The 144,179-nt window shown below is 43.6% G+C and overlaps 2 protein-coding genes across 4 annotated transcripts; one reads left to right on the top strand and one right to left on the bottom strand.

Moving 5' to 3' along the window:
• Positions 1 to 19,006: 19,006 nt before the first annotated feature.
• NXPH3 (neurexophilin 3) lies at positions 19,007 to 38,675 on the top strand. The gene is made up of 2 exons (XM_061590546.1): positions 19,007 to 19,354; positions 33,755 to 38,675. The coding sequence occupies exons 1-2, from the start codon at positions 19,298 to 19,300 to the stop codon at positions 34,496 to 34,498; spliced, it is 801 nt and encodes a 266-aa protein (XP_061446530.1). The 5' UTR covers positions 19,007 to 19,297; the 3' UTR covers positions 34,499 to 38,675.
• Positions 38,676 to 79,039: 40,364 nt separating this feature from the next.
• SPOP (speckle type BTB/POZ protein) lies at positions 79,040 to 138,217 on the bottom strand. Of its 3 annotated transcripts, none has more exons than XM_061589933.1 (10): positions 138,110 to 138,217; positions 96,772 to 96,916; positions 95,246 to 95,367; positions 92,284 to 92,435; positions 92,023 to 92,150; positions 86,107 to 86,284; positions 84,949 to 85,004; positions 83,743 to 83,865; positions 81,326 to 81,468; positions 79,040 to 80,383 (listed from the first exon to the last, which is right to left on the bottom strand). In XM_061589933.1, exons 2-10 carry the CDS (start codon positions 96,847 to 96,849, stop codon positions 80,239 to 80,241), a joined length of 1,125 nt encoding a protein of 374 aa, XP_061445917.1. In that variant the 5' UTR covers positions 96,850 to 96,916; positions 138,110 to 138,217; the 3' UTR covers positions 79,040 to 80,238. The 3 variants fall into 3 exon arrangements, with proteins under 3 accessions (XP_061445917.1, XP_061445918.1, XP_061445919.1); XM_061589934.1 differs by lacking the exon at positions 138,110 to 138,217 and adding an exon at positions 137,384 to 137,913; XM_061589935.1 differs by lacking the exon at positions 138,110 to 138,217 and adding an exon at positions 113,016 to 113,119.
• Positions 138,218 to 144,179: the final 5,962 nt, after the last annotated feature.

The raw sequence follows: 144,179 nt of genomic DNA, 5'->3' as shown, positions 1-144,179 counted from the left end.
TCACTTTCTGAAACAATACGCAAACTGAAACGCAGCCTTCTTTTGAAACTTACACTTCTCCAAATTTTGCAGTACAGTTCTCCAGTCAAGTAACGTTTACAAAAATGCATTTACTAAGGTAGTGGGCTTGCAAATGCATATATGACTGAAAATAACATACAAAAGTCCATTATATTAGGGGGAAATGCTAAGCACAATGGCATACAAAAATGTGTATGTTGGGAGGAATCCACATTAAAATGCTGGTGAATCTTCAGGGCTTTTTAAAAACAAAATTTGATGTGGAAGTGTGGAGAACTGAGCTGAAAATTGGAAAAATGAGAGAGAAACCAAAATTGACAAATTCACCCATCCCTAGGAAGGTAAAAAAGGTAAAGGTGTCCCCGCACTTGTAGTGCGAGTTGTTTCCGACTCTTAGGGTGACGTCTTGCGACGTTTACTAGGCAGACCGTATATATGGGGTGGGATTGCTAGTTCCGTCCCCGGCTATTTAACCAGGCATTAAGCCATGGCTTAGTCTTGAATAGGATATGGTTTTCAATGCAAGGGATCCAAACATGATGTATGGAGTGTTTTTGAGCTCAGGCAGGCTGCCTTCCTGTTCTATTGGATAACCACAGCCATCTGGATCTGAGCGGGGAGGAGGGGCATCTACCAAGTCAGAGGCTTCAAGGCAGGCTAAGCCCCAGTATCTTTCAATGCAAACAAAGTAAGCCCCAGAACCTGTGGAGAACCTCTGAGCACAGAAGGCCTGTGAGTAGGGATGGGGAAAAAATTCGATTGGGTCCACATTTAAAGACAGATCTGTCAAATCCACACTTTCCAAAACAATATTTAAGTAGAGGCTTTATCCCAGTCTGCGTCTGTGCTGGAACTGTTCTGTAAGATGTTTTGAAAGTTGTTTTTTAAAGATATTTTGTTTTAATGTATTTTGTTTTTACGATGTTTTAAAGTGCTTTTAGTGTTTTTGTTTGCCACCCTGGGCTCCTTTGAGGAGGAAGAGTGGGTTATATATTTAATAAGTAAGTAAATATGAGAACCGAAACACAGCCATCCTTCAAAATTCACACTTATCTAAATTTTGTGATGCAGTTCTCCAACTAGCCAATGTTTACAAAATTCCACACATTACGGGAAAATGTGCGTTAAAATGAGTATATTCATGAAAATAACATACAAAAATGCATTTTATTAGGAGAAGTTGCTGGCAAAAATATATACATTAGTCATTAGTAAAAATTGTAGACAAAAATGTTTATTAAGGCAAATTTGGGCTAAAATGCAGAAGAAATTTCATGGAGATTTTTTAAAAATCAAGAATTGCTGCTAAAATGTGGAGGACTGACTTTTTAAGATTTGAAAAATGAGAAATCAAGAGAACCAAAATGAACAGATCCTTCCATCCCTCTCTCTGAGCATGTAAAGAGTTGTTTTCCCTTACACCAAGATGAAGCAAAGAAGCTCACAGCCCCTCCACACACACGCACCCCACACTCATTACGGAACATTATTTCAAGATTAAATGGTGCAAGTTCCAGGTGTTATTGAGGCTCAGCAGCACTTCGATTTGCTTGTGTTGTTAAACAAATTAATAATTTGCCATTTCAAGCTTTATAGACCGAATGAGTGAGCAGGAAAGTCTCTGGCTAGAAACTAATTTCAAGCACTTTAAATCCCCTATGCTTGCAAGGAAATATGCAGAGTGGCCAAGTGGGGGAAATTGTGTGCAGGAGAAAGTGGGGGGGGGGTGGGATGAAAAGGGGAAAGGCACGGGGTTAACATCCTTCCTAATCTCCTTATCTAAGAGACCAGCCAAGGAGGTGTGAAAGTTTAGTTTCTGGGGCCCACCTTGTGGTAAAAGGAAAATGAAAACTCATTAGAGTGTTTGTTCAGAAAACAGGCCCCTTGGCCATCCCTGCTTAGTCAGAAAACTGAGACACACAAAGCAGATCCCGGCGGATCTGCAGAACGCCCATGCCGCTTAAATGGAGGCAGATGGACAGCTTCGGGCAAGCCTCGCTGGGAGTAGTACAGCCCTTACAACTGACAGTAGTCAGGACCTTTTGGGAGAGTGAACGGTTGAATTGTACCCAGATCCTGACAGCTCCATGAGGAAGAACAGACCACGGCAGTTTTGTACCTCAAACTGGACCCCCATGCCTAGCAAAGTGGTGCTGGCAGGGTGGGCGGGGGAGAGGAATTGTGCAAAGATGCTTTGACAGCTCTGTGCAGTAATACATGATGGGCCAGGAAGAAGAGATCCAAGTTGTGCAGCTGACAATCCCAGCGCCGCCAAAAGCCATTTAATTCGCAGACTTTCTCACCAGCAGGAGGTTGTACAAAGGTAAAGAAGGTTCTTGCCAAATAAAAATGACAGCTTTCAACATTAAACTAGGGGTGGAGAATCTGTGACTCTCCAGATATTGCTGGACTCAACTCCCACTGTCCCCAACCTTTGGCCATGCTAGCTGGGGCTGATGGGAGTTGCAGTCCAAAAACATCTGGAGGGTCACAGGTTCCCCCATCCCTGCTCTAAACAGCTTCAATCCTATGTTCACCCTTTTTGAGGCCCTGGCAAGCGATGCCTTGCCAAAATTACTAATTGGGCTATAGGTAAGAAGGGCCTGTTCAATGAGGCTTATTCAGTGAAGGCCAAGAGAAGAGAGTAGCTCTTTTTGGAGACACAAAACAACCCATTTGCTTAAGGCCGCACCTCTAGGCCAACTCAAAGGACTTTTTAGTGGCACTTTTAGTAAAAATTGCTTTTGCTCATTCATAGGGTTTGGGGCTTACACGCACACCTGATTTATCCATTATTATAAATGTTGGTATGTTGTTCAATTCATTTTAAGTTAACGGGGCTCATAATTCCAGATCGAAAGGACAAGCACACTATTCGGACTGTTAAATAGAGGAGAGGTTGGGCCGGAGATTTGCTTTCTGCTACAGTGCCTGAAGTGGTGGCTGGTGCCCTTGGGGGCTGGTGGGGCGGAAGGCAGGGAGCCCAACAGAAGGTGGAGCCAGAGCCAATGACAGGCAGAGGCAACTCATTCTAGTTTTGCTCCCATCCTACTCCCTGCTGAGTTCTGCAAGAGCAACACTGAGACAGAGGAGGAGGAAGGCGACAGCCAGGGACACCTGATGGACTGGTCGTAAACAGGAAGGCAGGCAATAGGTGGGGACTGGCTGAGGGCAGACTGAGGTTGGTGAGGCAGTGCCTCATTTGCCCAAATGGACCAGCCTCCATTGGCACGAGATCAAGGAAAGTCAATTTCCCCATAAAACACAGAAGTCACAGAGAATTTCCACTGAAAAAGGAGAAAACATTAGCAGGCAGGTTTTACACAGAAAAAAAATGGAAGGCGGCTGCATGGCACAGCAAGGGATGTTGTGAAATGGGGCTGGTTTCTGCAAGCCTGTTGTGTGAAGCCAAGCTCACCCCAGGGTCTTTCTCTGTACTGGGGCTTAATTTATGTTGGGGCTTCTCAAGGCTGAGACTTGGACTCTGTTTTGAGTGCCAAATCACAGCCTTGAACAATTCAAAATAATAAATGAGAGTGCCCCTCAGCACATAAAGAGTGCTTTCCCCTCATCACTAAATCAATTACAGATAGTGCCCCCACCCTCCAGCTTGAGATAAGGGAAAATGGGCCCCAGATCAATAAATGACAGCTTCCAGGTAGATGTGTGCCTGCCCATGCAATCCTACACACACCTATTTAGAAGTAAGCCCCTTGGAGTTCAGTGAGACTTACTCCCAGATAAGCACAGATAGGATATGTTGGGTAAGGGGAACGTGTGGCCCTCCAGATGTTGCTGAACTTCAACTCCCATCATTCCTGGCCATTGGCCATAGTTGCTGGGGCTGATGGGAGTTGCAGTTCAGCAACATCTGGAGGGCCAAAAGTTCCTCACATGTCGGATAGATAGATAGATAGATAGATAGATAGATAGATAGATAGATAGATAGATAGATAGATAGATAGATAGATAGATAGATAGATAGATAGATAATCTGCGCCAGTCATGAGCCATTACAATTTGTGTACAAAATAGGAACATATATAAAGAGAACCAAGCAGACACAAGTGCCAAACTAAAATTAAAAATTATATAATGTAAAACTCAGAGAGCACCATCATGGCCCTTACTTTTATGGGAGTTGCTAGAAAAGTGTGACAGCGAAGATTGCACATCTGTACTGTATTGCCTTGAAGTTGATTCCGACTTATGGCAATTCTATGAATAGGGTTTTCATGGTAAGCAGTATTCAGAGGAGGTTTACCATTGCCTTCCTCTGAGGCTGAGAGGCAGTGACTGGCCCAAGGTCACCCAGTGAGCTTCATGGTTGTGTTGGGATTTGAACCCTGGTCTCCCAGGACACCTGGAGGGATGCACACATGTAGCATGCATGCGTGCCATCAGCCAAGATGGCAGCAGAGGCTTCAGCCCCTTAGGGAAACCTTGGCAGCCATCTTGGTTAAGGGCAGCACTGTGCACGCAGCTGCACAACACAGCCAAGAAAGGTAGGTTGAGCGAGGGAATGATGGGGGCTCTGAAGCGTTCTCCATGCAATCCGCAGCAGCGATCCTGCCGCAATTCACAGAAGGGGAGCAGAGGGGCCTCTTAGGTGCCCCTGTAGCCCCAGGAGCCCTCAGCCAGGACCCCACCTGGCTGCCCTTTGCAGCCGGCCCTGCCCCTGAGCCTGGGTTTCACCATCCCTTCTCTAGTATGTCAAATGCACCCACAGGTCAGGAAAGAAGGGAGTAAACATTTGTTTGCCACAAACTGAGAAAAAGAAGCAGAGTTCTATGTACACTGTTAGGGTGAATACTCATTTGCAGACATATCCCCCATCTGGATGCTCATCCAAGCTCTGCCATCACCCTGCTTTCCAGATGTTGCTAGAGCACAACTCCAGTCATCCCATCAGCCCTGCTACCTAGTGCTGACGGAGCTGGGGTTCAATGACATCCAGAGGGCACCAGGTTGGCGATGGCTATTGTAGCAAATTGGCAGGATACATCTTTTGATGGGGACATCACCAGCAAGCAGAACGAGCAGGTGGGTCCAAAAGAGAGATGCCCCTGAAGCATAAGCACATCTGACCCCCCAAAACCAGGCGGTGTCCCTCCACTTCCCATATATGGCACCACTGTGGTTCAAAGATCACCAGCAATGGTGGAATCCCCAAACAATTCGTAAACATCATGAATGAGGAGGAGATGGGAAGCAGGGCCCACTCCATCAGCTGGGCTGAGGGACCAGCTCCACTTGGCTCCTTCTCTCTTCCAACTCTTTCTATTCAAGGCAGTCATTACTGGAACTTTGTACCTTTAAGAGCCAGTGCCCAGGGTTTGCTTGCTTCCCTCTCCCCTCCTCATCCTTTTTTCCTTTTGTATCCTTCTTATTTTGCCTTATTTTGTTATTGATCACGTGTAAGCCACTTGGGAGACTTCTCAGGGTGTGGTAAAAATGCTTTAAATGAATAAATACATTCAGATTCTTCAGTTTAATAATTCTGAGACACGTGTCTAAGTTTGGGGGAAAGTCACCCAAGTAATTCTTCTGCCTTCCAAATAGATCTGTGCGGACTTCAAAAGCAGGCATCCTTTGAAACCAATGTTTGCCAGCTTCTTCTCCTTGCATCCCTTCCTCATTTCCCCACTCTCCTTGGTATCCCAGGTGCATACAGCAGCTCTTTGCTGCCCTCTACTGTTGTCCTTATCTTTGTGAAAACCCAAAAAACAGGCCGCATTTTTCATTTGCGACTAGGCACGGGGAAGCGATTCGGTTCAGTTTGCATTTTAATGTGAACACACATAATTTGCATTTCCTGAAACAATATGTGAACTGAAACAGCTATCCTTCAGAATCTGTACCTCTCCAAATTTTGTGATGCAGTTCTCCAACTAAACAAATGTGTATAAAAATGAGTATATTAGGGGAAAATGTGCATAAAATGAATATTTATATATTGCTGAAAATAATCTATAAAAATGCATTATATTGGGGAAATTTGCTTGCACAATGTGTACATTAGGAGAAATATGCAATAAAATTTTGATGAATTTTGGCGAGGACTTTTTTGCAGCAAAAAGGGAAGTATAGCAAAACCCTGGTGGCTCACCTCGCATGCCTTGGTGGTCAGTCCCATTGAGCAAGCCAGCTATATTCTGAAGGATAATGTCCTCTGACATTGACCCGCTCAGGTGCTAAGATTAGCAAGAGAAGTCCTATTGGTGGTGCCACCGCCCTCTGTGGTTCAAGAGGTGGCGACATGTAAGAGGATCTTCTCTGTGGTGGCCCCCAGGTTGTGGAATGGCCTCCCCTCTGAGCTGCATCTTGCGCCATCACTGCATATTTTTTCTTTTTTAAAATCAAAACCATTATTTTAATCATAGGCACATTTATGCAGATTCAATCAATCAATTGATTAAAATTATTTTTTTATTTAAAACCTAAAACAGAAGCAAAAATAAAAAACAAGGATGGATGGTGACATAAAGTAACATGACAAATAGTCCAAAAACAATGCTAGGAGCCTCCGAACCAAGATGGGAGAACTGGAGTGCTTGGTCTTAGAGAAGAGCATTGATATAGTGAGCATAACCGAGACCTGGTGGAATGGAGAAAACCAGTGGGATACAGTTATCCCTGGATATAAACTATATCAGAAGGACAGGGAAGGACGTATTGGTGGCGGAGTCGCTCTATACGTGAAAGAAGGCATTGAATCCAGCAAGCTCGAAACCCCAAAAGAGGCAGACTCCTCCACAGAATCGTTGTGGGTGGTGATACCGTGCCCCAGGAGGGACTTAATACTGGGAACGATCTATCGTTCCCCTGATCAAAATGCTCAGGGAGACCTTGAGATGAGATATGAAATTGAGGAAGCATCCAAACTAGGAAATGTGGTAGTAATGGGTGACTTCAACTACCCGGACATAGACTGGCTGCATATGTGTTCCAGTCATGACAAAGAAGCAAAGTTTCTAGATATTCTAAATGACTATTCCCTAGATCAGTTGGTCATGGAACCGACCAGAGGGACGGCAACCCTGGACTTAATCCTCAGTGGGGACCGGGACCTGGTGCGAGATGTAAGTGTTGTTGAACCGATTGGGAGCAGTGACCACAGTGCTATTAAATTAAACATACATGTAACTGGCCAATTGCCAAGAAAATCCAACACGGTCACATTTGACTTCAAAAGAGGAAACTTCACAAAAATGAGGGGATTGGTAAAAAGAAAGCTGAAAAACAAAGTCCAGAGGGTCACATCACTCGAAAATGCTTGGAAGTTGTTTAAAAACACTATATTAGAAGCTCAACTGGAGTGCATACCGCAGATCAGAAAAGGTACCGCCAGGGCCAAGAAGATGCCAGCATGGTTAACAAGCAAAGTCAAGGAAGCTCTTAGAGGCAAAAAGTCTTCCTTCAGAAAATGGAAGTCTTGTCCGAATGAAGAAAATAAAAAAGAACACAAACTCTGGCAAAAGAAATGCAAGAAGACAATAAGGGATGCTAAAAAACAATTTGAGGAGCACATTGCTAAGAACATAAAAACCAACAACAAAAAATTCTATAAATACATTCAACGCAGAAGACCATCTAGGGAGACAATTGGACCCTTGGATGATAAGGGAGTCAAAGGTGTACTAAAGAACGATCAGGAGATTGCAGAGAAGCTAAATGAATTCTTTGCATCTGTCTTCACAGTGGAAGATATAGGGCAGATCCCTGAACCTGAACTAACATTTGCAGGAAGGGATTCTGAGGAACTAAGACAAATAGTGGTAACGAGAGAGGAAGTTCTAAGCTTAATGGACAATATAAAAACTGACAAATCACCGGGCCCGGATGGCATCCACCCGAGAGTTCTCAAAGAACTCAAAGGTGAAATTGCTGATCTGCTAACTAAAATATGTAACTTGTCCCTCGGGTCCTCCTCCGTGCCTGAGGACTGGAAAGTGGCAAATGTAACGCCAATCTTCAAAAAGGGATCCAGAGGGGATCCTGGAAATTACAGGCCAGTTAGCTTAACTTCTGTCCCTGGAAAACTGGTAGAAAGTATTATTAAAGCTAGATTAACCAAGCACATAGAAGAACAAGCCTTGCTGAAGCAGAGCCAGCATGGCTTCTGCAAGGGAAAGTCCTGTCTCAGTAACCTATTAGAATTCTTTGAGAGTGTCAACAAGCATATAGATAGAGGTGATCCAGTGGACATAGTGTACTTAGACTTTCAAAAAGCGTTTGACAAGGTACCTCACCAAAGGCTTCTGAGGAAGCTTAGCAGTCATGGAATAAGAGGAGAGGTCCTCTTGTGGATAAGGAATTGGTTAAGAAGCAGAAAGCAGAGAGTAGGAATAAAAGGACAGTTCTCCCAATGGAGGGCTGTAGAAAGTGGAGTCCCTCAAGGATCGGTATTGGGACCTGTACTTTTCAACTTGTTCATTAATGACCTAGAATTAGGAGTGAGCAGTGAAGTGGCCAAGTTTGCTGACGACACTAAATTGTTCAGGGTTGTTAAAACAAAAAGGGATTGCGAAGAGCTCCAAAAAGACCTCTCCAAACTGAGTGAATGGGCGGAAAAATGGCAAATGCAATTCAATATAAACAAGTGTAAAATTATGCATATTGGAGCAAAAAATCTTAATTTCACATATACGCTCATGGGGTCTGAACTGGCGGTGACCGACCAGGAGAGAGACCTCGGGGTTGTAGTGGACAGCACGATGAAAACGTCGACCCAGTGTGCGGCAGCTGTGAAAAAGGCAAATTCCATGCTAGCAGTAATTAGGAAAGTTATTGAAAATAAAACAGCCGATATCATAATGCCGTTGTATAAATCTATGGTGCGGCCGCATTTGGAATACTGTGTACAGTTCTGGTCGCCTCATCTCAAAAAGGATATTATAGAGTTGGAAAAGGTTCAGAAGAGGGCAACCAGAATGATCAAGGGGATGGAGCGACTCCCTTACGAGGAAAGGTTGCAGCATTTGGGGCTTTTTAGTTTAGAGAAAAGGCGGGTCAGAGGAGACATGATAGAAGTGTATAAAATTATGCATGGCATTGAGAAAGTGGATAGAGAAAAGTTCTTCTCCCTCTCTCATAATACTAGAACTCGTGGACATTCAAAGAAGCTGAATGTTGGAAGATTCAGGACAGACAAAAGGAAGTACTTCTTTACTCAGCGCATAGTTAAACTATGGAATTTGCTCCCACAAGATGCAGTAATGGCCACCAGCTTGGATGGCTTTAAAAGAAGATTAGACAAATTCATGGAGGACAGGGCTATCAATGGCTACTAGCCATGATGGCTGTGCTCTGCCACCCTAGTCAGAGGCAGCATGCTTCTGAAAACCAGTTGCCGGAAGCCTCAGGAGGGGAGAGTGTTCTTGCACTCGGGTCCTGCTTGTGGGCTTCCCCCAGGCACCTGGTTGGCCACTGTGAGAACAGGATGCTGGACTAGATGGGCCACTGGCCTGATCCAGCAGGCTCTTCTTATGTTCTTATGTTCTTATGTTCTTAACAACTTTAGATTTCTCAAAAGGCTGATCACAGGTGCTGCTGGGTTTGGTGTTCAGAGGTATACAAAATAAAGTCTCACCATACCACATGAAATGTGTCCTGCATGCTTTTTAAGAAGTGGTCAAGTCTAGGGATGGGTGAGAAATGTGATTCAGTTTGCGTTTCATGTTGAATCTATCAAATTCACACTTTCCGAAACAATATCAGAACTGAAACACAGCAATCCTTTGAAATTCTCAATTATCCGAATTTTGCAATGCAGTTCGCCAACCAAAAAATGCATATGTTAAGAGAAAGTGTGCATAAAAATGAATACATGAGTGAAAATAACATACAAAAATGTGTTATATGACAAGAAACTGTTTGGAAATGTGTACATTTGACTAATGTGTACATTAATCAAAACTGCCTACAAAAATGTGTTTATTAGGAGAAATTTGTACTAAAATGCTGGAAAATTCTCATAAGAATTTTTTTAAAAATCTGCAAATTGCTGCAGAAATGTGGAGAACTGAATTTAAGATTGGAAAAATGAGAAACAGAGAACCAAAATGGACAGATCTTTTCATCCCTAGCTGTGACCCATTTCCTTCCTTCTTTCCTTGCATGTATGACTCTTCTGTGTCAATGGTAAGATGGGACTAACAGCTCACTGGTGTATTGTGCAAGTCAAAACAATGAGAAAAAGAGGTGGGAAAGCGTCCTTATGGCGCTGGAATGTATAGGAAACATTGACTCAGGATGAAAGTATACCAAGCCCAACATGTTCTGGTTTACACCTTCTTCAGAGGCAAAAATTACTTATTAGAAGTAATTTATTAGAAAACTACAGTAGGACATTAGGTCAAAAAGTGGACAGAAAGAATTATTTCACTATTGCATGCTGTGGTGGTGTGCAGGGCATTTTTAAAGGAATTGTTACTGGGTGTCCATTTTTCATTCAAACAGTTTGCATGAAGAAGCCTCTCTACCATATACCAGTCCTGACATTTGGGTCAAAACAAAACTGGGAGTGAATACTGCCTTGCAAATGCATTTACTCAAGTTACTAGCCTAGCAAAATTCTTAGTAGCCTGCTCACTCACCAGTAAATGCACGAATTAAAAAGCAAAACCATCATCATTATCATCGTCTCTAAAAGTCTAATTTCAGAATTTAGAAAAACTGATTGAAAACACAACTGTTCTGATATTACAAATATATATTTGGGGATTATTTCTATTTTTGTTTTGCAGTAATTTAAAGAAGGTATTTTTAAAAACTGCATAGCACACAATAAAAACTAAAAACACTGAATCCTCTAATGCCAGAACTTTAAGATCACAGAAGAATTGTTTTAGGATTAGACAGGACTGAAAAGAAAATATTTATTTCATTTTTTATATTTTGTTGCAAAACAGCAATGCTTTACCATCTGCAAAGGAGGTTTTCTCTCCCATCTTCCTCCCTTCCCCCACAACATCTGTTTAGAATCCAATCTGAATGTGTGTTCTTGGTTCATTGATTAAATTTTATGTGTCCATTTGGGTCCACTGGGTGTTCAAAAGCTAGGACAGGGTCTACATCTGGATACACAACTCTTACTTTAAAAATGCCCGGTCCTCTCCAGTCTGCTGCAGTTCTACATACACGGGACTAAGTCCATCCCGCCCCATTTCCGTGTGGATTTTAAAGAGGAAAATCTTTTAAAATCAGCATGGAAATGCCAATGTAAAAGAAAAAGGTGGTCAGAGGGCTTCAGTGTTGCCTCTGTGCTGTTTCCTGGTTTCTTTGTTTTTTAAATCATTTTTAAAAGCTGCAGTCTGCTATTTTTTGTTTGTTCTGATTGTACTGAAAATAGCGATTGGAGCAATGTTTTTTATTATTTTTATTGGTAGCTGCTTTGGTTTCCCCACTCTGATGCTCCTCCAAGTGGAGCAGATTTTTTTTTTAAAAAAAAGTACTATAAAACAATATAGCTTTCAATAAATAAAAAATAAGTAAATAAGAATGAGGAGCTGGTAGTCGCTTCAAGGTCCTTCTAGGGAAGTGCAGCATCAAAACAGTTCTGACTAATCCCCTTCCTGTATCCTACCTGGCCAGGCTCAAGATTCTTGAACTGATATACAAAGACTTAACAACTTGGGCCCAGGGTAACTTAAAGACCACCTGAGCCCTTATATCCCAGCCCGATCACTGAAATGTTTTGGAGAAGTGCTATTAGTTGTCCCCCATGTTACAGAGGCCTGACCAGCTTCAACCAGAAGTTGGGCATTTAGTGTTGGCGGTCCCATGCTGTGGAATACTCTTCCCGCAGAGATGCGGCAGGCATCCGTGCTTTTGACTTTTAGGCATCTCTTGAAGACTTTTATATGTCGACACGCAGGCCTACACAGCTGTTCAAAATGTCTCTTGAGTAGTCATTTTAAGGATTTTCTATTGCATTTAAATGATTTTATGTTGTTCTGCATTGCCCAGGTATTTTACGAGAGGGCAATAAATAAATACTTTTATTAATTAAATCGAGAGCCAGTGTGGCGTAGTGGTTTGAGTGTTGGACTACAGCCTGGGTGACCAGGGTTCGAATCCCCACACAGCCATGAAGCTCACTGGGTGACCTTGGGCCAGTCACTGCCTCTCAGCCTCAGAGGAAGGCAATGGTGAACCCCCTCTGAATACCGCTTACCATGAAAACCCTATTCATAGGGTCACCATAAGTCGGGATCGACTTGAAGGCAGTCCATTTCCAAGTTTCATTAATTAAATAATCTTGAACCTTGCATGCATTTTTTACTTTTCCACCAAGTTTGCCCACTAGAGGGCAGCATAGTCCCAAGAAAAGCAGCAGTGGAGAAAGAAGGGGGGTGACTTGGACTGTTCTACAAGCAAGCATGCCAAGCACAGTCTGTTGTACCTGGGGCACTTCCAAAAGCATCCGTAGCCATTTGCTGCTCTGCCTTCAATCATAATAACCACTTTCCCCATCCTTCCTTTGCTTTTTTGCTTGTTCTTATCTCACAAAGGAGGTTCCTCAAAGAGCTAAGCAGAGAACACAGAACAATTCCTAGCAGAAAGGACCCAAGTGCAGACCCCACACACTGAGAAATGGTACACCAGTGGCTACCAACGTGGTGCCTGTGGGCACAATGGCACCCTTGAGGGCTTCCCTTGACACAAAGCTTCTGAGCTCCCCTCCCTCACTACCTCTTGGTCATCATGAGGCAGAGACTGGGGTTACTTTTTTCACCCTTGAAAAGGATATAGAAGGAAGAAGTTGGAAGGGTGGTGCTCTGTCCCACTCCCCCTTTTGGCTCTATGTGCTTTTCAAGGCTCAGATTCATTCTACTGGATCCAGCGTTTTCCAGATCCCTTCAAAAAGCAAAAGGTGTACGCAAATGCTTTCTCTCTGTCTGCCTCTTGGGGTGGGAGTTAAGCCATGGGAAGAAGGAGAGAAGTGACCAGAAGGGGTGGCATCCACTGCACTCACTCAAAAACTCCTAATGGGCCCATGGTTCTATAAGAGCTGGCACCCCCTGTCCTAGATAGGGTTAGACTAGCAAGGGGTGCACATCACTGCTCGTTTTCAGTCTTCCCCTGACAACCTGATCTTTGGTTATTTACCTCAAATGGTCAGCCACACTCTCAGGCCAAAACGCCCAATAAACCAATAAACTTCAAGTTGTGTGCATGGGTTTTTTTAATTGCACAGTTTTTTGCAAATGTCACAGCATCAGATTGGAAAGGAACCTGCACGGACCTCAAGACAATGTTCTGTATATCTAAAGCTGATGCTAACATAGCAGGCCTTACTTACTATTAGGCAGAGATGGGCTGTGCATACACCATATATTTAAAGCATATTATTTCCTCCAAAGAATCCTGGTTGGTAGTTATTCCCTCACAGAATGACAATACCCAGCACCCTTAACAAACTACAGTTCCCAGAATTCTTTTTTGGGGGGAATAATACACTTTAAATGTATGGAGTGACAGCTGCCCCAGGTGGCAGATGCTGGGGGTCAACAACAGCAACCTCCTGAGTACTCCTCTCAGTTGGAAGACAGAGCTTTGAATGCTACCTGCCCTGTCCTTGAGCCCCTAAACCAGCTTGTTGTCTTCAGGTGCAGTGCAGGATGCTATCCTATCACCACTGTTTTGAATTATGAGTAAAAGTACATTATGGTAGGGGAAGCTGTTGCAAAAACGTCTATACATCAGTCAAAACAGCGGACAAAAATGTGTTTATTAGGAGAATGCTGAAGACGTTTCATGAGGATTTTTTTTAAAAAAAAAATCGCAAATTGCTGTAAAAACATGGAGAAATAAATCTAAGATCGGGAAAAAGAGACACTGAGAGAACAAAAAGTGACAGATATTTCCAACCTCAGCAGCATCCTTGCGTCCATCAGAGCTGGGAGCCTTATCACACACAGAGTCACTTTGTAACATCAGAATACACAGCACAATTCTAACCATGTCTCCTCAGAAGTAAGTCCTGCAGAATCCAGTGGGGCTTACTCCTACACAAGTGTGGTTAGGATTGCAACCTTAGGCTCCTTTGTTCAGAAAATGTGGTAATGTGGAAATAAATTGAGAACAGTCCTTCTGGGCATGTGCAGACTATCTCTGGCATACAGCATCTCTGGCATAAAATCTACATACACACAGCACAGAGGTAAGATTCAGAGACTTCAGTAGTGTTGACTTCATATCGTCTCATTAAGAACTGCCTCAAAATCAAGAACTGTTTCATTTCTCTCATTTTACCAAAAGATTCACTTTGGGAGTAACAAGTTAAAATCCTCTCTCTCATTTTCTGTTTACTATAAGCCAGTCGAACCCGGTCATCACTTACCAGAGCCATCTGCCCTCTGAACGTTCCTCAAAGCCGAAGGGGTTTTTAAAATCTCTCTTAAGGCCGCCCAACAGGTGAAATAGTTTGTGATGAAATATTGCACCAGCCGGTGCCACTTGCTGCCTTTCCAAAGCATATATCTGGGGACCATCTAGGGGAAAGAGCAGCAGGTGTCACAGGCCAGTTAGTTCAGCTAAAAATGGCAGGCAGGTATTATTTGTGTGTTATTTCTGTGACCGTGCCGACGTAAAATTAAACCTTTCAGAAAAATAAATAAACCTTGCCAGATGATATTTGCCAGCACAACGAAGATGCTCTTGTTAAGGCCAGTTCGTGTTCAAAGTGCTGCCTCCTTCTCTGCAGTCTTATTTTTAAACAGACATTATAAATAGACTTACCAGCATTTTATTGGCCGGGCTCTTATACCTTTAACAGACTGCCGATACCCACATCTAGCAGGTTACGCAGGATGAGAAACGTGTGACCCTCCAGATGTTGCCAGACTGCAACTCCTGTAATCTCCGACTATTGGCCATGCTGGCTGGGGCTAGGGATGGAAGAATCTGTCAATTTGTCTCATTTGTTCAGTCTTAAAATTCAGTTCTCCACTGTTCTGCAGCAATCTGTGTCTTTTATTTTAAAAAAAAACCTCGTGAAAATTCTTCAGCGTTTTAGTGAGAATTTCTCCAAACACATTTTTGCATGCAGTTTTGACTAATGCATACATTGTTGCAAGCAATTTGTCCTGTTATAATACATTCTTGTATGCAATTTTCACAAATGTATTCATTTTTATGCATACTTTCCCCTAATATATTCAGTTTTGTAAACATTGGTTGAAAAACTGCATTGCAAAATTTGGGGAAGTGTGGATTTTGAAGGATGGCTGTGTTTCAGTTCTCATGTTGTTTCAGAAAGTGCAAACTTGATAGATTTGGCTTTAAATGTGGACTGAATCAAATTTCTCCCCCATCCCTAATTGAAAGTTGGAGTCCAACAACATCTGAAGGGCCACAGGTTCCCCCTTCCTGCACTAAAGCTTACCTCTAACTTTTTCCTTTGCCAGTACTCAGCCCTGCAATCTGCAATATCAAAGGAGAGGCATGTCTCTGGATATGTGCAGAGTTACCTTTCGGTCATCCCCCCCAAAACAGCGAGCAACCCACCCCATCCACTCTAAGATCTAGGATTTCTAGATAAGATTTTCCAAATCAGACGGTAAAGGTTTTAAATGATAAGGGCTTAAGCAACTGTGCAGTGCAACCTGGCTTTTATTTGCACAACTGATTTGCCTGTCTTAAACTGAAAAGGGTTCCGAGACTTCGTGATGGGGCCGATTAAAAAACTCCGTGAACACATTTATTGAAACGCAAGAGTGATTAATTGGCTTGGATTTGGCGGAGTCCAAACCATTTGGATTTGTATTACTGGTATGTGCTTTTGACTGATTGTCTTTGTAGTACCGCAAAGCCTTTGGCCATATAATAAAACTTGACTAAATTAAACAACAACAACAAAGGTACTATCAAGCTGTGAAGCCATTTGTACTATTCACCAGTCTGTAGAGGTGCTGCACAGTTAAGGCTTCAGGTAGTTCCGCTGGTTTCTCTAGGAATGCTGTCTTTCCCTAACAGAGAGTCTTGTGCATTTTACAGGTGCACTGCAGGCAGAAATTAAACAGGGACATTTCCACCCCCACCTCCATCTCCATGCAGGAAAATGGTTCACCTTTCAAAATTTCATCTTGAATATAGCTGGTAAAGGAGTCTCTGCCAGGAAAATAGGAAGCTGGTTGATACTGCGTCAGACTATTTGTCCATCCAGCATGGTATCATCCATACTAGGAATAGGGAACCAGTGGCCCTCCAGATGTTGCCGACCACAACCCTGACTTATTGGCTATGCTGGCTGGAGCTGATGGGGATTGAAGCCCAACAGCATCTAGAGGTCCACAAGTTCCTTATTCCTGATCTCCAGACTGACTGGCAACAACTGTTCAGGATTTTAGACTGAGGTCATTCTCAGATCAGGCTAGCTGGAGATGCCAGGGACCGGTTCTGGGACCTTCTGCATGCAAAGCTAGGGCCCTTCCCAGCTACAGAACATCTGAACTTGCCTTACACCTAGTCAGATTATTGCTTCATCTAACCCAGCATTGTCTACCTAGTGTGATAGGCAGAAGTCTTTCCCAGCCCTGCTGCCAGAAATCCTTTTCAATGCAGGTGCCTGAGGATTGAACCAGGAACTGCCGTATGCAAGGCACATCTTCTTACCACTGAGCTGAAGCAGCAGACCTTAACTTTTTTTGCATTACGGCAGCCTTCCCCAACCTGGCACCTTCCAGATGTTGTTGGACTACAGCTCCCATCATCCCTGGTCCAACAGCATCTGGAGGTTCCGCCGGTTCTCCAGCCCTGCCTTAGCACCTAGGCAGGGAATGGTGGCGAGTGAAGCTCTCAAGACTTTTTTCAGAGCAGGAAGGATGATGTAATCTCCTGGAACACCAAGGTAATTGATGGGTCTTGCTCTGGCAAGTGAATGCAATTACATCAAAGCTATCATGATTAACTAGCGCTTATGGCAGATTACTATACAGAAAGTCAGAGAAGAAGGGGGACTGGCATCAGGAGTCGATGGATACTTTTTTTCCTTTTCTTTGATGGGGTTCCTGCTTCATGCTAGCTGTTCAAATGGTGACCATCTTTTGCACGATTGTTTACTTTTCTACTTAAAAGCTGGCTGAAAACCTTTTGTTGAAGTTCAATGTGTTTTATAAGTCAAACCTATGCAGTAAGAAGCAAGCACTGCTGTTCAATGGAGTTTATGCCCAGGTAACTAGCCCTACATAAGATTGCAGTCGTGCTGATCTTAATAGATTGGGTGTTATGCTATGGACCACTACTCTTTATGGTTTTAAAAGAGGATTAGACAAATTCATTGAAGATAAGGCTATCAGCAGCTATTAGTCCTGATGGTTCTACTGCTGTTGTCGAAGGCAGTATGCTGGGGAAACCAGTTGCTGGGAATCACAAGTGGGGAGAATGCTATTGCTCTCAGATCCTGCTTGCTGGCCTGCCATAGGCATCTGGTTGGCCACTGTGGACTAGATGGGCCATTGGCCTGATCCAGCAGGCTCTTCTTATGTTTGTACTGGTTTGTGTGTGTATCTGTAGATATAACAATGGATCAACATAGTTGCCTGTATTTTTGGACTTTCCTCTGAGATGTGGCTATACAGACTGTCATGTTGAGCTCCTGAACTTATAAAAAATTACCACTCCAGCCCTGTTTACAGGGCTGGGTGAAGGGTTGTCTTTGTCAAAGCACTGGAGATTGGCAGGTGAAACTCTGGATCTCGTCCAAGTGTCTTATTTTCCCTTCAGACGCACACAAGGCAAGCCTGGGTTCACATCTTCATGTAAATTCTCCCAAAGTCCAGAGGTAACCTTCCCATGGGGTAAGGTGAGGTAGCTACCTTCAGGAGCGCAGATGTGGATACCACCATCAAGTGTGGCAGACAAACAGAACTCCCCCCCCCCCGTTATGGATGCATATCAGTTCATCACTCCCAAAAGGATGCTTAAAGAGGCATGGGAGGGTGGGACACAAAAATGCAATGAAAAATCAATACAGTGAAAAGTCCGTTAAAAACATTAAACAACAAAATAAAACCTTAGAAAAAAGAGCTAAAACAACACCAGACCAATCTATCAGGGGAACAATTAATACTGAAGGTATATTTTATATGGGCAAAACCCATCAGGAAGTTCTCCTGCACAAGTTCCATGGGAAAGGAATGGGACCAGCACAAGAGCACAGTTCATTCCAACGAGGCTTTACAAAGCAGAGCTTCCAGGTGGATTGGGGGCCCCTGTCAAGAAGTGAGAGTCAGAAGGTGGTGTTCAGATTTTCCATCACAGATCCCAAATTGTCTTGGCTCAGCCCGGCATATAAAGTCACTCTGGGATTCAAGACAAGCACAAAGGAAGCAATCCACAATTCCAACTGCATTCCTCCGGTGCCGTTTACATATGCTGCATCATTTAAAAAAGGAAAGACTGGATATGGCAGACCTGAAGCTTGCTTGAGAGTCACACCCGCTGCCCTCGCAGGGGCTCTTACCCCTAATCCCACACCCAAAGCAGCTTTGCACATTTTCCAAAGGTACCCCTGTTCAACCTCTCAATGCCATATATTCCAGGAATCAACCTTGCCCTTGAAAACAGCTTCCAGCATTCCTCCCTTACTCATATGATAAGCCCTGAACCCAAGTTAGGAACTTCTCTTTCCTCTTAGGTCAAACATCACCCTGGAGCAATCCTACCCCTCCACCCCTAAACCCTGCTTTCACATCTGAAAGCAAATTCTGTACAACTGTTGCCTTCATCTAGAAGCCTTGAGGATGTCACACTGCCTCCTCACTCCTAACCTACCTGCAGTCCTTCTTTCCTGGACCTTGGCCTAACCCATGCAAGGGAGGACACAGACCTAAGTCTTCCCTAGAACGCTGCGCCAAGTTTTTGAAAGAGCGGTGCTGAGTTTCTAAGTTTGCAAGGCAGGCAGGCAAAGGGTTAAAGCAGGGCTCGGCTGCTCCAGTGGTGGCACCTGCCAGTGGGAGGGAGCTAGTGGAGAGAGCAGAGCAAGGGACTGGAGTGAGTTTTAACCAGACTCGCCGGCAAAGCAGGGAGCAGCCAGGAGGCAGCCCCATGGAGGGCTCCAGCTGCAGAGGGTGAAAAAGCAGGCTCCTGTCTTTTTCTTTTTATGCCTGTGCCTGGCTGGAAAGAGGCTGCCAGATGGAACCTGGAATGGGGGGATCCTAGGAGGCCAGAGAGGCCAGACTATAAACAGCGGCGGCGGCAGCAACAAGGACACACAACAGATTTCACCAGATATCGATAAGAGGGGAGAAAGAGAAGAGGCTGAAGAAAAATGCAGCTGACACGGTGCTGTTTCATATTTCTCATCCAGGGGAGCATCTATCTGCTGGTGAGTGAGCGACGGACAAGGGAAAGGTGAGGTTAAGGGGGGAGGAAGAGGACAGTGACATGCCCTTGGTGGTGCCGGAAAGCACAGCCCAAGGGTGGCTTGTACAAAGCACTGTCTGGAATTAGTATGTTCCAGCAGTTTTGCGGTCTGCTGCTTCCCTGTAGCACTCCTTAGCATGCCCTGGGATTTGCCTGGGATGAAGAAGCATCCTTGCATCAACTTTGCTAAGCAGGGTCAGAGAACTGAAGACCTGGAAGGAATCGAAAGGTCATCTAGTCCAGCTCCCGGTCCATAAGGCAGGACCATTCATCCATCCATTCACCTACCAATGAAGGGTTACCACTTTGCTTTTTTTAAAAAAAGCTCCTACTCTTGTAGCCAGATAGAAAAAGCTCAGCCTGCCAAATCTATTACTTATTATTTGTTGATATTTGTTAACCATCCCATAAGAGAGTTCTCAGGATGATGTAGATTAAAAGTTCCAAACAAATTATAAAAAATAAGGAAATACACACACACACACATCACAATAAAACTCAAAACATTACAGATTTTTTTTTAAAAAATAAACAACTACATTCAAACACACCTAGTCATTTGCAGAGCTTAAAACTATCTTATAAAGCTATCTGATTACTTTTTATCTCATTCAAGAAACGGATTCTGCTCCTTAATAGCTTGGTGTGAGATTGTCGTTAAATGCAGGGGGTAGGGAGGGAGACAGAGAAAGATGCCAGTTCTGCTGCCCCCAGAACAAACAGCATTATGCAGCTCTGAATGCACCCTTAGGAGAGGAACAAGGTGTCCCAGGTAAAGGAGCTTTCAGAACGTGTGTGTGTGTGTGTGTGTGTGTGTGTTCTCAGTCCCAGGCAATCTGGCCCTGGACTTGGGGTGTGCATGTGTGAATGGCTTGCAATGGCAAGCAGTCAGATCCTAAGTACAAACAAAGCCCATCCTGCAAGTTTCCCTGAAGGAAACTGGAAGGTCACCAAATAAACTGACTCTACTTATGGCACTCCCTTATGCCCAAGCGGGATGAGGAAGGCGGAACTCAGGGGAATGAACATTTCTCCCAAATCCAATGGGACACAAAAGGAGGCCACCGAGAAGAAAATAAATAATAAGAGATGGTTGAGGTCACCCAGTGAGGTTTTGGACTAGGTAGGGATTTGAACACAGGGCTAGAGCCCATGCTAAATCAAATTGACTATGTGTCAGTAGCAAATAATCATTTCCAGCCATCCTCTGTAAGATGGAGAGGTTTCCAATTGCCCCCTTTTAAAACAGCAGCGGAAAACTTACAAAAACTAATCAGCAAAGCAGGCCTTAGGAACAGAACAGGGATTTTAAAACCCTGCTCTAGCCTTAGAAGCACTGTTTCCCTATTAAACAGAGAGGAGGCATTTGTCTCCGTCACACTACCAAATGCACACGGCTGCAAGATTCATTTTTTTAAATCCTCCACCTGAGGATCTGGAGCTGGGAGTTTGAGATGCGCTGCACACACTTTGGTTGACAGGTGGAGCTAAGATAAGGTCACTGCTTTGATTCCAAAGATGACTTAGATCAGTTCCACCACCACCACCCAAAGAAAAATTACTCTGAGATTTTGCAAGTAGTGTTTAAGGATGTGGCGGGGGCAGGTGCTTTGGCCGGGATGGATTGCCATAGCTGGGAAATAATATTTTATTTCCAGCGAAGAGTGGCAAAGCTGCTAATGCTCCCCCTTCTTGTTTAATCTTTGAGCCCATTGTAAAACAGAAGTTATCTCACTGGAATTGTGGGTGGCTACAGGTAGCAAAAACCTTGTCTCCTGGAAAAGCTGCTAGGGTAGGAACTGCAGAACCCCCTTCTCTTTGGGGTGCAGGCATGCACACGGATCGGAACTCCTACTCGCTCTCCCTCAATCTCTTTGTTATCCTCTGCACAGGGGGAAAAAACATTTCAGGTCCACAGGGAAGCCCAGAGTTCTCTTTGGCAGCGGAGTGCCCATAATCCCTGCGGATCGGCACAGATACATCTTCTTCCACATGCTGCGGGCAGGAGGGCTGGCTGAATCGGGTGGCTTTGTCTGATAGGCTGCTGTGGTTGCCTCTTGCTTGGTTTCTTCCCCAGCCAGCCACCACCCTTTTTTCTTCTTTTTCAAATGGTTAACCTATGCAGCCAATGGGGCATTTAAAATCTGCACATGTTTAAATTAATTAACGTACGCATGCACTAAGGAGGAAGATTGTGTGGTCCTCCTCTTTCCTTACTAAAACGGAGGTCGCTTTTGTTTGCAATAATTACAGAAATCAGAGTTGGAAGGCACCAGACAACTACTTAATATGATAAACCAATGGTGGGCAACCTGAGGCCTTCCAGATGTTGTTGGAATCCAAGTCCCATCAGCCCCAGCCAGCATGGTGAATGGTCAGGGATGATGGAAGTTGTAGTCCAACAACATCTAGAGGGTCACAGGTCCTCCATCTCTGTGATAAATATTTAAATCTGCCATGTCTCATGGCAGACCAGTGGTTCGATCCAGCCAAGTGGCATCATCTACTTTGACTAGCTCAGGTGGAGATATGTTCCCCATCCCTGGCCTAGGAATCGAGGCCCTTCAGATATTGTTTTACTACAACTTCAATCATCCCTGACCATTGGCCATGCTGGCTGTGGCTGATGGGACTTGGAGTCCAGAAACATCTAGGAAGGCTACTGGTTTCCCCCATTCCTGCCCTAGACATCTTATCTGACATACAGACCTGCTTTATACTGACTACAAGCATTGGTCCATCTAGATCAGTATAATCTACACCAGGGGTAGGGATCCTGTGGTCCTCCAGAGGTTGCTGAACTACACCTCCCATAATCCCTCACCATTGGTCATGCTGGCTGGGGCTGATGGGAGTTGAAGTCCAACATCTGGAGGCCCAAATGTTCCCCGTCTCTGGTCTACATGGATTTCTAGCTGCTGTCCAGGATGTCAGATGGGGACATTCCCAGCCCTACCTGGAGATACTGAGGGTTGAACTTCGGGTCTTCTGCATGCAAAGCACACACTACCAGTGAGCTAGGGCCCCTTCCCTTATTCAGGAGCACCCATAAAATAAAGCCTCTGTTCCCAGATATAAAGTCCTCTTGCCCCTTCACGGCAAGGCCCTGTGCCTGATCTATCAAACAGGAGCAGTGAATTAGGGCACGGAGAAGGATCTTTACAGGAGGGGAGATGCTTTTCCCTGGCCATTCTTCTACCTCTGCCTGCTTCCACAATTTCGAATCAGAGTTGGAAGGGATCTAACAACAATACTAGATCTACAAAACAGGATCTCTGATCCCTGACCAGCTTCTACTGAAATGTTTTCAGGGAAGGAGAGCCCTCCACCATCCATTCCCCTGTCAAACAACTCTTACTGCTTGGAAGTTTGACATAATGTTAGTTGAAATCTGCTTACCTGAAAGTTGGTTTAATTCCAGAAGGCTTTTAGTTATTTTAATTTAATCCTGTATTTATGATTCCATGGCCTGATGCATCTTTTACAAAACCAAAGGGCTTTTTATCATTCTATAGGTTTTTTTATATTTGTTCAGCAGTCTTTAGGAGGGAATATTTTGTTAAAACAAACTAATGCTCTACATGATTGGCAACTACATTTCTCCATTTTCCAGATGAGGAAACTGAGGATGATGAGAGGACTCCCATCAGCTACAGCAGCGTAGCTAATGGTAAAGGATGATGGGAGATGTAGTCCAGCAACATTTGGAGGACCACAACTTCCTCATCCCTGACCTCAGAGACATGGGCTCAAATCTGACAGATGTCATGGGATGCTCGCAAATTGGGTATAAAGCAAGGATGGAGAACATGTAGTCCTCCAGACAGTTTGGACTCCAACCTCCATCAGCCCCACCCTGTATGGCCAATGGTCAGGGATGATGGGAGTTGTAGCCAATAACATGTGGAGGCCACAGGTTCCTTATGCCTGGTACAAAGTAATAGAAAAGGTATGCCTTGTTTGGCTCCAGCATCCAGAAACACAATGCCTCTAACTATATCCATGACAGTACTGCTAGTCCACAACCCCCACCCAAGCCCAGATAAACAGCCAGTCAAAATCCCCCTCCTGATACAATGATGAGTCAGATCCTGTATGTGAGCATCCTGTCTTCTCAGAGGGAATGTTATTTGGGTGCAACTTGGCATTCTATTATCAGCGCCATCAGAACAACTTTATGAGGTAGGTTAGAGGGAAACATAAGAAATGGCCCAATTGAATTGAGTGGGACCTACTGGGAAGTATGCATTGGATTGCAACTTTAATATCACCCGTAGATATTATTTTCCATTGTGGGATAAGTGGGGGACATTAAAAAAACCACCATCTCCCCATTTTTTAAAAATAGGTTTTTTGTTTTTTTTTTAAAAACCATTACATTTTTTAAATAACTGCTTACAAACTTTGTCTCATTTATCTGCACAACCATTCTGAGATGTAGGGCAGTATTATTATACATTTTAAAGATGGAAAACTGAAGCTGAGCAGAGCTTTTTTTAAAAAAAATGTCCTCATTAAATTAATCCTCCAAATATGTTGTTGCAGCAGCAATTAAAGTGCTGGATTAAGAGGTGAGAAACCCACATTCATATCCCTGCTTGGATATGAAACTGTTAAAATACCACTCTTTGCCTGCAATCCTATACACAGTTACCTGAGAACAATTTCTATTCAATTCAATGAGACTCCCTTCCGAATAGACCTGCATAGGCCAGTGCTGTTGAGCTTCTCAAAGAAAAGGCATGATACCAGTAAATAAATGAAAAATGATGCTGAGATAGAGAGAGTGAGTACTACAACATTCCCACAGTTTAGTCATCTTGACAACAATGCCGCAGGCTTATGCACACATTACCTTGCAAAGATCCGGGGCCACCTTCTGGAGGAACATTATGATAAATGTTCTGCTGTTTATTGATAACTGTTCTCTGCGGTTGAAGTTCTGCTGGATCATTTTATGGGTCATTGTAATCGTTTTATTGTAATCTATCCTTTTTGTTCTTATGCGATGCCTTTGGCCCTTAATTCTTGTAAATCGATTAGAAATTCTTTTGTAGTGATAACTACATTAACTAATGCAATAATAATAATAAGTAGTAGTAATAGTAGCAGTAGTAGTAGTACATATCCTGGATGGAGATAACCAGCGTGGTGTAGTGGTTAGAGCCAGAGGCGGCTGATGGCTCCATGTCAGTGGGGTAGTGGAGTCTACCCTGGGTTTTAATCTGAATCTTGGACAGCTCCTTGAATGTTCTAATTAAAACCTGGAGTGGATTCCACTGCCTCACTGTCATGGAGCCACCATCCACCATGGTTAGAGTATTCACATGGAGATCCATGTCCAGATCCCCACTCACAGGATGGCCTTGGCCCAGTCACTGTGTCTCAGCCTAGCCTAGCTCACAGAATTATTGTGAGGGCAGAATGGGGAAGAGGGAAGAACCATGTGCACCAATTTAAACTCCTCAGAGGAAAGGTGAGATATACATGTAGGAAATAATGAATAAGATGGGGAAGCATAGTTCAGTGGCAGGCCTCTGCTTTGTCTGTGGAAGACCTCAGGTTCAATTCTCAGCATCTCCAAAGAACGAAGGAGCAGACTGGGAAATAAACTTCTTCCAGAGTCCCTAGCGAGCTGCTGCTGACACCCGTCAAAACAGATACTGGCTGGCTGGACACTGGTGCAAGGTAGCATCCTAATATAGTGTTAGTATAAGATGCATACTAGTGGGAGATGCCAGATGACAGCTGGGGGAAAGCGTTTTGCATACCTACTTCCTGGTGAAGTTTAGACTTATGGCTCTGATCCTCCCCTGTAGGGGTGGTGGACAGATTAAGATGGTCCACCCCTGGAGACTAACGGAATCCACTGGGTTCCTGAATGCCCTGGGGGAGTTCCCAGTAGATAGAGCAGGTGACCCTGCTGAAGCCCTTCTCACGCTGTGGAACAGCAAGGCACATCGGGCTCTTGACACAGTTGCCCCTGAGTGCCCTCTCCAGCATTGTGGAGCCCGGTTTGCACCCTGGTACACCAGGAAGCTAAGGGCAATGAAACACACTGAATGATGGCTAGAACACAAATAGCGAAAGACATGCTGTGAGGCTGATCAGGCACATATAAACCATCATAACCATGCCTACTGTGTGGTGGTGAGGGCAGCGAAGAAGGCCCACTTCTCTACATCCATCACATCCTGAAGTAGATGTCCAGTTGAGCTTTTCCATATTGTCAGGGGTCTGTTGACATCAACTCCAGGACATGGAGGCCCACTGTGAATTGTTTGCAAAGCACTTTAAAGGTAAAGTTGCTCGCCTCCGTAGCAGTCTTGATGCCCCGTCTACATCTACTGTAGTCCCCAATGAGGTGTCCAGTGCAACGTCTGCTGCAACTTCTTGAGAATGGTTTCAATTGATGCGGCTTGCTGATGTAGACAAGGTGCTTGCAATGGTGCAGCCAGCAACATGTCCTCTCGACCCTTGCCCTTCTTGGCTTATTAAAGCTTGCCGAGGGGGTTTGACCAAGTGGATCCAGGGTGTGGTCAATGCATCATTGCAGGAGGGAGTGGTTCCAGCCATCCTGAAAGAGGCGGTGATCCAACCGCTCCTGAAAAAGCCCACCCTGGACCCATTGGTCTGCGACAATTACTGACTGGTCGCAAATACCCCCTTCTTAGGGAAGGTGATTGAGAGGGTTGTGGTGCAGCAATTGCAAGTACTCTTGGATGAAATAGATTATCTTGACCCATTCCTGTCTGGGTTCAGGCCTGGTTATGGGAGTGAATCGGCCTTGGTCACCCTGATGGATGACCTTTATCAGGAGAAGGACAGGGGGAGTGCGACGCTATTATTCTTACTTCATATCTCAGCGGCTTTTGATACCATTAACCATGGTATCCTTCTGGGCCAACTTGGTGAGATGGGTCTTGGCACTGTTTTAGAGTGGTTCCAATCCTATCTCTAGGGTCGTTTTCAGAGAATAGCACTGATTGTCTTTTGGCCCCCTGGCAATTGTGCTGTGGGATGTTGCAGGGTACCATCTTGTCCCCCATGCTGTTTAGCATCTATATTAAGCCCTTGGGAGTGGTCATCAGGAGATTTGGGGTAAGGTGTCAGCAGTACGCTAACAATACCCAGCTCTATTTCTCTGTAACATCTGAACTGGGAGAGGCCGTGTAAGTCCTGGACTGCTGCCTGGACTCCATGGTGGGCTGGAGAAGGACCAATAAACTGAGTCTGAATTCTAGCAAGACAGAGACCCTGTGGGTTGGTGGTTCCCGAGTTTGGACAATTGGTCAGTTGCCTGCTTTGGATGGGGTTGTACTCCCTCTGAAAGAGCAGGTCCAGAGTCTGGGGGTGCTCCTGGATCCATCTTTGTCACTAGAGGCCAGGTGATCTCAGTGGCCAGGAGTGTCTTTTACCAGCTTCGGCTGATAAGACACCTGTGGCCATTTCTGGACCGGGATAGCCTGACCACTGTTGTCCACACACTGGTAACCTCTAAGCTGGATTACTGTAATGCGCTCTATGTGGAGCTATCCTTGAGATTGGTCCGGAAGCTGCAGCTGGTGCAAAATGCGCCGAGACTGCTCACTGGGGCAGGGTATCGCCAGCATATCACCCTGCTGCTGAAAGAATTGCACTGGCTACCTATTAACTACAGGACTAAGTTCAAGGTTTTAGTTTTGGTGTGCAAAGCCCTGCACAGCTTGGGAGCAGGATACCTGAAAGACCATCCTATCCCTTATATACCCAGTCGATCATTGCGCTCTGCAGGTGAGGGCTTCCTACAGATACCATCTTATCAGGAGGTCCGTTCCGCACAACATAGGAAACAGATCTTTAGTGTAGTGGTACCTATCCTTTGGAATTCCCTCCCCTTAAATTTTAGACAGGCGCCATCTGTTATCTTTTTGGCACCTACTGAAGACCTTCCTCTTTCAACAAGCTTTTTAAGTAGAGACCTTATTCCAGTCTGCATCTGTGTTGGAATTGCTTTTTAAGATGTTTTTAAACCTTTTCTTTTTAAAAAAGATGTTTTTAAAGCTGTTGTAAAGATGTTTTTAAAGATGTTTTGTTTTAATATATTTTAAAGTCTGTTTCTATGATGTTTTAAAGTGTTTTTAGTGCTTTTGTTTGCCGCCCTGGGTTCCTACTGGGAGGAAGGGTGGGATATAAATAAAATAATACATACATATATACCCACCCCTACCATGTGAGCTCTGGAACAAACTCTCTCAAACAAGAAGCAAAAACCTTGGGTCAGCCTTTAAATATTTACTTTTTTTTTTACTCTTACTATTATTTATTTAACTGTACTTGTTATACTTATTGTTTTAAAATAGGCAGGTGTGCAGAGCTAGTCCCACCATGCCGAAAAGTGAAGGAATTTCTACCATCTGGGGCAGGTGGTGGGGGAAGAAAGAGAGAGGGGGGCAGGGGGGGGAGAAAGATGAAAACAGGAATTGATGTCTGAATTGGTGCAGCAAGACTTGGGGGGATGGGAGGATGCTCACTGGGTTCTACTTTGGGCAGCCAAATGTCTTGGGCCAGCACTGCAGATGGGTATGTTACAGTAAATGTCAAATGGGCAGGGTATGTCACCGTTATTTTATCAGCAATTCTAAAAGGACTTTGAAAACCCTCTCGGCAAGTATTGATTCTGCTCTTTCATCCTCTTTTCTGAACTGGTCATCTTTTACTGGTATAGATGGTGATGGTGACAAAATTTGATCATTTGCCCAGGGCACTGGATTGACCTTGAGATTTACCAGTAAATACAAGCATTTTTTGACAGTGCAGTTCCTTATCACACAAAGAACCACACACAAATAAAACATGTGGAGAAGCTGCAGCCACAAATCAGGAAAATTACAAAATGTGTACAACTTGTACCCATGCAGGCTTTGTTCTGACTGTAGGATCAACACGGAGAGGTTAAAAGGCTATAATTTCCCGAGTGGTTTAACAATCAAGCCCTCTTCCTAGGGAACTCTGGGAATTGTAGCTCTGTGAGAGCAATGGGAGTCTCTGCTAACAATTCTCAGCACCCTTAACAAACCATAGTTCCCAGGATTCTTTGGGGGAGGCCATGACTGTTAAATATGACTGGTATGATACTGCTTTACATGTATAGTGAAGACAGGGCCATAGAAACACAGGAAGCTGCATTTGACAAAGTCAGACCATTGATCTGACGAGCATAGCATTGTCACTGCTCCTCAGGGGTTCCTGACAAGAGTGTTTCTCAGCTCTACCTGGAGAGATACCAGGGACTGAACCTGGGACCATTTGCATGGAGACTGGCAGTGACGGTTTTCTTAACTTAAAAGGGGTTGGCGCTCAAGGCAGTCTACCAATCTTGCCCTCTGGTGCAAGAAACGCCCACATACACTGCAGGGTGGGGTTAGGGAAAGGCTGTGCGTGTTCCAAAGCACCATCTGCTTCCCAATGTCCCCAAACAGAGCCCTGGCAACTAAACAAGGATCAGGTCTTATCAAATAAGAATATTTAACATCTGTATAGCACTTTCAGATATTCAAAGTTCTTCACATGGGTTATCTAGCTGTAATATTGACAACATCCCTGGGGATGATGGGAGTTGTAGTTTAAAAAAGTAACTTTTCCAAGCTCTGGATTCACGTGGTGGTGATGAAATGCCTTGTACTACCATTTTACTACAGTAAATTTGTTATTACTAGTTAATATACATTTGCCATTTATGAAGGAGTTGGAGTCGGTACATTTCTACCGACTCCAATTCCACCCAAAATTGCTCCCGACTCCGACTCCACAGCCCTGTCCTGGAGACCATTGGTCCTAATCCTAAGTATGTGCACGTTTTTTGGGGGGTGGGGTTTTCTCGCTACTCAGCATACTGTGAGAATGTTCAACGTCACTCATCTCTTCACATGTTTTGGGGGTAATGCTGAACACATTTTGAGGCTGAATTCTAGCTTCTCTCATTGAAGAGGGCCCACAATCACATGTTTAATGCCCCTAGTTGGGATGTACAAAATGATGAGAAGAGAACTGTCATTGAAATATAGTGGTTCCTTCCAAATAGCCCTAGGAATGCACTCTGTTTCAGAACAGCCATTGGAACATATTAAGCACAGATCAGTTGGATGCTTACCTGGTGGGGGAAGAGACTTGGCAAGTTGCTTCCTTGTTTGGCTATTTGTGGACAGTCCCTACCAGGGCCAGCCCAACCATTAGGCAGAGTGAGACAGCTGCCTCAGGCAGATGGTTTTCGTAATCATCAAAAAGCAGCAAACTGAAAGTTATTTATTATTACAATGTTTTTACTGCTAGGGAGCAGGGAGAGGTGCTTCTGGGATTTTCCATCTCAGGTGCCAAAGTAACTCAGCTGCCCTTGATTGCATATATTCATATAAATATATTCTTGTGTGTGTGTCCACCATCTTGTGTGTGTGTCCATTCTTCTGATTGCAGATTAACTCATGTTAGCATTGCATTTTTTATATTGCTGTAACTCATCCTGGGATCTTATGATAAAGGGCGAGTAAGAAATTCAATAAACTATTATTTTATTCTATTAATAAATAAAATACAAATTGACTTGAGGCCTTTAGCATCTTGGAGACCCCTTGATTTAAGGCCTTTAGCTTCTTGGAGATCCTGGTCCCGGCATCCATTGGGTTGCAGCCAATGAAGTTCTATTCAGAGTAGACCCATTGGGATTAATAGATTTGTGATTCATCTTTATTTATTCCAATGGATTGCATGCAACAGTCTACTCAGAGGTGACCCATGGAAATTAATAGCCATGATGACTAATTTAGGTCCATTGATTTCAATGAATTTACTCTGAGTATGACTAATGTTGGATTCCACCCATTCTGTTAACACAAGCAGTAGTTGATTATACACAGCGCAGGCCCATTATTTCTGTTGCTTTGTAGCTTTCAACCATTCACTCCAGCCGTCAACCAATTAGAGATCTTTCAATCAATTAACTGCCTGGCCTTTTGCTGATTAACTGAATAAACGTTCGCATGCCCGTGGCAAAAAACTCAGTCATATGCCTGTCTAAGGAAACAGGCAGTTTCTCTTAACGGTGACAATTTGATAAACAAAAGCCACAATCCACCGATCTACTGTCAGATGGAATGTTTTCCTTCTTGTTCAGCGTGGAGGGTGGGCTCTGCCCTACCGCAGTGAGTGACACTTCCAAGCTAAAGCAGCTTTCAAAGATAAACTGAAGATGCACATCCATACTGAGGAAGATATAGGCTTTTTTAAAAAAAGGAGAGGGGTTGCTGTTTTTTGTTTAAATAAGCATCTTCAATCTAAGGCTACATCCTCACCATACACTGAAAGCACTATTGTACCATTTTAAAACCATGGCTTACCGTCAAAGGATTCTGGGGAACTGTAGTTTGTTACAGGTGGTTAAAGTTGTTGGTAGACCCGTATTCCCCTCACAGTGCTACAGTTCCCTGACTGATTTGGCAGTCAATCCCTCTTCCCAGGGAACTCTGAGAATTGTAGCTCTGTGAAGGGAATAGGGTTCTCCTAACAACTCTCAGCACCCATTACAAACTATAGTTCCCAGGGTTCTCTGGGGGAAGCCATAGCTGTTTAAAATGGTATGATACTGCTTTAAATGTATGGTGTGGATGTGGCCCAAGTGACCTACTAAGTATCTTGTGAGCAACTGAGCCATCTCCCCAGTGTTTAACTGTTTGAAGGAAGGCCACAATAGTTTCACCCTGAAAGACACAGGATCTGCTAACTGTGGAAGGAACAGTATATTTTTCACGGTACAATAGCCCTGTCCAAGACCTTTCCTGCTGCAGCTGTACCATTCTCAGATGAGGCTGCAGTTCTCCTACTCTCTTAACTAGGGATAAGGGAGAAAACCGAGTCAGTTCATATTTAAAGGCAAACCTACCAAACACTACACAAACCGAAGCACAACCATCCTTCAAAATGCACACTTCTCTGAATTTTGCATTGCAGTTATCTCCAGTTAAGTAATGTGTGCAAAAGCACATATAGGCAAAGTGTGCATAGAAATACATATATTTGTGAGAACGGCATACAAAAATATATAAGGGGAAATTGTTTTGCAAAAAATGTGTGTATTAGACAAAATTGCATACAAAGATACATATATTAGGAAAACTTCCCAGTAAAATGCTGAATTTTCATTCTGACTTTTTAAAAATAAAAACTGATGTGGAAAGTTGGAGAACTGAACTTCAGAGTAGAAAAATGAGAAACTGAAAGATCCATCCCTATTCTTAACTGATACTACACTTTCTCCCTTGTTGCCCGTTTTGCTTGAAACTCACCCTTAACCAGTGTTCGTAACCTGTGGTCCATGGACCCCTAGGAGGGGTCTGTGGATGGGCTTCAGGGGGCCTGTAAACCAAGTGCAAAAAAAATCAATTTCCAATGCAAGTTTAAAAAATGAATTTATTTATTTATTTATTGGGGTGGGGTTCATAGTTTTCATCAGATTCTCTAAGGGGTCTGTGACCCAAAAAATGTTAAGAACCACTGCTTTACGTGGCATCACGTCTCTGACCATGTTCAGAAGTTATAAAGTCAGCCACAGATTATCATGATAGGAATGAGCCTAGCCTCCCTATGGACACACACGCTCCCCTTCCAACACAGCTGCATGAAGGAGTTGGGAAGCTTTTTCTTCCATTTTTGATTAGCCACAGCTTGCCACATCATTCAAACCCAACAAACTCTGTTCAATCTTTAATCTACGCTAACTGCATTTGAAATTCACTACTTCCATCCATCATTTGGCTCAGCTACCTATCCCTCATCCAAAATGAAGACTAGGTAGGTGCAGCTCACTTACTCATACATCTCTCATTTCCTTTGCCTCTCTCTCTCTCTCTCTTGTAAGCTCCTTGTGGCAGAGACCTGTCAAGCACCATACATATTGACTGCAGGTGCCATTTTTTTTAAAAAAATCAAAGTTAGAGCGGATAGCAGGAGTCTTGATGTCTTACACAGATGCAGACCCTTCAATATTTCTGAGCTCAGGAGCTTTAAGGGCCCATTTAAAATTTAAAATTAAACATTTATTTAATATGCATGAATCACTCACAGGTTACAGCTCAAACTTTCAATCTTAGTTACCCAACTTCTCTCTATGTAAAGGCTAGGTTATGCACATGTGCAAGCTGCTGCTCAAGAGTTTTCATATACACATGGAAAGCAACTGCAGCTTGACAAGGCAAATGATCTAGATACCCTATCATCTGTTTGCCAATGCAGTGCCTGTGGGCACCAGCGTGCCCCCAGATGGGTTACCATGTTACCTGATAATCTTATCTGCTCCCCTCCACATCAGATAACAAAAAAAATCCTCCCACCAAATTAAAATGGTCTCCCATGCTGCTCCTTAAGCTGTCTGCAGTTCCTTGCGAACTTCCATTTCCATTCTGATTGGATAGCAGCAGGCCTTTTGATTGGTTGGAAGGCAGGGGAAGAATGGCTGGTTGGGGCTGTCTGTCTGTCTCTCTGTGTGTAGATTGGAGGAGAAAAGGTAGGAAATATGGAGTGAGAAGGGGCAGAAAATGGGCTGGGTGGGGCTGGGTTTGTGTGTGAAAAGACCATATGGGGAGTAAAGAGTGGGGAGGGAAAGGACAAAGCTACAGCTATGGGAGAAGAGCAGAAAAACAGGCTGCATGGGGCTTTGTGGGAGTGAAAAGAGAGCAGATGAGGCCAAGGGAGGAAGGAGGAGAAGGAGGAAGGGAGACATGCATTTACGTTGAATAAATAGTCAGTGCTTTTTTTATATATATATAAAAACTGAGGTGCCAATACTCATATAGTGATAAAAGTGTTGTAGCTGGCTGCCAGCACAAAATGGCTGCCACGTGCAGCAAAAGAGAGAGAGACAGAGAGAGGTGCCGGGACTCTGTACTGGTGAGTATTGTCACAAACAAAAGTCCTGAGTAGAGTGCATACTTAGGAACGAATGGATAGGGTGCATGTATGTGAAAGAAAAAGAGCACAAGTGTTTGAGGGGTAATCCTGAAAGAGAGAGAGAGATCGGGGTGAGTTTATTTACAGTTGATATGGGGAAATTAATTTTTGCCTTCTGAGTATTCTGTGGGATGGAAAACTGTGGGTTCAAATGTATGATTTGTATTCTGGAACTCAGACCACAAGTCTGCCTTGTACATGGGCAAGCTACTTGTCCTTTATGTCTAGCCATTTTGTGGTTGACGTCCACAATAGTATTTCACGTATCCAAAAAGCATACTTGAGTCCAGAAAGGGATTTTTTTTTGCCAGGGGGAGGGGGAGTTTAAAAAACAGAAGAAAAGACAGTGCTTTAGGAGATCATGATCTCATCTTGTTCCATGCAGGTGATCTGTGGCCAAGATGAGGCAACAGAAGAGGAGGAAGAAGAAAGTGGAAAATCACCCAAAGAGCAACCAAGATCCCGGGTACAAAAGAAAAAAGGTCAACTCTCCTTAAAATCCTCCATTGCCCAATCTCACTTCCAGAACACAACTCTCCTGGAGTTGGCCTCCACCAATGCGCAAGAATTTTGGAACGTCTTAGAGAGCTTGTCCAAGCAGGGCCAAGGTGCACAACACCGCAGCAGGAGGGACTCCCTCACCAGCCCTGGTCGGCTTAAGAAAATATTTGGCTGGGGTGATTTCTACTCCAACATTAAGACGGTAAAGCTGAACCTCTTGATCACAGGCAAAGTGGTCGACCACGGGAACGGCACAGTCAACGTCTTCTTCCGGCACAACTCCACTGGGCACGGGAACATCTCTGTCAGCCTGGTGCCCCCTAACAAAGCCGTGGAATTTGACCTCGAGCAGCAAATCTTCATCGAGGCCAAAGAATCCAAGGTCTTCAACTGCAGGGTGGAGTATGAGAAAGTGGACAGAGCAAAGAAGACCACCCTGTGCACATATGACCCTTCCAAAACCTGTTTCCTGAACCACACACAGAGCCAGGTCTCCTGGGTTTGCTCCAAGCCCTTCAAGGTCATCTGTATCTATATCACCTTCTACAGCATAGACTACAGGCTTGTGCAGAAAGTGTGTCCCGACTACAACTACCACAACAACGTTCCGTATTACCCCTCTGGGTGACACCGTACCTCTTTGATCTCAGAAGCATCACATGTCCCAAGTACAACTTTGATTGAGGGTTGGGGCAAGAATGGGAAAAAGAAACGGGGGCTGCAAAGCAGGGAGAAGAATGAGCCATGTCTCTCCAGTGCTAGACATACCAACAAGCACCCGGCTTCTGCTAAAAGACAATAATGTATGAGGAGAGTTTGAGAGTATCCAAGCAAACATACCATTCTGGGAACATGTTTCCCCCTTGTCCCCCCTTTCATGCGTGCAGCTCAGGGGGCCAGTCCCAGACTTTTCAGTGCTCAAGGTGGAAAAGCCAAATGTCATCTTCCCAACCCCGTTCCCTATCGCAGCTGTTTAACAAGGGGAGCAATCCCCTAGCAGGGAAGTCTACTATATAAGCCTCAATGGGGATTGTGCAGGAGGAAACTGGTTCTCCCTCTCAGAGTAAATCATGTGCTTAGCTAACGGGAGGTGGGAGTGCGCCTTGCTCTAGCCAAGGAACCATCCGAGGCCCACCTTAAGCTCCCAGTTGCTCTTTAGAAAGCCACATCTGTACCTGCCCACCCTTGACATCAAATATGTCAGAGGTGCGTGCATGTGGTATTTTGGGGAAACTGGCCTTGTGGGCCAAATTGGGACCCCTGGTGAGCCAAGTCTGGTCCATGAGCTGGAGGTTCCCCATCCCTGAACTAAAGGGTGGGTAATGTCCCCTAGGTCAAGTCAGTTTCCTAGTCAGCTACCCTTAACAGCACCCAAAATGTGTCACTTGTTTCCTCTTCCTGCCTCATCACCTTCTGCCCACTCACCCCGCTTCTTTTAGTCTTTTTAAAAAGGCTGAAAATAGAAAAAGTGGGTTGAGCTATTGAAACATTTTGGGTTCCAAAGGGCTGTTGCTGAGTCATAAATTGTGCACACTCAGCTCCCTGACACAGAGATGGAGAGCCTGGGCCTCTGGCTATAGCAGGTCCTTCTTTCCAAATCAATTGCCCTAAGCACTTTTCCACAAGTAATTTGGTCTGACCCTTTTATAGCCAAGTCCTAGCCACAGCCTAACAGGTAAGCTTTTCCAGAAGAGACATAATTTATCTGTTGCTACACATTATCCATCAAGCAACCAAGGCCTCAGGGCAGGGAGCACTGCAGAAAAATAAATGCAACTCAAATAAAATATCAGTGCTGTCTCTCCATTTAAATAAAACCTTACTCCATTCATTTTACCACACTTTTAAAAAAATTGATTACATTTGCATAAAGCCAAGTGGGACAGAGGCATGTAGAGGTGTGGCAGGAATCTCAGCGCTCCAACTCAGATCTATAACACTACTGGAGGCTGGAAAGCCTGAAGCTGGTTTTGGTGATCAGAACAAAACAAGGTGGAAGCTAGTATCCGGTTCTGCATCCTCATGCTGTGCCAGCAAGTTGGCAGTTCCCACTTCAGAAAAGACATTTGTTTTCCTCCATCCCTCTCTCACATCCTGGAGGGAATGCCTCTTCAAGATTGTGCCAGCATCTGCTATCACTGCTCTGATGTCATAGTAAATACTATCTAAAACGGGTGGAGAGGACACGTGGCTCTCCAGATGTGAAAGGACTACACTACAACTCCCATCAGCCCTAGTCAGTATGACCAGTGGTCAACAGCTGGAAGTCATGGGTTCCCAATTTCTCATCTAAGACACAAGGCACTATATATTAGAAGAGGCATTCCTCCTTCTCAGAGAAGGGATGAGGAAATGCTTCTTCCAAGGTCCCTCCTCCTAATGTGGTGTCTGCTGCCAGGGTTGGCTCCAGAAAGTGGCGAGGTGGGGCATTTGCCAGGGCCCCAAGACAGGCCCCTAATAGTGCTACTGCTTCTAATTTGCACAGAATATTCAAGAACATCAGTTGCAAGAACTTTTATTTTGTACAACCCACCTCTTCCAGGTTAGGAGAGCACACTGAGGGTGCCATTCCCGCCCACCCACTCCATTTCTGGAGCCAGCACTGTCTGCTACCCACATTTTTTAAGTACTTGTATTTTGTTTTTGTTTTTTAAAAAACACCACGCTGATTCTATTCAAAATAATTAATTGACTGGGTGCCACAACTCTATAAAATGCCTAATGAAATATACTATACTATGCTAAAAATGTATTACAATTAGATCAGTTTGATTTAATGCCACCAAACTCACAATCTTCTTTGAGCGCTTCCAGATCACTTGGGCTCAAGCCTTTTGGTGAAGTCTCCAGCAGAAGGAAGTTACGCAACAGTCCTTAACAGTATGCCCCTTTGCATGCTTACACTCGGCTCGTCTAAAGATCACCTAAGAGGAGGGCACTCTCTGTTGCACTTAAAGATTAGGAGAGGACATGAGGGAGCAGGCACTCAAGGATCAAACCAGTTCACAGGCAATGGATGCAATACAGTCCCTGCCCAGATTTGCTTAAATTTAAAAGAAGCCAAAAGGAACATGACAGACACAAAGACCCCTCTCACTATTTCTCATAGCAGCTTTCTCCTTTGAACTGTCCCATGCAGGCCACTGTAGACAACCATCAGTTAGTCAACCAATCATCTATGCATCTTTGATAAAACAGGCCTGCTGTGGGGATGTCAGCCTCAGCCAGCTGTGTATTTGCTAGTAGTAACTAGGGATGAGGGAGAAATTCAATTCAGTTCACATTTAAAGCAGAATTTATTAAATTCACACAAAATTAATGTGAGAACCAAAACAGAGCCATCCTTCAAAGTTCACACTTATCAGAATTTTGCAATGCAGTTCTCCAACTAAGCAATGTTTGCCAAAATGCATATATTGGGAAAATGTGCATAAAAATGCCTATATTGGTTAAAATATCCAAAAATGCATTATATTAGGAGAAACTGCTTGCAAGATCTGCACGTAAGTCAAAACTGCGTCCCAAAAATGTGTTTAGTAGGAGAAATTATAATGCTGGAGAATTTTCACAAGGATTTAAAAAAAAATCGCAAATTGCTGCAGAAATGAGGAGAACCGAATTTAAGATTGGAAAAATGAGAAATGGAAAGAACACAATGGATAGATCCTTCCATCCCCAGTTGCAACCAACATGGAGAAAAGATAAGAGAGGGGAAAGAACTTGTTTCACTAGCTCTGATGACTGTTCCAGGAACCTGCCCTTTTTTGTCAGTCTAGTTGCTGACTACTTATGTGCAACATATACACAATGCATTGCGGGGAGGGAACTGTTTGCGCCTTTGGGCAAGAGAAGACCATACATAGACAGATCAGTGTATACATTACTCTCTTTATATATTTGCATGTGTGTTTGAGCACATGCATGCGCACAAACACCACAGTAATAGAAGCCAATGTTTCTGGATCAACAATGAACCTACATTTCCATTATTTTGCCTCCCCATTTTCATAGAATGTGAAATGTATACAAGTACTGGGAAGATGAAGTTCCAAATGTGAACACTCGCCTTCCCAAAATGGCATTTTGGTTGGGTAAATTCTAATGTAGATTTCTGCTCTGGAGGACACTGAATTCTGGTGGCAAAAATGGGGGGACGACTCAAAATTTGTGTAGCTACCCCCCAAAAAAGAATTCATTTTTTAACACGTTCACATTGGGAAAAAGTTGTAAAATTAGATTGAAGTTTATATAGAGTCAGCAGCACTTAACGCTTTCCCAATATACACTGATGTCTGCAGTGTGTAGCCACTACTGTATCGTGGAATGTGAGCACAGGGGGATCCCTACGGGGCAGTGCATACAGTTAGACATGCATTACCCAGTATGGCAGATCCACACATAGAAGTTGATTCACAGGTGGATTTTGCAGTGGCAGGACTGGAACAATGGACTTTTAAGCCAGAAAAGTAGAGTTTAAATCCCAGCATCTCTCTAAACTCGCTGGGTTGCCACAAGCAATTTACTCTCACCCTGTTTCCCATCTGTGAAATGGAAACATTAAGGACCTACCTCAGAGGATTGTTGTAATGATGGATGAGAGAAGGATCATAAAACATTCGGTGCTATATATATTATATAAATGTTTCATAAGGGTTATTTCTCTCTCTTGTTCCCCAGGTTTCTCTGGTTTTCTCACTGCCCCTCCACCTTTTACTTTCTCCTGGGAATCTCCTGCTCCCTTGTGCCAGATCTCTCTCTCTTCTGCCCCCAGTTTGCACCACACTTCCCTCTTTCTGAATCAAGTATGGCCACGTCTCCTTGTATCATTTATTTATTTTTAATACTGTTCTTGAAATGGAGAATAAAGTTTCCCTCTGCATTAGGGAGGGGCAGAATGACGAGTGGTTTCTGGTTTTGTTGTTAAACTTGAGACGAGACTCTTTCTCTCCAAGCTTGGGGGGGGCGGGAGATGTTGATTGTACAAATGCTGCAGAGAGAATGAACAATACCAGTGGCACTATACATTATTTATTTATTACATTTACATCCCACCCTTCCTCCCAGGGGGAGCCCAGGGCGGCAAATCAATGACAGACATGTCTGTAAATCCACAGTATCGCCTGTGTAGTTTAAGGCTCCCCAGGTGAATGGGTGATGTTCCAAAGAGTTGCTGGGATCATTTACCTAGAGGTTTTTCTCTAGTTCACTTTTAGTTCGGCTCAGGTTTGGCTGAAATAGAGATGGGTGAAAAATTTGATTCCGTTCACATTTAGTGGCGAATTTACCTAATTTGCACTTTCTGAAACAATATGTGAACTGAAATACAAGCATCCTTTGAAATTTGTGCACGTCTGAATTTTGCAATGCAGTTCCCTGGAGAGGTAATGTGTACAAAAACACATATACTAGGGTAAAGTGTGCATAAAAAGCATATATTATGTGTCAGCAGGACACTGATGATACCCAGCTCTATTTCTCTGTAACATCTGAATGGGGAGAGGCTGTGCAAGCCCTGGACCACGGCCTGGACTCGGTGGTGGGCTGGATGAGGGCCAACAAACTGAGTCTGAATCCTAGCAAGACGGAGGTGCTGTGGGTTGGTGGTTCCCAAGGTCAGATAATTGGTCAGTTGCCTACTTTGGATGTGGTCATACTCCCTCTGAAAGAGCAGGTCTGGAGTCTGGGGGTGCGCCTGGATCCATCTTTGTCGCTAGAGGCCCAGGGGACCTCAGTGGCTAGGAGTGCCTTTTACCAGCTTCAGCTGTTAGGACAGCTGTGGCCGTTTCTGGACCAGGATACCCTGGCCACTGTTGTCCACGCGCTGGTAACCTCCAGGTTGGATTACTATAATGCGCTATATGTGGGTCTGCCCTTGAGATTGGTCCGGAAGCTGCAGCTGGTGCAAACTGCAGTGGCGAGACTGCTCACGGGGGCAGGGTATCACCAACATGTCACCCCACTCAGGGCCGGCTCCAGGAATGCCGGGGCCCTTGGGCATCAGCTTGCCCTGGCCCCCGGCGTGTGTGTGTGCATGCGTGCACATATCACGCACACACGCCCCCTACCTTTCTGCTGTCTTTTACCATTGCCCTTAATGAAGATGGCGGCCGCGGTTTCCCTAACGGGATGACGCCTCCGCTGCCATCTTTATTGATGGCTCACATGCATGCTACGTGCGCGCATCTCTGCCATCAACTAAGATGGCGGCAGGAGCTTCAGTACATTAGGGAAACCGTGGCTGCCATCTTCGTTAAGGGCAATGGTAAAAGACAGCAGAAAGGTAGGTGGGGGTAGGTGGGGGGGCATGGGGGCCCCGCGGATCGCAGAAGGGGAGTGGAGGGGCAGCTGAGGGCCCCCCTGTAGCTCCAGGGGCCATCGGGCCAGTGCCCAACCTGGCTGCCCTTTAGAACCAGCCCTGACCCCACTGCTGAAAGAATTGCACTGGCTGCCCATTTGCTACCAGGCCAAGTTCAAGGTTTTAGTTTTGCCCTATGCAGCTTGGGACCAGGATACCTAAAAGACCATCTTATCCCTTATATACCCAGTCGATCACTGCGCTCTGCAGGTGAGAGCCTCCTGCAGATACCATCTTATCTGGAGGGCCAACTACGCCCCTATCTGGACAGTGATGATCTCGCCTCAGTTGTTCATGCTCTGGTAACCTCTAGATTGGACTACTGTAATGCGCTCTACGTAGGGCTGCCCTTGAACACCGTTCGGAAGCTTCAGCTAGTGCAAAACGCGGCAGCCAGGTTGTTGACGGGGACCCGCTGGTCCGCGCATATAACACCTGTCCTGGCCCGTTTGCACTGGCTGCCTATTTGTTTACGAGCCAGATTCAAGGTGCTGGTTTTGACCTATAAAGCCTTACACGGTGTGGGACCGCAATACCTTGTGGAACGCCTCTCCCGCTATGAACCTACCCGTTCACTTCGTTCAGTATCCAAGGCCCTCCTCCGGGTACCAACTCACCAGGATGCCCGGAGGATTGTTATTAGATCTAGGGCCTTTTCTGTGGTGGCCCCCGAACTGTGGAACAGCCTACCTGAGGAGATACGCCAGGCGCCTACGGTACTTTCTTTTAGGCGCCAGGTTAAGACCTGGCTATACTCCCAGGCATTTTAATGTTAAATTTTAATGTCAATATGTTCCATTTAATGTTTTTGTTTAATTTGCTGTTGTTCGTTATTGATTTTATTGTATATTGTATTTTAATCCTGTTTTGTTCACCGCCCAGAGAGCTACTCACTATGGGTGGTTTAAAAATGAAACAAATAAAATAAATAAATAAATAAATAAACATAGGAAACGGACCTTTAGTGTGGTAGGCACCTACCCTGTGGAAGTCCCTCCCCTGAAGTATTAGACAGGTGCCATCTCTGTTATCTTTTTGGTGCCTATTGAAGACCTTCCTCTTTCAACAAGGCTTTTAATTTGAGACCTTATCCCAGTCTGCTTCTGTGTTGGAATTGCTTTTTAATATGCTTTTAACCTTTTTTTAAAACAATACGTTTTTTAACCTTTTTTTAAAAATGTCTTCAAAGCTTTTAAAAAAATGTTTTTAAAGTTGTTTTGTTTTAATGTGTTTAATGTCTGTTTTTATGATGTTTTAAAGTGTTTTTAGTGCTTTTGTTTGCCGCCCTGGGCTGCCGTTGGGAGGAAAGATGGGATATAAGTCAAATAATAAATAAACAAATAAATATTAGTGACAGTAACATACATTACTCTGCAAAAGTATGTATATTAGGCAAAACTGCATGTATAAGGAGAAATTCACAGTAAAGTGCTGATGAATTTTAATGAGGACTTTTTTTAAATGTGAATGTGGAGAACAGAAGACTGGAAAAATGAGAAACTGAGAGAAACCAAAATTGACAGATTCACCCATCCCAAGTGTGAAGCACTCCCAAAGTAGGTGTTTCTTCTGCAGGATTTCCCAAAACTGTGTGGCTCAGACACTAGCTTTGGCAGAGGAAACTGATCAGAGAGCATGCTGACAAAGAGTTCAGTTCCTTTGCCGGTTAAAAGACAAAGAGCCAGATAAGTTTGGTGAGGAGAACAAACTTCTTTCAAGTGTTTCCCTAGCAATGAAAGAAAAGCCATTTACAGCTTACAGAAGGCCCAAACAGCAAGAGTGGAAACGACCAGAGATGAGAAGAAATCCTGGCTCACTGTTCCTCTTTACAATACCTCCCTTTTAAAGAATATTTCTAGCTGGGCTTAGCCACCATGCTGACACAGTATCACTCTTCACCAACTTGGCTTTCCAAGAGCATTAGACAAATTCATGGAGGATAAAGCTATCAATGGCTAGGTAGCCATGATGGCTGTTCTGCTTCCACTGTTGGAAATACCAGTGGAATACCAATTCCTGGGGAGAATGTTGCTCCACTCAGGCCCTGCTTACGGGATTCCCATAGGCATCTGGTTGGTCGTTGTGAGAACAAGATGCTGGACTACACGGGCCTTTGGCATAATCCAGCAGAGCTCTTCTTGTGGGAAGTTAAAAAGCTGGTTAGACCCAGTCAGCTGGTACTGTTCAGATCACTGCCGTTGCCTGCCACCACCAGATATGCCTCCACGGATGGACAAGGGGGTCCATTTGAGTACACTTAGTCCAGGTGTCCCTTAAACCTGGAGCCAGCCCTGCATTTGACAAATGTTAGTTTAGACGCAATAATCCCTGTTGCTGACCAAGGATTTGCATACAGGGAAGACTGTGGGGGGCAGGGGGAATGGAAAAGAGACAACTGGTGGTGGGAGGAAATGAGTTATAAGATCATTGCCGCAATCCAATTCCAGAGAGCAGCAGAAGGCTTCACAGATGCTCTGGCATCCGTAGAGACACACAGTGGCTAGTGCTCAAAAGCCACTGCATGGGAAATATATGCACTTTAGGTTTGACATTGCTGAATGTAGTCTGTTGTATACACATACACACAAAGCAGTCTGTTGTACACACACCACACACAAAGCAGGCTGCTGAGAGCATGGTAAAGCAGACCCTTGTACTGGATCAGGATGCATGAAAAGTGCAGAGAGAGAGAGAGAGAAGCAAAAAAGCCAGAAGAAATTCTTCACTCTTTAAATACAAGAAGCGGGACCATCCCACAATTCTTGATATACAGCAGATTGAACACAAAAAGAAAGCATAAGAACGTAAGAAGAGCCCTGCTGGATCAGGCCAAAGGGGGTCCATCTAGTCCAGCATCCTGTTTTCACTGTGGCTAACCAGATGCCTCTGGAAGCCCACAAGCAGGACCTGAGTGCAAGAGCACTGTCCCCACTTGCGGTTCCCACCAACTGATATTCAGAGGCATACTAACTTTGATGAAGCACTTGACCTATGGAACTCATTGCCAAGGGATGTTGCAGTGTCCATAATGGCTTTGTAGCAGGGCTGTGGAGTCGGTACGCCAAACCTTCAACTCCGACTCCTCTATTTTTCTACTGTCCAACTCCACCCAAGATTGCTTCCAACTCCACAGCCCTGGAAAGCACTGTAAATGTCTTTTTAAATTGGAAGCTCTCGTAGGAGCATTTTTATCGCTGCCTGAATATGCGCTGATCTTGGCATCACAGCATTTGTCTTCATCTGGGTCCTGTGTCATACACTGACACACAAAATGTTTTCCATCTTGAGTTATGGTGAAATGCTCAACTACAGCTGACTTCATGGGAAGCTTCTTTGCCGTTTTGAATTTATATTTTAAAAAATTTGTCAATCAAAAATTATTTTGAAGCCGGAGTCAGAGTTGCTACATTTCTACCGAGTCCGACTCCACCCAAAATTGCTCCCAACTCCGACTCCACGACTCCGACTCTGACTCCACAGCCCTGCTTTGTAGCTACTAACCCACAGAAACAAAAAAGTACAGCATCCACCTTAAAAAAGACTATGTCCAATTCAAGATGCTTCTGGAAGCCAATGAGGGATGGAAATTGCCATTGTATGCAGAACACTGGCTGAGGTTGCGTCCACATCATGCATTTAAAGTTCATCCCCACCTCAAGAATCCTGGGGACTGTAGTTTGTTAAGGGTGCTGGGAATTTTAGCTCTGTGTGGGATAAACTACAGTTCCCAGGTTTCATTGTGGGGAAGGGAAATGTGTTTTAAATGTATGGTGGGTATGTTGAAGTCACAGGTAATTTCTTGGTTTGGCTTTGGACAGGAATTCTTATGGGTAGATACAAAAGTTAGTTCTAATTTTAGTATTTGTATAAATAGAGCCACATTTCTCCCATTATTAAGGAATGCAAGCAGCATGAAAACCACAATAGTTCAGTTTACAGAATCAAATCCCCAAGTTGACATGACTGGACATTTGTGAAGAGGTCCCCAGCCTGGCTTATCGTTAAGAGAGTTCTTGATTTGCACATCTGGGATAAGGGGCCCCTACTCTAGGTGCCTTGCTCAAGGCCCCCTAATTCTAGAGATATGAAATTGCAATTACATCTCAAGGGGCAAGCCACTTGTTCTGCACCTTAATGCTCCCTTGTATTAAATGGGAGCAACAGTCATGCCTGCAGAGTTTTCATGAGGGAGATGAAGCATTCAAGTGATGAAAAAGAACAGGGAAGTTGAATGCAACAGAACACATCACAAAGACTGAGAGGTATATTAGGGTTGGGGGCTGATGGCTCATTAAGATTTTTTTTTTTACCTGCTGCCTGAGAGGGGTGAGGGGAAGAGGCAGAGAATTTGGTTTCCAAAATTGAAAATGTCAGGGCTTGATTTTCTCTCTGCTGCTCTGATCACACCATAAGCAGGGGGTGAATTTACTTCTATCTACAGAATATGATGCTTGCCAGTTTGCTAATAAATAGATTCCCTCGTCTCACTAGGAAAAAAGGAGGAGAGAAAGCTGCTCTAATTTAAATTTAATGAGCCTCAAAAGCTTGAGACTCTAATAACCTTTGCTCCCGCACATCCAGAAAACCAGCCACTTAGAACAAACACCCAAGTCAAATCTACCACGCTTAACTGTTAACAGTGAAAGGGAACTGGCGCAGCTGCCCACGCTGCAACCATCTGCCTGGCTGAACACCACATAAAGGACAAGGAGAAGGGACAGAAAGAACCAAAAGACCAAAGAGAGAGATGTTTTGGTACAACAGATTACTTATTTGTATGCACGCAGAAAAATAAATATAATTACGCTGAATGTAAAATTTGGGTTCATTTCTATTAGATCGGATCTTACCCCTTATATTCACAGCAGGAAGGGTGTGGCCAGGGTGGTGCATTTCAGTATCTGGCTTAGGGTTCAGTTTCTTAACAGTCTGTCCTTTCGTTCAAGAAAGGAAATAAGCTCCTAGACCTCATAGACACTGATAAGAGACTGAAAATATTTAGGCTACACCCAATTAGCTTTCAGAGCCTTCAGGACGTTCTGCAGCAGTTCCAGGGGTTCAGAGTGGACCATCAAGATTTGGCATACTGGGGGGAAAGCTGGGTTGAACAGTGCAGAATTAACATAATGCTTAATTAAGCAAGGCTGTCTGTTGGGCAGGAAAGCAGGATGCTGCCTTATACCAGCCAGGCAATTTGTCTATCTCTAGCCCAATATGACCTACTCTGACTGGTAGCAGATCTCCAGGATCTTCTCCAGGCAGAGATTTCCCATCACCTAGTACTTGATCCTCTTAGCTGGAGATGCTGGGGATCGAACCTGGGACCTTCTGCATGCAAAACATGTGCTGTACTGCTGAGCAGTATGGAATGAAGATTTTTTCACTGATCAATCACCCGCCTGTTAACTGATTCATGTTAATTAAATGTAAAAAAATGTATGTAACCAAAACCTTAGAGTAGGTGCTTTTCTGAGATACTGAAGAAGGAGATAACTTAAAAGTTTAACAAGCAAAAAGGTTCCCACTCGCTGTTCGAGAAGGAAAAGGGCCAAATTTAATTCCCCCTTTCCCTGTTGCAGCACACCAAAAAGAGAAAAGGGGTGTGCAGCATCATAGCCTGCTGCTGGCAGGCAGTCCAAAGTCTTAGACTTTGTACAGTCTTAGTCTTAGTCTTCTTAGCCAGGAGTCAATAACCCGCGAGATCTTAACTCCCTGTCCCCAGTGATGAACACCAGCAAATAAATCAGCTAAAACTTTAGTTGATTAATCTGTTGGCGTTTGGTATATATTGCAGCGGAATGCAGACATAAATAGTCTGGGAAGACTATAGGCTGAAAAAATAGATGTAAGGTTTGTTACTACTGGGAAATAAAGTCATTCTGACTACAGACATACATGTGACCATTGTAAAGCCGTGAGGCTCACACTCGCAGACTATTTCTGCCTAACAGAGAAAGAGAGAGAAGGGAAGAAGTAAAGCCTGAGGGAAAACAAACAAGTTTAAAAAAGGAATCAGTGAGGGAAGAACAGGTTGCCTTTCCATTTATCACCTCCCCCCACTGGTTCAGGTTACTTGTAACAAGTAGCGGTGCTTTACTCTCAACATAATCAGTAATAGCCAATTCAAGCTTGCAAGTTCTAATAACCTCATTCATTCACTGCCACAAACTAGAGTCTATCACAGATTATCGGCTATGAAGATTGAGGCTCCCCCCCCCCCAGCGCCATAATGCCCAACATTTTACAGACAAAAATAGAGGACGCGACATATGAGAAACTGACAGAAGCAAAATGGACCGATTCATCCCTAGTAAGGCCTCGAGGCTTCTGGGTAGTCATGCTTCATGGCCTGGAAACCCTTTCCTCAAACGGATGTTGGCTCGTTGCGAAAAAGTTAAGTTGCTCCACATACAGGATGCTTTAAGGGTGTTATATTTATTTAAAATATTTATATTCTGACCTTTGTTTCTTAAGTCTGCAGCTTCCTCTTCTTCTCCTAAAGAGATGCGACTCCAATCCCCTGAGAGCTTCTCTCGCTGATCTCCACATTTGTAGAGGAAGGCAGTGGTGAAGGAAAACACTGTGCATATGTATGTAACCAGTTAACAAGACGTACATGGGCTCTCCCTCTGCAGAGGTCTGGGAATGCTCCTGCTCTGGATTCCCAGCTTTGAGCAGGGGGTTGGAATGGATGGCTTACATTCATATATTACTAAAAGGAAGCTGCCTTGTACAAGTCAGACCACTCCTCTATCTAGTTTAGTATTGTCTACACTGACTGGCAGCAGCTCTCCATTGTTTCAAGCAGGAGTCTCTCCCAGCCCTACCTGGAGATGCTAGTGGCTGAACTTGGGACCCTTCTGCATGCAAAACAGATGCTCTGCCACTGAACTATGACACTTCTCCATACGCTATATGCTACATTTGATTAACCTGCATCCTGTATACCTCTCACTGGTGTTCATTTTTAATATATTTTTACCCCAAACAATTTTTCAAGGTGGCTTAGAAATAAATTTTAAAAATCAGTTAAAACATTAGCAAAGCAAACATTAAAAAAAAAAGACAAACTTGAACTCTGGAACACCAGCCAAGTGATATTTAAAAGTCAGGATGAATGATAAAATTGGTTTTTATTACCAGCACCTAAAACTAAGTAAAATAGGTGCTAGGCATACGGACCTACAGAGGACATTCCAGAGATGGGATACCACCACTGAGAAAACCAGATTTCTACGAACCACCTGATTAACCTCTACGGGCGGGAACATTTTGTGTTCATGCATGTTCATTTCCAACACAAACACTAAAATTCAGATTTATCTGCAACTCAGAGATATTACTTGCATAGCTTTTAGGCTGATACTTGTGTGAAGGACTGGTGCATGCACCCTCGCAATTTAAAAAAACAATCTCCAAAAGGCAGGTAGCAGAAACTAGAGATTGTCCTTTGCAAATAGGGTGCAGCTGGGCAAACGTTAGGCTTGCAGAATCTAAGAATGTAAGGAAAGGCCTGCTGGATCAAGCCAATGGCCCATCTGACAGTGGCCAACCAGATGCCTACAGGAAGTCCACAAGAAGGACATGAGCACAAGAGGTTTCCAGAAACTGGCATTCAGAAGCATACCTCCTCCAACAATCTGCTTTGTTTTTCACTAGGACCCAAGGTCCACCAACCAGAGCCAGGAACAAAAAGGCAGACATGGAATTGAAAAACAAAGTTCCTCTGAGCATATGATCAATCCCGGAATTTGTTTTAGTACCAGAACTGTTTCACCCCAAGATTTCCTAATCTCAGCAGCCTAATTTAGGAGAATGGGGAAAGGTTTTTTGTTGATGCTATTGTTAAACAACTGGGAGTTGGAAACTCTTGCCAACCTACTGCAATCTGTCTGGAGATCTAACAGTAGATCCTGATCTACCTTCTGTCTACTTAGAATAGGGATGGCTGGAGCATATAGGAACTTCCGCATCTCAGAGCAAGTAACTCTTTGACTGGGACAAGCAAGGAATAATTTCCCATCATGCCTTGCTTATGAGCTATCCAAGGCCATCTGGCTGTCCGCTGTTCTGAGGCAGCACTGGAATATATGGAGTCTGGATCTAATTAAAAAAAAATCTTGGGCGAGCTATTCCCTGAATAAGAAGCTGTTGCCAAAGCGATATGTCACATTGCAGGGAAGAAAAAATATTATCCGCCTCCACATCTGGGACTCTTTCTTGTTGTGCAAAGGCTAAGAAGTGGAAGATGCTAGTAGGTGTGTCTGTGCATGCATGGAAATTGACAAGACCCATATCGCTGACCTTAAGGAGGGTGGAATTGGCTAGCCACCGCCACTCATCTCGTGCCAGTTTGTCCACACCTGTTCCGGCTTGTGCAAATTGACCCTGAAAGGTTACTTTCCCCAGAGTGATGCTAAGAATCCTTGTTTGCCTCCAAAAGAGAGGATTGATTTTATTTGATTTGATTACAGCTAGTGCGGCATGTAACACAGGGAAGAGCCATTCTGAATTATAGTGAGTGTCCAGACCAAGAGATATTGCTACTACCTAAGTCAGTGGTGAGGGACCACTTTTGGCCCGAGGAACGAATTCAAATGTGGCCAATCTTATGAGGGTCACATTCCAATGGCAGGCAGGGCCAAAGGTGAAAGTGGGTGTAGTCAAAGACGTGTGTGCATATAAAGAAATAAATGAAAAATAAAATTCCCTCCAGTGGAATAAAGAGAAAAAATGTCCTCCATGAAACAAAATAAAAGCACTCTACAATCCCCTCTGAATGTGTTTTTCTCTTTTTTGCCTCACCTCCCCCCCCCATTGTGATTAAAAAGCCTCTGTCAGATGATCATGTCCCCACACCCTTAACTAGTAGGTAGGTGTTTTTATGTTCATATGATGTGTGGTGACCAGAAAGATCCATGCTACCTCTCACCTCTCATCATTTGATATTTTGCCCAGGCTCACCAGAGAAACTACCCCTCCCATTACAGGAGAAAACAAAGTTTCCTGACCATCTGTTCCTGTTCAAAGGGGTCAGGAGGGCAGTCACTTTCTCTGTATTCAGATGGTTATGGGGATACATGCATCCTAACAATATTGATAGGACAAGCCCAAGGTATGAGTTGCCAAGCCTGGGTTCTTCCCAACTCTCACTCCCTCGGGGTCAGTAGCTTTAAAATGCAGCAAGCAGGATGAGCGGTGTTGAGCAGGCAAGGAAAGAAGGTTAAGCTCCTCATATTCTATATCAGGCCCAGCCAATTCAACAGGCTTCATACAAACTCCTTCCTCACTGTCCATTTAAAACACCATGATAGTGCTTTAAATAGTCATAGCTTCCCCCAAATAATCCTGGGAACTGTCATTATGGGTGCTGAAAATTCCTCTCACAATGCAGAGTAGTTTAACAATCAGTCCCTCTCCTTATGTAAGACTCTCAGCATCCTTAACAAACCAGTTCCCAGGATTCTTTGGGGGAAGCCATGAATAGTGCAGATGTGGCCACAGCCTTGCCAGTCACAGCAACTGACTTTGCAGACTGGTTTTCTCTCCTGCATCAGAGAGTAGGTGGTATACTCTAGAGATGCCAGTCTCAGGACATGAAGCTACTGGTTCTAGACCCAGAGTTTAACCAGCTCTACAGTAAGGTCGCTTTAGATTCTGGACATAACGGTCTTATTGGGGGTGGATCCTTACATGGAAATATGAATTGCTGCACTTACTTCAGAATGTGGTAATCCAGCCCCGCTGTGTTTGGAGGGGGGGGAAATCCTACTCACTATTCATTTATCTATTTAGAGCAGTCTGCCCCCAGCCAGCTCCCACTTGGTTGTCTACTTACTTGAGGATATCCAGTCCAGAGGGTGACCCTGGATGTTAGCGTCCGTCTCCTAATCTCAGTGTTGCCCTTGTAGAACACAGCAGAGGATGGGTGGAACTAAAATTAGTTGCCTCCACCTCTCATTGGCTCTGGCTCTGCCTGTCACTGGTTCCAGCTCCACCTACTGCTGGCCTCTCTGCCTTCTACCCTACCAGGCCCAAATGGGCACCAACTGCCACTGCTTGGCTGTGGGAGGGATATATCTATTTTTGACACCACCACCTTGACTGCGCCAGAGACCACCTCAGGTGTGAGTGCGGCAAGACCCTCTCCCTGCTTGCTGCCCTCTTTCTGCCTGACCTGAGAGGCTGGGCCCTGACTGACTGAGTGATTGCAGCAGCTGTAAAAACTGCTACTACCTGACGATGCCAAAAGACCATCTTGACTGTGGGGTGTTGTTTAGGGGCTTCTGTTTGGGCCAAAATTTAATTCTGCTGCTCAGTTATTTTTGCTGTTATTGGGATTATGTTTATATTTTTTGGTTGGACTGTATTATGAATTATAATTGTATTGTTTCAATTTATTGTATATTTCTTTGGATGTTTTCTTTAACTTACTGTTCAGCTGTGTGAATTTTGTTTTGTAACAGTGAATTATGTAGCTTTTTTTCATGTTGTGAGCTGCCTTGGGCAGAGACAATTATGGAAAGGCGGCATACAAATAAACCATGATGATGATGGTGATGAAAGAGTGTTTGAGGTACCTAATCTGGAATATGCATTCCTTAACTCAGAATCAATTATCAATCTTACATTTCCCTGCTGTTTTTCTCTCTAGCTGTAGTTCTCTTCCCCACTCAACATGCCCAGAAGTAAACACAATGAAACAGATCAAATAAGCTTCCACTTGAAAAAAGCACAATAATAAAAAGCAACGGTGGCTCCTGAGTGCATGGCTTTTGCCTTTCAGCCATCCTCTCATATTGGAGCTGGAATGAGGGATGTGCATTTGGAGCGGGGGTGGGGAAAGAGAGGGAAGCCCCACTGGACTCCAACGAGCCTGAGTGGGCAAATCTGCAGAAAAATTCAAAATGGGTTATTAAGCCACCAGTAATGTTTTCTGAGCTGCTGCCATATTGCTTGCACTTGAACACACCCACACACCCGCATACACCAGCCCATAGGACTGGAGCACGTGGAGATTGCCTTTCTTCAATCACAGCATGAAACCACCACAGGCTAAGTCCAATGCTCAGCAATGGAATTAAGCGAAGGCAAGAGCACTGTATGTTAAAGACCTCACCAGACTACAGGACAGAAAAAGTCCAAATTGGAGAAGGGACATAGCTCAGTTGTAGAGCATCTGCCTTGCGTACAGAAAATTTCAGGTTCAATCCCCAGCATCTCCAGGTAGGGCTGGGAGAGACTGCATGGAGAGCTGCTGCCAGTCAGTGTGGACAATGCTGAGCTAGATGGACCAATGGTCTGTCTTGGGATAAGACGGCTTCCTATATTCCTAGGAATCGTTAATTATAATCTAACCTCAATGCACCCCATTCTTCCACCTGGAATCATGTCATAACAATAAGAGTTGCACATTCTGAGTTTACAGTCTGGGGAGGAGATTCATGCACTGTTCAGTGCATAAATCTAATCAACTACAAGGCTTCATTTATTCCCAGGCTCAGGTCTAGAATATGTCAAGTGATATGCAAAAATCTCTTTGAACACGTGCAGAGTGCATTTCTGCAGCTCACCCCTGCAGATATATTTATGAGGAGGCAGTGGTGTGGACAGCTTCCTGGTCAAACGTTGTTGCTGTTTTGGCAGTCTTGAGCCCTGGCATCTCACGTCTTAAAGGATCAGGCTCTGGAGTTGCCACAATATTAAAGGAACCCATTATGGTTGCTTCCAGATGACCAGTCTCTTAGCATTTCTTCCTATTTACTTACAGGGGTGTTATATGGTATTGCATGCAGAAATTGTTGTCCCACACTTGCCAATGCATTTTCCTGTCACTTTGTTTATAGCAAAAAGTCCAATTAGGAACACAGGAATATAGGAATCTGCCTTATACCAAGTCAGACCACTGGTACATCTAGCTGAGTATTGTCGACACTGACTGGCAGCAGCTCTACAGGGTTTCAGGTTGCTGTCCCTCCCAGGCTTACCTGGCGATGCCGGGAATTAAATGTGGGACCTTCTGCCTGCAAGGCAAATACCCTACCACTGAGCCTCGACCCCTTCCCCAGTTAGTCCATGGGTCCATCTAGCTCAGCACTGTCTAGGCTAACTGGCAGTGGCTCTCCAGGGTGTCAGAGAGGAGTCCCTCCCAGCCCCACCTGGAGATACCTAGGATTGAACTTGGGACCTTCTGCCTCCAAGGCAGATGCTCTTACCACTGGGCTAGGGCCCTTTCCCCCTGGGGTGGGGGAAATGGGTTTGTTGCACAAGAGCACCAATCAACTCTGTCAGTATATGATGGAATCCCATTGCGGTAAGGGGGTGGTATTAGGGAGACTGCAAAGCAAGCTTAACACAGTAGAAAGGGGGGGGGGAAATCAGCAGTTAAAATGTTTTCAGTCCCCTCGGCTGCACTGTAGACTTGGCACCAAAGTCCTATAAAGTGCTAGGGGCGAGCAGGGAGGCTTTATTCCTGCAGGGGTGCTCTGCTGGTAACAAAGGGTCCCCAAGATGAAGCTGCAAACCTCCTAGGAGGTGGGGCAAGGGCTCATTTCCCCATTTGATAGATTTATCTCAGATTGCCCATCTGCTCTGCTCTCAGCATCTCTCTCTCCAGGGACCGAGGAGGAGGAAAGGAAAGGGGGAGGGGGGAGAGGCATGTACATACAGCCTCTCCTCCCCACCTCCATATGCCTACCCTGCAGCTTGAACAGCACAAAAAAGGAAAAAGCTTTATCTGTTTAACTTGTGCAAACAATTTAGTGAGATCTTATGGAGCGGTGCTTTCACATATTTCTTTATGGTGAATTTTTACATATGTAAAATATCAGCAATTAGGAAACAGTCCCAAGACAATTTTACAAACTTGGCTGTCCCTGATAAACTTTAAACACATATGCGCTTGAATGAAAGGAGGAAGACAACCTTTTCTTGACTTTTTAAAAAAGAAAATTGGTAACCTTTTATTAATTACTCGAAAAGATGCAGGCAGTTGTAAATATCAGTTGTGGAATTTAATATGCAACAACTGTTTTTATGAAGGGCAAATAGTTTATTTTTCTTTCCTTTTTTAAAAGAAGGGCCAAGCTGTGCAACCTGCACTGCATTCTCCAAATCAATGGCAAAATTTCCATTGATAACAATTGCATCCACCATGCAGACAGCCTACCACAAGGCAGGCTGGCAGGAACACATTTTGTCTGTGCTCCAGCATCTGCTCTTGCTTCTTTCTGCCTTCTACCTTTGACCTCAATAGCCCCAAATTATTTGAGATCAACTTGCCCACACAACTCACTGCAGTTTCTTGGAAAATCAGAGAAGTGTGAAGTTGGAGTGGTGGGCTTTGTTGGTCATCTAATCCAAACCATAGGAAGATAGGAAGCTGCCTTATACCGAGTCAGGCCACTGTCCTTCAAGCTTAGTATCATCCATACTGACAGGCAGCATCTCTCCAGGGTTCCAGACGCGAGACATTCCCAGCCCTACCTGGCAAGAACTTCTGCATGCAAGGCCAATCCTCTACTCTTAGCCTTCCCCGAATACAGGAAATGTGATGCAGGAAATCTACAGCTAGAGCATCCCCAACAGAGGGCTGTCCATCACTACTCTCATCCTCAAGTAATTAGTTCCATTATTGAATTGTTCTAAACATTAAGAAGTTTCTCCTAACGTTCAACTGAAATCTACCCTCCTGTGATTTAAACCCTGCAGATTAGTCCTGCTGTCTGGGGCAGCAAAGAACAAGGCTCTGCCCTCTTCTGCATTACAGTCTTTCACATATTTGGAGGATGCTATCATGTCCCCGCTCAGTCTTCTCCAGGCAATTTCTTCAACCTTTTCTCATAGGTCCTATTTATAATAAGGTCCTATCTATCATACTGCTGATCATTTTCATCTCCCTCTTCTGAAACCACTCCAATTTGGCTCTGTTCAGGGGATGGGTGGGAAACCTTTTCCTGCCTACACTCTGTCATGGGCAACCTTCAGGAGTATCACATGCTGGTGGTGACTGAGGCCAGGGGCAAAAATATGGGGTGTGGTCAGTGGCAACAGTGCGTGGAACAACACCCATGACTCACCCCTCTGTTCTGGAGGTTACATTCCAGGCACACAAAAAAGATTGAGAGGATTTTGAACACACACACACACACATCTCCATCCAGGCAAATGAGGTATTAACAGAAGTCAAAGACACATTTCAGCCAGGCCAAAACCTGAGGGCATGGAAGAGGGCTGGGAAGGAGGCTTAGCCCTGGGAGAGTCCCCAAGGCCTATAGAGAGGCTCACAGAGTCACATTCGGCCCCCAGGCCCGAGGTTCCGAATCCCTGGTTTCTACCATTCTTAAATGGTGCAGAGTCTAGAACTGGACATAGCACTCTAGATGAAAGCTGACTGGTACTGAATAATGTGGAACTATTTCTCCCTGTGACTTTACCCTCTAAAGGTGTACATATCACATCAGGGACACGTGAGATGAAAACTTTACTGACAGTGTGTTTCACTGCTATGCAGCTCCCTTCCTCTGGAGACCTAAAAGACAGAGCTCTGACTCTCACTGCAGGTAGCAAATCTGCATCTCTGGGCCCTCCAGACGGGTGTTTTCTTGTGGGTGTATTCTACAACATTCTTGTTCTTGGCACAATAACAGTGCATTAGTCTGCTGTAGTTTGTTCTGCAATGCTTCCTCAATACTATCACATTACTGCACGGGGGGGGGGGGAGAATAGCACAACAAAAGTGGAACAGAAATAAACCAGAACATTTGTGGTATAAAAATTTGTGGAGTTTCAGCAGGAAGTTACAGGATATGCACTAACTGGCAATGAAGCAGTATGCCCACCCCAAAACCTTTGAAGGTGCACACTGTATTGAAAGTGGGATCTTGTCTAACTGCCCCATAGCATCATGAGCACAAAGCATCATGAATGTGCAATAAAAAGGCCGTGTGGAGGAGCCCTCTGTTATACCACTCTAGCCTCATTTGGTTCTCCTCCATACAGAAAAACTCCTTGCTTGGAGAGAAAAGTGGCATCACTGGGATAAGCCTAAGACAGAGCCCATCTCCTCTACACCTTACTTTCTATGTAGAAGTTCTGGTTTTTTGTATGGAGAAGCAATTGGTTATGTGAGCCTCTTCCTACACCCTGAAGCAGCACAGCTCAGACCCAGGTTTTACCACCTCAGTGAGGGCCATGCTAGATGAGATATGGGGAATCCACAAACAGTTTTCCAATCTATTTTTTGGTTGCGCCAAAATGCAGGCATAAAGGGCTGTGAATTTGGAAAGGGTGAGGTGGGAAGAAGAGGATGTTCTTAAACTTTTCACCTTCTGTGTGTGTATATTTCACCCTGATCAACATCACCTTCTCCATATCTGCACGTGTGGAAGGTGAAGAAAAGATATAGAGCATGCTGAAGTGATTTCAGCCACCAGCAGGAGGCACTATTCCTTGAGTATGTGAAACCATAGCACAGGACCTTTGGTCTTCCTGATGTTACTGAACTACAACTCCCTTCAGCTCCTGCAATCAGGGCCAATGGCCAGGGACACTGAGAGTTGTTCAGCAACATCTGCAGAGCTAAAGGTTCCCAACACTTGCCATAGTGTCTCCTGCTGAGGGTTCAAGTCCTACCTTAAGTACGAGTTACCACAGAAAAGCAGGGAATAAACATTGAAACAAAAACGAACATTTGCACAGTATTTTTAATTGTCCACAGCACTAAATAAACTATCTAGCTGTAAACCTTACAACCCCTGGCCTGAGGGGCCAGATGTAGCCATCAACCCTCTGAATCTCCTCCCTCCCATCAGTGATCCAGCAGGGAGCAGCTGAAAGAGGAAAGGGTTTTGATGTTGTGCAGAGTGTACAATTGTAGCTCTACAAGATCTGCTGCAAGAAGACCAAAGCAAAGGCATAAAGGTCATTTTGTGTTCCTTGCAAACAGTCAAAATGTTGTCCATGTATTTTGCAATTGCATACATGCAATTTTTTGGGATGCAATTGCATTTTGAATGTTGAGCATTTGAACAGTTGTAAGGAAGGGCTTGCGGTTCAGTTGTGTTGGCATTGCAGTGTTCTTTTTGCCTCTTGCATAGTCAGAACAGATCAAGGGTGTTGGAGAGCTGCTTTTTAAAAGAACAAAATTTGAAAACAAAGTCTATGCAGCAAATGGAAGACGAAACTTTAATGGAGTTACTAAAAATTAAATATATGCCTCTGTTTCCATGGGAAATAGCTGTATGCATGTTAAAGGTATGAGAATCTGATTCTGCTCACTTTGGGGTTTGGCCCCATTCATTATTTAAATGCAGCCCCAAACAGTTTTCTACCAGTGTAATGTAGCCCTCTGACCCCAAAAGGTTTCCCACCCTTGTAAGGTAACTCAGTATTATTATCCCTCATAATGCATATTATTTTTGTGAGGGACTGAGGTTGAGAGGGTAGCTTGTCTTAGGTTTGCGTTTGAATTTATATCAAGAGAGAAAATTTGAACAGGGAACTTCCTGATGCATAGCTCAGTCTCTTAGCCACTATGCTATACCAGCTGTCTACTTAAAGCAAGTGTGATGAACATTTGGCCCTCCAGATGTTGCTGAACTACAAGTGCGATTGGTGGGGATGTGAAATAGGGCCTTCTTGGTGGCTGCTCCTAGGTTCTGGAACTACCTTCCTAGGGAGGCACGAATGGCCCCCTCCTTGCCATCCTTCCGTCGGCAAGTAAAGACTTTTTTATTCCGACAGGCTTTTGGGATAGGTGTTTAGGATTGGGCTTTACAAGGCTTGTTTTATATTATTATTTGTATTATTTTAAATTGTTTTTAGATTTTTAAGTGCCTTTTATGGTTTTAAGGTTGTGCATAGTTTAATTGTATGTTTTTCTATGTTTCTAACTACATGTAGTTCTATTTGTAAGCCGCCCTGAGTTTCAGTTTGGAAAAAGGGCAGGGTAAAAATAAAGTTTCAATTTCAATTCAATTCAATTCCCAGCAAACATGACAACTGGGCAGTTGGGAGTTGTAGTTCAGCAATATCTGTTGGGCCAAAGGTTTGACACACCTTTGAGTGAAAAAAAGCATTTTATGCAAAGGAACAGCAGCCACTGATGTAAAATTACTGGAGTGGACCATCACCACTATGTTATGCTGCTGCTGAAGTAACTTCACTGGCTGCCAATTAGCTACTAAGCTAAGTTGTACTGGTATACAAAGCCCGGTACAACTTGGGACCAGAATATCTAATTCACCCCTTATACAGTATACCGAACTGATCACTGTGCTCTGCAGGGGAGGGCCATCTCATCAGGAGATCTGTTCCATACAATATCAGAACCAGGCTTTTAGTGTGGTGGCACCTACTCTTTGAAATTCCCTTCTGGTATCAGATAGGTGCCATCTCTATTGTCTTTTTGTTGCCTGTTGAAAACCTTCCTTTTTCAACAAACTTTTCCAGTGGAGATCCCAGCATGCATCTCTTTTGGACTAGAAGTTGCTTTTACTAATGACATTGTTTTTATATGTGAAATTGTGTCATTTTTATTACTGACATTTTTATTGTGAAATCACTGTGAGAAACTTTATGGCAAGCAATTCATAAATGGAAATAAATAAATGCTCCAACTCTAGTTGTGTTCTCCTAGCTGAATTTTCTAGTCAGTGTCACCCAGATCACATGGCAGAAGTTCTGGATCAAAGCCAGGATGGGATCCCTCTGAAAAATTTTGCACCCCACCTCACAATGGAGGAAACTGCAGGAGGCAAGATGAATGACTCTCCCTGTAGGCCAATGTAAGCTAACATTTATTTTAAGCCCCTTCCTTCCTCCCCCACTTTTTTTTTGTTAAGTCAGTTCAGCAGCTTCAAGGGATCTATTCCTTGGCACGCTGTCATTGGCTGAATGTTCTTTGCTTATTCCTTCTGCAGTCAAGCCTTCTGCTCCCAGCCTCCATTATGGTAAACACGGTATCTTAATTAAAGGACTCGGCTGGCTCGCTCAACTCAGACAGATGGAGTCTTAATTTAATTAGTATATTTTAATTACCTATGATAATAAGACCTCCACCTGTGTCCAGTTTCCCCCCACATTCCTTAAAATCAGCTATCAGCAAGAGTAATAAGCTGCAAAACAGTTGTTAATTTTAAAAGTGTCCTATTGTGGGAAGTATACTTGCAGAACACATTCCTGTTATTAACAACGCACCATCTATAGTCATGGCACATTACATAGTTACCTATGCAAACAGAAGGTTTCTGCTCATCAAGGGCTACTAGCTATGGTGTCTATGTTTTACCTCTAGTGTTGGAGGAATACCCGGTGCTTGGAATCACAAGTAGAAAGAGAGCTGTTCCACTCCTATACTGCTGGCAGGTTTTATACCAGCTTCAGCTAGTAAGCCAGAGGAAGCTGTTTCTGGACAGGGATAGCCTGAGCACTGTTGTCCATGCACTAGTAACCTCCAGGTTGGACTACTACAACATGCTCTATGTGGGACTGTCCTTGAGGTTGCTTGGGAGCTGCAGCTAGTGCAAAATGTGGCAGCTCAACTGCTCCCTGGTGCAGGGTATTGCCACCATGTTACATGAAAGAATTGCACTGGCTGCCAATTAGCTACCAGGGTAAGTTCAAGGTGCTGGTGCTGGTGTATAAAGCCATATACAACTTGGGACCAGGAAAACTAAAAGATCATCTCTCACCACTTATCACTGCACTTCACAGGAGAAGGCCTCCAGCATATACCATCTTATCAGGAAGTCCATTCTGTACAATATAGGAATCAGGTGCTTAGTGTCATGGCATCTTTGGAATTTCTGTAAAATATTAAGGCTGGTGGCATCTCTGACTTTTTGGTGCCTACTGAAGACCTTCCTCTTTCAACAAGCCTTTCAAGTAGAGATCTTTCCCAGTCTGCATCTATATTGGACATGTTTTTTAGATGGCTTAATTGTTTTATTGCTTATGTGTTTGCCACCCTGGGCACCTGTAGGAAGACAGGTGGGACATCATCATCATCATCAATTTAAGATAATGATATAATCTAACTGACCACTGCAAGAACAGAATGCTGGACTCGGTGGGCCTTTGGTCCAATTCAGCGGGGCTCTTACGTTGCTAGACTACAACTCCCATGGGTCCCAACCAGCATGGCCAGTGACAGGCACTGTAGCCCCAAAACATCTGAAGGGCCACAGCCCACCCCTCATCACTGCCTTAGCACTTCCTTACATCATTGATTTCTCCTATTTTGCAGAACTAAAAGGCAGGAGCATAGAGGAAAATCCATATCCTTCACACTAACATCTCTTATAAAATAAATTATTTACAGGACCATGAGCCTGGGGACTCAAAACTCAAAATAAAAAGAAAGGGTGCATAGTATGTACATTACTGAGAGGAAAATAGGGATTCAACTTGAAGCCTAAAAACTCAAAGTAGACATGCACATGTGGGTGTGTGAGGGACAGATCTTTCACATCAGAAGGCAAATTATGACGCAGCATAAATAAAATGAGCAGAAGGACACATTTGACATACTGTATTACATGCTGACCAAAGGGTACCTCCAGGCTGTCACTATTTGGCTGGAAGGATTCGTTCACGTACCAGAAGTTTAGGTTTACACAATTAAACTGCCCTGTCGCCCTAGCACAATAAATCCACTTTAAAAAAAGGCTTTTGGGCCTAGGAAAGTAAAGTGAAAGTGTGAGTAATGGGAAGATGTATAAACAACCCACAAGCAAATCAGGATAAATGCTGATGATCGTGTAAACTCCCTGCAAGTGAATCAGAATGAATGTTCAGTGAAGATGGGACTTAAGTCTAACCTTTGCATAAGCTCTAAGTGAGTAAAATGAATGCTCAATAAACAGGTCAACTGGAGGAGGCCCGAGTGAATTATGAGTAGCCCAGGAGGACAAGGGAAAAGCACCCCTATTCCCACTTCTGCCAGAATTGTAGCTTTTATGCACGTATGCCTAAACCCACATTCGAGAATGCAGAGAGAAGAAAACAGCCTTGGTTGCTTTCTAGTGAGTTCAAGGGTGTAACTAGACCAGCTGTGGGGAATCCTTGGCCCTATATTCCTGAACTATAACTCCCAGCAGCCCCAGCAATCATCGCCAATGGCCAGGTGTGATGGGAGTTGTAGTTCAGCAACAGCTAGGAGGCCAAAGGTTCCCCACACCTGAACTAGACATTACAAGGGAAACACAAAGCTGCCAGTCCTATGTTTCCAGTGACTGTAAATGTTGATGCATGGGACCACTTGCAGAATAGAAGTGGTGAGCAGGAAGGGGTGGTGAAGGATTGTCTCCTGCTACGAAATCTTCCCTGCCCCTCATTCCATCCCCAGCCAGGCTGAACCCGGAAGTAAGCCCTGATGGGGGGAAACTGGGTTGGAGGGATCTGCAGGTAGGATTAATTCAAAAGCTAGCATCCTATCTACTAATAACAAATTCATTCTCCAACTCTGGATTGTTAATTAGCCAAAATGGCATCACCCATGCACAAGAGGAGGGTACCAGCAGCCTTAGGGAAAACCCAAGATTTGCCAAAAAACAAACAAAAAAACTTAAAAACGCAAGGGGAAAACAATGCCAACAACAGCTTGATGAAGACTGCTCAGTTGACATGGAATAGTGGCTGACTGTGGAGGGGGGAAGGGAGACAGAAAACCAGAGAGGTTGATAGAATAGAATGGGATATCTTCTAAGAGGCATGGTTGGCTGGCTGGCATCCTAATCATAAGCACTCCACATGGCACCATTTTGTCACAGACCCCACGGGTTCTGTAACTCAGATTTCTCCTACCATGTGTTAGCTGGAGTTGTTCACTTTTTTGTACATGCAGGCCAGCTAAAGAGGAGGCTTGAAACATCTATGAAGTGCTTTGTTTTCAAAACCAAAGGAACCACAGTCTGCTACCAAGCATATGGATTTAGAGGGCTGTCCTGTAATGGCTAGCTGGGCCTCATAGCAGCTAAAGTCCTCCACCACTGTAAGGCACACAACTGGTAGATTTTAGGTGGAAGCAGATGGCAATAACTGGCAGTTGGAGAGGTTGGTTGGAAAGAAGCATGATTGCCAGACCACGACCCAGCTCAAAGGATGGAAGAAAAGTTGCTCTACTAGATGCCCAGTTCAACTGAAGTGTGGGCTACATGCGCCACAGAAAGATGTGGCAGAATGGAGAAGGGGCATTTTTATGTGGAAGGCCATTATTTTTGAACAGTGACTTATTTTTAAGAAACTCCCTGCAAACAGAAAACCAGTATGTGAGAGGATACGATTCTAGCTTAGCCAATTGCATTCTGTGCTAGTTTTCTGTTTTCAGGGATGTTTGGTAGTGAGATGTGGTGGTTTTTTTTGCATAGGGGAAGAGATTCAGTGGTTATGAGTGTTGGACTAAGACTGGAGAGACCCCCTCATTCAAATCCCCAAGCAGCCATGATCCTCACTGGGTGTCCTCAGCCTAACTTACGTTACAGGGTTGCTGTGAAGATAACATGTGGGCAGGGGAAGAGCCATTACTTGTTTCTTACATTTATATTCCACTTTTCCTCCAAGGAGCTGTATTATGGCTCTCCCCCTCCCCATTTTATCCTCACACCTCTCCTGTGAGGTAGGTTAGGCTGAGACAGTAACTGGGCCCAAGGACACCCAGTGAGTGGAGATTGGAACTCTGGTCTCCCAGTTCCTCGTGCAACACTCTTAATCACTGCACCATACTGGCTCTATATGCTGCCTTGAGATCCTTAAGAGGAAAGGCAGGATATACATGTTAACAATCACCACCAATAAGAACACTCAAAGATGATTATCTTCCCCCCTGTAGTCTGAAGGGGCACAAGTCATTGTCGCACCATGCGTCATGCTGTGGCTTGGAGCACGACTCAGCAAAGTCCTGCTGAGGGCTTTGGCACCATTATTTCCCCTTCTACCAATCAAAGAGCTGGATGGGAGTTCAAGCATCTGCCCTCAGGGACCCATGAGAAAGAGGGCTCTCTTGCTGCAGTGATAATGGGGAAAGAGGTGGTAGAGGAAGGGGGCTGGCTCAGTCCTTTGGTTTGCTTTTGAACTTCCTATAATTAAGCTGCGCTCGTTGTCTCAGTTCTGGAAAAACACAGCTTTTTTTAGCTGTACAAAAACCAGAGCATGACAGGCTACAGCTTATTAAGGATCATTTCAACCTGTGTTTGTGCAAATGTGCACCCCCTCCCTCCCTCCCGCCAAAAGCATCGATAAAAGGAGACACTTGGTGGCAGCTGTGGCGATCTCGTGGGGGATGCAGATATAACTGTCAGCAACAAAGACCACCAAGTTGTTCTCCAGAAGTCACTCGGCAGCCAAGCAGATGGCCAGAGCTTTGTGTCGCCGCCAGGGGACTGCGGCTGTATGAAATATCAAGCTGCATACAAATGAATGGCTGGCATTCCAGAAAATGCAGTACCTTTCACCGCCATTCGGCAAATATAACTTTGGCAACTTGCACTTGGCTACCAGACTCTCAGGGAATGGACCAATTCAAGCTGGCGTTAAGGAGCTCTTCTAGAGAAGCACCAACCCATCTGCCACAGTCACCATCCAACATCCATCACCTCATCCAAACAACATATCCATACCATACATTTAGAGCATATCCAATGGGCATTTAAAGCACATGACTTCCTCCAAACAATAATGAGAACTGCAGTTTGTTAACATTGCTGGGAATTTGTAGCTCTGCGAAGTGGCAACCATAGTTGCGAGAATCTCTGGGGGACATTGTGTGCTATTTTGTAAGGTGAGAGATTGTACATATGCTGCAGGAGGGTGTTTGCAGAGTAAATTGGGCCTGGCGACTTGAATCGTGTGAGCCCAGCCACATCATAATGGGGAAGGCAAAGACTTAAGGTAAACTCCTTAAGTCTTCATTTGTAAAACACTGCTGTTCACACCACAATAATTTAATTTAATTTAGCTTGCATGTCAAATCAGGTCACATCTATACCATACATTCAAAGGCATGGCTTCCCCCAAAGAAATGAGCCCTTTCAGACCAGGTAGCTAGTTAGCATCAAGAACTTGGGTGCTACTGAATGGTATCTTAAGACCAGTTACTGCAAGAATTAGGAACTTGCATTAGATTAGATTGCAGCTAGGCAAACAAAAAAAATAAAAGGGACATTCTGAAATAAACTTATTTTTAGAATACCAATAATAAAATCAAGGATGCTCTATATATTTTTTGTATATAGACAGATGTCTCTCCTTAACATACTGCCTATGCAATATACTATAGTAATTTATCTCATACGTATTATGCTTCATAAGAAGATACAGTGAGGAACTACATCCACCAAGCCTCTTCAAGAGATTGGGGCTGTAAGGCTTCCAGGTACGATCACCCTCCTTTTGAAGGTGGAGGTGCCCTCCTGTCTGTTCCCTTCATTCATCTGTTCCATCATCTACACACATACCACTCTCTACTGTTTCTCCTGCTAGCTCTTCTGTTTGACAAGGCAACGGCATGGCACTGGAGGTACCAGGGGATTGCATAAAGGTAGGCCAAGGGCCCACTGCAGCCTGTGGGCTGCAGGTTGCCCATCTGAGATCTAAAGTGCCTACAGTACATACAAAAAGTAGCGAGCTTTACATTTTAAGAAATTGTAATTGCCTCCCCACTAAAAAGATTATTTCCACTTCCACAAATATTCAGGGTTGAAGATTAGCATTGCACAGGCTGTCCCACACAGTTTTGATGCTTTGATGCCCTATGGGACGGGAGGGATGACCATTTGCATCTTTCTATGACCTTACACAGCTCTATATCAACCCCATATGCTTTAGTGCTGCCCACTTTTTTAGGATCAAAGTTGGTCTCCTCCCTGTCCTTCCCCTTATTTTTCAGTCATGTTTGCTTTTGTAGGGTGTTTATGGAGCAAGATCAAAAATTGCAGTTCCCCACCACCCAATCTCGCCCTTCCACCCCACGAGATGTTCTGTGCTGCTGCCTACTTTAGGCGGGATTAAATGGCTCACAATCAGGAATCTGCCACATAAATTCTAGTTTGAGCACTGTGATACCTGATTTTTTTAGTGAAAACAGGTATCCTATTGCCACTAGCTGAGATGGCTTTAAATGGAGGTTTGATAAATTTGTGCACTATAAGAGGCTTTAGTCATGATGGCTATATAGAGCCTCCATGTTCAGAGGCAGTATACCACTGAGTACCAATTGCAGGGAGGCAACAATGGAGGGCAGGCTCTTGCCTTCATGCCCTGGTTGTAGGCTTCCTAGAGGAATCTGGTTGGCTATTGTAGGAAACAGGATGCAGGATTAAATAGACCTTTAATGTTCTTGTTTTTACTGTTGAAAAACAGGCACAAATGTCAAGTCAGATCCCTTTGTCGAATAATGGGATGGTCCCAATTGGCTATGTAGACCAAACTGCCCTAGAACACCTGCAGACATAGGCAAAGACGGTTTAGGTTTAGCTGATGGAGCTTTGAAAGTTACTTCATACCGAGTCAGACTATTAGGTCCATCTAGCTCAGTATCATCTACACTGACTGGCAGCAGCTCCTTGAAGTTTCAGCCAGGGGTCTTTCCCAGCCCTATCAGAAGACTGAACTTGCAAAGTACATGCTCTACCACCGAGCTATGACTCTTCCCCTTATCCGTCCCTCACATAAGCAGCTTGGAACGTCAATTAGCCAGGACTTCCTTGACAGTTTAGCCCTAAAATCTACTCTGAATACAGAAACATAGAAAGAAATGGTAAAGAGAAGAGTGCCTCCGGGCATGGATAGAGTAGATTTCCCTTGCCAGTGAAAAGCCACACCCATCACCTCTCTCTCTCTCTCTCTCTCTCTCTCTCTCTCTCACACACACACACACACACACACACACACTGTAGCCCTGTAATTAGAAAAAAAGGCTTTGGGGCAGCTTTGAACCCAGCATGTGTCACTGCAGAAATTAAGTATTATCAAACTGCCCTGGTAGAGAAAGGCAGGCAAAAATGTCATCTGCAATAGCTGGGCATCTTCTCTTCTTCCACTGCTACTCTCCATTCATTACACACACACACGACTTCAATATCAGTGTTTTCAAGTTCTCTGCCAAGCTGACATCAGCTCTGCTGCCTTTTTGTAAACACTCAGATTATTCAGAGAATCTGGACTTACCAGAAGCTAAACAAATCAGTTTGCATATAGTTGGCAGCTCAGATAGGAATCAGCAGTTGCCTCATCTGTTGCACCCCTCCCCAAAGGCATTTTAGGGGCTCCTGCCATTTCCAACCCCAGTAAACCTGAGAAATTGAAAAACTCATATGAGGACACCTGTATCTATCTTACACCTGACTTTCACAAGAGTTAAGTATATTCAACTGGTACTTTCTAATGAGCTAGCCATACATACAAGCTAAATCAAAAGGACCAATAAGAGAGTTGCTGCCTGACCCATCCTACAATCAAATTAGTTTTCTGACTAGTGGAACCAGTCTATGGCAATTCTAATAGGTGCAGTCTATGGGGCTCTAGTCAGATCTTGTTAATGGGCCAACCAAACAATCCTTGGGGATTGAGGAGAATTACGACTGAAAATATAAAGCAGGCGTAGGCAAGCTCCTTATAATCTGCTCTGGAAACAAATCTGAAGTAAACGGGTTAATTTCCCAGAAGCTGGCTGGATGTCTGGGAAAATTAATTTAAAGTCTGGATTCCATTCCTGAGCAACACTGGTCAGAAGTCTTATAAACCCGAGTGAAGCAAGGACATTATTAGGCTACACTAGGGGTCAAAGGCCTCTATCCTGTTTCAACCTTGATGCTCTCCACAACTTCCCCATCCCAATTTCACATTTCTTATCAGAGCAACAGAAGTTCCATTTTTAAAATTACATTTATATCCTGCCACTGTCCTAGAGCTCAAGGAAGCAAACAAGGTTCCCTCCCAATTTTATCCTCACAATAAGCTTGAGATGCTAGGGTAAGAGTGGGCCCATTTCTCACATTAACAATGGTTTAGGACAAAGTGGACAACCTGCAGACCAGCACCTCCTGAAGCTGCCTCATTCTTCTAATCAGAGTTCCTTTCTTCCTGTTTTCTCCGTATTTTTCCTGACTTTTAAAAGTCCTCCCTCCTAGTTTCAGAACAATTGGCAGGGACAGTGTTTTCTTTGATAAAAACTCATGGATTTTAAAAAAATATTTTTCCTCTTGGATTATGGCTTTTCCCTAGCTGGCTGAAAATAAATGTAGTGTGTGTATGTTTCCATATGTGGTCTTGGCACACTAAAGTAAGCAACTACTTTAAATTGTATTCCAAAACAGTAACTATATTGGTCTGTTATACTAAAAAAACCCCAACAACCTGTTATTAGAGGGTAACCTCATCAAGCAAAATGGGGGCTTACTTCTAAGTAGACCTGAATATACTTGGGAATTCAAATCTGAAGTAGCTGGGGTGAAAACTTAAGGAAGGTAGTCTTTATTCTGGATTACTGAACCCAGAACCGCTAGCATTCAGCCGCTGACAGATATACCCCCAAAGGAATGCTGTCCTCAAGAGGGGAAAAAAGATAGCCTGATTCTGGTTTAGTGATATACAGATGACTCTTCGCAAGCTCCTCCTCATCTCATGCATCCAGGGTGAGCACCTTTCTGTTGAATTTACAGTAGTTTCGTTTTTAAAGAATCTTGGCTTAGTGTTACCCACACAACAGGGCTTCTGGTTTTAAAACAAACAATGGTTTAGTAATGCATGCTAATTAGGCAGTGACTGGTTTAAGGTCATCCAGCAAGCTTCATGGCTGAATTGGGAATTTGAACCTGGGCTCCCCAGTCCTAGTTGACACTACACCAGACTGGCTCTCCGTTCACAGCACAAAGGCCATAGGTGCGTCTGAAACTTTTTTGGGGTGGGACAGGGGGTGGGGCAGCTGAGCAGCTCTCTCTTCACTGAGAAGGCTGTATTCATGGCATGGAGGCTGGCTGCAATAAGCACTGAGGCCTCCAGGTCCCAATGTGTGCATGAGTCAGCAGCTTGCATCAGGGCTTTTAAGCCTCTGCCCAGCACTACTGAAGGACTAGATTTGGATTCATTCTGGACTGGATGTAGACCCTAGACAGTTTGGAGTCTAGTCCAGAATAATCTGTGCATGCTTGATTTGAAGAGCATATATGCACAGCGGTAGGCTACACCTGCATCTTACATTTTTAAAGCAGCATTATATCACTTTAACAGTCATGGCTTCCCCCAAAAGGATCCTGGGACCTGTAGTTTGTTAAGGTTGCTGCAAGTTGTTAAGAGACCCCTATTCCCCTCACAGAGCTACCATAACAACTCTCAGCACCCTTAACAAATTCCCAGATCTCTGGGAAGAGGGACAGATTGTTAAACCACTCTGAATTGCAGCTCTGTGAGAGGAAAAGGGATCTTCGAATAACTCTCAGCGTCCTTAACATTTCCCCGGATTCTTTGGGGGAAGCCATGACTGTTAAAGTGGCAAGATTCTGCTTTAAATGTAAGGTGCAGATGTGGCCTTATTCTGGAGTTCACGAGAAACTCTAAATTTAAAGAATCCTCTGGATTTTTTAAACTGTTCTTTAAATTTGAAAATGGTTCTTCACCTTTTTTGGTGGGATGTGTGTTAAAGGTTCAATAGCATTAATGAAGTTAAGCTGTTCTGGTGCAGAACTCAGGTCCCATTTGCACTATACATTTCAAGCAGAACCATACCATTTTAAACAGTCATGGCTGGGAACTGTAGTTTGTAAAGGTTGCTGAGTGTTATTAGGAGACCTCTATATCCCTCAGAGCTACAGCTCCCCCAGTGGTTTATCAATCGTTTTCCCAGGGAACTCTGGGAATTATAGCTGTGTGAGGAGAATAGGGGTCCCCTATCAGCATCTTCAACATACTACAGCTCCTCAGATTCCTTGGGAGAAGCTATGATTGCTTGAAGTGGTATAGCAGTGCTTTAAATGTATAGTCCAGATGGGGCCTCACATAGGGGGAAAAGATACAGGCAGCTGAATCTAAGATACATTCAACTTGTGTGTGCTTGTGTGGGTGTAGAAAAAAGAGCCAAAGTAATTAGTTTAGCGTTAGAGTCTTTGTCAAAAAGACTACAAACGCTTCTCTGAAAGAAAAGAGAATCGAAAGGAGACAACAGATTTTCCCGTACGCAGATTCATATAGACATATACAGAGGATTGTCTAAACCACAGAACAAAAGCTTAACAACAAAAAGAGAGAGAGTTTTCAAAAGCACAGCAGCTCCCTCTGCTTGGTTGGTTGTTTTGCTGGTAAATGGACAAGCTGTTGTCTTTCATAAAGGGAGAAAGAACTAAAGGGGGAAGAACGTAAAATAAACTCTCACAATAAACAAGAGAAATACCTCGGGAGAATCCGCCAATAATAATTTAAAGCCCAAGCGAGCTGGGAGTGAAAGATCTCTTTGGCCAATAACGGTTGGTTCGCTGTTAGACTGAGAGTTGGAAACACTCCACAAAGCTTCTGGGGCTTGAAATTTGCTGTCTACATTTATTGTTTGCCTGGAGGAGACAATGGATTCATGGATGAGTTTTTCATTTCACCGGCACAGAGAAAACCAAAGCTCTTCGAGTTAGTAATTCACATGCGCAGGTATGGTTTTTTTTTTTAAATTATGCATGGTGTGGACAAAGCGAATAATCTCTCTTCTTCTTCTTCTTCTTCTTCTCCCATAACCCTACAGCTTGGAATCACCCAAAGACACTGACCAGCAGTGGATCCAGGTCAGGAAAAAGTAAAGTATTTCACACAATTCGTACAGTAGGGCCCTGCTTTACAGCGCTTCGCTTTACAGCGGTCTCAATTAGACACAGTTAGACTAAATCCCCACTCAGACGGCGCTTGTTCCGCTTTTCTGGCGGTTTTCGGGCATTGTGAGCCATTTTATTCAATGGGTTCTGCTTTACAGCAGGGGTTCGGAACGTAACCCACCTTATGAGTGGGGCCCTACTGTAATTAATTTATGAAATTCACTGCCACCAGATGTGGTGATGCCCACTAGCTCAGGCAGCTTTAAAAGGGGATTAGACAAAATCACAGAGGAAAAAAGCTATCAAGAGTCATGATGGCTATATGGAACCTTCTGGTATCAGAGGTTGTACGCCTCTCTGATCCAGTGGGAGAGGCAGTGTGGAACAGTGGTTAAGAGTGGTGGACTAGGACCAGGGAGATCAAGGTTCAAATCCACTCAACCCATGAAACTCTCACTGGGTGGCCTTGGGCTGCTCAACTTCCCTTAGCCTAACCTACCTGAGAAGGTTGTTGTGAAGAGAGAGAGTGTATGAATGTGTGTTGGAGGAAAGACAGAATATAATTGTAGGACAGCCTTTGCCAACCTAATGCCCTTCAGCAGTTTTGGACTACATCTCCCATCAGTGAGTGCTGGCTAGGGCTGATGGGACGTTGTAGTCCAAAACTGCTGGAGAGTACTAGGATGACAGGCTGCAGTAAGAAATAAAACTATTTATCTTCATACCCTGATTGTGGGCTTCCGGGTTGGCCACAGTCAAAAACAGGACGCTGGACTAGATTGACCTTTGGTCTGATCCAGCAAGGTGCATGGTCACATGCGCAAAGTCTACTGGATGAACAGGTCTCTACGTATGGGCGTATTGTTTTAAAATTTATCTGCTGGTGTTTTCTGTGTTGTTTTTACTGTATTTTGTGCCATTGCCACAAGGCATGTGTGGAATGATGATTAATAAATATCTTTTTAAAAAAAAAAACAGGACTCGGGAAAAAGTTGCATTTCCTCATGGGCAACCTCCTGGGGATGTCATGCCAGTGGTGGGTGGGGCCAGAGGCAAAGTGGGGGTACAATATAAGTCTTACTTTTGTACAATTCCAGCTATGCAAAAGTCAGAGGTTTACACACAGACAAACGCATTCACAAGTCTCCAGCCTCCCTTCAGACAAGACAGAGAGTGCTCAAGAGGGAAGCGCTTGACGAATAGGAGGCTGTCCTAAGTCAAGAATGACAGAAGAGTGGGAGGAGACAAAAGGGGCTGACAGTGGACAAGTCTGAGCAGAGTCCAGGCAGTGAAAAATTCCACACATGGTAGATATGGGAGCAATATTTCCAGGAGCAGACAGGAAAAGAACCATTTGAAATCACTAACTCTGGTTATTTCCCATTCAGCTGGAACTAAAGGCCAGGAAAACAGAAGAGAAGGTGGCTGGGGGAAAGAAAACAGAAGGAGAAATGGGTATGGTGAAACTGTAGGAGATTGGAAATAAAGGAATAGAATAATATTATACAAGTACTCATCACCGACCCCTTTAACCAGAGGAAATTCCCTTCTAGGTTGTGACTATACTGGACAATTCCCTTCCCCTCCAATATTCAAGCTTTCTACCACAGCAATAACTACATCACACACTTTTACGAGAACTTCAGCATATCATCTGGAAACCAAATGCTGTTGCACGTGGAGAAAAACGTGCACACATTAAAATTCCCGGCTCAGAGCTGGGCTACAATGCACAGGCCTTGTATATAATTCTTACCCAATGGAAAAGAAAAAGCTGTCAAAGAGTCCTGTGGCACCTTAAAGCCGAACACACACTGCAACACAAGATCTATGGGCCAGCGCTCCTGAGGCAACACTTGTAGCTGACAAAGTGGCTTCTGGCACACATAAAATTATGCCACAATATATTTGTCAGGCTTTAAGGTGCATGCGAGATCAACATTTTTGCTGCAAGTTAGACATGGCTATCCATTTGGAAATGGGTTCACAATTAATAACATTCACGTATATTTATGTAAACAATTGTAGCCTGCTGTTCAGCCAAGGCTCCTATATATTTCACTTTAAATAAAATAAAAATGAAGCTGTTGCAGCCAAACCAAACCAGCCACTAAAACTCAAATTTCTTCCTGAATTGTCAGTGGTCAAGTCTGGTCTTTCTCTCCATATCCACATTTTCTGAAACGGTACATTGTTATCATCCTATCTTGCAAACACAACCGGGGTGAGGAAAAACGCTATTTTGCAACTCCTCCCTATTTTTTAAAGTTAAAAACATGAAGTTTTGATCCACAATGTTGAAATTCTCGTGGGGAGCCTCATTTCCAGGAGAAACATAGGAGACTAAAGTTATACCATCCTCACGAGAGGTCAGTAGGTGGAAAGGTGCCTTGGGGGACACCCTAAAAGAGAGAATGCTGCTTACAGCTATGTTTCAACTGCAGAGACTGCCAGCTCAAATGGCTTAAAAAAAAGTTTATCCAGAATATTATTTAGATAAATACACCCTCCCCTCCCTGGTGGAATTTGGCTCTCCCAACTGTTCATCTGGCTCAGACCTCTCTGCAGTAGCACAGTGCACGTCACAGACAGAAAGCTGCAGGGAGGGATATTAGTGGGAGGTTTATGAACAGTATGCTGCAGCTCTGATCCTACCATCGCCAGATGGCTTCAGCTCTATCACTTACTGTTTATTAAAAAAAAGAGAAGCCCCCCCAACTGATAAATGAAGCATTCGCTTGCAGAGAAGAGACACCAACAAGTGTTTTAGATTAACAAATTCAAAACACAAAAGGGGAACTGCAGTAGCCCTGCTTCAGTTCCAGTGGTGGGCAACTCATTCCATGTAGCAACTTGACAAAGATCCACATCATCCCATGCGCTAAAGAACCACCCAGCCTGTTCAATTGGGCTCCGAGGAGCATGATGTAGTTGGGGACGAGCATGTAAAGATGTGCATCTACTCCTAGACATGGCCCTCTCTTGTTGGACCAGAGCAAATGTTTGCCCTGACTTTCTATAGCCTTATCAACACAATTCAATACAATAGCATAATGCCAACATCACTTGGAAGCTGTCTCCATCCTTATGATCCATGACAATCCCTATAGTTTGTCAAGAAGTGTTTCTAATCTAGGGCTCTCTAAGAATTAAGGGTACCTAGAGAGACGTTTTCAGTGCCTGTTCACCAACCTCAGACCTCCTTTCAAGCAGAGGTCTGAAAAAAACATGATGGGAAGCAGAAGCAAGGCAAGACATTTTGTGGACAGGGATAATGGGCACAGGGTTCCTTCAGTTGCTGATATAGAAAATATTTATGTGTTAGTCACCCTGAGGCTTTGAAAAACTCAGCACACATCTAAAGGGATGTATATTATGTTCTATGAAGATGCAATGACTTGCAATAAGGAATGCTTGGCATCTTTCCTCCCACTGGGGTCTTTAGATGGGGTTGGTGCAAGTCAGTCACTCCAACATCACATTGCATTTTGAAAATGCTTGCAGAGAAGCAGGCAGGAAATGCATGAAAGCACATGCCACTGTATTTTCAAATGAGCTTGACCATGACCATTAGCCACATGAGCTGTCAAGGTCCTGCACACTTTGAACAACTTGTATCTTGTTCTCACAACTGGCCTTTCTGACAAAATGAATAAAATGCATCTTTACTCAGGGTTGAAAGGGTGAGATGATTTGAGCACAAGCGACACACCTCACAAAGATCTTGGGACCCCGTCAGCCATTCATGTGCCCAAAGATAACACCTGACCCTCCAACAACTGCAGCTTTTTAAGTTTGTGGCTTCAGGCATCCAAGAGGAAACACCTTCCATCATAAGCCCAATGACAGCAAAGCATTTAATGAGGTCAGGTTAAACAGTTGGATGTGGTAAACACGTTCAAATCCCCACTCAGCTATGAAGCTGACTGGATGGCCTTGGACAAGTTTCTGTCCTTTCAGCCTCACCAGGTTGTAAACAAAGCCAACACTTACAGAGCATTCTGTACATCAAAAAGCAGCACAGTTATGAATAGCTGATGAACATCACCACAATTATTATACTGGAAATATGAATGGAATTAGTGCCAAAACTAAAAATGCCCAGGTACAAATTTCAGTTGGTTCCACATGTAACAACCTTGAGTGAGCAGCCGCAAATCGTGTGAAAGCTTTGGGGATGCTGAGGAGAAACTTGTTTTACTCTTGATTGTAGGCACTCAGTTAAGCTTGTAGTCTCTTCTGTGATTCATTCATTGCTATAAACCCAGCTGTAGCTCCTGTGTACTTGGGGAGCGGGGGGGGGGGAAGGAACTCCACAAAAGTTCAATGCATGGCACTCTTTCTATGAGTAGAGAAGCACTCATTCTCTAATCCTTGCCTACAATGATGCCTCTTTCCCACAAAAGGAATAAATAAGCTGCTTAAGTATAAGTAAAATTCAAATGGTGCTGCAATGGGCTGGATACATGCAATGCCAGAAACCTGCTTGCTGATCAAGGAGGACTAGTCTGGGAACTGAGGGGGAAGTACCTCCCCCCCTTGGCACCAATCTTCTGTCAACTAGGACGCAGCACTTCCCCAAGTTTAAGACTGCAGCATCCAAGAACTCATTCTCTTCTCATGTAGAAGCTGGATCACTACCTGTGATAAAAGAGGAAGCTGTTGCATGTATGGTGCTCCGCACATGCACTGTGTGCTGGATGTGCGGCTTTAAAATAGTGTCTGCTGTCACATTCCAATTTAATCAGTTGTCAGCTATAAAATTAGCCGCCTCTAGAACCGCAGGGGCGATCCTCAAATTCTATAGGACAGTAGGGGGATACTTAGCCTCTCCAGCTTTGAAAATATTTCAAAGCAAAGTCATCTCACAGATTACTTATGGGGCGGCTATCTGGGGATGGACGGTCCCCTTGTTCCCAACGTTAGAGGCCATTCAAAATAACTTTCTCAGGCGCTTGCTATCTGTACCACCTGGTACCCCGGCTGAGTTTATGAGAGCCGAAACCGGCCTACTCCCAGTTTCAGCAAGGATACATGAAACACTCCTGACATACTGGGCCGCACTACCGAATTCAACATCTAAGGTATTAGCAAAGGCATGTTTTGATGTGGCAATGGTAGAGAAACACTGGCTCACAAAATTCAAATTGGTTCTATCCCACTATCATATTCCAGTTCAATCAGTTCTCTCTCTGCATAAGTTCAACTTTCGGGCCCAGATAGAGAGAAACAGTGTTTGGCGAGATAGACTGGCTATCTTAAATTCCAAGTTCTCAAGATGGTATGGTATAATTAAAACCAACCATCTAAGGGCCAAGTATTTGTCTTATCCTCTACCTATACAGATTAGACATGCTTTTACCACCTTGAGATTTCAATCTATGCCCAGCGCCATCGTAACAGGCAGATACCATCAGATTAAATATGAACAAAGACTATGTTTCTGTCATCTAGGGAAGGTGGAAGATCTAAACCACTACTTATTTGAATGCCCGATCTACACACATCCTAGATCCAAATATCTTGACAGTCTGATAACCTACCCTAGACACGAGGAGGACGATCGTTTAGTTTTTTTCCTATTAGCAGACAATAACTTTCAAATCACCTATTCTGTGGCGCATTTCACCCTCGCTGCTCAAAAGCTGAGGACAAAATTTCTGATTACCACAGGATCACAGAAATAAATGAGGTGTACTTATAAAATTGTTCATACTCTAACTATAATCGCTAATTACAGCCTAATAAAGATAGGTCCATGAGATATTCATAGACCTTATAGATAAAGGTTTTATTGTGGCATCCCGCGTTGTTATAGTTTTAAATGTCAAAGTTTTATTTTAGACTCAGTCAATTTTAATTATTCTCAAATTTTGAAGTTTTTATTGCTGTATTTGTTGTATTTATATTTGTGCTGCGACGGCCTATGGCCTGCAATAAACTACCTACCTACCTACATTCCAATTTATAATTCCCCATTTAAGAACAAAAGAAGAGCCCTACTGGATCGGACCAATGGCTCATCTAGTTCAGCATCCTGTTCCCACAGGGTCCAACCAGATGCCTGTGGGAGACGCACAAGGAGGACATGAGTGCAAGAGCACTCTCCCCTCCTGTGGTTTCCAGCAACTGACTCCAAAAGTGGAGGCAGACCATAGCCATCATGGCTAGTAGCCACTGATAGCCCTGACTTTCATGAATTTCTCTAATCCTCTTTTAAAGTTATCCAAGTTGGTGGCCCTCACTGTCTCCCGTGGAAGCAAATTTCATAGTTTAACTATGCGCTGTGTGATGAAGTACTTTCTTTTGTCTGTCCTGAATCCTCCAGCATTCAGCTTTGTTGTTCATTAATTTTTGCTCTCATTTTCCTGACCTCAGTCCCTGGAAAGGAAGCAGGCTATAAATCTAAATGTAATCAATCCATTTGCTTGGGGGAATTTCCCAAAGCCGCTGAGAACATCCATTCTAGGTCTCTTCTTCCCTCGGAGGAAGGAAAAAGGCCACACAAGTCCCAGAACAGATTACCTTTTCTGCCTGTGTGTCTTCAGTTCCCCTGGGAAGGCAATTGCCAAAACCAGCCTTGCTTTCCAGTCAAGCACCTCCCTGAAGAAAAGGCAGGGCTGGTGATGTCAAGGTCCGTTTAACTTCTTGCAAGTATGTCTGCATCCTCCAACAAGAAGCTGAGGCAAGAGACTCCCTAAGCAGTTATAGCTGCTCCTGCAAACCCAGTGGGGATGAAATCTTTGTCAAGTAACAGCAAACTGTTCGGTAAACAACACAGCTTCTTCCTTGGAATAATTAAGCCAGCTTTCTTGCTCCTACCCAGAGACATAGATGCTACGCGTCTGACACTAGCAAACCTTTCTATTAAAAAATCCAACACTCAACATGCTGTTTAAAACTGTAAATTAGATTTGTGTGTGTCTTGCATTAACACCAGGAATGTATTGGGGGGGGGAGAGCTAGATCGGGTTTAGAAAAAGAAACGAGGCCAAGGTTTTTGGTAGGCTTTAAACCAATGTAAGAAAACAGAAGTGACGTTTCACTTTATTATTGCATTTATATTCCACTTTTCCTCCAAGAAGCTCAAGGTGGCATACATAGTTCCCCCCCCCCTCCATTTTATCCTCACAACCACCCTGTGAGGTAGATTAGGCTGAGAGGCAGTGACTGGCCTAAGCTCACCCAATGAGCTTCATGGCTGAGTGGGGATTTGAACCCTGGACTCTTCAGGTCACAGTCCCAACACTCTAACAACTTCACCACACTTTGCCTCCAGCAGCTCAGAAGGAAGATGTGGGGCAATGGCTATCCCTTGGTTGCTCCAACAACTGGTAAGCAAAGGTCTCAGGCCATGGGGTTTCCATTTTTAGTGATCAACACTTAATACCCATTCAATAGACCTGCCTGCCACACATCAATCTAACCATCTTAAACCTCAAGCAGGGGAACAGGCTACTGGAGCCAGTGTGGTGTAGCGGCTGGAGTGTCAGACTAGGATTGACAAAACCCAGACTGAAATCCCTGCCCAGCCACAAAGCTCACTGAGTGACCTTGGGCCAGTCATTGTCTTAGCCTAACCAACCTCACAGAGTTGCTGTGAGGATAAAATATAGGATGTGTGTGTGCATGTATGCACATGTGTGTGGGGAACCACGAACATCGCGTTGACCTCCTTGGAGGAGTGGTAGAATACAAATGTAGTAATGTCATCCCATTGGCAAATGCAGCCTGCATGAAACAGGTACCTCAGATGCAGACTACCTGTTCAGTCTGTTACATACTGTTATGGCTGCTTCAGGCATTATCATCATTACCATTATTGTTTTGGCCAGAGGAATCTTAAAACCCTCGCCTGAATCAGCATCACATACAACTCTTCTCTCATAGGGCAGCCTGAATACAACATCATGATATTACTAACATTTATACAGAGCTTTTTGACTGTGCAAAGTGTTCCACACACATTATCTCGGAAACCCTTACAACCAACTTTATAGGGTAGATCAGTATTATCCCTGTATAGCAGCTGGCAAGGGAAGGAAGCTGAGACAGAGAACAGAGGCTTGCCCAAGAACCACCCAGCGAGTGGCTACGGTGAGGATTTGCACTGGAGACTTCCTGGAACGCAGCAGCCCACATCTTTGCCTGTTATGCAGTTCCACTCAGTTATGATAACCTTATTCCCAATTTATAGTTGTTTGCATCAGCTGCTGGGTTCCACCCACATTCAATTACCTGACCTTGCTTCTCTTCTTCAGCTTAGCCTCTCCATTCTTCCAATACTGTCCTCCTTGTTATTTCTATTTCTCTTGCTCATTTGCCTCCTTTTCCATTTTGCCTCATTTTTTTCCCTTTGGGATTTTCTCTCTTCTCACATTGTGTCCTGGTGGCATGCCCTCCTTTTGCAAGACCCTTATTGAAACCTAGAGTTTTCCTCCTAGTAGCCATCTGTACATCTGCAAATCAGCAAGACCTGTTATTTACAGTTTATGGCACGTTTAAATTTATTATTTTATTTAACTTACTCCTTTCCCTTCCATTTTCTACTGTGTCTTGTTTTGTTAAGACTATAAGTTGTCACCAAATACGTGCTCTGAATTTGTACCATACCTGGCACAATATTAGGCACTAGGTGAAAATGGCAAGGCTTTAGCCACAAGACAGCAATTCACAATTCACAAATAAAGCAGCCCTGTGGCCTCGCTTCCCCACAGGGAAGGGGAGTAGGAGAATCCTACTTCATAAAGGTGTCTGAAAACAAAAACAGGGGCATACAACAGTTTGCAAGCTTAATGAAGTGTAGTCCTTCTGTTATGCTCTTACAGAGCTGAAGTGTATGTTCCTCGATGTGAGACAGGCATGACCACTGGCAGATCTTATTGGATTTGACAGCAGGCACACCATATAGTCTGAATACCATGGGGAAAAATTCAAAACTAATAAAACGCTTCTGCTCCCTTTCACCTCCCCACAACTGAGAAAGGGGTCAGCTCCATTTACAGGGGAATCCTCTATAGAAAGTGATCTCGGCTACAAGGCTGAGAAAGACCTTGTTCTGACATTCTGGAGAGCTAGTGCCAGCTTGGGGTAGATGCTATTTATTGGTGCAATTTCCTATTAAGGCAGCTTAAAATCAAAACAGTTCTAACCCTAAACAAAATTCTGGTTTATCTGAACTTAAAATGGCTAGACTGAATATCCCCTTTTTCTAGACCCCCTTCCAATTTAGGCAGCTTAAAATTCTCAAGTGATATTTAACTTAGCACCAAGCAACACAAGGAAAATGTATCAACATGCTCAGAACCCCAAGGTTCACAGAAGTACAAAAACCATCTTTAAAATACGAACAGTCCTATGAAGGTCAAACATGCTCAGTAGCCACAGAATGCTGAGTATCAGTGAGAAAATAAAAAGTGAAAACTGAGGACAAGTGGTGGTGGTAAAAGAATGGAGAGGAGTGGAATAGCCTGCAGCATAGTACTTTCTTTAGGGATCCATTCACCAAATGCATTCATCATCCCTTTTCCCAAACCTTAGGATCTTCTACTTATCCAAATGGCAAACCGAGATAACAGGACTGTTATCCACATAATTCATATTGAAATATTCGTCATATTATGTCATTGTTCCTGAGAACGTCTCCTAAAGCTTGGAGCTGAAGTGAAGATTGTCTAGGGCACATGTAGCACCCATTGCTTTCTGTTTTAGGCAAAGTGAACAGCAGGAAAAGTCTGGCGCTCTGTCTCTTGGGCCAATCACTTTATGCAAAAGGGAAGAGGGACAATCCAATTAGACCTTCTTGATAACTCCAGGATGGGGATGTGTGTGGGGGGAGTCAGCTCCTAGAACTAGCTCTTACTAAAATATTAAACCAAAGTATCTCACTGGATATGATTCCTGGATTGCAAAACTACCCCAGCATAAATTGAGCAGACACATAAAACAAAACTGAACTTGAACTGAAAAAGGTATTTCTTGTTTTTAAAAAAGAAAAGAAAACCCATGAAGACAAGACAGAACAACACACAGTACAAAAGAGTAATTATATTTCAAAATAAAAAGAAAAGAAAAACGTTTTACCGGCTATTTTGGAACTTCTTTCCTGTAAAAGGAGACTGGTTTAGAATAGAACAGGACCAGATCTTCTACAAACCAGCAGATTGGGTACAAACACTCAATAAGAATCATTTTAGCAACTCAGGACAAGAAACCTTTGACACAGTGTTCATGACAATAAAATTTCTTTTAAAAAAACATGAAAGGTCAGAGGATGTGAAGGAATCACAGGAGTTAAAACTAAAACAGGGAAAAAGATACCAAAAGAACAAAAATCCCCACAATATCTAAACAGGTAACCATTGTTCTCGGACAGCCAATTCCAAGTCAAGACTATCGCCAACAGTTCCTGAAAGCCGATAATGGCTGTCTCCATCTTTTCCACGTCATCCAGGGATCGTATCCTTACGCAGACCCCTCTTCACTTTTTAAAAGTTGCTGTTTTGTGAGAGGGGCTCACTTATATATATATTTATATATTTGCAATTCATGTACAAGTGCTACCAAGAGAGACCATCACCTCATGGCTGGATGGCGAACACGGGGATTTCACAATGGCTGGAAGCTCTCTCACTCTCTCAAAAGTCTAGATATTAATCCCATTGATGCTCCCATTAGTGGGCTTCATTTCACCAAGGCAGACTCTTCTTTCCGCCCATTCCTCTATATCATTTCCGAAACAAAACAGAGCATCCTCTTTGCTCTGATTATGCCTGATTTCTTGTTCGGTGCTGTCAGGCCAAACATTGTCTCTTTTTTGCCGTAAATTCCACTTAGCACTGTTGGGATCTGTTGTCTCGGGCCGGCACCTGGCCAACCCCTCAAGTTCTTGACTCAGCCAAGTCAAAGGGAAACACACAGACAATGCAGCAACAGGGATATATTAGACTGAACAGTCCCCCTTTACCCAAAAGTCCACCCCTCCCCATTTGCCCCTAAGTTTACTTGTTGCTGATTTTTTTGTTTTTGATTTTTTTAAAAGTCTGCATGTCCCAAAGCAGTCTTTCCCCCCACCCGCCCCCACAACAGAGTAAAAAGCTCCACAGGTTGCATCATCTACCTGGTGGTCAAGGTTGGAAAAGCAACTGCTTCCATTGCTACTTCCATTTTTTCTTTTTTTAAAAAAGCCACAAACGTGCACATGGGGTTGTGCGATGGGGTCCACCTTTAGGATTGCTTCAGCCTCTTGCGTGGGGGTCCCAGAAAAGGGCACTGTGCAGAGGCCAATGAACGATATGCCTCAGCCACCAAATGAGGGTGAGAGACGACCATCGACTTCCAGCCTGACGTCTCCATGACATCAGAAGCATGGCTGTAAACAACCAAGAACCCAAGATTACCAGTTTGGAAAGGTGCACGGAACATGTAACAGTGAAAAGCTGAACACACCGAAAAAGAAGTGCATAAGCTACTGATACTTCCACTTCAGGGTTTCTGTACCTGCTTTTATGTCTTATTTAAAGACCTCACTAACTGGTGTAGATACTCTTCAACAGTACAATACAAACAAGTTGATGCTATCTTGGCCTATGAGAATCACGTTTTCAGGGTTTGTGTGTTCCCACTTGAACCCCAAGTTGGAGATGAATATTTTGCGTGTAACTATTCGAATTCAGATACAGTGGGAGCGTCTGGTCCTTCCCCCTCCGTTTGCCCCCTACTTTAGAACTCAAAGCAGTTCTAAAAGAAACATCCACGTCACCAGAGAGAGAGAGAGGATATTTTGCACTTACTGTCCACTCGTGGTACTGCACTACTACTTGACATGCCTCCCTTCTTTTGCAGGATTTGCATTTGAGGTTTCCTGTTTATTTCCCCAGGATGCTTAAGAGAGACTGAATATGAACGCAGCTAATGCTGTCCTTGACACAGTTAGGCAGAGTGCCCTTTCTAAAAGGTCCTCCCTCCATATTCCTTGCTAAGGAATATACAAAAGCCACTACTTGTCTTTTCAGACCAAGGGCAAACAGAGGAACAGCAGCAGTTTACTCTCCACTGAAGTGGAGTTATAAGTTAATATGGGAAGAAATTACTGATGTTTGAAGAAAAAAAAGAAGGTGGAGGTGCACCAGTGAAACAAATGGGAAGTGGGATTTTTTATTTTTGGGGGGGGGGATGGACCAGCTTTAGGTGGTGATTGGAGCCCTTGAACACAACCTACAGTAAGAGAAGTGCAATGGGGCTTCTTTACTCCCCAGGGTTCTGCGTGCCAGATTTCCCAGACTCAAGGGAAAAACAGGGAAAGCCTACTTACTAGTTGATGAAGTCAACTGCCTGAGTTTTTAGCTGGTCAGCACTGTGTAGATCAGCCAAGATTAGGATCTCCGCTGCATTTTCTACTGACAAGTTGCTGCATAGAGCATCCTCGCACATCACCTTCAAGCGTTCCAAAGCATACTACAAAAATGTACAGAGAGATACTGAAATGAAGTTGCCCAGAAAGAAGAAAACTGAAAAAAGGCTGCATTGTTGAGGTCGGTTCCATATGGGTAGGTTTTATCACCACTATTTTGAAAAGCGCACACAAACATTTTTGTAATTGTGGTGCCCCACTCCCCTCATCCTATGATGTTTCTGTACTGATAAGTCTTCTGCTTGCTGGAACATACATTCCAAGTCTTTCACAACACTTCTGTAACAATAAAATTACACAAAGACAATATATACAAAGCATGTTATATTTTTTCCAGTTGTTCAGTAAGAATGTTCTAAAGCACAAAATGCAAGACCCACTGCATAGAAGCCTAGGGAGGGAGGGGTAGAAAGGTGTATATTCTGGGCACCTGTTAGCGTTCCTCACAAAAGCATAGAATATGCTATCTGACAAACAAACAAGCCTTCTGGCTGTAGACAAAAAACTGGAAACTCCTTTATCATCCATTGGTCGTTTTGCCAAAAACATTCAAAATGAGTGCCAAGCCTAAATAACAGAAGCATAATTATGCAAAATTGTAGTAAGTAGTCCGCATAATTTATTCTGTTTGTATAACTTTGGAGGGTTGGGCACAGGGAACATACAAGCCCAATAAAGCAGTCCATATTGTGCAGCTGGACCAAACGTCAAAGTAGCCTGGTTCTTCAGGTGCAACAGCATCCTCTTCCATCCTTTTTAATAACACTTTTGAAAGACAAAGCCTAACTCTCTAATGGCAGGTCTCCAGGGTTTAGGATATGCACTGTGTTTTGTTTATAGTATAATTACGTATTTTCCCCAAGAGACTGGAGGAAGACAGAACAAGCTGTTCCCAAGCCTCTCGGGCAAGTATTAAGAGGTTTTATGTGCTACCATAAAAGGTTTTGCTTTCTGTTCTCAAAAAGACACCCGGGGATGTTTAGGGGGAAAAAGAGCTATATAAAAAGTCACAACCTGCCCTACTCCACACAATTAAAGCCCCCTCAACTTTACTGACTAATCATTGTGTTGGGCAATTGCTGTTGCTGGGTGCGGTTGAAAATTCTCTTGCCACTAAGCTAGTCCCAGAGGCCAATATGGGCTTTTGCTGTACGAGTGTGCAAGACTCACTTAGCATCAGCTGACTAGTGTGTTGTGATTGGTGGGGAGGGACACACATTCTAACTTGCATGGGGATAACTTTATATCCATTTCCCCCCTCCCAAAGTTCTCTGCTGCAGTACACTCCACCTTAAATTTACTATACTTCTGTTCTTTCCTGAATAAATATGGCCCACCCCACAAGGGCTTTTTCACTGTTTATTCTGCTGACCATTTGGACTACAGCTGGAAAAATAATTCCAGCTCATAGAAGCCCAGCCTCTTCAGCTCTGACCTTGGACCTAACCTGCCACACATGTGGGAAAAAGTGGCACAAAACCTCCCAACCTCATGCAGAAAGGGCTGTTGTGATGTAAGAGCATCATCGCAGCCTCTAGAACTTGCAGGCGTCCCTCTCCTGAGGAAATGAGAGGTTGCCCCAGAGGCCTTTACAATGAGGCAGTGACATCTCATTTCACAGTGAGAGGGACACTTCATTCTTTTTAATTAAGTCAGTGCTGGTCCAGGAGATGGTACTGACGTACTTAAATGGCAACTGTGTGAGAGGGGCACATGCTGCTTTCAACAGTACAGGCACCCCTCTCTCTCTGTAATGGGAGGGGTCTCCCTAAAGGTCTCTGTGTTGTCCTAGGAGCCTTCAGGGCAGATTCTCATCACCTGGTGGGACAGGCAAAAAAGTGGTGTTCATCTCCTTCTGCCCTGTTTCTCCTCTTGTGGGGCAACATCTTGAGGCTGGGCCAAAGTACTAGGAGGAGGGGTGGTGGCAATGACATCACAGATGACCCAGCCCTGAGCATCTTGGCAGGGGTGGGATCTGGCTTTCCTCAAGCGCAAGTAACTGGTCATCCATGCTGTACAAAGGGGGCTGGAGAGGCCAAGAAAACCTCTCAAAGTGTGTCTGAAGACCAAGAGTGAATTCGGTAAGACATCAGTGGTATGTTTATGACAGGAAGTCACCACTACTCCAAGAGATGAAAATTCCTCTTTGGTTTGGGGAAAAAGTACCCTCATTTCTGAATATGAGACAGTACAAAACAAAAGGCGTAGGTATCTAAAATAAATACAGAGATGCTGATGCCACAGTCTCCATGCTGGTTCTCTCCCTTTTTGTAAAAGAGAAAAAAGTCAATGGCTGGCCAGCCAAGCATCCTGTGTACCTTGTCAGCAGCTGCAAGCAGATCATCAGCCATTTTATCGAGGTTAGGTGCCTTCCCCGTGTAAATGAAACACATCATTTCTTTAAAAACTTCAGGTTCCACGTCATTGATTTCAACTCGATTCTGCACCAGAGGAGAGATGAAAATTATTCTTCTGACAACAGACCCTCTCCTTCCCCAAATCTCTCTTTTGGGGCTAAGTGGAACTATGTGAAGAGAGAACATAAATATTTAGGAAAGAACATGCAGGAGAAACAGAAAAATTTCAGTCTCCTCTGCCTCCTCCAACTACAGAAGGCAACTTATTGAGACTTCTTTAAACCTTGCTTTTCCACAGGCAGTGACAAGAAGCCAGCATTTATTGTTACGTAAATATCATCTTTAATAGCAGAACTGTGAAATGCTGGCAAAGTAGGAGTATTAACTCCCTCTATAGTACTTCCTAAATTTATTTTCTGTCCCATCCCAAAGGTTCAGGGGGGTTACCATATGACTGTCTCTCAAATCTTATATTTGCAGCAAGGCTGCAAGGTAGGAATGGTGAAAAAACAGAACAAAAAAAATCAACTAGTAAGCTTCTTAGCCAAACAAGTCTCAGACTTGCATCCTGTGTTCTAGGCTCTGCCTCCTTCAAACATAAAACTGGAAGTCAAATGTCCAGCTACAGTGACATTTTGGTCTCATGCAAAAACTAAAAGGATAACAGTGCTGGCCTATAATCCACATTGGGGCAATATGTTTATTAGACCAACCAAAATATCGCACAATAGCATGCAAGCTTGCAAGTTCTCCAAAACTTGATGAAGGTCCCTGGAGAACTCACACACTATTATGTGATATTTTGGTTGGCATAATAAAGATATTGCCCTAGTATAGATTTTGTTTTCATTGGCAGTGTTTGTTCCCCAGACACTCCTCCGTTCAAGACCTAGCTATCTAAGATGCAGTTCACAAAGTCAGCTCTCTGTTCTTTCTTCCCAGAGCAAGATGCCTTGTCAACCTGGACACATAACAGAAATACATTTTATTTCTGCTTTGAGCCTCTGTGCTGAGCAAGACTTTTGTGAGTGGAGGTCAAAAGTCTGCAATATTTTATAAGCTACAAGCTGGGTCAACCAAGAATCATTTCAGCTGCTTAGTATCTCCCAGTCTATAGCCCAATAAATGGCTCTTCATCATGACCAGAAAGCTGCTCTGTTCACTTACCTTTTTACTCTCTTCCATTTCATGTTCAAACATAGCACTGAATACCGGAGAACGTGCTGTGGCCGAAGGGGAAGGGGGTGGGGAGAAGAAGAAGAAGATTGGGAAGGATGGAAAAGAACACCACAAAATGCTATTAAAAACAACGTGGACAGATAACCTTCCTCTCCAGAGAGGAACTGACACAGACAATCAGTACCTTCAAATAAAGGTACCAATGTAAGGAAATGTCAAAAATAAATAAAATGCTCATGAGATAAATGTTATCAAATGTCTTCCTAAGGGCATATGCACACTACAGAAAGTAAACCAGTTTAAAACTAGCTTTTTCATGCCATCCACTCCCCCCCCCAAAAAAAACAAAGTGTGGGGCTGGCAATTGCAGTTTATCAAGGATGCAGACCATTGAGACATCATCAGCTCCATTCCCTCCCATTACAGCTCTGAGAGTTCCTCTTCAGGAAGACATGGTAGTTAAACCAGCTTGCAGCAGGACATATACAGGCCTGTGGGCACATTGTTTCATAGTACTAAATGATAATGATAACAAACAATCCACTCCCAGGCAAACACATTTCTGCACCAAGAAAAGCTGGATTCTGCAACATGTCTAAATATGCAAGTTGAACTAAAGTTACCACCTTGGATTACTCATTCTGATTTTGTTAGCCAGCCTAAAGGGTAAAACCTATGTGGGGCACTGAAGTCTACTCCCAACCACCAGAAAGCTTACTAAGCAATCTGTCTGGCTTCTGTGATAGCAGCAGGAATTGCCACACTTTGCAGTCGTAAGAATTAGAAACTTGCCTTTAAAAAAAATAAATACTGAAAGCTGAATGGCATCCTGAGGTTCCATAGAACTGCAGCATATACAGCACACAGATATGTCCAAGAAGACCTCTGGCAAAGCAGATTTTACAATTTGCACCTTTCCCCCATATCATTAACTGTTAGCCTTTTTGTCTGATGTTTCTGTATGACAAATTCCCACTGTCCCTCATCTTTCTCCTGGTTCAGCTGTTCTCATCTTTTAAGACTTTTATTTGGAGTCCCTTTCTGGAAAAAAAGGGACCTCCAAAGAACACTCATCAAGGCAGTCGACTTATCACTGATCTGTCCATCTGCCATCCTGCTAAGCCTGATGCCCACGTCAATACCGACCTGCTAATATGGCTTTGTGAGCTTGGAACTCCTGGCCTGCCACACACAGGCAGCAGTCTGTGAAGCGAGAGTTTTCCCAGAGGCCTCCCAACTCATCAGCCAAGCGGCATTCAGGTACCTTCACCATGTTCATGGAGTTCTGGCCGGAGATATTGACAGAGTCCTGTACTACACTCACCTGCAAGGAAGTACAGAGGGTCAACATCTTTACAAAAGAAGTCATAGCAACAGCAAACCTAAAGAAGTACAGAGAAAAAACAAAACAACAGAATCCAACAATCTCATAGAACTTCATATGCTGGGACTTCCGGGAAGGGTGACTTCGCTTGTGCCTGCTTTTGAGACGGGCTCCCACCTCAAAAGAAGCTTATTCAGATATAAATCAGTCAGAACATTTTTTTTTTTGACTGATGAAATTTCTCCCGGGCAGGGAGAAACGTAGAGATCAACCTCAAAAGCCTGTTTTTGTTGGGAGGACTGGATTTCATTAATTTATGAGAAAAGGTCCAGCCAGCAATGCCGGATGGACTTCCGAACAAGCTCTATCTGATTAATGCGATACGTTTATCTTTTCTTCAAAGAGAAAACGGACTAACAGGCAAGCACTCTTCTTTCTATTATTTTTTTTACTTGGTTTAAATTGTTGCAGCAAAAAGAGATTTGTCAAATGAATCAGCTTTAAAGAACTTCTGGGTGAGCTATAACTCTTCTCTGTTATTCACGAAATTAACAGCTTATCTCTGTTTCTATTGCAAAAAGCTGTCCTGGAAGTGCATTCTAAAGATATAAACAGAAGAGGGATTTCTATTCCGAGGAACATTATATTATCTGGGACTATTCTCTTTTTGGTCTATTTTATTTTGACGAATCTGCTTCTTCACGACGCCACTAACTGTTTTGATGCTGGGAACTAAATTTGTTTTGTATTCTTGAACATAGAGAGATAAGGCAGGCTGCTCTGTTTATACTGTGATGTCATCAAGCCTGGAATATTAACCCAATTGTTGCTGAAATAAGAAGTGGTTCTTCTTTATTTTTGTTTTGCTTTCGTGGTTTTAAAAATGGCAATCAAGAAAGTGGCTGAGAATCTGGAAGTAATTATGTTTCAGAAAATAATGGATGAGATTGAGATAACGAAACAAACCCTGCGACAGGGCAGTAAGGAGCTGAAAATTGAACTGAGCAAAATGACGCAGGAGCTTAAAGAAATAGGGGATCCTGTGAGAGAGGAGAATGAGATCAGAGATGAGAAAAGAAAAAATAAAGGGAAGATACAAGCCCTGGAGATTGGAACAAATGTGGAATTGGAAAAAGATCTGGAGTTTATGGATATTAGAAATAAAATCTACTGTTTGGAATTTAACGTTATCTCTGAAGAAATTAATGAAGATATTAGAGATAAAGTTATCAATGGCTTGGATAATCTTCTGGACTGGAATGACGTGATGGAGCTTGATATAGAGAAAATCTATGGAATTAACTGCAGCCATGTGACAATGGAAAAACTCTCAAGAGATGAGCCAGTGCATTTTGTAAAAAAGAAGAACAGAGATATGACTTTACAACAATATTTCAGCAACTTATTCAGAATTGATGGCAAGAAAATATTTGGGATAGAGGAAATTCCCATCAGACTCTTATTATATGACTATGGCTATGACAGCAAGATTATTATGGAATACTGATAATGGAAGATTGGACACTGAAATTACTGGACTTAACAGGACTATTGAAGATGGAAGATGGAATTAATATGGATAATGGAATAATGGCTATTGAAATTATTGGACCTAACAGATTTTGATGAGATGGATTAATCGATATGTTTATTTGGACTATGGTTATGACAATAAGATTATTATTATTATTAACGAGATGGATTAATCGACATGTTTATTTGGAGAAAAATTGATAGATATATTTCTTAAAGAACTGAAACCTCTCTTTGACTTTTTGTGGAAAGAATAAAGTAATGTTTATGAGATTTGATGATTAATTAAGATAACTACTGGAGGAAAGTGATTTTATAATATAATTTAAGAGACAGGATTGTTATATATTGTAGACCTATAACTGATTTGATCTGCGACAAATGGGAAGTCAACATTTTATTTTTTTGTTTAATCATTTTTGTTTTGTTTTGTTTTTTGTCTTTGAATGTTTTATGATTTTGTATGTTTTATGAAAAATTGAATAAAAATTATTGTAAAAAAAAAAAAAGAACTTCATATGCTGGGATGCTTAAGACAGACATAGCAAAGCACAGGAAAGAAAATGTTTTTCCCTCAACATGGCTGCCTATAGACTCCCAGAGACTTTGATGGATTAGAAGTTCATGCAAGGGCCCTCCTTTGGAACAGAAGATAGGACCATCCATTTCTACAGATTGGCCCATGAAATCCAAGCCGCTGAGTGCCGTGAGCACAGAACAGGAATGTCAGAGAAAGCAAATCTATTGAGCCTCCATATAACTCCAGAAGACACTAGCAAAGCTATCAAGCCACAAGCTACAAAAACCTCTCCATAGATGAATACAGAGGACTATTTATTACATGGTAACTTACAACACTGTACAGAAAAAACACCAGGGAGCCCAGTATTCTGTACAGTCTGGGTGAATCCCTTACTCTTCATTTTCTCATCAGGTATGGACATATAGTGAAATTCTCCTCCCCATTCGGCAGGCCATACTGCAGGAAGTTACCAATGTAAGTGGTCATCTCTATTCATCCAGAGTCACTAGCCATATTGTTTCCTGACCACACATCTGTTGGTCAGCTCCTAACCCTGAGCATGACCCAGGCTCCATGTCTTCAAAATAAAAAGTCTCAAGTGAACTACTTAAGAGGTTCACAACTTCCCCAGCTGGAGTTAAAAGCTAGTTCAGAGTGGTACTGTATAAAAACAAACAAAAAAAACCCTGAAAAATGGGGATGGGAAAATTGTGGCCCTCCAGATGTTGTTGGGCTCTGAACTTCTCCAAGTCCCGGCCAGCATGGCCAATAGCCAGGGATAATAGCAGCTGGAGTCCAACAGCATCTCAAGGACCACAGCTTCCCCATCCCAGCATTAGAGGGGTGCCCCTCTAATTTTCAGATTGAAATAGTTTATTTCAATCTGAAATAGTTTATGGCCCAAAACTTCAGTATCAACTGGAGGTTTGTTGGATGACACATCTTTTTTTTAATGCACCCCATTCTGAAATTGCTTTGCAACAAGAGATGGGCAACAAACAGTTCAAATCGGTAAGATTTGCAAGTCAGCTCTGAACCCCCATCTCTGAAAGTCACTGCTTCTGAAGATTTCCCCTGGATTTTATATGTGCATTGCACATATAAATATAAATAAAACCAAAACCCAAAGTTAGCCATTCACAAGTCCCAGTTATTTCAATGGAAGAGTTATGCATGTGCTTAACATCTCTCCCATAAAAATCAATGGGGCTTCAAAATGTGAGACTTTGGCTGGATTATGCCTAATACATCTGCAGTCATAAATGCTATTTTTTAAAAAATAACCCTGCTTTTTATTAAACAAAAGCTGGGCTCCTGAGAATGCTGCTCTGAAAACTGCATGGCAATCACAGAACACGAAGAAGCTGGCACCTTCCTCCTTGACACAGCAACCACTTCATTCTGGAAATAGATACCTCAAGGATCTCAGTGTAACATAGCTGGCAGCTCCACAGGTACGAGCCAGCAAAACAGGGACTATGTAAGCTCATGTGTATGAGTATCTCATAGAATCAGGCCAAACTCGACCACTGGGTCTGCCTATGTTGTTGCAGGTTGAGGAAGGAAAGCCATAGGAGAATTTAAGTGAATTTTTTGGAGACAGGCGACCCCTTTTCCTCAGCAGTATCAAGTTTTAACAGAAAGAAAAACCCTCGCAACAGTCTCCCAGCTCACCAAATGTTATCAAATCCTTAGAGAGCCTCAACACAGAGAGGGCGGGAGGGAGAAAAAACACCCTCAAACACCATTCCTGCTAAATAGAAACACAACTGTAAGCACCTGTGGCCAGGAAAGAAAAAAAAACTTAGCTGAGCATATGGCACACCTACCTAATGGCAGGAAAACATCTTAGCGTCAGCAGAAACTAGAGCAAGTTTTCATTTCTATGTATAACTTCTGGCTTCCCAGATTCATAGGCTTTTCCCTGACAAAGGCCTAATACTTTTCAAGAATGAATCACAGACCTCTGAAGGGATCCACATCTAAAGGTGTGAAGGCCTGGAATTAAACATGGTTTTTCTCCATTCCTCCCCTGCCCTTCCCCCAATTTTTCCAACAGAAAACTGAAAATGTTGGAGAACACTGAAAAAACTCCTATGATGTTATTTCCTCTTTTGGAATGAGTGAAATGCTTCTGAGACAACATCTTGCTCACCCCAAAATGTGTAGTATGAAGATTTTTATGACTGCTGTCTGTGTAGACTATCTACACAGCATTAGAGAAAAATTCCTATGTATACATATGCAACACTCAATTCCAAAAGATGCATTTCTGCACCCAAAGGTGCCGCTGTCTTCATAACAGGAACATTCAAGGCCCTTTATTTTCTTGTGAATTGCTGCTTCTCTCTCCTGGGATACTTTGATCTACTGTGGAGATACTAGAAGCAAGTACCCTGGGACCTACTATACAAAACCAAGGCTGCAATCTTGGGACCAAGTCCTACTGAACTCAATCAGGTTTACTTCCAAGTAGACATGTATATGACTGCACTTCTAATAGAAGACACTTCTATTTTTGAGGCTGTAATCCCATGCATGCTTACCAAGGAGTAAGCTCTGTTAAACAGAATGGGTCTTCTGAATAAAGATGTGCAGAATTGTTCTATACATTTCATAAATAGGCATAATAGTACAATTTTATATGGTAAGTTATAAATTATGCATTTTATATTGTTAATGCAGTAAAATGTGTATGTTTGATAAGAAAGTATTGCACATATTTCGACTTTCCCCCAATTTCCCCCTGCCCCCCAATAATAATAATAATAACAATAATAATAATAATAACAACAACAACAACAACAACAACAATAATAATAATATTTAATTTGTTTGTCGCCTATCTGGCAATTAGCCACTCTAGGCGACGTACATTAAAAAAGATAAAATACAATAATATCAGATGCAATCACATTAATAACAATAGATAGAAATACTGGACAGTCATCAATACATATAAAAGCAATTATATTAACATACGATAGATGACAGACTCATGACGATTTACCCATCCCAAGGACCTCAAAGGCTTGTTGGAATAGCCACGTCTTCAGGGCCTTGCGGAATACATCTAGGGAAGGGGCATGTCGAAGATCACATGGGAGGGAGTTGCAGAGAGTGGGGGCCACCACAGAAAAGGCTCTCTCCCTAGTACCCACCAACCTAGCTGTTTTGGTTGGCGGGATTGAGAGAAGGCCTTGTGTGGCTGATCTAGTTGGGCGGCATAATTGGTGGCGGTGGAGGCGCTCTTTCAGGTAAGCTGGGCCGAAACCGTATAGGGTTTTAAAGGTTAAAACCCCTTTTCTTCCCCTATGGCTTCAAAATTTCTGGAACCATACCTTTCTATTCACACACCTGCTTCCTCATCCCCTCTGCCACTGGCCAATCTGTGTCATTCACATGACAGCACGCCACAAGCAACTGCATTGGAAAAAGTGCTTGCAGAGAAATAGCTACAGACAACTCAAGCAAGACCCTCCAGAAGGAGACATACAAAGGCCCCTCCCAAACAAGACACTCAGGATCACCATCCAACTCCAAATACTGTGTTCAGATCAGAAGGAATGACAAAGCAGGTATTGGACATATGATGGGATTTGAGATGGCATATGCCTCTTCATGGCCATTCTAAAGTTTTCTCCCAAATCAAACAAAGACTTTGCAGTGCTTCCCTCCTTACCTCACAGAAGAGAGTGAGCTTGTCATCTGGGAGGAGTCCGTTGGCCTCATCCAGGAGAAAATCTCTTCTAATAAACTTCTTGAACCCCCAGTCTTTGCCTTGCACAAACCGATAGGCTCGCTGACTCTCTGGAAACATATTGAAAAAGGGGGTCTCTTTTTTACAAAAGAAAAGCCAAGAGACACACAACCAGGACTCTTATTTGCTCTCTGTTTGTGTATGGCAAGTAAACACAAGTACCCAGCCACCAACTATGCATACCCATTGCTTTTGTTTCTTCTCCTTTTGCATTCAGGATGGAGAACTTGAATTTGGCTCGGACTTCGCTCTTTGGACAGCTGACCAGTAACAGGTAGAGTGAAAGGTAGTCTTTACTCTCTTCATCCAAGCCCTTTGGATTCACACGCAAACACCTGCAGAAGCAGAAAAATAGTCTTAATCTTCTCTATATAATCTAAGTGGCTGGCAGAAACAAGTTTCCACACACAGATGTTGTATGGGCTGCACAAAAACTTGCTATGCAGGGGACAAGGGAGCCATATCCTGTGATGAGGTACTGCCTGTGGTTGCTCCACTGTGATCCCAAAACAGAAAACAGATTGCTAGGTTTGAGCATTGTTCTCCCCTGCATGGGCTCTGTGTTTCCCATATCCACGGTTTTCCTCTGGAGCGGCAAGGACAGCCACAACTAGAGGCAGAATATTGGGTAGGTTGGAGCTGCACCTGACTGCTCTTCCTTGGGAATTGATTGATTGATTGATTGCACTTGTATAGCGCCCCATAGTCGAAGCTCTCTGGGCAGTTTACAGCAATCAAAAACATTAAAACAAATATACAATTTAAAACATATTTTAAAATTTAAAACAATATAAAAACAATTTAAAACACATGCTAAAATGCCTGGGAGAAGAGGAAAGTCTTGACCTGGCGCCGAAAAGATAACAGTGTTGGCGCCAGGCGCAGCTCGTCACCAACATCATTCCATAATTTTGGGGCCACCACTGAGAAGGCCCTCTCCCTTGTTGCCACCCTCCGAGCTTCCCTTGGAGTAGGCACCCGGAGGAGGGCCTTTGATCTTGAACATAGTGTACGGGTGGGTTCGTATCGGGAGAGGTGTTCCATCAGGTATTGTGATCCCAAGCCATGTAAGGCTTTATAGGTCAAAACCAGCACCTTGAATTGAGCTGGGAAACATACAGGCAGCCAATGCAAGCAGGCCAGAATCGGTTTTATATGTTCAGACTGTCTGGTCCCTGTTACCAATCTGGCCGCTGCATTTTGCACATGCTGCAGTTTCCGAACCGTCTTCAAAGGCAGCCCCACTTAGAGTGCATTGCAGTAATCTAATTTGGAGGTTACCAGAGCGTGGACAACTGAAGCCAGGTTATCCCTGTCCAGATAGGGACGTAGTTGGGCCACCAACCGAAGTTGATAGAAGGCACTCCGTGCCACCAAGGCTACCTGAGCCTCAAGCGACAAAGATGGTTCTAGGAGAACCCCCAAGCTACGAACCTGCTCCCTGAGGGGGAGTGAAACCCCATCCAGAACAGGTTGGACATCCACTATCTGGTCAGAAGAACCACCCACTAGCAGCATCTCAGTCTTGTCTGGATTGAGCCTCAGTTTATTAGCCCTCATCCAGTCCATTGTCGCAGCCAGGCACCGGTTCAGCACATTGACAGCCTCACCTGAAGAAGATGAAAAGGAAAAATAGAGCTGCATGTCATCAGCATACTGATGGCAACGCACTCCAAAGCTCCGGATGACCGCACCCAACGGTTTCATGTAGATGTTGAACAGCATGGGGGACAGAACTGACCCATGCGGAACCCCATACTGGAGCGTCCAGGGTGCCGAGCAATGTTCCCCAAGCACCACCTTCTGGAAGTGACCTGCCAAGTAGGAGTGGAACCACCGCAATGCAGTCCCTCCCACTCCCAACTCAGCTAGTCCCCCCAGAAGGATACCATGGTCAATGGTATCAAAAGCCGCTGAGAGATCAAGGAGAATCAACAGAGTCACACTCTCCCTGTCTCTCTCCCTGCAAAGGTCATCATACAGGGCGACCAAGGCTGTTTCCGTACCAAAACCAGGCCTGAAACCCGACTGAAATGGATCCAGATAATCGGTCTCATCCAAGAGTGTCTGGAGCTGGCCTGCAACCACTCGTTCCAGGACCTTGCCCAGGAATGGAACATTTGCTACCGGCCTATAGTTATTAAGATTTTCTGGGTCCAGGGAGGGTCTCTTCAGGAGTGGTCTCACTACTGCCTCTTTCAGGCAGCCAGGGACCACCCCCTCTCGCAGAGTGACATTAATCACTTCCCTGGCCCAGCCAGCTGTTCCATCTCTGCTAGCTTTTATTAGCCAAGAAGGGCAAGGATCCAGCACAGAAGTGGTTGCACGAACCTGTCCAAGCACCTTGTCAACGTCCTCAAGCTGCACCAACTGAAACTCATCCAAGAAATTGGGACAAGGCTGTCACTAGGTGGGTTGTACTCAAACTTCAGGTCTCTGACTACCATCTTGTAAGGGTCAGGAAAGAATTTTCCCCCAGTTCAAACTGGCCAATGCCCAAGGACTGGCAGTGTATGGCTTTGCTCATTTGTTTGAGCCATCTAGAGCTACTGTTCTTGAGGTGTGTCCATGGCTTAGACCAGCCTTTCCCAACCAGTGCCTCCAGATGTTGTTGGCCCACAACTCCCATCAGCCTCAGCCAGCATTGCCAATGGTCAGGAAGATGGGAGTTGTGGTCCAACAACATCTGGAGGCACACTGGTTGGAAAAGGCTGGCTTAGACAGTACGAGCTGATGGTCCTGCCTTGCTGCAATCCAGTAGGAAAAACAATGTTTTGGTCCCTTGCAGATGATACAATGAAATTTCTTGGCTATGTTTTCAATAAGGATGAAGAAGATTGCATTGGGCATCATAAGCAGAAGCCTGGGATGCTGATACAGAGTATGCTGGTATATCAGATCGCCATTCCACTAAAGGTTAGGGCAGTACATTTCCTAAGTCATTCTGAAGACAACCCTTTGAGTCAAGTTACTATTGTGCCATTTTACAGAAGACAGGATTGACGCTAAGTATTAGCAACCTCTCCAAAGTCTCCCAGTGAATATGCTGCTAAACTGGGATTCTGAACCTAGCTTCAAGCATCACAAACTACCACATAATGTTTCTCTTCTTGATCTCTGCTGTGCATCGTATAATGGTCCTTACCATTTCAATTTATCATTAGCTCCTGATGAAAACGTTGAACTTTTGATGACCTCTCCCATTTCCTCCCGGCAAAAGCTGAAGTTGTTAATGGTCCACATGTAGGAAAATTTCACCACTTTAATCTTAAGGAAAAAAGAATAGCAGATACTCAGTTATAGAGAGCAAAACCCCATCAATGTCACTAATACAAGAAATCTTTCATCCATATTAGGGAATGATGAAGAGCTATGACATCCTGAAAACATCTCCTTCCTCTTTAAGTGAAGTAAGTACACCAAAAGGGTCTCATCTATGCCTGTCAGACCACCACATTTCCATGTTTGTCCAACTCACCCAGAAGCAAGGAGGATCTGACATTCAATTTGTGGTTTCTGAAGCAAAGTCAAAGGAGAGATCCCCATGGCTATTAACTTGGCATGCATGGCCTATACCAACTCATCCCAGCAGAGATCTGAGGAATCTACTATTGTTATGCTTACTGCAAAGTAAGTTTGCTGCCAATATATTTTCTTATTTGATTCTACAAAGATTAGAATTTACTGTGTTTTAAGAAAGCTAGATTCTCAGGATTCTGCAATAGAGGCCTGCTCTCTCAATGAAAGCTCCTACCCTCATGGCTCTGCCACAATCTTTTTCTTGATCTTCAAGACCAACCAAGAGCACCTTTCTTGATTATAGCATCCCCATGACACAGGCATATGAGAGGCAGTTGTGTGGGCTGCTCTACAAACATAAGGCTCTCTTTCCCTGAAGGCTTGTAAAATCAAGTCTTACAAGAGTCCAAATCCAAGCACTCTCTTGAGTGGTGCCAACACTTTGTTTGAGAACGTTTTTTAATGGCTGAGGTTACACAGGTTATGGGAAATGTTAATAAGTTTGAGGATACAGGGCAAAATCCAGCTGTTTTGGTCCCAATGATTTCAAAGGGTGAGTTAATGGATTTAACTTTTTCTCCCCCATTCATATCAAAAGGACTTGAAAGTGCCCAGCTTTAACAGGATAGTGCACGTAGTAGTTTACATCTGAGCACCAATTTTCAATTATTCATTTTACTGACTTGATGCGTTACCCATCCTGAGGATGGCGTGGTTAGAACATAACATATGAATAAATAGAGTAAATTCCAAGAATTGTGAAAGTTTGGATCATACAGATTTCCAGAGACCCTGCAATGCCTCATGGGCTAAGGATCTTGACCACCAGGGTGCCCAAACAGACCTCAGCAAGGTAGCCAGAATATGGCAGGCTGATGTCCATTCCTGGGAAGCTTGGAGCATCACATGAGTCATGGGATTTCCAGCTTTTACACATCAGATTCATCCCTGTTAATGGGCAGGACTTGACCTTCAAGTTTTAGCAATCAAGCTCCATTGTTTAGCAAGCATCACAAGCTGCCCAAAACATTGGCTCAGGACCATGGCAATTCAAATAGGGGACAATGAGTGCTACCAGGTATTACTATTCACTAAGATATTCTCTTCCACTCCATAAGGCAATGTCAGAAGGATTCCAAAATGCAGACTTACTTGAGTATAACACCAGCTCTCTGCAACAGGTCCACTTGACATCTCTGCCGGAGGAGGAGGACTCGGTACCCTTGACATCGCCAGTTTGGCAGTCAGACAGGATTTCACAGGTTAGTTAAAGAAATGTTTGTGTGCAAACTTCACCCTGATTAAAGAGGAAAAGGAAGGGTTTAAACCTCCCAGGAACTATTAGGTTACCTTTGTACAGCAAGATTCCAGTTAGTTCCTTTAGTGTTTCTCTTTTTATTCATTTTATTACTGGAAAGGATTTTGCGATTACTAGATCCCTCAGACTTTATTCAACCCTGTCACTTTACTATATGCCTTCTATGGCTCACTTCTATACCATATTTAATTAGTGAAAAAAAGGAAATGCATTATAATATTTACTATTTACTCAAACACCACCACTGTGGGTCACTATGACTCCCCTTTTACAGATGAGAAACTGAGAGACAGACAATTACAAAGACCACAGAATGGCAGAAATGGTGTTTGAATCAAAGTCAGCATTGTAGCTACTTGAACAAAGGGGCTGATGAATCATGCAACGCAAAAACATTTGTATCTTCAAGACAGTGAACTATGCAAGCAAAAATCATGAACCTAGTGGAAAATATGCATCTAAGACAATACATCTTTGGTCCACAGGAGTTAAAGGAGAGGAGCAAGAAAGATATGAGCCAAGGTACAGGTACAAGGGTCTGTCCTCACTCTATATACACAAGACAGCACAATGGCTTTATTCCACACTCTAGTCCCACTTTTTTAAAATACAGATTGACATTTGGCCATATCATCACAAAAGGAACCTGGGCCAAGCCACCATCACAAAGACTTCCAAAACTCTCAGCAGCAGCCCAGTAAAGTGTCGGCTTGCTTGTATCAAAAATATATGGTTTTAGGCACATGGGATGCAATCCTATTATGGCACCCCAAAATAGTACACCATACCATGTAATTTACCCCAAAATCTGAGTTATAATACAAGGCTTCTTCCCCCCACTCCAACCCCAACTTCCGTCAACTAATGCACATTTTGTAGCACATGTAAATGATATAAACCCTGTTCAGTAGGAACTGATTTTAGTTAGCTCAGGAGCATCACCAGTTGCCAACTCTGTATCAATAACATTCTAATTGAGTAACTTGGAACAGGCCTTTCAGTGGGACTGCCCGTTCTGTGGAACAGCATTCCTGTTGAGACAGGACAGGCACCTACTATCTGCACTTTCTGGAAACAACTCTGCCATGGGTGTCTGCTTTGTATTGTTTTTAAACTTATCTGATGTTGTCTTCTGTTTTCAACTTTTTAAAGCTGTTTTATTAGTACTTCACCTTGAGACGTGTGCAAAGAGATTAATAAATTAACAACAACAACTAAACAGTATTGTTGATGTAAACTGCATATTAAGTTAGAGAGAGAGGAAGATCCCTGCCCCAAGGAGCTTACACTCTGAATTTTACCAGGTGAGACAATTGATTGAGGGGACTGAAGAGAGTGGCAACAAGGGCAAAAGCTGGGACATGTACTAAGCTGAGAGAAAAATTCAATTCAAAATAAAGTAAAATTGGCACACCCTTGCAAATATGAGGGTGGCTGACCACCCTGTCCACGATGGACTTATCCTGTCTCCCCAAGTTCTCCAGATCCCTACATGTGAATCTCTAGCAGTACAGCTCTGTATGGAGAGCAAGCTGCATGTGGTGCAGGAGAAGTTGACTACACAGGTGGTGGCCTAGAGGCAACTGGCATGCAGCTGGGTGGCAAAATGTGTGTTAATTCAAAAGCCCTGAACAAGTTGAGCCCAGAGTACCTTAAAACTGCCCGAATCCTTATGCTCCAGCTCAGTCACCAAGGTATTCTGATAGGGCACTTTTGATGGTCCTGAGATCTGGCCTTTAACATGACAGGCCCTGTCCTGTGGAACTACTTGCCAATAAAGGTTTGGCAGGAACCATCCCTGCTCGCTTTCAGAGGTCTTTTGGAATGAGATTAAGATAGGCTTCTCCAACCTCGGATTCTTTGCCAACCAGCTTTTACTGTGTGTTTGACATATTGTGTTTTTAGGATGTATACTGCCTTGCAATATTTTATACGAAAGTTCAGTTTGAAACTACTTTAAAAAATAAATAAAAATAATGTGGGCCTTATTCACTCGCATGTACTATACTTTAGATTTGCTTCTCAAAGCCTTACTGGCATACATTGGTGGAGTCAGCTTAAATAAAAATAAATAAATAAAGGACTGCAGATCCCTTTCACTCTGCACCATGGCTTGTTAGTTCCCTCCACAGCCAGCATCACATTTTGCCATACTTGCAGAACAAGGCATTGCCTGCCCATCGAAAGACAGCAAACAGGCCGAGTCCTCTGGGAGCAGCACACAGCACTCTCTCCCCATCCCCCGTGACTCCCTAACACACTTGACTGCTAACAGCTGGCAAAATGTGTGCATCCATTAGCCTGGCAACATCTAAAATTAAGGGGGGGGGGACAAAAAAGCAATCCAAACTGCCACTAGGAGCAGAGGTGCGAGAGATAAGCTAAGGAAAAACAGATGTTCTCCTGGAATCGCAGTGGAGGGAAGGGGGAGAAAAGGTGCTGTTTTTGTTCACTTTCCAAAAACAAACCTCTTTCATTTTTTTTTAAACTGACACAAGTTTTAAGCTCTGATACAATTTTCAGATGCTTTCTACCTTCCATGTTTTCCAAGATATAAACACAATCCTTATCTAGTCTAAGTAGAAAAACTGACAGACTTCTTAAATAACAGATGTGCAACCATCAGCTATACACAACATTTGCCTCCCCATATATGGTGCACTCTCAAAAAGTTTGGCAATAGGGTGAATGCTACCGCTACAAAATTTTCAGTCTATGTAAGGAATATTCCTGCTGTGCTAATAGTGCAACCGCATTTTTACACATCACTCTAGTTAGCAGTATCAGGCTTCATGTGTACACCAACTGGACAAACCTTTGTGTCTAGTCACATCACCTTGCAAAGGGTCAAACCTGCACATTCAAATATCTCCGCCAGTTGCTGGGAGCTGCCATCTTTAATCGGAACACTTTGTCCACAGTCATGTAGCACCCAATAGTAATGTGAACAGGCCTCTCTCCACCACTACTGCAGCTCCACTCTTATTCTCTCATGTCAGCCATACTGTCAGGTATGGGGGCAGTGCATAGGCAGCCTGACACAGTGGTCTGAGTGTTGGACAAGGTTTTGCGTGGTCCAAGTTCAAATCCCCTTCTCAGGCATGATTCATGAAGGTCACTGGTTACCCTTGAACCTCCCTCTTCCTCCTCCCACCTACAAGCATTATTGTGAGACTAAAATGGCAGAGGGGGAGAGAAGCACAATGTAAACCACCCTGAGCTTCCTGTGGAAAGGGTGGGAAAGAAACTCAATAATGCTGCAGCTGCGCATACTCTATGCAAAGAAATCAGGCATGTAGAACTAGGAAAGGAAGGATCAATCTACTCCCCCCATCACTTGCATACATGAATACTTATAAACTTATTCTGTCCAATTTTTGAATTAATCTCCATTTTTAAAATTCCACAAAACTTTGTATTTAAACATTTCTAAATATATTTTTTCTCAAAATATGGATTTTAAGCTGATTTGGATAGTTTTTTTAAAGCCAGAAACTGCTTCAGAACACCAAGAGATACAAGTCAAGGAATTTCAGACTGGAATTTGCAAATACCTAATTCCTCAAGCATCCCTACTTGAAACGTAATGGCCTGGCTTGCACATCACATAAGCCAAGCTTGACTTGAGTTCCATGTCAAATTAAACTATGGTTTAAATAAACCTTAGTTAATAAACCAGACCTTAGTGTTAGGTCTGAACCCAGCACAGTGCCTTAACTATGTTTTTTGTGTGTAAAAATAAGCCATGGGTTATACTGGCTCACTGACCTTAACTATGGCCTAGTGGTCTAGGCACCTCCTTCACTATCATATACAGTAGGGCCCCACTCATACGGCAGGTTACGTTCCAGACCTGTCTAAAAGCAAAACCTGCCGAAAAGCAGAACTCCTTCAATAAAATGGCACCCGACACCTGAAAAACGCTGTAAAAGCAGAACAAGCGCCATATGAGTGGGGCCTTACTCTAATTTTAGCCGCCGTATTAGCAGAATGCTGAAAAGCAGGGCCCTACTGTAGGTGTGTTTTGTTTCATCACTCCGCCCAAATAGGCCACCAAGTAACAGAGACATTAGGCAAAAGTGGCTTGAAACAAAGCCGCTCTCAGAGCTCAGCCCTTCTTGCTGACTCTTTTCCTGAAGCTGACGTCGCTGCTAACTCTGCAGTACACCTGTTTGACAGGCACACATGCACTCCTCCCCAACCTGTATTTGATACATCTGCTGCTGCTAAGATTTTTAAAGCTGCATCTGTCTTATGTGATTTTCAACTAAAGTTCTTGCAAAAAGACCTTCTGAGTGTTATATTTCTGCTGTTGGGAAGGGGGGTTCAAACAGGTGGATGTTCACACTGCTGCAGGATTGCGCCATTGAAAAAGACTGGGATTTTACCTGACAGATTTGCACAGCTGGAAAAGGGTTGTATTTTAACACACAGAAATAGGAACACTGAGGGCTGCATTTATTGGTTGCAGAGTAAAAGCATGAAGGGGGTGGAGGGTGGTGAAGTTCTATTTCAAAACAAATGCACTCTCTCCAAGCAGCTAGAGGTTCGCTGCAACTTTATGCTTTGACAGAAAGGCATGGAAGAGTGGGTGTTAAGGGGGGAAGGTTCAAAATGAGGTTCAGGTCTTGACAATCCTTACAAATGACAGCTGAAACTACTTTAGTATTAGTAAAAGCAGTCTTTCAAAACCCTAACAGCAAAGGGGGTAGGGGAGAGGCTCCAACACAGGCGATGCTTACTAAACTCAAAGCATAAATTCACAACAGATTGTCGGTTCGGTGAAGGGGGAAAAAAAGCATGGTTGCAGAGCAGAAGAAAAGGGTTAAAAACTATGAGCTGTAAAAGGGTAGGGGCATTTCTTTCTTGGAGGAATGGAATGGGAGAACAGCTGTTTAATGACAGCTACCAGAGATCACAGAGATTTCTACACCCTCGCTCTCGAAAAGGAAAATGGTGACAATGCAAGGCAATGCCAGCAGTTGAACACTGCAAAGGCTTAAGGGATGTAGGGTAGAGACAGCCAAGAGTGGGCAGCATATGACAAAACAAGCCAAAGTTACTTTGATCACCTGAAAAATGTCCTTTGATTTAAGCGTGGTTTGTACAACAAAGAACTGAAGAAATAAGCCATGGTTTTAAGAATGGTCTAATGTGACATGCACACTGGACTATGGCTTCTGAAAGAGCAAGTGGGCTTGTGCCCACTGCTCAGATTGTACACACTCCTTCTTCCCTGTATCATGCTAGAAGAAAGAGAACCAGACTGCTGGCTTAGCATTATGGGGGAACAGTGCCTCTGGCTTGTTTCTCTCCAAGCAAACCACCTCTGGACTGCTTTTTCACAGTAAGTCACAGTTTGGCTTTCCATGATGTGCAAACCAGGCCACTGTAGCTTCCTAAGAATATCAGCTTACACGGAAGTATCCAGCTCTCAGGAATTGCAGAGGCAAAGCTGAAATTGAAAGCATGCTGACGGTTCAGAATCTAAATGGGACTTTATATGCAACTTTCTGAAGTCAGGAGCTAAGGTGTCTGTGACTAGTACTGGCTTACTGAGAGGGAAGATCAATACCCATCCTCCCCCACATTTCCATACATCTGCCTGTCTGATCAATGGCTACTAGGCTAGCTGTCTCATATGTGCCTAGTGTTATTGTGAGCGCAACTTTACTGCCCTACATGTCTGACTTCATTAGTATGAACTGCTTCGAGAACTATTAAGGGTGAAAAATGGGATATAAATATTGTAACTATCTATAAGGTTTTATTGATGGATGAGACTTACAAAACACAGAAATGAGATAATCTCTTGAGGTTATTAGTTTTTGTTACTATTATGGTATTTATACCCCACCTTTGAAGGGGGCCTTTATAAAGCAACTTACAATATACCTAAGATTACAGGAGCCAATTTTAAAACTTAAAATTCGGTAACAACTAAACAATACACTTAGAGCAACAGTGGTTCAAAATAGGAGCCCAGTTAAACAGAACTACCAATCATAGAAAACCTTCTGAAACTGGAAAGTCTTCAGAGCATACCTAAAAACAGGAAGAGAGACTTAGTGAATCTTCCTATGGAATGACTTCCAAAACTGTGAGGCCACCACTGAAAAGGCCCTGACTCTAGAGCCCGCCAGATGGATCTTAGTTGATGACAGGACCAAGACCAGGCCTCCAATACCAATCTCAAGGTCCAGGTGGGTTCAGGATGGGTAGACACAGTCCTCAAGATGACCTTTTAACCTGATTCCAACCCTTTTAGGGTTTTAGAAGGTCATCATCAGCCCTTTAAACTGAGCCTAGAAACAAATTGGTAACCAATGCGATGGATTTAAATACAACACATATGTATCATCTCACTCCTGTGAACATTATGGCAGCTGCATTCTAAATCAACAGCATTTTCCAAACTGCCTTTAAAGACAGCTCCATACAGCGTGCATGATGGTAATCTAACCTGGATGTAACAAGCATGTGGATAACCAAGGCCACATTTGCTTTCTCCACATAGGGCCTGTGACAACTTCAATCATCCTCCACCTCTGCGAGATAGGACAGGCTGTAAGACACCTTCTGTTACTTACTGTGAGATAGTGTCACCACCATTTACACTTTTAGTCTTTGGCCAGAACACATTCCCAATTCACTTCTGGAGAAGAATACACCTTTTTCCAGGACTTCCTTTAAATTATGCGAAACCAGGCTACAAAGAGCACTAAGAAATTTAGGCAGGGATGAGTGAAGCTAATCCAGACTCAGCAGATCACTCAGGCTCAATTCTAGAGCTCCAACCAAGTACATTTATTTAAGAAGCAAAACAGAGATTCAGAAATGGCAAATTGATTTTTAAAATAAAAACAAAAACAGAATTAGCTAGTTCATTTTTACTTATCAGGAAACTTACAATAGAACAATTCATGTTTCAAAGCAGATTATAAGCATGCTAATGGAGGCCAGGCTAGGGTTTCCTGGCTGCAATTCTGTCTTTGACTCCTTGCCCATCTCAGAAAGAACAGAACTGGGAGATTGAAGGTACATAGAGTGGGACTCCAACAAGAGGAGGGAATTCAAATGCTCCAGTCAGATAGTCTGAAGTGGCCAAGTCCTCTGGCTTATTCTGCACATACTTTAACAATTTACAGAGTCATTTATGTGTGTGTGTGGATACAGAGTACACCTTTGGATGTGAAACAATGCAGTTTCTGGTGTTTATAAAGGTTTGGGGGAATATCTAGGTATGGTTCTTTAGTTCGCTTGGGGGGGGGCTTAAGTCTTTCATCACAGAGCCAAAGCTGGGAAAAGGGGCTTCTGGTCACAGATGCTATCAGGATACCCCAAACTATGCATTCGATTCTTCAAGGGGAGTGCAATCCCATCCAAGACAGGCTGCACTTCTCTAGACTAGCAAGGTATAAAACTATATAGCTGAATATGAAGTGACCCTAAGTCCTAGATCTCAGTTATATAGCATTTTTCTATTTACCAAATGTTTGGCAGCCTTTGTTATGCTCTCATTTACCACTACTCTGTGAAACAGGCCACTGTTATTCCCACTTTACAGATTACAAAGAGAGGCTGATGGGGAATGGGATCCCCTGGCATAACGGCCAGGTCTTCAGATTAGAATCCAACTTCCCTTTGTCCATCATTGGCTCTCAAGTCCTGCATGCCCTATAACCACCTTAAGCTAGCCAACTCTTGTCCTCTTTTCTGAGGAGCTGCTGCTTTACCCCAAATATCATCCTCCACCAAGAACATGAGCCCAAAGAGGAGGCTGGGCTGTCTGGAGTGCCTGGAGAAGAAACCTGATGGGGAAACTCAATGTAAGTTTTCATTATATCATGGGGTCTATACATATGAAAGGGAAAACTATTTGCTTAAAACAATTGGATTTTGTCAATTGCCCACCTACTCTCTCCGAACATACACAGAGAGAGACAAAAGTAACCTGCTTAAAAAGGGGGGGGGATCCCAGCAATGTGCACAGAAAAGTACGAAGTAACCCATAGAAGGTGTTTTAGAAATCCATCACAAAACAGATGCACATGTGGCTTAAAGCAAGCTGATAAGAGTATTATCAACACAGTTCTGAATCACCAAGAGAAAATTAAATAGATTTTTCAAATGGCAACAGAGCTTTCAGAAACACAGCAGATACCGAGATTAGCCTGGCACAGAGAGATTACCCGCCATGCTACTTCACTCTCTGAAAAGAAGATTTCACACACTGCCATGCCAGGGCATCAAATTACTACTTGGAATGAGCCATTAATTTGAATCCTGCTGTGGAGGACTCTCAATAAGCGGAAGCATCCTAGGCTTTTATACTCCCTTTGGACACCACACGGTCCATAGAAACTTACTGAGAAGCTGTGGTGAGAAAAGGGAAATTTGTGCAGGCTCAGACATACCTCCTTCTAAGTGTTGGGGGGGGCAAGAGGAGCAAGAACTCAATTGGGTTTGGAAATGGGCACCAGAATCAAGTCTCAATCAAGCCCCTGAAATTTCTCCAACTAACTCCCAACTAACATACAATAATGGAGATTCGGATTCCACCCCATTCCTTCAGTTCTAACTTCTAACATGGACTCCAACTTCTAACATGTAAAACTGCCAAGGCAAACACTAGGTGGGACAAACCAGGAACTAATGTAGTGCTTTGTGTACATATATTTTAAACACACAAATCCAATCTGAGATGCTTACATTCCTGAGTGAGGTGGATTCTTCCTGGATTTGATTATATTGAGAATCAGTGTGTGAGAGTGGTTGGAGTGCCAGAGTACTAATGGAAGGACCCAAGTCACTCAGGTATAAAGCTCACCTGATATGGCCTTGAACTAGTCTCCCCCCCCCCCTCTACCTCAGAGGATAGGTGAGCTCCTTAGGGTCCTTGATACTCTAGCACCTGCACAAGATAACCACTGCAGGCAAAAGTCCAAGGCCAAGCGTGGCACTGAAACTAGTTCTGGCCCAAATTAAGACCTGCTCCCTGCAGGCTAATACAAAATCTTGTGAAATCTCCAGAATTCCTCCAGAGTATATAGCGAGCTGTGGCATGGTTAGTTCATGGAAAGCGTGGATTATATCAGTGAAAGAACAAAAACACATGTCACTGTGAATTCCACGGCTCTGGTGAAGTGGATGGCAGAGGAGACCCTGGAAGGAATCTAGCCATTCTCATCTGTTCCACTAGCACTTCCAGCAAATTGTGTTTCACACTTTTCTTAGAGATGTAAAACAGTAAACCACAGCAGGGGGTGACAGAAGATCCAAGACAGTTTTATATGAAGTATGTCCCAAATATCCAGCTCATCTGTGAGCACTTACACACACAAATTTTATGCTATTAGTTTACAAGGTAAAACATCAGTAATCCTGTATACATTTTTAGCAAATTTGCAATGTTACTGATGAAAGAATACTGGTATTTTTTTCATTGCCGTCTCCCTGCCACATCAGCTATCGCTGATGAGAGTACTTTACATAACAGCAATTTAAAAAGCCAAACAAAACCACATTTTAAAACAACTTTTTAAATAGGAGAAAATGAGAGGGAAATTATATACTAAAAAGGAATCACCAGTGGATCTTTTAAAAACACAAAAGGAAACACAACACATCTGCAGTTGCTTTTTAACTGTGAACAGAAGACAAGTAAACCACAACTATCTTTGGTGTCTGATGCAAATGTTAAAACCCTCAAGTACTGTTCCCTTTATTTTCCTTAAGGCATATTCCTACCTTTAACAACTGCAGAGAAGAGTCTAGGCAGCATCTCTAAGAGACTCTTAGTTGGGGAGGAACATATGGCTTATACTGTGAGAGACCGGTCAGAGGATCTTTCCTACACAGCTCCTTGCTCTGTCTTGTTGATCCTCACAGCTATCTTAATCCTCACAGCTATTATTCCTCAAGTGTTGGATCCCAACAGCCAACATCCATACCCTTCATTCTTTCCAGTGCTGATTACCAAATCCACACTGAAACCATTGATATCAAAAACATAACATACTATCCATAAACAAACAAATAAAAATATAGCCATGGTATGGAACATACAAAACTTTTAACATTTGGATTTTCTCATGTGTTAAAAGGGAAACACAACCTGTAGCCTGGGAGGGGGAGAGAGATGTGCTGGGAAGTTGGGAGAGGAGTTGTGGTTTTAGGGACTAGCTGCAAGAAGAACAGGTTGTATGAGGGAGACTCCCTATGTCAGAAGCTGGAGAACAATTTTAATTTGAATAGGAGAGGGAGCAGTGGAGGCCAGCACTTTAGGGCTAACAGGGCATTCCACCACCAACCTCAGTCTGCTCTCAGCCAGCCCCATCTGCCTGTCTTCTTACTTAGAACCAGCAGTGCAAGCTTCTTCCACGTTTGTTTCAGTCTTGCCTTTGTAGCACTTAGCAAGGAGGAGGATGGCAACAAAACTAGAATTAACTGGAGCTGCCTGTGATTAGCTCTGGCTCCACTTACTGTTGGTCTTCCTGTCTTTCGCTCTGCCAACCCCAGCCGGCACTAACCACCACTGAGAGGGAGCTATATTGAGAGATTCTTCAGATTTTTGCATATGATCTCAATGTTATAAAAGACTCGTGCGGCTTTTGGAGTTTGCTTTTTAATTGATGCCCATGATAAAAGAACAACAGACAGAAAAATGTCAAGGTGTTAAGTCAGGCTCCCATAAAGATGTACAAGCATTTGCCAGCAGGCCATTGTGCCTCTTCCACAGGCAAAAAGCATAAGACTCCAGTAGCCGAGTAAGCAGGACTGGAAAAAGATTTCCAATCCTTGGCACCAACTAGCATCTAGTGGCTAGGGTTACAGGCACCTGGAAATTTCCCACCCCAACCACACTTTATGTACTACGTGGGTTGACACTTTTGGTGGCCAGGAGAACAGTTCCCTATTTTTATGCCAGCTTAATATACTTTTGTTTCACTTTGCTTCCATTGCAAATTGAGAGCTAGCCTCCTGCTAATATTTCTGACATGGCCCTCAGTGCTGAACACAGACTACAGCTATGACTTATATCCTAACCATTTCACAGAAGCTCTCCAGTGAATTTTTCCCTGATGGTTCATTTCCCTTCTTTAATTACTTGGTCACCCTATTAAAGGCTAAATATGACAATATGGAAAAAAACCCAACAAATATGTTTGATAGCTGGGCTCCTAAGAATGTGACAATCAGGAATTTGAGCTACTGGTTGAACATTAAGCTATCCACATGCTTAACAGAATTTTATTTCAAAAAAGCTATTCCTACGTTATAGTCTAAATTCCCAAAGGCATAGGGACAGAAAAATCCTACATGCTCACTCACCAGAATGCTGAGAAATTTGAAAAAAATTCAAGTGTAAGGTTTGATTCCCCCCCCAACGCTTATACATTTTGGGTTTCTAACCATGGTCCACAAATGAACTTGACAGTAGCAAGCATCTCTTTTAACCTGGAGAGAACATTTGTGGCAAGGGCAAAGTGACAGATGAACAGCAGCTGAGTGGTCTTCAGATGCAATTAGAAAAAGTAAAAATTGTACTTGCTCTAAATGCTTTCAAAACGCAGCACCACTCCAGGAAGCAGCCTCCAAGCCTCCCCTGAGCCAGGGGAGAGGCAGAATTGGTAGTAACCACAACTTTTGGTTTGCTAACCAAGTCAAAGTATGTGGATCCTTCGTTTTATGTCTCATTGCAATTTATAAGCGACTTTGGAGACAAACTGCATATTGAGCAAAAAAGAGAGCATATAATACTTAAGATATGGTATTACCCCACTGACAAGTTCTGAAGGTATTTAACACAGAGGCAGCTAATAGCTAATAATAATGGAGGAGTTCAACTGCTCTCAAATTAGTTGGGTAAATGTAATTTTGGATCATGAAATGAGACAGTAATTTCTAGTTATAACAAACTGTGCCTTGGAACAAAATCAAGAGACCAACAAGAAGAGGTGTTAAGGTAAAAGGAAGCTGAAAGGTATAATTGAGAGGATCGAATCTCTACAGAAAGCTTGGAGGTTATTTACAACTAGCCTAATCAAGGTTTAAATGACACAGAAAAGAAAAGGCACAAGCAAGTCCAAAAGCTATCCCAGCGTAGTTAAATAGGAATGGATATAAAAAGCTTTTAAAAATGGAATTATTGTCCACATGAAGAATTAATAATAAAAAGTACAAATTCTGGCAACTCAGAAGTGAATTCCTAAAGCTATAAAACATTAAAAAAGCAGAAAAAACACTTTTAATTTCTTTAGAAGCAGGAAATCAATCAAAAAGGCAACAGAACTGTTATACGAGAAAAAGTATGAAAAAAAGAGAACTGAAGGAGGAGAAGGAAATATAGGTAAAGTTTCAAGAATTGCATCTAGGCTTATCAATGTAAAATGTGAATGAGTTTTTTGGCCCTGTACTCAGCCCCTTTTCTTCTCTCTTTGGACAAGCAAACCAGGAAGTCTTCCATTATCTATAGTCTCCCATTTCATCCAAACTGGAAAAAGACGGTTAATGGCTTATTTACAGATCAGGATATGAAGGCAACTTCAAAATGTGGCTTCATATCCTGGCCTGTTCAAATTGCCAAGCACTATTTCCCAGTTTAGATGAAATGGGAAATTATAGATATGTCTGTTGCAGCGTCAAACTATTGGTCAGCTGTGAGCAGTTCCTCAAGAGCCTAGTCAGACTCTTCCACCACCCTCAACCACTTTCTACCCAAGATCCTTTAACTGGAGATGCCAGTGACCACATATGGACCTCATATGGGCAGTGTGTATTCAGGAACCATGCTTCTTTCTGCACTGTTTCCATTGTAGGATTTGTTTCAGAACACAGTATCTGAAACCCAGTCTACATATTGAAAGCAATTCAATTCTCCTTGTGCTAGATTTCCTGAGTATATTTTTTGGGGGGGGATGGGAATGGGATGTTTAAACATATGATCCTCCACTTGCATTCTCAAGTGATCTGCCCAGAGGGACTAACCACATTCTGAACGCATAGACTGATGTACTGTCATGTGTTAGCCAGGATGTTTTTCTTTGTATCAACAGGCTTGATGGAAAGGAAAGCTTATATGAGCATATGTGGAATGCCTTTTCCTTGCTACCGAGCAGCTGCAGAAAACATAACAGCCACCTGCTGGATCAGGCCAATGGCCCATCTACTCCAGCATTCTGTTCTCACAGTGGCCAACCCAGCTGCCCATGGGAAACCCACAAGAAGGACCTGAGCATCTGCCACAGACAGATTCTCACATCAAGGTTCTTTTCAGCTGAACTACCAGGCAGTACTGGAGATTCAGCGAGGGATCTTATACCTGTAGAGCTCATGGGCCCCTTGAAGCCATTAGCAAATCTATTCCCCAATAATATAATACTGTTATGCTCAGCCCAGTTCCACCAGCAATGATAAGTTCCAGAGGCAAAAGGATTATCTTAGTTTGATTCCCTTTGAAAGGAGGGTTATTGGAATTTTTTCAGTATTTGAGTTTACTTACAAATATAGAAGTCTAACAGGATTGAGGGAGGGGCAGAATTCTGGATTACCAAATATTTGTTGTTGGGTTGCATCCCACGCTAGTCCTACTCATAATAGACCCACTGAAATTAATGAACCTAAGGTAGACATGTTCATTAACTTCAATGGGTCTACTCTGAGTAGGACTAGCACTGGATACAACTCTATTTTTTGTGTTAATTTTTATACTGCAAACTCAACAAATATATATCTATGTGGTGTACAAACTCAGTTAAAACCAAAACAACAAATAAAAGCAAAGCAGAAATCAAAGAACATGGCTACAACTCTCAGGTGGTGTACGTAAAGAAAGTCAGTGAGAGTAAAGTTCTAGGCAGTCTCTACTCAGAATATTTGGCTTATTTCCCCCCTCCCCAGTACTCATAGGGCGGTTCTTATTCTAGGCTTGTCGTGGCTAGACAGACACCCATAAGCTCAGGTTTCAAGAAGATACCGCTGTTGGGCTAAGATACAATCAGAAGGACAACTGTATCCACTGAGTTCTCTCTCCAGGTTTTTACAGAGAGTACTTTGTTTTAATTGGTGGGGAAACAAATCTGGCAGTTGTACATAAAGTGCAGGTTGCTCTGCTTTAACTTGGAGCCAACTCCCGATTTCTCCAGAGACAACGGCTGTTGCTTTATATCTCGGAGAACAGAATACTGACAGGGTATAGGACAAGGCAGCTTACACAGGGGGGTAGCGAGATAGCTTGGCTTTCTGGTCTTAACTCCTGTGGCTTGGCATGCGAGCACGTACCTTCTTGCCCATCCCCTTGATTTTTTTTTAAACAAACACTTGGTGTCCAAACTGTTTATCAAATGCCTGCCTTAAAACCTTTGTGCATTCCAAGTCCTGTGCAAAATTCTCAGGTTATTCCCAGAGAGCGGATGTCAGCATAGCTGAGACAGGGAAAAAAGTATATAAACCGAAGAATTTTAAGCAGTGGTTGAAGCTTCTTTTGCCAACTTCCAGCAGGGGGGAAAGCCAGCAACAGCGGTGAGCTCTCCCTCTCTCTGAAGTTCTTTATTATTTCAATTTCGATCCTGCCTTTCTGCACATAGCACCCAAGGCATCTAACAGTAATAAAAATATAAAAAAGAATTTTAAAAGTCAATAACAATTTTTCTGGAAAAGTCAATCACCAATAAAAGAAAAAGGGCAGATAAAACCAATTCTTCAAAAGTAGCGCTCTACTTCTGTGCGTCTCAAATGCCATTTTTCTTGAGAGTGTGTGGCTACGCAGCACTTGAATCCCCGAGAGGTTTGTTCACTACACCAGTGGTTCCCAACTTTTATGAGTACGGGACCCCCTTTTTAAACTCAAAACATTTTGTGACCCCCACATGCTAATTGTTGTAATTTTAGTATCTGTTAATTGAAAAAAAATACATAATGAAGTGTTAAGTAATGTCATACCCATACCCAGGGACTCCCAGCCCCACACGCATGCAGGTGCGCACGCATACACACACGCTCACTCATCCACCCACCCACCAGAACAGGTCCCTCCCCAAATGAATCTGCTCAGATAATTACTTCTGAAACCCACATTCTGAAGAAGAGTGAAACCAGGCCACATTCACACCATGCATTTATTCTACTATTATTCCACTTTAAATACTCATGGCTTCCCCCCCAAAAGCCTGGGAAGTATAGTTTATCAAGGGTGCTGAGAGTTGTTAGGAGGCTCCTGTTCTCCTCAGAGAGCTACAATTCCCTGAGTGGTTTAACGTTCCAACCCTTTTCTCCCAGGAAACTCTGGGAATTGTAGATCTGTGAGGGGAACAAGGGCCTTGTAACAACTCTCAGCACCCTCAAGAAACTACACTTCCCAGCATACTTTGGGGGAGGCCATTACTGTTTCAAGTGGAATAATAGTGCAATAAATGTACCGTATGAATGCAGCCCAAGAGTGTCCAGGTGACCAAATGATTAAGTGTTGACAGGCTCTTGAATCCATGGTATAACTGAGTTAATGAGAAGGCTGGTGCTGTTTTGCAGCTGTCTGAAATTGCCACTACACTACTGTGGGGCAGGGAATTTAAGAACAATTGGGTGTCATATATAAAAAATGCTTCGGAAGTATTTTAATTTAATAATTTAACAGGTTTTTTACGTTTAAAAATGTAAGGTTATAATACAAACTAATTAAAAGAGCAAGCAATTTAAAAACAAAATATACAACACCATCCAATGACCTTACACAAAAGAAAGACAGGTTCTCACAGCATGGCGGGCAAGACAGTCACCCCTAGTGGTGGTAGTGCAGCAGCCTTTAGACTAGCCTGCCTGGTAACCAGCTGCAACGCTGCTCGAGGCCCCGCCCCGCGGGAGATCCAGCCCGGTGCCCTTCCCTGCTCTTCCCCCACGCCTTCCACGTGCTAACACGGGCAGGGCAGCTCTCCGCCTGCCCCGCTTCCCAATGCCTAGGGGCGGCTCTGGGTGTCACCCCTCTGATGGTGTCACACCCGGTGCAGTCTGTACCCCCCGCACCCCCCTAGTGACGCCGCTGGTAGGCAGGCAGGCAGGCTCTTTCCCCACACCTCCGTACTTGCGGTGGCGGCAGCAGCGGCACTTCCTCTGCAGTCTGCTCTCTTGCCCGCGGCCCCCGTTTCACTGGTTCGCGGTCCCCAGGTTGGGAATCACTGCACTACACTGTAAAGGCAGAGCAGCAATGAGGTGAAGCAATTCCAGAAGCATTCGTTCACCATACTAACCCTTCTCCTGTAAAGGGAAATAGTTTATGCAAGAGGGAGGATAGACATCAGCACAATCCTAACCATGTCCTAATGAATGCAGTGGGGCTTACTCTCAAGGGGAGTGGAGTTAGGACTGCAGCCTAAGGAGCTTACTTTTGAGTAGACATGTATTGGATTGCAGTCTTAGTCAGCAGATCTGGGCTTGGCTAACTAAAGTGCTTTGTCACTCTTCAACACGGGGTATCAAAATGGATTGCAAGGGGCATAGGGCACAGCAACACAAGCAATGGCATACCCTTCCAAGTCATGATTTCAATTCAGTAACGACTGAACAGGACTGTTTAAAACAGTTTATGTTCTATTACAACTCAGACCTTAAAAGCCCGAATGTTACGAATGAATTTTCCAGTAGCACATTCCAGAGCACTGGGACTACTGCAGAAAAGACTCTGCTTCCAAATGCAGTTGCTCTGAAAGGACAGGATTCTATGCATCATCTTACGGGCTAAACTACTGAAATACTCTGGTGAGAAGCCTATTCTAGCTTTGCTGAAGGTTAGAAACATATCTTGAATTTTAGGAGCTGACAAATGTGAATTGTAAACTTGTAATGTGCCATCATATCTTTTAAAAATGCTTTCCAGAAATCCATTATGTATTAATTGAAGTAACACTTTAATTTCTCTTGAAGTTATTGCCGACCAAGTTCTCTTGAGAGACCCTGAGCTCTAGTCTTTGAAGAGATAAACATTTCTCTCTCTCTCTCCATACTACTCATAATCTTTTCTATAAATGAACATAGGAAGCTGCCTTTAACAGAGCCATACCATTGGTCCATTAGCTCAGTACTGTCTGCACCGACTGGCAGTGGCTCTCTGGGGTTTCAGGCAGAGCACATTGCCAGCCCTACCTGGAGATGAAGAGGACTGAATCCGGGACCTTCTGCATCCAAAACAGATACCGTACAGGAGCTGTGACCCTTCCCAAAACTACCAAGTCTACTTTACAGAGTCTAAACTACAAAATCCAAGATCATTCAGCTCGCTTATAAGAAAGGCTATTGTTTATTATTATTATTGTTATTGGAATGTATTACCTGCCCTTCATCCAAAGGTCCCAGGGCAGGTTACAACAATTAAAAAATATATAATTAAAACAGTTAAAAACAACATCACAGAAAATAGGGTGGGTCCTAAAAATATACATTTCAGGTGTTGAAGGCCAGGGTAAAGAGGTGCATCTTCAGCATTCGCCTAAAGTTGTACAATGAAGTTGCCAGACATACCTTGGTGGGGAGGGAGTTCCACAGCTTAGGGGCTGCCATAGAGAATGCCCTCTCCCAGGCCACCCCCCCCAAGCTTCCAAGCGTGGCGGAACTACCAAAAGGGATCCCCTCTGCTGATCTCAATACCCAAGAGAGTCTGTAGGAAAGGAGGTGCTCTTTCAGATATTTGGGACCTAAGTCATTTAGGGCTTTAAACACTAATGTAAGCAACTTGAACTGGGCCTGGAAATGAACTGGTAACCTATGCAGCTGTTTTAAAACAGGGGTTATGTGAGTTCTAAAGGACACCCTTGCCAAGAATCTACTGTTGCATTTTGGACAAGTTGAGGTTTCCAAGTCATCTTCAAGGGCAGCCCCATGTAGAGCACATTGCAATAATCCAGTCTGGAAGTTACCAGATCATGGAGCACTGTGGCCAAGTCTTCTCTGTCCAAAGGGGTTGAAGCTGATGAACCAGCCAGAGCTGGAAAAAGGCTTGCTTCTTCAATGAAAGAGCAACCCCATCCAGAACAGGCTGACTTCCCACCTCCTGAACATGAGAACTCTGGATACATAAAACCCCTGTCTTTTCAGGATACAGCCTCAATTTATTCACCCGCATCCAGTCCATCATGCCTTCAAGCACAGGTTCAACACCCCCTCTCCTGATTCAGATGGAATAGAGGTAGAGCTGGGTGTCACTCCAAACCTCCTGATGACAGCTCCCAGTGGCTTCATATAGATGTTAAATAGCATGGAGAACAGGATGGAACCCTCGGAATAAATCCCATGGTGCTGAACAGTAGCCTCTCATAACTACATTTTGGAAGCGGCACTAGAGGTATGTGCAGAGCCACTGAAGCAGAGTACCCCCAACCCCCAGCTCCTTAAGATATTCCAGAAGGATTCTGTGGTCAACATTATCAAAAGCCACTGACAGATCAAAGGGAATGAGCAGGGTTGCATTCCCCCCATATCTCTCCCAAAAGACCTCCTCAACCAGGGCTGCCAAGGCAGTTTCAGTGCCATGGCCAGGCCTGAAGCCAGACTGGAACAGATCCAAGCAATCAGTTTCCTCCAAGCGTGCTTGAAGCTGGACCACCACCACCTTCTCAAGCACCTTGCCCCAAAAGGGGGATTTGCTACTGGGTGATAGTTGTTTAACACTTCTGGGTCCAGGGACGTCTTCTTAAGAAGAGAATGTACTACCGCCTCCTTCAAGGCAGATGGTACCTCCCCCTCTTCCAGCAAAGCATTAATCACTCCCTGGACCCACCCAATCAGTCACCTATGGCTAGTCTCAGCAGACAGGATGGACAAGGGTCAAGGGGGCAGGTGGTGGGCCGCACTTCTTCAAGCAGCTTGTCTATCTATATTCAGGTCGCAATAACTGAAACTGATTGAATACAAATGGAACAGACAGTGCTCTGGACGCCTCTGTTGGACTGTCCAAATCTGATCAATCAATTTCATCCGTAAAGTGCCTTGCAAAGTTGTTACAGCAGGCCTCCAAGGATATCAGAGCAGCGCTCTCTTGGCCAGCCCATTCACCACTGGAAAAAGTTCTGCCGGCAGGCTACTTGAAGATGGAATGGTGACACAGAAGTAAGCTTTCTTCGCCACCACCACATGGTAGGTAATGCTGCACTATCATGCCTGTGTTCGGTCAGGTTTTAACCTAGATTTGCACTACCTGCGCTCCAGCCGCCAACCCTCCTGTTTCATTGCACGCAGATCACTGGAATACCAATGTGACCTACATGTTCCACAGTGATGGCGGGGGCACTCAGGGGCAATTGTGTTGATGGTTTTATGCATCTCACTATTCCACAGTGAGGTAAGAGTCTTGACAGGAGCACCAGCCAGAAAATCCCCCAGAGCATTCAGAGGGCAGGCTATCTCAATAGGTTCCCCACTCTTGCAGAGTAGGGTAGCTACATTCAACCCAAACCTTACCAGGGAAGTCCATCCATGACAATGGACTCACAGTGAGTCCCCCAATCAACGGAGTAGTACCAATCTGCTCTGCGGCAAAGACCAGGTTGAAGGTACAGGAAGTCAGATTTCAACTGAACATCAGGGAAAGCATCTATCTGTTAGAGTGGTACAACAATGGAACCAATGACCTAGGGAGATGGTGGCTCTCCAACACTGGAGGCATTCAAGAGGCAGCTAGACAGCCACCTCTTGGGCATGCTTTAATTTGGATTCCTGCATTGAGCAGGGGGTTGGACTCAATGGCCTATAGGCCCCTTCCAACTCTATGATCCTATGGAATGTGTTGGGCCACTGATGTATTAGGACAGCCCCATGGTTCTCATGGAGGCCATGAAGTCTCAAGCTGGCTTATTTGAGGCAGCCTCAGCATGGATATTGAAGTCCCCCAACACCACCATGAAAGGGTTTACTAACACCACATCCAAGATTACCTCCACCAGCTTGGTTAGGGAGGTTGTAGGGCAGCGGGGTGGATGGTACACTAACATCCCTATTGTGTCTCCTCTGGCCCAACACCATAAACAGTCCCTCATAAGAACATAAGAAGAGCCTGCTGGATCAGGCCAGTGGCCCATCTAGTCCAGCATCCTGTTCTCACAGTGGCCAACCACGTGCCTGGGGGAAGCCCGCAAGCAGGACCCGAGTGCAAGAACACTCTCCCCTCCTGAGGCTTCCGGCAACTGGTTTTCAGAAGCATGCTGCCTCTGACTAGGGTGGCAGAGCACAGCCATCATGGCTAGTAGCCATTGATAGCCCTGTCCTCCATGAATTGGTCTAATCTTCTTTTAAAGCCATCCAAGCTGGTGGCCATTACTGCATCTTGTGGGAGCAAATTCCATAGTTTAACTATGCGCTGAGTAAAGAGGTACTTCCTTTTGTCTGTCCTGAATCTTCCAACATTCAGCTTCTTTGAATGTCCACGAGTTCTAGTATTATGAGAGAGGGAGAAGAACTTTTCTCTATCCACTTTCTCAATGCCATGCATAATTTTACACACTTCTATCATGTCTCCTCTGACGCGCCTTTTCTCTAAACTAAAAAGCCCCAAATGCTGCAACCTTTCCTTGTAAGGGAGTCGCTCCATCCCCTTGATCATTCTGGTTGCCCTCTTCTGAACCTTTCCCAACTCTATAATATCCTTTTTGAGATGAGGCGACCAGAACTGTACACAGTATTCCAAATGCGGCCGCACCATAGATTTATACAACGGCATTATGATATCGGCTGTTTTATTTTCAATACCTTTCCTAATTATTGCTAGCATGGAATTTGCCTTTTTCACAGCTGCCGCACACTAGGTCGACATTTTCATCATGCTGTCCACTACAACCCCGAGGTCTCTCTCCTGGTCGGTCACCGCCAGTTCAGACCCCATGAGCGTATATGTGAAATTCAGATTTTTTGCTCCAATATGCATAATTTTACACTTGTTTATATTGAATTGCATTTGCCATTTTTCCGCCCATTCACTCAGTTTGGAGAGGTCTTTTTGGAGCTCTTCACAATCCCTTTTTGTTTTAACAACCCTGAACAATTTAGTGTCGTCAGCATACTTGGCCACTTCACTGCTCACTCCTAATTCTAGGTCATTAATGAACAAGTTGAAAAGTACAGGTCCCAATACCGATCCTTGAGGGACTCCACTTTCTACAGCCCTCCATTGGGAGAACTGTCCGTTTATTCCTACTCTCTGCTTTCTGCTTCTTAACCAATTCCTTATCCACAAGAGGACCTCTCCTCTTATTCCATGACTGCTAAGCTTCCTCAGAAGCCTTTGGTGAGGTACCTTGTCAAACGCTTTTTGAAAGTCTAAGTACACTATGTCCACTGGATCACCTCTATCTATATGCTTGTTGACACTCTCAAAGAATTCTAATAGGTTACTGAGACAGGACCCTCAAACCCAGACACAGTGCAGATTGGTCTCCTGGTGAGGGAGATGGAACTTTTAAGAATGATTGCAACTCCCCCTCCCCGTCCCTCTCACCTGGAATGGTGCTGCACCAAGCACCCAGGCAGGCACAGTTGGGTTAGAACTGGGCCACCAAGCTCAACTGCCCAGGTCTCAGTTATACATGCCAAGTCTGCCTCCTCATCCATAATCAATGGATGATAGATGTTTTGTTTGGGGCAGACCTGGCATTTATCAACACCACCACAAGGCCAGGGGATTGGCTGACCGGCATGTTCAAATTCTGAAACACAGCAAGCAAAGCAGAGGGGACAAGGGCTTTGATGTAACTAGCCCTCCCCCCCATACCTTTGTCCACCACCACATCTCCTCCTACCTACCATCACAGGGATGGCAGACCCACTCCCAATCCTTTCCTGTTCAAGACACATACTTCCCTGACCCACCACTAGTAAACAAAGATATGCAGCAGAGGTTGGTGCTAGGGAACATCAAACTAGGAGACAGTTAAATAAAGACAACTACCGGATGCGACTCACATTCCAGCTCTCACCTGGGATTAAAAAAACACTCCCCTCCGACTCTTGCTATTTTCTGTATCTTTGTTTTTCACAAGTTGTATTTTTTAATTTGAGATGGTACAAGCATTACCGAACTACCCATCATATTATAGGACATTTCACATTTTCTCAGAAGTCTTTGGTGAAGGGACTTGACTTTTCAAAAGTCTAAAAACAACATGCTTGGTCTCCCTCCTATGACCCTGTACATAATTCTAAGTCACTCTCTCTAACAGTAAACTCAGGTGATAGAAATGGAGTAAAAATGGAGACACTGCAAAACAAGAGCGATATCACCATGTTCAGTAAAATCCTGGAGGTTTCAGGAGCACAGAACATATTCTTTAAGAACCCTGAGGCAGCGCATCCCTAACACACAAAGAAAGAGGGAGAAAAGCCAACAGCCCAATGAGGACTGAGCATGCTTTCTAGACATGGAATGTTCAGCGTCAGTTGAAAAATGAGGGAGGTGGGAGAGTGGAATGCCATGCTTGAGCCTCTGACAGCTTATAGCACCCTGGAGGAGGGCACAGCTAGCTGGAAAGAACCCTGAACAAGAGTGCTCCTGCTCAGGATATGCAGCAATATTTTCTTACAGCTCCAACGTGTCACAAACAAAAGCCAGAAAGGGGATGGAATTCGCTCCTGAAAAGGAGTAAAGAGAGCTAGCTCACCCTGTGTTAGCTCCCAACTTCTGCCTCAAACCTAATACTTTGGTTGATACAACATAAATGGTCATTAAGGCCAAGAACTCCCTTGGGGCTGTGCTGAATATTCTTCAGCATCTTGTTTTTCTGTGGCTGCACATCCAAAGGGCCTTTGGGCTTTTGTTTTCTCAAATAAGTCTCCTACATCCATACCACAAGACACACATTTTGAAACTGCAGATCACTTGCAGAGCAAAACACAGCAAAGGGCTCTGTTGCTCACAGAAAATGTCCGAGCCATTCAATGCACCTAAAGAATTCAGATTCACCAATATAATACTATTAATAATGCTCTACACCAATTTGCATGGGTCAAAAGTTGGGCTGACAGGTCTAGTTTTCTGAACTCCACCCCTGCCCTGACCCTTTTTCAAAAATTGGCTACTTTCCCATCCTCCAGTGAAAGGCTAGTTTTACCAATGAATTATATCATTCTCTCTTCAATGTCTCTTTTATAACATAGCGATTTATTTATTTTTATAACAAATAGATTACATCTGCTTGTGTAGCAGAGAACATATGCCAAGATCATAGCTCTAACAAAAAAGACAATACTATTTACATTAACCTTAAAATCATAAGTATTATAGAACATTTTCCTCTACTCCAGTTTCCCAAAGTTATACTGACATCCCTGGAAGAGAATAAGTCTTTTCAGCTGAATCTGGAGAGAAGCAGCAAAGGAAGCCCCTGTGGCTTATTTCTTGCTTCTCAAGTCTCCTACTAAAGCAGGACAGTCTCTCAATCTTTTCAAGTACCTTTTCCATTATCTACCTATACATATATAGTGCCTTGCAAAAGTAATCAGACACCTGACCAATGCTCTCATATTATTGAATTACAAATGGTACACGCAACTCTAAATCAATTATTGTAAGGTGACATTGGTTTTGTTGGGAAATGTTTGTAAGAAACATAAAAAACTGAAACATGTTGCTTGCATAAGTATTCAACCCTCACATATTAACATTTGGTAGAGCCACCTTTCACTGCAATAACAGCTTCACATTCTTTGGGGTAGGTATGTACCAGCTTTGCACAGTGACAGAGGGATTTTGGCCCATTCTTCTTGGCAGATTTGCTCCAGGTTGTTCAGGTTGGTTGGACGTTGCTTGTGGACTGCAATTTTCAAATGGCGCCATATATTCTCAATGGGATTGAGATCGGGACTTTGACTGGGCCACTGTAGGACATTCACCTTTTTGTTCTTGAGCCACTCCAATGTCGCTTTGGCCTTGTGCTTGGGATCACTGGCCTACTGAAAAGTGAATTTCCTCCCAAGCTTCAGTTTTTTAGTAGAATGAAGCACATTTTCTTGCAGTATTTCCCTGTATTTTGCTCCATCCATTCTTCCTTCAATTTTAACAAGATGTCCAGTCCCTGCTGATGAGAAGCATCCCCACAGCATGATGCTGCCACCACCATACTTCACTGTAGGGATAGTGTGTCTCGAGCAGAGCTTGGAAGTAACTAGTTACAAGTAACGAATTACTTGTAATTTATTACTTTTTTGAGTAACGAGTGGGTAACTTCATTACATTTTGCTGGTAATAGAATGAGTAGCAGCTTCATTACTTTTGAGGAGTAATTGTAATGTTTCCAGCATTACTTTTGCGCATTACTTGGGGGGGAGCAGGGGAAGTCTTCTGCTCCTCTGACTTGTGAATAAAAATCATGTGCTTCAAATTGGGCTTCTGTGCAGTGTTGTTCTTCCTTCATGCGCTGTGGGTGCTTAGGAGGCGACGAGGGAGGAGGTGGAGAGAGAGACGGGGTGGAGAAAACAATTGTTTAAAAATTGACAGGAGTGGAAGGAGAAAAGAGCTGGAGGCAATATATATATATACAAAAAATGTGTGTTGGGGTATCATCATTGCTGGGGGTGGGGTGAGGGGATGTGAGATTCTGTTATGCCATTCTGTTACTCTTATGGGAAAAAAATCTACTACCCTCTGTGTGTGTGCTCTTAGTTTTAATGTTGTTTTAGGCTACTTAGATGTGCAGCAGCCAAGGCCAGCACCTTGTAGGCAATTTTTTTAAAGTAACTAAAATGTAATTGTAGCAATTACTTTTGAGTAAAAGTAATCAGTTACTTTCAGAGCAATTGTAATTGTAACAGTAATTACTACTTTTTGTGGGCCATGTAACTGTAACTGTAATTTATTACTTTTTTAAAGTAATCTTCCAAGCTCTGGTCTCAAGGCATGGGTGATGTTAGGTTTGTGCCACATATAGTGCTTTGAGTTTGGGCCAAAAAGCTCTATCTTGGTCTCATCTGACCACAAAACCTTTTCCCACATCACAGCTGGGGCACTCTCATGCTTTCTGACAAACTCCAGATGTGCTTTCACATAGTACTTTTTGAATAATGGGTTCTTTCATGCCACCCTCCCATACAGTTGAATGGAAGGGGGTAACCCAGAATGACGAAAAAGCGTAAGTAAAAAGTCACAGTTTTATTCCATTTGTGTAAATTAAAATTGTATCAAAAAAGCCTAACGTGTTTCAGCTAATCTTATATAGCCTTCATCAGGGGATGCTTATTTTAAATTCTTCATTCAATTCTTCATTCGGCCTGACGAACGTGCTGCTGATAATCAACAATCTTTTGAATAGAATCTGAATCATCCTTACTTTGAACAAAGAATTTAAAATAAGCATCCCCTGATGAAGGCTATATAAGATTAGCCGAAACGCGTTGGGCTTTTTTTATACAATTTTAATTTACACAAATGGAATAAAACTGTGACTTTTTACTTATGCTTTTTCGTCATTCTGGGTTACCCCCCTTTATTCAACTGTTTCATTGAATGACATCCACTCTCTACCTACTTCTAACCCCATACAGGCCAGTGTTGTGCAAAGCTCTTCATCTGGTTGACTGGTGCACCATCAGTCCGAGCCACTGAACTCTGTAGCTCCTTCAAAGTGACTGTTAGCCTCTCTGTGGCTTCTCTCAGAAATCTCCTTCTTGTTTGAGTACTAAGTTTAGAGGGATGGCTTTTTCTTGGCAGTGCCTGGGTAGTGTGATGCAACTTCCACTTCCTATTATTGATCCAACTGTGCTCACTGGGATATCCAAACACTTGGATATTAGTTTGTACCCTTTTCCTAATCTATGAATTTGTATGACATTATCTCTCACTTCTGTAGAATGCTCTTTAGTCTTCGTCTTCCTTCAGATGCACAGCCTGACCAATGATCCTTCAACAGTGAGGTTTATCTCCTGACAATGTGACAGCAACTTTAATGGTTCACAGGTGGAGGCCAACAGTAAGGTGACTGTGTCCTCAATAGGGCAGTTCCTGTCATCTGTGTAAACTGGGACCTTCCACAGCACAGGAGTTGAGTACTTATGCAAGCAACATGTTTCAGTTTTTTATGTTTCTTACAAACATTTCCCAACATAAAACCAATGTCATCTTACAGTAATTGATTTTGAGTTTCAGTGTTTCAAAATAAAATATCACACAGAACACAATTACAATGTACCATTTGTAATTCAGTAATATGAGAGCACTGGTCAGGGGTCTGATTACTTTTGCAAGGCGTTGTAATAAAAAATGTAAGCATCATGCTATGCAGTTTGCAGCGCCACAGACAGGTGGCACTGCAACCCGTAGTATGAATGCTTCCCCCCCACACACACACCTGCATGCTGCTTACACTGCCCGCATTGGCAAGCAGGCAGTAGCAGCCTTGGTGAGTGAGTGGGCAGTCTGGGTGCTGCAGCAGCCTGGGTGTGTGGGTGCAACAGGTGGGAGGCCGGTGTGTGGGCTAGGCAGTGGCGTTGGCAGCGTGTGTGGGGGGGAGGTCACTGTGTGGCCCAGGTGCACTGTGTAGCAGCAGTGTTTGTCTGGGGTGGCTCAGGGCAGTGGCAGAGAGGAACAGGCAAGGCAAGCAGGTTGGTGAGGGGACTGAGAGTGCCTGAGGGGATGGGGGTTGACAAAGGGAGTGGCGAGCAGAAAAGCAGGTGGCAAACGCCCCCTAGTTATGTAATGAAACAATTAAAAAATATATGTTATTAGTTCTCACATCTCTAGCTATTGCGCCTCAAATTCTTCCTGAAATTACCTTCCCAATTTACACTGGTTTTCCAAAATTAGGATTCTTTGGAGGGTTTCCTTAACTTGGGCAAAGTTTTCCTCTTTTAAAAAGGAGGTCTTCCTGCTTTTATAGTCTCCTTGGCTCTGTTATTTAATCATGCTGGTGTGTTTTTGAGTTTCTTTGTGCCTTTTCTAATTTGAAAAGTCCTCTAGCTTCTTGAAGGGATCAGAATCTCCAAATTACGTTTAAACACTAAAATATTTGGTTTGTGGATTGTGGCCTCCGTTATGCTCTCCTGAGTTAAGTAAACTTTTAAGATATGCAGAATGTATTCAAGGAGCAGTAATGCTTAGAAAAGTGGTTCCAAAGACTAAGAAACTGTCCTGCTTTAAGCAGGAGACACCAGTGCAAATGTGTCCACAATCCACATATTATAAAACCCCGACTCAGTACATCCAGTCGGCATGCAGAAACAAGTTTCCTTCTAAAGCAGATCTACTGTACTAGATATACTGGAGCCCACTGTTATAAGCGTGCACTGGGAGTGGGAGTGTGTGTGGGGTACGGTGGGGAGAACTTCCCCCCCCCCATTCTCAAGGTAGCAGCTTCCGCTGCTGTTCCCTTAGTTTGGGTTAAAATACTGTAGAGATTTCAACATGCAGGAGAGTACAGTGATTTAACAAAACTACAAAATAATATTTTAGGAAACAGATGAGATAGAAATGAATTACTGCTGTCCTCCTCTAAGACAAGATGCCCAGAATTCTAGTCTGTCATACTGACCAGGAAGCCCCACCATGAAGGTCTCAGATGATCCGAGAGGGTGGCTGTGGTTTCTCAATAATGAGGGAAAGCATGTATACTTGCCCTCCTGTACTGTTACTTCACAAATTCCAGGGCTCAGGTTTAGCAATAAAAAGAAATCCTCTGAGTTTTTAAAAAGAAACAGCATACATCTTTTGTTCTGATGAGGACCTATGACAAATAAGAAAACCCAGTCCAGCTTGGTAAGTAGGAAGAGGAGGAGCATGCCCCACCGCACAGGACTTAATGAGCAATAAATTCTGCATTAGATACTCCACCATGTGTAGTGCACCAGATACAAAGGGGAAGATAAACCCCATAAAGCAACCATGTTTCAACCTTCCATGTATGTGGGGCTATCTTAGGTTCTCTCCAGCTGCCGAAAATGATAGCAGAGTTGGGCTTATGATATCAGGCTACACAGAACGATGCCATGGTGTAATGCTAAGTCAAGGCCAGGAATCTACATACCCAAGATATCACCTTTATTCTTACATCCCATTGTAATGTTAAAGTTCAACTGAGAGTACTCTCTCAAGATTCCCACACCCCACATTTAAAAACAGCCAGGGCACAGAGACATGAATTCTCAGTTGGCTTTGCCATTTCCTTCACTATGGAGGCTTGCCAGAGTTCAAGCTAGACTATGTTCGGCTAGAGCAGAAATGTGGAACTTGTGGCCCTCCAGATGTTGCTCAACTGCAACTGCGATCAGCCCCACCCAGCATGGCCTGTGGTCAGGGTGATGGGAGTTGTAGTCCAGCAACATCTGGAGGGCCACAACTTTCCCATCCTTGGACTAGAGTTTTGTTTTCATTTCTGATGTGGTAACGTTATCACAAGAGACCATTTTCACATGCAGAAAATTCCTTCTCAATGTGTGTCCAATGTGAAAAGATTATAGATGCATCATGTTCTGAATAAGCAACCCACATTTTCTTGGTATGATAGATCTAGAAACGCAAGTGTCATAGTTTACCATGCAAGGGATGTAGAAAATAAAATTACCATCTAAACATCAGAACATTATTTTAATTGACTACGTTTCCATTTTAGATCTTGCTTTTTATATAAAGCTTTTGAAATGGAGCAGAAACAAATAAACAAGCTCCAATACCTAGTGCACACGGTTGCCTGGATCCATAGAACATTAGCAGAGAGAAATGGATTTGAGGGCTGCCCACACCAAAGACAGAGAAATCACCCATAACATGAAACCTTTAATAAAAGAGATAGTTGTCAGGGATTTAGGGGGGAAAACACACACAAAAATGAGAAATAGCATATTCTATAGATAATGGAAAGGTGCAAAGACACTAATGTGAAAGAGACAATAGAACCAGTAAGACAAAAGCAAGATATTTGACGTATAATTAGGGGAAGGATACACACAGATGAAATAGGATAAAGAGTTTGATCATCAAGCTGAAAAAGAAGCCAAAGGGAAAAAAAATACTGGTCCATTTGTAAGAAAGCTTACTTAACAGGCTAGAAAGGAAAATGTCTGTTAATGATTTTCCTTGCCAGAGTTATATAATTTGGTATAGAGCTGTTGCTATAAGAGAATGAGAGACAAACACACACACAAAGAGTGGGTGACGATGGAAGGGTATAATGACACCTAGACATCCCTAAAGAAGCAGCAACCATGAAGTTCAGCAGCAATGCTTTCGGCTGCTCTCAATGGCTAAATGGTGCCTGCATAGCCAGTCCTTCTTGGGGCAGCAGCGAACAAAGCCCAAGCAAATTTATTTGCAAAGGGGAAGGAACGAAACTAAACTGACAGATGGAAGACTGGCAACAGAAGTGAGCTTACATTTGGCTCTAAACACAATGTCAACATATTTTCAGACTTCATGGAAAGTACTTCTAGAAGGATAGCCAGGTTGGTTGCCTTTGATGCAACAGACTAAATCTTAAGGCACCTTAAAGATCAGCTTAGTCTTTAAGATGTCCCAAGATTGTGGTGGGGTTGTTTTGTTTAATTCTATGACCTGTTAGCATTGTAGTCATTGAGGTAAGCAGCTGCTCTGAATCAAAGCATCAAGGAGGACTCACAAATCAACGGGACATTTCTCTCTTTAATGCATCAACCATTTCAGAAAAGTTATTCTTTCCATAGCCTCTTATGAGATGCATATCTTTTGGCAAACTGAAATTACATGAAAACCTCCAGGAGGACAACTCCCGTTATCTCAGATGTGCACCACTGAACATTCTGGACTAGACAGGGATCTTTACAGATGCACAGAAAGCCTACTTACAGCACACATCTTGCATATTTCTTATTTGTTATTGCAAAACAAAAATCAGAAGGATTTTTTAAAAGAAAATACTACTATTAGGACAAGCTCCAGTTCAAGAGAAAAGACAGTAAGTATAGAGTACAAGATAAGCAACAAGTGCTCAAGTGTCATAAGCGACACACTTTACTGGCAAGAAAGAGATTGTGGGTTCTCAAATTAAACACAGACCCTCAAAGCTAGATGTTGGCAGGACTCCCTCCAAGGAGCTCAAGGTGATGTACATGTTTCTTTCTCTCAACTTTATCCTCACAACAACCCTGTGAAGTAGGTTACGGTGAGAGAGAGTGGCTGGCCCAAGGTCAGCTGTATCACAGATCATTTAAGTAATCTGTGGCTCTGTAATATGAGTTCCAAAGTTAACAGTTGCCCAGGAAATACTTATTTTGGACAGGGTGCTTGTAATTATTGGTCTTTGCCAGGTTTTCCAGGTATTTACTGCGAAAAAATGGGTGGGGTGATGAAGAAACAATATTATGGTACTAAGAAAAAGTAATCTTCCAGTGATATAGCCAGTTTTCTTTAGAAAAATTAAGAGAACCTCAACTAAATCTTCATGCTGATGGGCTCTTGGGAGCAAACAAATAGCCCTCTCAGTTGCCAACTCCAGGCAAAAGAGCAACATCTGTGATAATGAAACTTTGCATGGTGGTGCATTAAGCTCCCACTCTTGTCTGAAGCTACTTTTGCGCAAATCACTATTTCCCAATACTACTCTGCAAAAGAAAAATGGTGGCAGCTGTGACTTGGAAACATGATCTGAACACAACGTGTAGTTTGTTTCCCCGTTTATTCTTTTTTATTATTAATTAACAAAATATTATAATAGCCACATGCCATTCTAGCTTAAGAAAGCAGATATTCTTTGCAAGCCCTGCAGTTTTGCAGGATTTTGCTAAGCCGTCATTAAACCAGGCTAGAAAAGTGCACAGCCTAATAGGTATTTAATTTATACCCATAGTTGGGGAGTCCAGTGCTCTCTTCTGCAAGACTCCAGTATTCTAGCTGTTTCCCAAAGTGTCTTGAACCAGGACAATCTGCTGCTCTTCTCCTGAACTCAGCACAGCAACTCTCTAATGGCTATTTGGGTTCAGACTTTGACATCAGTCCTTCCCCTTAAGCCATACTCCCATAAACATTTTATTGCGGGACTGACCTGTTTTGCCAAGTTCTGCTAATTCACTTTTTGCAAGCTACAAATGAATAGTGCAAGATTTCTACTTCTTTTCTTCTGAAGCTATGACCTATTAGTACTGGTGCACATTGATTCGGAGTCAGTGTTATGTGGTTATCTATGTCAGACAAGGCAGAGGTGGAAGGGAAAGGTTGCGGATGGAGAACTGTGATAAGGTTAGAGCTCTCAAGAACAAGCTTTGCTAAAGGAATCAATGAAGGGGGAGGAAGAAGATGCAGGTCAGTTCTTCAAGCATAGGGAATAGAATGCCAGAAGGCACAGAGAGGGAGAATGAGGCAGAAGAGAACTAATACTGGAGAAACTACGTAAGTACAACACAAAACTCACAGCATCCCCCTCCCAACTAAATTAAAACAGTTAAAAAAACAGAAGCCAGGCTAAGTTATTTACAGGTCTGGGTGAACAGAAAGATTTTCACTTGGCACTGAAAACACCACAGCACCAGACAAGTAGAATTGGGAAAGTTATTCCATAATCAGGGTGCCACTGCTCAAAAGGCCCTCTCCCTGGTGGCTACCCATTACACTTCACTTGGCAGCAAGATCTTAAAGTACAAGTAGGTACACAGATGTACTGATGCATAGCATGAGGAGTAGGCAAAGTACAGGGAGCTGAAGGGAATAGGATAATATCATAGCAATTGGTGAAAGATAAATTTAGCAGAGGCATTTCAAACTGACTGGAGAAACAGAAAGACAGTGAGAGGGAAGACCAGCAAGGAGGCAATTTTATTTTATGTATTGGTTTTATTTTAAGTGCTGATACCTGTACGAAGTCCTCACAATTGGGCAAGTTAATCTACACTAAATAATGCTTGTTCTGGCTGGCTGAACTAAATGGTCCCTAGGAAGGATCTATATTAATTTTGCCTTCCCAATGCAGAAGTACCTGACGGGAGGGGGAGAAGAGTTACCACAATTAAGGGACAACTAAATAGATTTTTATCAATTTCTATATTGTAGCAGGAGGACGGACGGAACTGGGGAGAGCTGACAAGATGCGAGGAAGTTATTTATAGTGGAGCCATTGTCAAGAACTTGGATGTCTTGGCTCTCCCTAGTTTAGAATGCACGTTTCCAGAAAGTGAAACTTATTTTATATTATGAAAATGGAAATGGACTGCCTTCAAGTCAATCCCGACTTATGGCGACCCTATGAATAGGGTTTTCATCATAAGCGGTATTCAGAGGGGGTATACCATTGCCTTCCTCTGAGGCTAGTCCTCCCCAGCTGGCTAGGGCCTGCTCAGCTTGCCACAGCTGCACAAGCCAGCCCCTCCCTTGTCCGCAACTGCCAGCTGGGGGGCAACTGGGCTCCTTGGGACTATGCAGCTTGCCCATGGCTGCACAGGTGGCAGGGCATGTAACCCCTGAGCCACTCACTGTAGGGGTGATCTTTAGCTGGACCTTTACACCCAGGAGACACGAGCGGTGATTTGAACTCACAGACTCTGAACTCCCAGCCAGGCTCTCCTCCCCACTGTGCTATGAAATGTTGCACCAAAACTCTCCCCAAAGCCTCGTGATGGGCCAGGCTATAAAGCTAGAGGGATAAAAGATTGATTTTATTTATATGCCACTTTTCCAGAGCAGGCTGTGCTCAGAGCAGCTTACAACAAATATTCCAAATATAAAAATACAAAACATTGGCATAGGGAAAGATAAATTTAAAGAAGCCAAAAATCAACAACTAGAATAAATCATATTACAAAATAAACAGTCTAGACTTAAAAACAAAGTGAGAAAGTGAATAGAGCTCCAGGCGCCGGCAGGGGTGGGGGCCTGGCCCAGGGCCCCTCGTTAGGGTGGGGAAGTAGCGCTCCCCTTCTGCAGCAGGGAGGCACAGCCCACCCACTTGCCAGCCTGCCCGTGCTCGCCCTCCCCCCCGCCTACTTGCTCCCCTTCCCCCCTGCCCGCTTGCCCCACTGGCCTTCCCTCCCCACTCGCCTGCCCCCACCCACCCCGCTCAACCTCCTGCCCCTCCGCCCACCTGCCCGCTAGGTAGGTAAGTGGGGCATGCATGCATGCGGGTGCCAGGGCAGCCTGGTGTCCAAGGGTACTGGCATGCCTGGGGCTAGCCCTGGGTGCAGGTCTTATTGCATTCCAAGGAGCTGCAGCAGAGCCTGGCTTAAGTACAGGTCAGAGAGGCTTACAGCTGGCTCCTCCTTCTCTCCTCCAGAGGAGACCAACAGCAGTAAAAAGGGAGGTGCTGGGGAGGGCAAAGATGGCAAGTCTTCCGCAGTTAGCTAGTGCTGGAGTTTCTCTAACTAGTTACAATATTTTAATACTCCCTGGACAACATTCTCCAGGACTAGAAGCATTTGCAATTCTAAATGCAGTACTAGAAATATAGCAATGTAGCAGTAAAATGTAGAAATGCAGTTCTAAATGTACCAACTAGAAATGCAAAAAGCACACACCCTTAGTTTTCTAGCCTTTCTGAAATAAGTACAAGTCATGACAGATATCCTTCCCTTTCAGTTTTTTCATTTTGCTTGTCCGCTTGTTTTAACGGCTCCCTGTCTTCCTCTGTAAAGAGGATCCAGGCCACATATAGAAGAAAACCTTTTTTTGTTCTTTGCCAGTACAGTCACTCATATTGTATTTCTGTGTGGCACAGCATGGCTTGAGGGTCTGAGTTGGCAAGCTGCTTACCCCTCACCCCACCCCTGGCCACAAAAGTATTATTTTTTCCAGGCAATCAGCAAAATCAGTGATGGCTGGTACCCACTGAGACTGGTAGGGTGGAAGACAGAGAACTCCACTACTGTTGGAGCCAGAGCCAATGATAGGTGGAGCAAACTAATTCTAGTTTTGTCCCCATCCTCCTCTCTACCTGTTGTTCTATAACAGCAACACTAAGAGGAGGAAGCTGACAGTTAGTGCCAGGCAGGTAGGAGCTGGCTGAGGGCAGACTGAGGTTGGTAGGGCATTGCCCCATTTGTCCTAATGGACTATCCACTGGGTAAGATTACTACAGCTACCCACAGCAGACCAGTAAAGTTGGGGTGGGATCAATCAGACAATGTGGGTGGAGCTTACTGCAGGGACATTACATCAAGCCTTGGTAACTACCATCACCTTTTCTCTAACCAACAATTCCTGCCCACGCAAGTCTGATTTGTCTCACCCACACTACAACATGCGGTATTTGAGGGGTATATGTGTGCAATCATATTTCGCAGCAGTCAAGGAGAGGGCAGTACTTAAAAGCCATTACTGTGCTTATGCCAGTTGCAGTGGACAGGAGAAAAGGAAATGTGTATGTAAAGGGTTTTTCTTTAATTGTTAGTAAACTTCTAAGAACCTCTGGTGTTGCCTCATTTGCAGGTTGTAACATATCCAACGCTGTACTGCCCAAGCCCATTTATTTAGTCCTTGCTTTCAGAAAAAAATGTTGCTGAACTTCCTGTATCACAGATATCTCAAGACTAATGGCACAAAATGCATAACTTTGGGGGGTGGGGGGTGGAGGCATGTGTTCCACTGTTCCACTGCCCTTACTGCTCTCCTGGTTCCATCAGGCAAATTGTATCACCAAAGCCACGGTTCAAAACATGAAATGCTGCTAGTTTCTTAATTCATTTATACCAGGGGTTGGGAAACGTAATTAGGCCCACCACTTCTCCCCTGTTTGGCCAAGTCACACCCACCTGCCCTACAGTTGATGTCATCTATAATGTCAGGTGCAGGCCAGGTAAAGATGCAGCTGGCCAAAAGTAGAGTTGCAGGCACTGCTGATTGGCAGCACCTTCAAAGCCTTGCACAACACCCTACATGCAGCACATCAAGTTCCAATCATCTGAACATCTGAGCTTGCAAAGTGTGGTGCCTTTGCCCACAGTTTGACTTCGTACTGCACAGGGAAAAATGGGTCACCTGATGTCATTTTCAAAGGCAGCCCCACGTAAAGCGAATTGCAATAATCAAACAATTAATCAATAATCAATAAACAAACCATCGTTCATGGCTTAGCAGTGTGTCTGAACACAGCAATTGTTCTGAAAAAGCCCACCCTGGACCCATTGGTCTGCGACAATTACCAACCAGTTGCAAATACCCCCTTCTTAGGGAAGGTGATTGAGAGGGCTGTGGCGCAGCAATTGAAAGTACTCTTGGATGAAACAGATTATCTTGACCCATCCAGTCTGGGTTCAGGCCTGGTTATGGGACTGAATCGGCATTGTCGCCCTGATGGATGACCTTTATTGGGAGAAGGACAGGGGGAGTGCGACCCTGTTACTCTTACTTGATCTCTCAGCGGCTTTGGACTTGGTGGTGGGCTGGATGAGGGCGAATAAATTGAGTCTGAATCCTAGCAAGACGGAGGCACTGTGGGTTGGTGGTTCCTGAGTTCAGATAATTGGTCAGCTGCCTGCTTTGGATGGGGTCATACTCCCTCTGAAATAGCAGGTCCAGAGTCTGGGGGTGCTCCTGGATCCATCTTTCTTGCTAGAAACCCAGGTGACCTCCGTGGCTAGGAGTGCCTTTTACCAGCTTCAGCTGGTAAGATAGCTGCGGCCGTTTCTGGACCGGGATAGTCTGGCCACTGTTGTCCATGCACTGGTAACCTCCAGGCTGGATAATTGTAATGCGTTCTATGTGGGGCTGCCCTTGAGATTGGTCTGGAAGCTGTAGCTGGTACAAAATACAGCGGTGAGACTACTCACTATGGCAGGGTATCGCCAACATGTCACCCCACTGATGAAAGAATTGCACTGCCTGCTCATTTGCTACCAGGCCAAGTTAGCGGTTTGATGTACAAAGCCCTACACAGCTTGGGATGAGGATACCTGAAAGACTGTCTTATTCCTTATAAAGCCAGTCGATCACTGTGCTCTGCAGGTGAGGGCCTCCTGCAGATACCATCTTATCAGGAGGTCCATTCTGCACAACACAGGAAACGGACCTTTAGTGTGGCAGCACCTACCCTGTGGAACTCCCTACCCTTAAATATCAGACAGCACCATCTCTGTTATCTTTTTGGTGCCTATTGAAGACCTTCCTCTTTCAACAAGACTTTTAAGTTGAGACCTTATCCCAGTCTGCTTCTGTGTTGGAATTGCTTTTCAATATGTTTAATCTTTTTTTAAAAACAATATGTTTTTTAACCTTTTTTTAAGATGTCTTCAAAGCTTTTTAAAAATGTTTTAAAAGTTGTTTTGTTTTAATGTATTTTAAGGTCTGTTTTTATGATGTTTTAAAGTGTTTTTAGTGTTTTTGTTTGCCACCCCGGGCTCCTGCTGGAAGAAAGGGCGGGATACAAATCAAATAAATAAATAAACAGCAATTGTGTGGCCTTGGGCAAGTCGCTTATCTACAAAACGCAAGAAACACCAACCTTGCCTCCCAGGGATCTTAAAGGGCAAAGGCTATAAAGCACTTTGCATATTAGAAGTGTTCTCAGAATGATAAATTATGGGAAGTATTAGCAGCACGGCTCACCATTTATTTCAAAACAGTAAGTCTCACATCAGATTCCCTTGAGTTTCAGCTACAAGCACCACGTTAGTAAAGAAAAGTGATATCTGCAAGACTTAGCGTAAGTACTTGCACTGTAGGTAGTAGTTCATAAAAAAATCTTAGTAGCCTACGGGTCCCTATATACCTAAGTTAGTCAACACATCAGTGGCCAGAAAGAATAAAAAAACTTAACTTTTTTCTAGTTCACAAAAGTTTCCATGCCTGATCACCCAGCTTTAGCCATGGACTGAGCTACTGTGGTGCATTCAAAGATTGCTCCTAAACAAACCACAATTGGGAAGCCAATTCAAAATGGAACATTCAAAAACATTCTGTACTAAGGGGGAAATGATCCTTCAGTCAACTATGGCATGCTGGGGTCTAATGAATCAGTGGAAGGGACAAACTGTATTATTCAGCCCCATAGTGAAGACACCTAAAAGGGTGGTAGTTCTCAAAAACAAATCTTCACAGAGGAGACAAGTTTTTCCTGGACCCTTGTGTCAATTTTTTTTATATTCACTGACCAATTCTCCATTAAGGCAGCCAGGGTGTTCATTGCTCTTAGCAATTGGAAGAGATTACACAGACAGGCAGTTGTCCCACATGATGTACATGTTAAATGGTACAGCACAGCAAATGTTTGAATGCTTCCCCACATAAAATACTCCACAACACATTCAAAACGATTATGTCAGGAAAGAGATTATTCACTAACAGGCAAAAGAGCTTATGGTTTAAGAATGTATCTATAGCCAACCGTACCTATAGCCAACTCCCCTGAGAGTTGCTAGGAGATGCCCTGTTCCACTCACAAAGCTTCAGTCAGGGCGGCTGACTGTTAAACCACTCTGGCCACTGGAGCTCTGCCAGGTGAATAGGAGTCTCCTCTCAGCACCCTTCACAAACTACACTCCCCAGGATTCTTTGGGGGAAGCCATGACTGTCTAAAGTGAAATAAAGGTATGGTGTGGGTGTGGCCCCGATTAGCCAAGCCCAGCAGCTGGGAGTCTGGCTTTTAGAACACTGACAGTTGGTTCTTACTGAGCATGCTCAACATTATCATTCAGTTCAATGCGAAATTTCTTAAATTATTAAAAATCAGCTAGGCATTTTTTTAAACTTTTAAACTGTAGAAGATGAAGGTCAGAGTATGGGGCAAGGTCTGTAATAGGATTACAGGTACTCCATGAACATGGCTGATTTTTAATTCATTTCAACAGTTTATGAGAACTCTGACAGAAAAAAACGTCCAAAGGGGGTCTGGTTTTTTTCTCTCTTTTTACACTTTGAACTCTTGATCTCCTCTGACCGTTTTGTGTATCATCATGAAAATTTAGAGGGTTGTTAAGCAAGTGTTTCTGAGTTCAGGACTATAAGTTTTGTAAGGTTTTGTTTTGAAATGAGCTTATGGGAAGCATCAGAATGGCATGGGGGTATTTTCAATTTAACATTGTGGAATGCAAAAAATCCATGCTGACTATAGTATACAGCCACTTTCGTGGCTGTATAATAAACTAGTCTTCTCCCTGATGTGCTTGTATTGAATGCGAATAGCATATTTTAAATCAGAAAGCATTCAAACTTTTGATTCCACCTGGGATCTCAAATGATACAAACCAGAACAGATTCATAATGTGAAACTTTTATTATAGCTCTTAGCATCAAGTGTTAAAAGGAAAACACTTCAGTGTGTGTGTGTGTTTTGCTTTTTATCAAGTTTCTGTTCCAGCACACTCCAAGCATTGCTCTGCCTCATCCTTTTCTTTCAATATGTCTGGAGGAGGGTCAGAGGTGTCCAGCAAGGCAGATGTCTTGCTTTTGCTCTGATACATACTTTGAGCACTCCTAACAACTGAAAGTCACCTCACCAATCTTTACCCTAGAAGGCCAAAGGGAATTTTATACCCTCAAGGCCAATTGGCTTCGCAGATGAATAGCTTTCTGAACTATGCTTTTGTAGTTTAAGCCCACCCCTTCACAACACAACATTTAGAACATGCCTGACTCATTTAGAACAGGCAACTCACCACTTCAGAGTGGCCATTATTTTGGACCTTTTAAGAAAGTTTTAAGGCTGAATTACTTGTTCACACAATTTTTTTTACTAGCTCTGCTGCCCACACGTCAATGACAATGTGTTGCTGAAAAGAAAACAAGAACCACTTTACAAAAGCTTCCCTACGTGAACACTTAGAAGTAATTCATACTCGTCATGGGTGACCAGTTGAGTGCCTGTTTACAAGACTGCTTTTAACATATCACTCTCACCCTCCCCAGCATGCTATGTAGTGGGTAACTTACCATAAATCTCCTCACAACTTGGTGAGAAGTCCTGATAGGGTGATTTGGGTGACACCAGCTCACCATTATATCCTTGCTTTTGTACCAGTATAAGATCCTAAGTATCTCACAACTCTTACCCACTGCAACATATAGCAGACTGAGCTAAGCTCAATCCAGACAATTATGCCACTCTCTGACCTCTATATGCCAAAATTATATTGTAAAGCATCCCTAGAGGTTTCACACCAACTCCCTATTTGTGGTTCTCTTCCCAAAAGAATGTCAGAGCTTAAGACTCAATATACATAGCAAGTGATGGTTGCTCTTTTGTTTAGCCAAGTGATCATATGGATGAGCAAACAATGCGCTTTAGACAGGGTTTCTTTTTTCAGGGGGGTGGTATGTTACAGTCCAAATTAACCCTTATTTGTTTTAAATGTTGTTACACATCCTGACCTTTTGGAGAGTAAAAGAAAGGTAAAGGTGTCCCCGCACTTATAGTGCGAGTCGTTTCCAACTCTTAGGGTAACGTCTTGCGATGTTTACTAGGCAAACCGTATATATGGGGTGGGATTGCCAGTTCCTTCCCCGGCATTTCGTTACTGCCGCTTACCACTCTGCGCCACAGAGGGAGAGTAGGTGGCTTAAAAATCCCAATTCTCTTCAGTATCAGGTTGCTTTTTAATGCCAGACTCATTTACTTATTTTGGTTCTGCCCCCCTGTAGTTCACTGACTGACTGTTCCGATTAGTTGCACAGGTGCTACTATAGCATAAACACAAGAACAGTTCTTTATATAAAAAGGTATATACACCAGAGAGTTGCGGGGCTGGCCACTTCCGTGTTTGCATGGCTAGACATTACCGTTGTCAGATCCAATAAAGAAGATGGCCCTATGCCTTCAGTAACTGCAGAACAGAAAACAAATTCAGCAGCTGCAGTTTTGCCCATCACTACCATACTGTGACAGATGAAGTTGTGGCTGCTGAAAGTTCTCCCTCAGATGGAACTACAACACAGGACCCATAATGGATAGGTGTCTGCAATCTCAGATCTTTAGGACTAGTAGCAAGGTAAGCTGCAAAACGGCTCTTATGCCTCATTTCCTTTCATAATCAGGCTCATTGCACCCTGTTCATCATTAAAATTATTACTCTTTACTGAATCACTGATTAGGGAGGCAAGGTACACAGAAAGGGCCTGTAGTTTGATTTCCAATCTATCCCAACTCAAAGGATCTAAGTTTTCAAAAGTAAATGCTTACATTCCACAAAAACTGATAGAGGACCAGAGATGGATGAAACTCAAAGGCCATGTCATGTAAAGTTGTCACAAGGCAGAACCACCCACTTACTGGAAACACCATCCCTGATCCTAAAGTCTTTCATCCTTACAAAAACCAGCAAGTTATTACCATTTCACAGATAAGGGAAGCAAAAGTGGAGTTTTTTGCTCATAGGCTACCTGGTCTTTTTCTCTCCCAAGACTTTTATGAGTGATTTCACACCATGTCTTCTAAATCCAAACTGAAAACTCACTGGAGCATACCAGACCTCAGCCAACCTTTAAAGGTTTAGTATCACCTCACTACACAATTTCTTTATTAATAGAATGCAGATCTATTTCTTCTAACCACTATTTTAATCTTGCAAGAGAGAGGGGCATCAGAAGGTAGGGGTTCTTACCTGTTGGCCTCAGTAAGTAACTTCTGCCACTTTGTTGTCTGTCAGAATAAGATGGGGCAAGCCAGTGACCCAGGCAGGTGAAATGAGCAGGGATGATAACAGTAACAAGACCAAAAGATAACTCCCCTCCCTACTCGACCATCATTCCTGGTCCCCTCTTCTTCTTCCCTTGTGAAAGCCAGTAACAGTACTCATAGCTCACTATTTAGCAGCATGTCTCCCTATTGCAATTCTTTCTCCCTTGCGCAGGTGCAACGGATCATTATTCCGCAAGGCCCCTGCAGCAACATTATGCGCAAGCGCATCAGGAAAGGGATTGGGGGGGAAAGGAAGCCAGGAAGCTGCAGGATGTAACTGTTCCTCTTTCACTCCCCTTTGCGCAGGCGCAGAGGATCGACATGCTACAAAACTTTTTGCATCGCATGCGTGCCCTGGACTTCACCTGTACCTCCCTCTCCCGTACAGCGAGTCCGCAAAACGAGCCTGCGCAGTCTCCACAACCGTTTGAATGAAGGCGCATGCGCTACAATTCCTAGAGCTAAAAAAATCCACACCCCCGCGCATGCGCAGCTCCTGTCCGAGGTTTCTTTCCCTCTGCCCCGCCCCTTCTCCCTGCGTCAGGCCTTTTAGCTCATTATTTTGCAACCAGTCGCCGTCTGGCGTTATATACGTCTCCCTTTGTCCCTAACTTATAGAGAGGTATATCCAACACCCGTTCCACCTCACCTGATAGCGATATGCGGTGGCTGCGGCCGTCCCCTTGTAGACTCCTCATAGCGCCCTGACCTGACACATCCGGGACTCTCTAGTGACGTTGCCACGACGCTTCATTCACTGAGCTGGGGGAGGGGAGGAGACATTGCGCATGTGCTGTAAGGGACGTGCCCCGGAAAAAAATGGCGGGAAAAAACCCAAATTCGTCGGGATACTAGTTGGGATGACGGGAGAAGGAAGGGTAAACGGGAGATGCAAGCTACAGCGAGGGGATATGGAGAGGAGACGCTTGCACTTACATAGGTGAAAGTACTGTATGGTCCTTAGATGTATTTACATCCCTGGTTCCGTATTCTGAATCATTCTTACAAGTATATATGTCAAAAGCACAGATCTTTAATGCTTTAAATCTAATCCCTTTCCTTAAAAAATACCGCCATAGTTAGTGTGAGGTATAGAAGGCAAAATGACAATGAGAATGCATAAAACACCATTTTGTTACTATCTAATCTCAAATGTCTTCAAGATTAAGGTGTATTTAAGGCGCCCAGGATGATAAGGCTCCTGTTAGGCTTTTAACGTGCAGAAGAGGAGAGATTATGTACAAGAGGGAGTCTGAGTAAAATGACAGCTACGAGGTTTCTGCAAAATTAAAGGATGAAATCTTGTTGGGGTGGCCTGCCTTATGGAAGACAGTTCTCTTATGTGAAGGGCTGTCCAGTGTAAAGATGAAACACCTAAGAAGGAAGAGCAAACAGGGGCCTTGAAGCTCCCCACTGACAACACCTAGACAGCAGATTGAACAGGCATGCAGGTCACCTGGTCACATTCTTCCGCAAAATGGTGAGATGGATGGTATTTTCTAATTAAATTATTATTATTTCTAAATCTACATCTATGTGACTATTAGCACATAACATTTTATGCAAATATGTGTCTTGTCTTTTTTTGTAATGTAGTTCCTCCTTTCTTTTTTTGGCAATGTACATATAGCCACACGATCTGTTCTGCTTTGGCCACTGGAGTGGGTTTGTAGGGCCTGACTGAACCATGCTCTGCTTATGAGCTCTAAACTAGAGAAACCTTTCCCGCAGCTGTGAAATGAGGAGTACAAATGTGATCCTAGTTGGAATAATTTGTGCTGTGACAATAATGTGAGCACATATGTACAGGAAAAGAAAATGGATGAGGTACATTTTAAAGATTATTTTGTTCCTAATAATTTTGTGATGGCACCCAACCTAAGTGTTGTTGAACCAATTGGGAGCAGTGACCATAGTGCTGTTAAATTAAGCATACATGTAAGTGGCCATTTGCCAAGAAAATCCAACATGGTCACATTTAACTTCAAAAGATGAAACTTCCCCAAAATGAGGAGACTGGTAAAAAGGAAGTTGAAAGGCAAAGTCAAAAGGGTCAAATCACTCCAAAATGTCTGGGAGTTGTTTGTTGTTGTTATATGCCTTCAAGTCAATTATGACTTATGGCGACCCTATGAATCAGTGACCTCCAAGAGCATCTGTCATGAACCACCCTGTTCAGATCTTGTAAGTCTGTGGCTTCCTTTATGGAATCAATCCATCTCTTGTTTGGTCTTCCTCTTTTTCTACTCCCTTCTGTTTTTCACAGCATTATTATCTTTTCTAGTGAATCATGTCTTCTCATTATGTGTCCAAAGTATGATAACCTCAGTTTCATCATTTTAGGTTCTAGTGACCGTTCTGGTTTAATTTCTTCTCACACCCAATTATTTGTCTTTTTCACGGTCCATGGCATTCGCAAAGCTCTCCTCCAACACCACATTTCAAATGAGTTGATTTTTCTCTTATCCACTTTTTTCACTGTCCAACTTTCACATACATACATAGAGATCGGGAATACCATGATCTGAATGATCCTGACTTTAGTGTTCAGTGATACATCTTTGCATTTGAGGACCTTTTCTAGTTTTCTCATAGCTGCCCTCCTCAGTCCTAGCCTTCTTCTGATTTCTTGACTATTGTCTCCATTTTGGTTAATGACTGTGCCGAGGTATTGATAATCCTTGACAGGTTCAATGTCCTCACTGTCAACATTAAAGTTGCATAAATCTTCTGTTGTCATTACTTTAGTCTTCTTGATGTTCAGCTGTAGTCCTGCTTTTGTGCTTTCCTCTTTACCTTTCATCAGCATTCGTTTCAAATCATTACTGGTTTCTGCTAGTAGTATGGTATCATCTGCATATCTTAAATTATTGATATTTCTTGCTCCAATTATCATGCCTCCTTCATCTTGGTCCAGTCCCGCTTTCTGTATGATATTTAAGAAGCCAGTATTAGATTCTTACCACTAGGGCCAAGAGGATGCCAGTATGGTTAACAAGCAGTCAAAGCTACTGTTAACAGCAGAAAAACTTCCTTCAAAAATTAGAAGCCTTGTCCAAATGAGGATAACAAAAATACAAACTTTGGCAAAAGAAATGCAAGCAGACAATAACGGATGCTAAAAAAGCTTTTGAGGAGCACATTGCTAAAAACATAGAGATCAACAATAGAAAATTCTTTCAATACATTAGTAGCAGGAGACTGTCTAGGGAGGTGGCTGGATCTTTGGATGACAAGCAAGTCAAAAGGTGTGCTAAAGGAGGATAGGGAGGTTGCAGTGAAGCTGAACGAATTCTTTGCATCTGTCTGCATAGCAGAAGATATAAGGCAGATCTCTGTGCCCGAATTAACTTTTGCAGTAAGGGAGTCTGAGGTAGATAATGGTGACTAGAGACAAAGTTCTAGGCCTCATAGACATAAAAATAAAAATTAGCAAATTGCTGGGTCTGGATGGAACTCAAATGTGAAATTGCTGGTCTCCTAACAAAAATATGTAGCTCACCCTTAAGATCCACCTCTATACCTGAAGACTGGAATGTGGCCAATGTAATACCAGTTTTTTAAAAGGAATCTGGGGGCTTCCTGAAAATTACAGGCCAGTTAGCCTCTGTTCCAGGAAAACTTGGTGGAAAGCATTATTGAAGATAAAATAACCAAGCGTATAGGAAGAACAAATTTTGCTGAAGCAGAACCAGCATGGCTTCTGCAAGGGTAAGTCCTGTCTCACTAACCTGTTAAGAGTTCTTTGAGAATGTCAAGAAGCATATAGATAAGAGGTGGTCTAATTGACAAAGTCTACTTGGAGTATCAAAAATACCTCTCCAAGACTCCTGAGAAAAACTTAGCCATTATGGAATAAGGGAAGAGGTTCTGTTATAGATCAGGAACTGGTTAGGAACAGGAAGCAGAGTAGGAATAAACAGACAGTTCTCCCAATGGAAGGATGTAGAAAGTGGCAAGACTTTTTAAAGTAATACTTGTGTGTCCAAATGGACACCTAGTGAACACAATTGGACACAAAATTTAAAAATTTCTTAACAAAATCTCTCTCCCTGTACACTGTGATGCCTGGTTCTCTATATCTTTGTTCTTTTTTTCCGTAAGAATTCTGCTACAGCAGGAGGTGGATCATAAGCAGCAGTTTCTATGCCATTCAGTGAAACAGTCTTGCATTCATAGATTCTTCTACCAAGGACATACGGTGGGTGAGTAGACTTTAATTTGATTGTAATGGGCAGGCTAGTAAGAATTTTGGTAGGCTACTAACTTGTGTAAATGCATTTGCAAGGCTGTATTCACTCCCCCCCCCTTTATTTTTTAAGTTTTGAAGCACTTTCGCTGTAGTCCAAATGTCAGGGCTTGTATATGGTAGAGAGAATTCCACATGCAAGCCATGGAAATGAAAAAATGGATACCTGTACCCAGTAACAATTCCTTTAATTAAAAAAAACAAACTAAAATCATAATATCACCAAAAATAGGATCGGTCCTAAAAATATACATCTCAGGTGTCAAAGGCAAGGGTAAAGAGGTGCATCTTCAGCATTTGCCCAAAACTGTGCAGTAAAGTTGCCAGACACACCTCTGTGGGGAGGGAGTTCCACGACTTAGGGACTACCACAGAGAATGCCCTCTCCCGATCCATCCCCCTCCCTGGAAATGCCCTGGAAAGTGGAGTCCCTCATGGAATGATATTTATTGGGACCTGTGCTTTTTAACTTGTTCATAAATGATCAAGAGTTAGAGGTGAGCAGTGAGGTGGCCAAGGTTGCTGTTGTCAGGGTCGTTAACACAAAAAGGGATTGTGAAGAGCTCCAAAAGGACCTATCAAAACTGAGTGAATGGGCAAATCAATATAGACAAACGTGAAGTGATGCATGCTGGGACAAAAATATCTTAATTTCACATATAAGCTCTCATGGAGTCTGGATTGGTGATGACTCACCAGGAACAAGACCTTGGGGTTACCATGGATAGCTTGATGAAGATAAGATAAGATGGTTTTTCAGGTGTCCTGGTCCTAAGATGTATAGGGCTTTATACACCAAAACTAGAACCTTGAACTTGGCCCGGTAGCAAATGGGCAGCCAATGAAATTCTTTCACCAGCGGGGTGACATGTTGGCAATACCCTGCCCCCATGAGCAGTCTCGCCGCTGCTGTATTTTACACCAGCTGCAACCTCTGGACCAACCTCAAGGGCAGCCCCACATAGAGTGCATTACAGTAATCCAGCCTGGAGGTTACTAGTGCGTGGACAACAGTGGTCAGGATATCCCGGTCCAGAAACGGCCACAGCTGTCTTACCAGCCAAAGCTGGTAAAAGGCACTCTTAGCCACGGAAGTCACCTGGGCCTCTAACGACAAAGATGGATCCAGGTGCACCCCCAGACTTCAAACCTGCTCTTTCAGAGGGAATACAACCCTGTCCAAAGCAGACAACTGACCAATTATCCAAACTTGGGAACCACCAACCCACAGTGCCTCTGTCTTGCTAGGATTCAGACTCAGTTTATTGGCCCTTATCCAGCCCACCATGGAGTCCAGGCAGTGGCCAAGGGCTTGCACAGCCTCTCCTGATTCAAATGTTACAGAGAAATAGAGCTGGGTATCGTCAGCATTGTGCTTACACCTCGCCCCAAATCTCCTGATGACCACTCCCAAGGGCTTCATATAGATGTTAAACAGCATGGGGAACAAGGTGGTACCCTGCGGCACCCCACAGCACAACTGCCAGGGGACCTAAAGATAGTCACCCAATGCTATTCTCTGAGAGCGACCTTGGAGATAGGATCGGAACCACTATAAAACAGTGCCTCCAATACCCATCCCACCAAGTCGGCCCACAAGGATACCATGGTCAATGATATCAAAAGCCACTGAGAGATCAAGTAAGAATAACAGGTTCGCACTCCCCCTGTCCTTCTCCCAATAAAAGTCATCCATCAGGGCGACCAAGGCCGATTCAGTCCCATAACCAGGCCTGACTGGGATGGGTCAAGATAATCCGTTTCATCCAAGAATACTTGCAATTGCTGCTCCACAACCCTCTCAATCACCTTCCCTAAAAAGGGGGTATTTGCAACCGGTCGGTAGTTGCCACAAACCAATGGGTCCAGGGTGGGCTTTTCCTGGAGTGGTCAGATCACTGCCTCTTTCAAGACAGCTAGAACCACTCCCTCGTGCAATGATGCATTGATCACACCCTGGATCCACTCGGTCAAACCCCCTCAGCAAGCTTTAATAAGCCAAGAAGGGCAAGGGTCGAGAGGACACATTGCTGGCCACATTATCGCAAGCACCTTGTCTATGTCATCAGGCCGCATCAACTGAAACTGTTCCCAAGAAGTTGCAGCAGACGTTGCACTGGACACCCCATTGGGGACTACAGTAAATGTGGATGGGGCATCAAGACTGCTACAGAGGCGAGCAACTTTATTCTCAAAGTGCCTTGCAAACAATTCACAGTGGGCCCAAGAAGGGTCTAAAACTCCGTTTCCTGGAGTTGATGTCAACAGACCCCTGACAATATGGTAAAGCTCCACTGGATGGCTACTTGAGGATGTGATGGAGGCAGAGAAGTGGGCCTTCTTCGGCGCCCTCACCACTGCACACTAGGCATGGTTATGTTGAGCCCCAGCTATCCCAAGCGCATCGGGGAGAGTGGGCAGAGGAGGACGAGACTTTTGAGAGCCTTGAGAGAGGGGAGTGCTAGCAGCC

This window comes from Rhineura floridana, chromosome 11 (genome assembly GCF_030035675.1).
Source record: "Rhineura floridana isolate rRhiFlo1 chromosome 11, rRhiFlo1.hap2, whole genome shotgun sequence".
In the NCBI taxonomy this organism is placed as follows: Eukaryota; Metazoa; Chordata; class Lepidosauria; order Squamata; family Rhineuridae; genus Rhineura; species Rhineura floridana.
This window is presented reverse-complemented; position numbering and strand designations above follow the sequence as displayed.

Bases quoted from the DNA above. Each gene is read 5' to 3' on its own strand.
- NXPH3 (XM_061590546.1), top strand. From the start codon at position 19,298: ATGCAGCTGACACGGTGCTGTTTCATATTTCTCATCCAGGGGAGCATC. The intron at 19,355-33,754 runs GTGAGTGAGCGA...TGTTCCATGCAG, and splicing joins AGGGGAGCATCTATCTGCTG to GTGATCTGTGGCCAAGATGA.
- SPOP (XM_061589933.1), bottom strand. From the start codon at position 96,849: ATGTCAAGGGTACCGAGTCCTCCTCCTCCGGCAGAGATGTCAAGTGGA. The intron at 92,436-95,245 runs GTAAGGACCATT...CTGCTTCTGCAG, and splicing joins GCTAATGATAAATTGAAATG to GTGTTTGCGTGTGAATCCAA. The intron at 83,866-84,948 runs GTAAGTGAACAG...CCTCTGGTGCAG, and splicing joins AAATGGAAGAGAGTAAAAAG to AATCGAGTTGAAATCAATGA.